Raw genomic sequence first — 141250 nt, forward strand, 5'->3', positions numbered from 1 at the left:
GCCACACATGAAAGTGGAGGTGGTGCTCAGGTCATTTTTAAGGCCTCTTTGCTCAATCTCAAGAACCAATGCCCCCTTGTATGAACATGGGAGAACCCCTATGTGACCCGAGAGGGAAAGAGAATTGACGTTGGTAACCAAAACTATAGAAGGTGTCAAACTCCTTAAGAGTCAACTGCTTGAAATTGACAAAAATAAAAAATGGAGGTTTTTGGAATTTCGACACCCAAATAAGTTTCATCCTTATTTGCAATGGCGAATTGGATTTGAAAATAATGATCTCTTGCCAAAAATATAGGAATAACTATTCACAATGAACCCAAAATGTTTACCAATAAGACCTCAAAATGTTTTATCATAAATGATAAGATCTTGAAAGAATTAATTGCAAATGCTTCTTAGTAATCCAAATGTATTTTTCATAGTCTCTCTCAAATCCTTTATTTTAGTACTCTTAACCACAAGTCTCTCTTATAATGCACATATCTATCCTAATAATCATTAATCTATTCTTGTTAATCCACTTATACTACTTTGATTTCTTCTTAATCCAGATATCCTACCTTAACCCTTTACTTAATCTCTTTGTAACCTTCTTATTCTAACTTAACCTCTTCTGTAATCTCTTCGTAATCTACTTATTCTACCTTAACTAACCCCTTCCTAGACCTCTTCTTTAGGGACAACTATTTGAACTCCTTCACGAATCTTTTTCCTAAGTTTGTTAATCAATTAATAATCCCCTTTCATATAGCATTAGCACTATTAAGTTAAAGATGAAATTAGCACACTCATCCATTACTTTTCAATGAGTATGTGTAGAATTTCACATTGATTTGATCCACTCTCAAGTTTAATTTGTGAGAGCGTTAACACTTCTTTTCATTTTCATATCACTCATCTTACAAGCTCAAATCTTTTATCTTTTTCTTTTATGCAATGGGTTGATTCATGCACAAGGGTTTATCTTTATGTTTGGAGGTGTTGCATTGCAAATATGACCAAATAATAGGGAATGTAACTGATTCTCATGTCTAGTTGTGGTACAAAGTGCAAGAGGGGTTGACACCTCTAACATGACAAAGAAAACCGCCCAGAGTGGCAAACTTACTTGGAAGTTGACAAAAAGTGGTTGATTCTATGCTTGTCTAAAAGTTTCAAGAATGTTCTAGTGGCAATTAATTCTTCTCTCCTTCAAACTTTTCTAGAGATTTACATCCTCTTATGGTTACCTCCCTAAGTCTATTATAAATCTAGCACATGGCTACAGGACTTTTCTCCAACATTAGTTGTGTCTGATGTTTTCTCAAGTACCTATTCTCTTCTCATAATCCAATCATAAGATCAAGCCTTGTAGTTCTAGTATTGACTCATATTAGACATTGTATATACCTATCAGATATCAAACAATGTAACCAAAACATTGACATTCTTTTGCAACTTTATCCTTGTACATCATGCTCATAACAAAGCCTGAGCTTATGCTCCAATCCGTCTTATATCTTTATTACAAGCTTCCACTCCAAACTTAAGAGGGTGGAGAAGGATTCTTGGGACTTTCTCATATGGACATAAAAACTCTACCCATGAGTTACCTTACCCATTCATAGAGATGTAGAGCAGTACACATTGTCATCCACAGTTCACCGTCATCAATATTTTTAACTGTTGTCTTTTACATTCATTATATTCGACATCCGGCTTATGATCATTCCTGTTACACTTATGTTTTCGACTATTCATCGACATTTCCAAGTTGTTGAGGCTTCGCTAGCTCTTTCAGGAATTCTACATGCACCTTCTTCCTCCTACATCGACATAGAAAGAGCCGACCACTCTAGAACTACATCATTCGAGATAGGCCAGCTACAGAGAGTACTTTCCCATTTTCAGCTCTCTAGAAAGAGCTTGTTTTGCACTTCCTTAGTACTTCTTTTATTTCTAACAAAAATGTGTGTGCTTCAGCTTTTGGCTGACAAATGCTTAAATTTCTTCCCAATAATTCAGCTTACCAGCCCTCATACATGTTCGTATGAACTTTCCCAGAGTCAATGCATGTAGCTCATTCTCGATGCATGGCTTGTTCACGTGATAAAGTTAGCTACTAGACTCTAGTGCGAGTTCATTGAAACAAACTAACCTTGAGAACTGGATTCATATACGAAAGTTCTAGATAATCTGTTAGACGGATTTCTAGGTTGAAAGGAATATGTATCAGGGCTCTCTTGCAATGGAAAGCTACCATTTCCTCATTTGAAATGGATCATAACAAATATACTTCCTTTCAGTAAGCATGGAATTTATCACCCACAAAAGATAAGAATATTCACATTCTGCAATTCAGTGTCAAATTTTAAATTTCATTTCATAATATCATGGTGTGTGTAATGCATCCAATTACACATATTTCATACTGATACTTGGGGATGTGCCCGTGTTTCCATCCTTGCATATATATTTTCCATGCAAACATATGCAGCAGAGCACTTTTCATCCAGCTGTATTGATTGCTCAAAGGCCCATTTCCCAAGGTTAACATCTGCCCATTTGTGACAAGAACCTAGGATAGCCAAGAATAGTGAAAGCTGGTGAGAGGAAACTTTCTCAAGTAAATTTCCAGTTTTTTTGAAGTTTCCAGCGCGGCCAAATAGATCAATCATGCAAGCATAGTGTTCTAGTGTAGGAGGCAGACCATAGACAACCCACATTTCATCAAACAATATCTCTCCTTCTGCCAAGAAACCACTATGATTACATGCCACCAGCAAGCCAAGGAACGTAACGAGGTCAGGCAAGATACCTTCTGTCCTCATTTGTCTAAACATGTTCAAAATAACTTTAGTCTGACCTAACCGAGCATATCCATCCAGCAGTGTATTCCAAGCCAGGACATCTCGAACCTCAAGTTGTTCAAATACTTCTCTTGCTTTTTCCAATGCACCACACTTGGCATACATGCCTACCAGTGTAGTGCCAAGCATGGTGTCGTTTTGTAATAATCCTTGTCTTCTGAGCTTGATATCTACGTGTTTCCCAATCGCAAGGCACCCACCAATCCCACAAGTTTCCAAAACACAAGCATATGTTAAAGGATTAGGGGAGACTGCTTCATCTTGCATTTTCTGGAAAGAATTGAACACTTCATCAACAAGCCCTTGGTGGGCATATCCATCCATCAGTGATGTCCATGCAACAACATCACGAACAGGAAGCTTGTCAAATACTTCTTGTGCTTTTTCTAATGCCCCACACAGTATATACATGTCTACCAATGCAGTACCAACTACCACATCTTTTTTCAGAAATCCTTGCTTTGTAACCTCAACAGCTATTTCTTCCCCAATTTCAAGAGATCCTACAATACCACAAGCTCTCAGAATCAAAGCATAAGTGACTCCAGTGGGAAAGATCCCCTCACCTTGCATCTTTCTAAAGCAATCTAGCGCACCATTACCGAGCCCGTGTTGAACATACCCAGCTATCAGTGTTGTCCACGATACAACATCACGTATCAGAAGATGGTCAAACACTTTTTGAGCTTTGTCAACTATCCCACATTTGACATACATGTCTACTAACGCCGTCGCAAGAACCACGTCTTTTTGCAATAATCCCAGATTGCTAATCTCAGCATGTATGTCTTCCCCAATCTCAAGAGATCCTATAATACCACAAGCTTTACAAGTGCAAATATAAGTCACTGTATTTGGCGAGATTCCCTCGTACTGCATCTGCCTAAAGCATCGGAAAGCTTCATCACCAAGTTCAAATTGAACATATCCTGTCATTAGTGCATTCCATGAGACAACATCCCGCACCTCCAGCTGTTCAAACACTTCTTGTGCAGTTTTTAGTGCCCCGCACTTCACATACATATCAACTAATGCATTACCAAGCATACTGTCTTTATCTAAAATATATCCTTGCTTTCTGACCTTGATGTCTATTTGTTTCCCAAGCTCAAGATACCCTCCAATGCCACAAGCTTTCAAAATGCAAATATATGTTACCATGTTTGGGGAGACTCCCTTTTCCTGCATTTTCCTGAAGCATGTCATTGCTTCTTCAAACATTTCTAAGCGAACATATCCAGCTATCAATGAAGTCCAGGACACGACGTCTGTCACAAGAAGGCTCTCGAATAATTCATGAGCTTTCTCAAGTGCACCACATTTAACATACATATTCACAAGGGCATTGCCAAGCACTGTGTCTTTATTTAATAACCCTTTTTGTCTAACCTTCGCATCTATTTCTTCTCCCAAGTGAAGCAATCCTAAAGCTGCACAAGGTTTCAAAATGCAAATGTAAGTCACTGTATTTGGGGAAATTCCTTCATGCTTCATCTCTTGGAAACAATTCAATGCTTCATTGAAGAACTGGTGTTGGACATATCCATCTACAAGTGCAGTCCAAGCCACAACATCTCGCACAGGAAGCTCTCCAAATACTTGACGTGCTTTTTCCATTGCACCACAGTTGGCATACATGCTAATTAGTGAGCTTCCAAGCAATAAGTCTTTTTTCAGCAACCCTTGTTCTCTAATAATAGTATCTATATCAGCCCCAACATCAAGAACTCTTGAAATTCCACAAGCTTTTAGAATGCATGTATATGTCACTACATTTGGAGAAACCCCCTGATCTTTCATGTGCTTGAAACATTGAAGAGCTTCATTGGCAAGACCATTTTGAACGTACCCAACTATCAAAGCATTCCAAGAGACAACATCAGGTGATAGAATCTGTTCAAAAATCTCTTGTGCTTCTATAAGAGCACCACATTTAGCATATGCATTGAGCAAGCAAGTGGCCACATGAATGTCCTTTGTGATCAGATCTTCCTCGAGGACTTTGGCACCTATGCTTCTAACCTTGCATATATTCTTCTCTTTCCCAAATGATTTGATGAGGCTTACAAGAGAAAATCTATCTTGACCGTGCAATTTAGGCGGGTCATCGAGAATGAATTTATGATTTCTTAATTTGGTTCGGACCCATGATGGGTTATGCCTTCTATCTACCCATAAGAGCTTTCTTGTCTGTTTGTGTCTAAAATCAGGGCACTTTGAGCTTCTCTGTTATGATACTTCAAATCAGCCACATTTATATATACAACACACACATACTAAAAGATTAAGAAGCCATGGGTTTTGGGTTTTCAATGTGTACCTTGTCGCTTCTGTTGTCCCAAAATTGAGATGGGTCTCTGAAGAACTCGCGCCATAAGGACTCTGTTTCTTTGGAGGACATGGTACGAATCCTTCTTCCTTCGTCATGTTATGAAAGAAGAACAAATATAGATATGTAGAGTAGTATAGCGTATAGTGGTAATGTGGTGTTTGGATAGGGATGTTCGAGACACACATTATAAAGTCTACATACGACACTTTAACTCATACTACGTAATATACTCGAATGCATTGGAAAACATTCGTTTCCAGGCGAATGAAAACGAATGTTTATTTTTACGCTTTTTACCTTAACTTTCTTACCTTAAAAAAAACTTTCTTATAATAAATAATGAATACAAAAGTATGGTATTTACCATACTTTGAGGGTGTTTTCCATACTCGAATGATTGAAACATTCTCGAAATGCGAATGCACATGTTGTACGTATGGTTCATACTATGCTTTAACTCAACCTTATACACACCTCTTTTTTTTGGCCTTCTTACCTTGGCTTTCATGATCATCGTTACATTCACTCTTCCATGATCATCCACAAGCAATGTATCATCCTACAATTGGTTCCATCCGTCCTAGCCCCTCTATAAGAAATCACTTCTATCTGTGTTCTCTAGCATGTTCGTTTTTGTTTGATCATTGTTCATCCGAACATAACATACATTGCGTTCTTCAAATAATAATAATAAAGTTATTTCTTTCTCCACACCGTCTGGTGTGAAAGATGATGACCATTTGCTTCATTTGGTGACTATAGTTGTGCTCTCCATCTAGCCATTGTTGGAGAGTGTGTGTTAATCTAACCAATTTAAGATCAGTAGCCAATTCGATGGCATGTCGTCTAACCAAATCAAACATGGCAACTCTTGTGCCCGATTGTAAGTTTCACTCTTTAAAAAAAATGGATCATCCAAGAAATTTTGTTATTCCAACATGAGAATTTAAATGAGCAATGATCATTGCATCATGTGTCATTACACACAAGCCTGATGTGGGCAATGTTTTTCCAAATATTGTTGGTTATAGTGTCCCTTAGTGCAACTTATCTTACAACCACAAGTAAATGGATTCCAATATTTACATATGTATGATTGGATGGGATACATAAACAATTAAAATGTATAATATTTAACTTAGGTGTGCCACATGATAAAAATTTGACCAATTAGGCAACTTCATTCACTTTAACATTGGAAAACTAGGGGATAATTTAGCGTAAATTATATCAATGAAACACATTATGAGAATATCCTTTTCCCATATTTTGTTGGCTACCATCACAACAACTTACCTAGGTAATTATCAATGAAAAACACACAATGAATATGAAATTTCCCTGAGATTGTTTTATTTTTTAATAATGGAATGTAAATGTTGCCTTCTAGACCTAATGTCATTACAAGCTAAATCTTATAAAGTCAAAACAAAACAAAATGTGAAAATGAAGAAAGTTAACATTACAATTTCTTCCACCTAGTGTGAAGCATATTTATGTTTGGTGCATGTCACATGAGTTGCCATCATCTCTCCATCTTCTATTTTTCGTTATCCTAATAATATATATCATATATACATATATATTATAGACATAAACATAAACAAGAATCCCCTTCAAAGTCCAATGAGGTATAACTTTATAAGTATATTCTAAAGTTTGTATTAATTGCTCAAAAGACAAATTGAATAAGTTGTCATAATGACATGATGCATCCATCAATTAGATAATGTATCTCGTTCGAGAATCGAAATGTGTTCATGATACCCATCGATGTTGACATTGCCACGAGTTTTAATTAGTCATGAATGTCATGACTATATAAAAATAACCAAAAACACAAAAGAATGTAAGTCAACAACACGTACATGTAAACACTTGAATCTCCTTAAAGATGGATGACTTATCTACCTAGACAATTTATTTATCAATATCCTCCCCAAAAACTTATCCACTCTTGCACTTATATAATCCAAGTTTGAATGGGCATCAAGTGTTGCATGAAATCATACAAAGGTATATTGATAAACCTATTCCATTCACACGATCAGATTATTATATTATAGTCAAACGAAGCTTGGGTTATTATGTGAATAGTTGATTTTGTGTAGAGGTAGACCCAAGCCTAACCATCCGAATGAAGACAAGAGACAAGGGGTCAATGATGTTTCTATACCCATACAAATGTGTAAAGAGGGGCACCATAGTTAGATTCGAGACCGCTAAGATATGCACAACTCTAAAACATAAAGTGCACAATGCCTACATTGAACAGCCATCCATTGTGTAACGATAAGCATAACTCTAAAATAAAGTCTACAACTTCTACCACATACAAAGAGTCACAAGCTACAACCAATAATTAAGATTAGGAATAATTTTAGAAAATTTAGGATCTATCCCTTTAATGTTAGAATATATTCTAGCTTCACACCTACTAAAACCAAGGGTATCTAAGACGGGCATTCAACACACCATTTATAGTCAAGATTCACACCCATGCAACAATGTTGTCATTGGAAAATAGTTATCTTCCAACAATACACAAACATATGGGAATGAGACAACATCACATACATGGATGCGTACACATACCACGAATTCCTACCTTGAAGCTGAGAACCGTATAAATTAGGATGCATGATTGGTCTTCCACATGTTTTGCAATAGCAAACATGCCCACCCTTATATGAGCATAACCCAACTTAATTTGCACATTTATATATGTGCATAAAGGTATACATCCACATGTATCTAAACAAGGGGATATAATGTGGGTGGGTATAGTGTGAGTTGTACTCTGCATTGATGGAGCCAAGATTCACCATCTGATAGACATCCCCCTTCAACCTCAATGGAATAAATAATTCCATTAGTCGAGTGATTGCCATGATTTGGCACAAGTAGGGGTAGTTGTTGTGCGGTGTGTTTCTTACAACTTCGATAGGATTGTCAACAACAATGCTTGTTAGTGTGTTTGCAAAATGCAATGATGCCTTACTTGTCTTCATCCCCTCGTTGTTCTCTTTTGTGCTTCCTAGAATAGCCAAAAATACTCCCCCCAAGATTGAACACACCGCAAACGGAAGTTTGGAAAACAATAACTAGTTTCTTGGTTGTACAAACATGACCAAGCTATATATTGAATGTGTTGTGCCATTGTAATGATTGATGTCGATGATAGTCTTTGAATACAAGCATATCGAACATATGAAACCAAAGCTCTTGTTTCCACGTGGCATTGTAAGTCTCTTGAGATAGCAATAATGTTTTCTTTGCTTCTTTCCTTTGGAACTTCTTCTTTTTATTCTTTTCTAATGTCTTTTTGGTTTTTTCTAACACAACTAGAGGAAGTAATCTCTATTTGGTTTTGAGGTTACTGCATTTGTCAATTTAGGTTTAAGCGTATGTAGAACACTGGGATATCCGTCTTTGACTATTTGCCTTTCCTTTGTGTTCTTCTTCTTCCACTTTCATCCTTCATCCTTCTCAATCTCAAATGTTTGTCTTTGTAATTGTTATTTCCTTGCTTTTTGTCATGCCTTCTTTTTTTGTCATTGCATCCAAACAATGCCAGAGGGTTAGGAATGACAACAATTATGGCAATACGAACCCAAGTTGCAATCATGTGAAAAATGTTAAATAACCCACATTCCAACACACAAAAACGGGCTAACAACACTTTCATTTGCGTACTTCCAATCATGATTGGAAGCCCGTCACCTTATCAATAAGGAGACATGATTGAATTATATCCTTTCAATATCAACATACTTATGAGTTAGAATCCCATCGCCACAAATGATCACCTAGACAATGTTCGAACAAAGAAATGTAGACACGCTAGAACATATGCATATGAAAATAGTTGTCAAATTCTAATTAGAGTTGTTATGATGGAGAAGGAGAGCTTGAGTAAGTAAAAATGCGAAGACACACGGGTGATGAAATTGATGTACCCATAAGTAATGCTAAAGATGACCATGATGGTTGGCATGTAAAAGATAAGAACAACTCCAAATATAAAGTCTAATATACAAATGTGAAAAGAAATCCAAGAGGTTACGTTATAATAAACCTTCACAATCAACCAATAAACTACTACGAAAAACTTATAAAGCGAAGTAGGTTCCATATTGTCAATGCTCGTGTTGGTCTAACATCACACCAAGCAACCATGTCAAACCATAACCAACGATTATGCTTAGTTGAAATGAAAAGAAGTAACATTTCCCTAGTAAAAAGTGTAGGAATAGGGAAAAAGGCAATGTTGGAACACACGGGGCTAGCTGATACAAGAAAAGATCGAAGGAAACAAGCAACATAGGAGATGGAGAATGATGCAATACATTATAGAGTTCGGCAATCATGTCTTCGTGTCGTCGTCGCGATACGAACGGGCTCGATATGCGTTCAATGTACGAGAATGTCTTGGAGAGAAGAGATTATTATGGGCTCACATGCTGGCCGATGCATGGAAAGAGAGAGGGACGAATAGAAGGTTAGAGAGGGGTGCGGAAGCAACGCAACGTGATTGGTCCACATAATTTGGCGAGGCTAGTGGTGGTGGTCCGGATGGGCGGGCAGGCGGACAGAAAGGGGGGGGGGGGGCGGCGAATATTTGTTTCTGTTGGACCTACCTAGCTAGCAACAATGGAACTAGAAGGGTTTTATGGAAAAGCAAGAAGGCCCCATGGAAAAATGCAAGATAAATGATATGCTTTGGAACACAAAGAAAAGAGAGATGATCAGAAAAAAGACCCCACCACAATCCATACCAAAACTGAGACCAACTTATTAGAAGAGTATTTATCATTGTATTATAAGAAGCAGCAGAAGAAGAAGAAGAAGAAAGAGCCGCCTCCTCCTCCTTCATCTCCTTCTCTCCTCTCATTTTCTTCTTCTTCTTCTTCTGCTTCTTCTTCTTCCTGCTGCTACTTGTGGCAGATAACAACAGGATTCGCCTTTGACGAGAAAAAGATGTGTGGGATTTTAGCCGTCCTTGGTTGCCATGATTCCTCTCTGGTCAAGCGCCAACGCGTCCTCGAGCTTTCTCGCAGGTAAAGAACTACATTGCATACCATATATGCGCGCACACACACACACACAGACATACACAGACAGTCGTTCACCAGAAAAAGAGATGGGGTGAGAGAGTCACACACACGCACGCACTATGGATTTGTATGCTTATTTCCCCCAATTCTCTCTCCTTTTAGGACGATGAGAGAGAGAGAGAGGGAGAGAGGGTTCTCTCCATTTTCCTCTCTCCTCTAGGCTTCATGAGAACAAATAAGAGAGTTTTTTTCTGTCTTTCTTTGTTTATGTTTATTTATCCCCTAGGATTAGCGAGAGATGGAGAGGGTTCTTTTTCCTTCTATAAATTGCTTTCCTTTTTACGCTTCAAGAGAGCGAGAGCTGCAATGGAAGGGAATTTTTGCATATTTCTGTCACATTTAGGTGTAGAGAGAGAGAGAGAGAGAGAGAGAGAGAGAGAGAGAGAGAGAGAGAGAGAGTTTTTCCTTATATTTCTCTCTCAGACTTCGGCATAGAGGACCTGATTGGAGCGGCCTTTTCCAGCATGGAAATCACTTCCTTGCTCATGAACGTCTTGCCATTGTTGATCCAACCTCAGGAGACCAACCTCTCTTTGATGATGAACGGAATATTGTGGTCACTGTAAGCTTGTCTTTTTCTCTTCTACTAAACAGTTTTTAAAATGTTCTTGTATTTCTTTTCTTTGTTTTGCTGCACGGAACATTTTTACAGTTTTTCCCTTTTCTTTGTCCTCGGTAATGATATCATGTTCTATTTTTTGCTTACTTCATTTGTATAGGTCAATGGGGAGATCTACAATCATGAGTCTTTGAAAGAACTCATTGCTCAGCCACATGTTTTTCGCACTCAGAGTGATTGCGAGGTGCTGGCTCACTTGGTAAGGATTTGTTTCTCTCTCTCTCTCTCATAACCTTGTTGACGAAAAACACAGATGCTGTGTTGTATCTGTGAATATAGTAACCTATTGGAAAATTCATTTAATTGCTATAAGAGATTTATACCCAGGGTATCTAATGCTTAGTTCTGTGCGGTTAATGAATTGAAATGTAGGTTCTTTTATTGATTTTTTTTGTTCTGCTGTCGTTTGTAAATAGTAACTAGTTCTCTAGAATTGCTAGTTCATAGTTTCATGCCCTGGATCAATGGAGAATGCAGCTTATAAAGAGACCCAAGATCAGGCGTGTGCAGATTTGATCTGAGACATATAGATAAGATAAAAGAGGGCGTGTTTTTCGGAGGACAATGATTGTTTGTATGTATGAGTTGAACTATTGACAACTATACAGGACTAAGGCTAACACACCAGGACCTTAGCAGGGTTAAGAGTCAATGAACTAGGGCCTAAGGAATTTAAGAGGGTTTAAGGTTGCTGTACATGGATGCCGCATGGATGACTGTGTATTGGATGGTAGGTTGAAAATGAGTGCCGCCTCTCCTGTGTGTTAATAGCTCATGCGCTATTTTGTCACGTTCTCATAGTATTTATTAACTCAAACCATTTATTTTTGAGAATTACCATGGGCTATGACCCTATTGGTTAATTTGTTAATCTCAGTCTATGCTTGTTAACAAGGCTGCTACATATCATGAATGTAAATTGCATGATATCCTTCATGTTTCCATTATGCAGTATAAGCTATTTGGCGAAGAAATGGTGTCCATGCTTGATGGGATGTTCTCCTTTGTTTTGCTAGACACACGTGACAATACCTTTATTGCTGCCCGTGATCCAATCGGTATTACACCCTTGTATATTGGATGGGGAACAGATGGTATGGACGAGATCTCAAATATAATTAAGAGAATCAGTGCCATATTTTGAATTATGATAAAGCTTACCAATTTGCAATGCAGGGTCTGTATGGTTTGCCTCTGAAATGAAGGCATTGAAGGATGATTGTGAGCAATTTCAGTCCTTTCCACCTGGGCACATTTATTCGAGCAAAACAAGTATGACGCAAACAAACACTTTTATCTCTTTCTAAAGAGATGCATGCAATGCCATAGATGGAAGATTAGGAACTTGCATTTCTCATATTTCCAAAACATTTCTCACCTGAATATATTGGACCTAAACATTGATATTTCAAAGGAAGGAATACAGCTTGAATTCAATAAACAAAATTTTGTTGCTCTTTGGATTTATGGCAGGAGAATTTCGTAGGTACTATAAACCACAGTGGTTTTCAGAGTCTATACCAACTGCTCCATATGATCCTCTTCTCCTGAGAAAGGCCTTTGAAAAGGTATGCAGAGAAACTATTGATTGACTTGCTCTATAATGCTAACTTCTGAAATTCACATACTTTTATGGCTGGTTCTAGCAAAATTCACACACAATGTCCTTCTATAAAACATCAAAAATATTATAGTGGATCAGGTTGAGCAAAATAAAGAACATGTAGAAGATAAGAGGGCAGTGGAATTTGGAGCTTCTGCAATATTCGAATCATAGAACAAACTAAAAATAGACTTATTCTCTCATTTTTGTCCATTCTGTCTTACTCAACTTCAGTGGCACCAAATTTATATTGGCTGGCCTCGTGAAAACTTGGTGCATTCATCAGTACTTTTTTTACCAAATATGCACTCTTGTCGTTATGAGCTCCATCATGAAACTGTCAGCAATATAAAAGTATTTGAACCTTTGATAAAAGAGGATCGCCATATCATGGAATTTTATAGTTGCAGCATGTAGGGGATAAGGAAGATGTTTGGGGCTAATGTGGTTGATTGACTTGCGTTTGCTGAGATGTCTCAATATTAATGATAAGCCTGTAATGAGAAAATTATTTTAACCATTTTTAGTTTTTTCTTGTGTCACATCTATTTGTGCAAATTATATACCAATGTTCAAATACTAAAAGCCGTGATTGGTTGAGCAGGCAGTAATTAAAAGACTTATGACGGATGTTCCATTTGGAGTGCTTTTATCTGGAGGATTAGATTCATCTTTAGTTGCATCGGTTGCCTGTCGTCACATCGGGGAAACTAAGGCAGGGGCACAGTGGGGAACACGGCTCCACTCATTTTGTGTGGGTTTAAAGGTTAGTTGTGTCTTTGCATATGCTAATATAATTAAATACACTTCTTTGAATAGAATATGAAATTATTCTGGAAATGACAGGGATCACCGGACCTGAAGGCTGCAAAAGAGGTTGCAGACTATTTGGGGACATTGCATACAGAATTCTACTTCACAGTTCAGGTTCAGAAAAGAAAATACCTTACTTGTAGTTCTGCATCATGACGTATCTGTTGAATCATTTTATGTGGATCAAGATGTCAAGTATCATGATTCTGATATCAAATCTCTATGCCTGCAGGAAGGTTTGGATGCAATTCCAGATGTGATTTATCACATTGAGACCTATGATGTGACCACTATCAGGGCTAGTACTCCGATGTTCTTGATGTCCCGGAAGATTAAGGCTCTTGGAGTGAAGATGGTTCTCTCGGGGGAAGGCTCTGATGAGCTGTTTGGTGGATATCTATACTTCCATAAGGCTCCTAACAAAGAAGAGTTGCACACAGAAACTTGTAGAAAGGTATTCCAGATTGTGATGTGAAGTGCGCATGTTAGAATGTGAAATGCTGTGAAGTACATGTGTTAGAATGACTTGCTTATATATAGCTTGTGCTTTTAACATCAATTTGGTTTTACCAGTATGTTTTGCAAAGCTTCGTATGAAAACTCTTAATAGATTCATTATTCCAGATAAAAGATCTTCATCTTTATGATTGCCTGCGAGCGAACAAATCAACATCGGCCTGGGGTCTAGAAGCTCGAGTTCCTTTCTTGGATAAAGAGTTCATTGATGTTGCAATGGGCATAGATCCTGCCGGGAAAATGGTACCACTCCATATGATTAGAGGTGTTTACTAACGGGAGCATCTTATAAAATGTCTTTTCGTTTTCAGATCAATATTAAAGATGGTCGAATAGAGAAATGGGTTTTGCGTAATGCCTTCGATGATGAAGAGAATCCTTATTTACCTAAGGTAAGCTCCTTGTAAATTTGCCATTGTATTTCCATCAAAACTAGATTTTAAATTCAAGTACATTACTTGTATACCGTAAAGTCTATGCCAAGGGGTCTTGTAATTCATTGTCATTGTCTGTCCCTGGACACACTTCTACATGTTCATTATTTTACTATATTTTTCTCTAATTTAATAGTGCTGTGATGTGCACCTTATGTTTGTTATTGTGGCACTTTTCAGCATATTTTATTTAGGCAGAAAGAACAATTTAGTGATGGAGTGGGTTATAGCTGGATCGATGGTCTAAAAGAACATGCAGAGAAACAGGTATATAATTTTATCATGTTTTTCTGGGGATCTGATATGAAAGAATTCCCCCATTCCTGAAAACATATGTATATAGAAATAAGAATTTGTCTTGTGCCTAACACAGAAAATATTGAAAGATCCCATGGCTTTTGGTAAACATAATTGTATGAAAATTAGATTCAAATTGGTAGTAGATATCAAACAGAATAAGTAAAAGAAATTTCGATTAAGAGGAACTGGATCACCAACAGCAGAGTGGTTGTGAATGTCATGTTGCCTCTTCTATTGACACATTTGAAATATAGGATGTTCTTTTGTTGCTGAAAATGCTTGCTTAACATATGATATATTTGATATGATGGGAGACATTATTTGTATATTTGCTTGCTATTATTAACGTGCTATATTTGATGTGGGTAACTGTAGGTAACTGATCAAATGATGGCGAATGCAATGTACATTTATCCTCACAACACCCCAACGACAAAAGAGGCTTATTACTATCGTCAAATCTTTGAAAGACTTTTCCCACAGGTAAGTTTTTTCTGCTAAATACTTTTATACTTTCTGTTTCTTTCTTATGGCAGCAAAAAAATGAAATGGTTAAAAATTAAGAAATGACAAATTTCGGTAATACATAGTTCTTTATGGTTGGTTATCAGCCCTCTGCAAGGTTAACTGTACCTGGAGGACCGAGTGTTGCTTGTAGTACTGCGAAGGCTGTAGAGTGGGATGAGGCATGGTCAAAGAACCCTGATCCTTCTGGTCGAGCGGCTATTGGGGTTCATGAGGCTTCTTATGAGAACAAATCATTAACACCACCAGAAGATATCAACGGTGAATTGCCTGATGGTCTTTCAAGTAAACAGCCGAGGTTGCAAGAAAATGTTGCTTTGGTCGAAGTTCAATGAATAGCAACAGTTCATATTCGGGACAAATCTGGTGTCAGCTGAATAAGACTAACTTAGGCATGTTAATAACTTGAAGATCAGATTCAAATGTCCCAATAACTAGTATGATGCATGTTGTATTGAACCTCACATGAACTGTCAGGAACTTACATATGTTGATCAGTAAATAAGGCGAAGTTTTAATAAATGCTAAGTTGGTTTTACAGAGTTTCTTGTAATGTTCAGTATCAAATTCTGTCTGTCCTAATTTATAATCCAGTGTTCTTACTATTCATTTGGAAAAACAGGGTTATCTGAGGCCAGTTGGCATAACATGCTTTCTGTACCTCAAAATCTATGTAAAACATATTCATGTTGCCTGTATATATATGCATGTCATGTTGTGTATATTCAAATGTCCCAATAACTAATATGGCAGCATGTTGTATTGAACCTCACATAAACCTTCAGGAACTTATGTTAATCAATGAATAAAGTGAAGTTTTAATAAATGCTAAGTTAGTTTTACAGAATTGCTTGCAATACGTTCAATGTCAAATTCTGTCTCTAATTTATAGTGCAGTGTTCTTACCATTCATTTGGGAATAATGGGCTATCTGAGGCCAGTTGGTGTAACACATTTTCTTTAACTTAAAACCCATGTATAATATTTTCATGGTGTTTGTATATATGCATTTCAAGGTTGTCTAAAAATTGCCACTAGAAAAAGTTCATGCTGTATACCATCCACTGTCTAGAAAATATCTCATGATTTGCCATTTGAGTTATTTCTCCTTAAAACCATTAGATCTCTTACAAGTAGTAGACCAATATCATCAATAGGCCATGGGGCATTTTTCACTTCACCCTTCTTGTCATAAACATAGCCAAAAGCAAGGTTAGTCGGTGTTACGAAATTGTCCTCACCCTCCAAATTCCTTGTCATGGACAACATTTATATTTGAATAATCATGTTGTGTCTATGTATTTAAGAAGTCGAAATTAAGGAAAATGTATGTGCGTAAATGGATTCAAGCTGTCTTGGATATCTCTCATTTGAAGAGGTCGTGGGTTACTTGGAAATGTATGCATGCATACATGAAATGAAGTCTTTGCTGTATGTATGTTTTAAGATGTTCATAATTTTGTTGGAAAGTGAGCCAATGTCTTCAATGGTATGTGGGGGTTGGGGCTTTTTTGGCGGTCATTAGAAGGTTTATATATAGCTTATGAATAATTGTGTGTATCTATAAAACCTAGCCTTGTTGTCAAATATGTATCAATTGGAAATAAGCATATCCTACGTGTTAGATTTCAACGGAAATGATCCCAACTTGCATTTTCGTTTGTATATATAATATATTGGGTAACTTAGTTCACATTTCAATGAGATTTATTGATACCTTGAATCATCCACATGCATTTAAACAAGAGGTTTGAAGGTATTCACACCTCTACATGGGAAGATGCATTTCCCTCACAATGAGCAAGTTACAAATGCCATTATGCAAGAATGATTTGATGTATTACTAATCATAATTTCACCTTGGTTTTTATCTACAAATAAAAGAATAATAGAAGACATCGAAGTTCGAGATCTATACAAAAGGTTAAGACAAGTGTAGTGAGTCGTGACTCCTAGTATGAAGTTTAAAATATTATTTTTCAACCCATATACAAATGTCTAGGATTCTTAATGCACATTTATTTGTGCTTTTTATACCCATGTTTTTTCATGGCCCATGGGCACTAAAGGTTCTTATAAGTAATACATGGGCATGTCATACAAAATGAGTGGGGAACATTTTAAGCCATTGAATATCAATTGTGTTGTCTCAAAAGCCGTAAGAGTATTGACCTAGTTAAATATATATAAACTGATACAATGGTAGATGTGAAATTTGAAGTTTTGAAGCTAACGAGTTAGTGAAACTTACAATTGGGTTAATTTTCAAATTAACATCTTGACCATTCCATTAAGTTTAGTTTTCTTGTCTAAAAAGGACACACATTATGGTAGTTATTTCATAAATTTACTGCCATTGGAGTGGAATGTAGGGGTTGAACCCATGACCACCTGGTCTCCATTGGAACCATCTCCCTCTCTCCCTCTCCCTCAGTTTGTGCTAATTTTGTTAGATGCCACTCTAGAATGTAGGGGCTGAACAAATCACCTTATCATTTGAACTATAATCATCACGGCTCTCTCCCTCTCTCTTAACATGTGCGTGCACACACACACACACACACACACACACACACACACACACACACACACACACACACACACACACACACTCTTGGATTAAGGCAATATTCAAAGTTGGAGGTAAGAGTTAGATAGTAAATTATCACACAACCACGTTGAGCTCAAGAACTACTACATTGTATAACATTGTCATGGGCCAAAGGACAAGTGCACGGGCTGAAAGTACAACCAAATGAGCACTTGGGCAAGCAAGTTTTGGATCAAGATTCAAAACACTATGTGGTGGATCATTTGGTTACATTAAGAGCTCCATGGTGGATCATTTGGTTATATTAAGAGTAATCATGGAAGAAAGTCGACCACAAGGAAAAACACTCTATTGTTGTTTTGTTGGTTTGAAATGTACTTTTGATACAATACCACGAAGTAAGGGTTGGAATAGAATCTTGGAATTTGGCATATGCCAGTAAAGTATATAGTTGCACTTGGATGATTCTATGAGTAAGTTAGATGCCAACTAAATGTGACTATGGATTTTTAAAATACTTTTAAGTAACTTGAGATTTAGACAAACAGGTGCAATATCACCTACACTCTATGGTTCATGCATTGATAAATTGAAAGAAGTGGTGAATATGTTGCAAGAGAAGAACAATTACATGATCCAAAATTTTATGCAACAAGCTAACTTTTGCTTTTATATGATGGTGATGTGATACTCTTTTCACATGACATTGATGGTATGCAACATTCACTCCTAGTTTGTAATATTCACATATGTCCAATTTAGTAGACATATGCGAACCTTCACATATGATACACGATATTTGTTCCCCCCCTTTTTTCTTCCTTTGGTTTTCGTTTTTCTAATATACGCACGTTGAGAACTAAAGTCTAAGAAGGAGTGAGAAATTGAAGTATGAGAAGGATGAAACGAACAGGGCGCGTGACCTCCACCCACAACCCTCCTCCCATTTATCTCTACAGCTGGACCAACCATGTCTCCTTCTTCATCATGTTCATCTTCTACTCCATCTCCCTTTCTCTAGATTCAATCATCATCCCATGATGGTGGAGCAACAACCATGACACTTCTCGTGTAGTGAAGGCTCCATGGGTTAATATACGACCACTCTATGGAGACTAGAAAATATCGAGTTATCGTAAGTATCAATTCTCTAGGAGAGAGAAGTTGTCTGGGGAGGGACACACACACACACACAAATGGAGGCAAAAACTATCGAAAGAGAGCACTCTACTATCCCTCAAAGAGTGCATAGTACATGCTATACTACTAGGGATTCTAACAAACACTCTAATAGGGTAGGGGTATTTGCTTGCAATTAAAGAAGGGCAATATGCTTTGATACTTCTCTTAATTAACTTGTAACTTGTAAGTTGTAACCCATCACAGAACAGAGCAGAACAGAGCAGAGCAGAACAGAGCAGGACAGAACAGAACAGAACAGAACAGATCATCATCATCATCACCATCATCATCTTCTTCTTCTGAGGTTTTCATTTGACTTCATGCTATCCATGACGCTGGAGGACGCCTTAGGGTGGAGCCATGGTCATTCGAGCCAGATGCTGTTGATCAAAGACTGTGTTGCTTCTCCTGCATCCTTCCTTCTGCATCACCTCCTCCTCAACAACAAGACCCTCTCTTCTCAAGGAACGGGGAGGCCTCTCGTTATATTCCTCGCCTTGAAAGAACCTTTCTCTCATTACAATCGGATTGCGAGGAAACAGGTCATTTCCTTCCTCCTCTCCAGACTGTTTGTTGTTCAGTTGGTACAGTTTATTGGAAGCAGACCAGAAGGTCACGCATTCCAACCCCCCTCCCTACATTCAGTAGTAGGCCATCCCAGATAGGTGTAGCTCAGTTGGTAAGGCTCACAGAAGGTCGTCCATTCAAGCCCTACATTTAGTAAATTAAGGAAGAGTATATGGTGCAATAAAGATGTGTGAAAGTTGGGGTTAAACCTAATGCCTTGCATTGTTAATCTAATAGCTTACTATCAAGGTAAGTTGAATACTAGAAAAAGAATTAAAAAGGAAAGCGAGAGAGAGAGAGTACCCAAATATGATCCATGCCACCTGAAAACATTACAAATCTATCTATGTAACCTCTCATGGAAGTGACTAATAAACATCTCCTTTGCACTCATACGAGTTATCCCCCACAGATGCTCATGACTCAATAAGATTGGCATGATGCATAGAGATCACATAGATTTATGCCACGAGAAGTAATGAAGAGATCATCATAATATCCTTTAACTGTCTTCTTCATCAAGTGCATGTTTTTTTTAGTTAGAATATATGCAACTTTAATCTGGCGCTCATGAAATTTTACATCTCATAATCTTCCAATACTTATAGGCGAAAGCCTAAAACTCTGACATGGAAATTTTGTTTGAGTAGGGATGCAATTTACAGGCACATAAGGATTGTGGAACTCTGGTATTTATCGATTTGCTGTCTTCGTCTAGTATCAATTCCCCTGACTCGATGGTGATTCGTGACATTCCATCTCCAAAAAACAAACTCTTTCCACTGTTTCAGAGTTTCACAGCACTCCTAAGACAGGAACAAAAGCGGAATGCATGGATAATTATTGATGACATTTCATTGCTCGAAGTTTTGGCTGAAGGCAATAAAGCACATGTTCTAGATTTCATTCACTATTGCCGGACCATGGCATCCAATGAACAGGTAAAATTGTGAATTCGGTAGTCAGTTGTGCAGGCACTCATACAAATGAGAAAAAGAAATAATGTAACACTCTTTTTCAAATGAGCAAATCACTAGATTGTAGTCCTATGCTTTCAGGACAGAAGTCCAAACTACAAGGTCAAACCTCAAATAGTAGTGCATCTGATTTTTGTTTTGTATGTTGTTATTTTTAGGTGTGTTCTTTGTTGTTGTTTATGCACGGAGATGTATATGAAACTGCAGATGAGATGGCGATGGTTCATCAGCTTGAGCTGTGGGCAGACATAGTAATTAATGTGGAGCCTCTTGCGACTGGCCATCATTGTGATGTGCATGGGCAGGTAAATTGTTGCTGATGATTTTAAGCGGAAGACCTAAACGTTTTGATGTAGTTCTTAACCTTAAGCTTTTATATTCTAGTTGACTGTGGAACATCAGACACTGAGAGGTCACCTCAATTCATATGGTCTTCACTACAAGGTCATGGAGAATGCTGTGCTCTTTTTTGCCCCTGGTAAACAAGTTTGAGTTAGTCAAATGACACTGTAGAAGTAGATCTCAATGCGCATAGATGATATTGGGAACCACTTCATGCATGTGGACTACATGCTATGACATCTATCATTATTGCCCAACACAAGGTTCTACTCAAAATGAATTTTTGTCTACATTAAAATACCTAAATGGTAGTGATATTGAGTTGTGACCCCAGTTTGAGGGGTTGCTTATACAGCTAAATCAAAATCGATTTCTAACTCGTGGTTCTCACACATTTAAATGATTTTAATGCATTTAAATATTTGTCATATTCAGAAAAATACATAATCGGATTTGTCACAAATTATTCCTAGTGAGTATAACTGGTCCTAACGGAATGAGTGAAGAACAGGACATGACATTGTAGTTTGATGCAAGTGTTTTTATGCTAGTTTTCATGCCATAAGATGCCAACGTTGAATGGATGGCACACATGTAATGTATATATGTGTGGTACCAACGTGATTTTCACCATCTCCCATGTTGAGGATGTTATTCACACGATTCCAAGGGATATGTTTGTTCACTAACAAAACAGGAGTGGTTCCAGTTGGTACTTCTCTTGGAGTGACCAGTTTGTAATAGCAAAAATTGTTTTCTGTTGCTGTCAAGATATCTTTCACTTTTGACAAACATGCCAAATGTCCTTTAACTGCAAATATCCACTAATAACCATCAATCTTTTTCATCAACTATGATACACCACTTACTGTCAATCAATGTGCTCATCTTCAAATTATGTATTCCAGAAGCTCTCTTTAATCTATTTTTCTCAATTGTGTTTGGAGCACTCACTTTCCGTTTCAAACACTTAGGTCTAGGTATAAGTATTATGAGGGTGAGTAGTTCGTGTTACACTTACTGCCAACAAGCTTGCTCCCCATGTTTTACCACTTTGAGTAACATGATTACGAAAGTCAAGAACTAATGAGAAAACAGGACAACCTGTAGTACATTTTGCATTTATTTACCTATAAGCCTGGGACTCCATTGTTTGTCACGTTTAGCGTGACTAGGCACGCCAAGAACTGATGAGACAACAAGATGACTTTCAAAGCTGATGTTGTACTTACTGCCTAAAAGCTTGGAACATCATGCTTTGCCACATTGGGTAGCATGATTAGCAGGACTGATGAGAAAGAAGATGACTCATACGTCATCCTCCATTTGAACCTCTATAATAATTTTGTTCTTTTAGTTTCATTGTGCAATAACTACTAAATTCCTTGGGATGCATAAACCTATAAGCTCCTTGTTCTCTGATAATACATGATCGCACAATAGCTTAAGAGAAACAAGATTCGGTATACCTGTCTTCTTCAGATTGTTGTGCCCCTGATCCCAATAGAGGACAGATTAGTCTTTGTTCTGACATTGTCCTTATTTTCCAGTTTGTGGATATGGCATCTCTTATGTCCTTCTGAGAGCTTGTTGATTGACCTATTCAAAATGTACTAGACAGTCAAAAACCTGAGAGTTGTGTCCTTCCCGAAACCCCGAGGAGGGCAGGGCACACGTCCATTTCAAATCAAACCAAAGGATCCCACCTTCCAACGAATTGCAGCATAGATATTGGACAGCACAACATAAGGCGCAGAATTTTCTTCATCTATCTCAATCAAGCATTTGGATGCATCTTCTGCTAACTCTACCTGAATGTGATACTGGCATGCACCAAGAAAAGCCATAAAGCATAAAATAGTCGGTTGAATTGGCATAAAGTTGATGAGATAGAAGGTTTCAACCAGTCGTCCAACTCTTCCTAGAAGATCGACCATGCAGACATAATGGTCCTGGGATATCAAATTAGTATGATTTTGCTCGGCCAATATAAAGAGTTGTAATGCCTCTTCAACAAGTCCAGCATGGCTACATGCAGAAAGAACAGATGCAAAAGTCAGCTTATCAGGAATACTTTCAGAAATTATCATTTCATTGAGTATCCCAACTGCTTCTGTCCCATGTCCATGCTGAGAAAATACTGTCAATAATGTGTTCCAAGAAACAACATCTCTTTGCTCACGCATAATAAAAAATACACCCACAGCATCCTCCACACTTCCACACTTTCCATACAAATTTATTAGAGCATTGCCCACATCAACGCTGATTCCTAGGCCATTTTCCACAACACAAGTGTGCAGTAATCTACCTTCGACTAAAGCAACTTGGGTGGCACAAGCACAAAGAATATTCACAAAGGAAACCTCATTAGGTTTTTTTCCTTCGTCCTGCATTTGGACATAGTACAGGAGAGCTTCACTTATCTTTCCATGTTCGGCCAAAGCTGTTATCATGGCTGTCCAGGAAATTGCATCACGTTCACTCAAACTATCAAATGAAATCTGGGCATCTTCAATGCTCCCAAATTGCACATACATGTTGATTAAAGCATTCTTAATAGGATCAGTAGACTCCAGATGCTTCTCAAAAGCGAATGAATGCAACCATCTTCCTTCCTTTAATTTGGTGCAAGAAGAAACCAGGCTAACAAGAGTGACTTCATTGGGTTTAACACCTACGAGTTGCATCTTGATAAATAAGCACATAGCCTCTCTAAATTCGCCATGCTGTCCATGCACAGCAATCATAGCAGTCCACGAAATCACATTGAGATCTGCCATATGGTCAAAAACCTTGCGAGCATGTTCTGGGGCAGAGCACTTCCCATACATGCTAATGAGAACATTTCCAATGGCGATGTCACAATCCATCCCAGTGTCTTGAAGGCAAGCATGTATCTCAATACCCTTGTTAATGAGGGTTTCAACAACGCTGCATCCAGTCAGCATGTTGATGTATGTCTCTCTGTTTGGAAGTAATCCTTCAACTTTCATCTGCATGAACAACTGGAATGAATTGGTTCCTACACCATGCTGAGCATACACACCAATCAACGAGTTCCAAGTAACTACATTTCGTTGGTACATTTGGTAGAAAGTAGTCTCTGCATCCACCAAACTACAACATTTCCCATACATGTTCACTAAGGCCGACCCTATGACCAAATCATTTTCCAATCTCTTCTCCACAATTTGTGAATGGACATGTCTACCTTCACATAATGCAAGAGGGATATCACATGCCATTATAGCTGAAACATACGTGATTTTATCTGGAATTACACCTTCATGTTGCATTTGCCTAAATAGTAGAAGAGCCATCCTTCTCTCTCCACCTTGAACATAAACTGAAATCATAGAGGTCCATGTGACAACATCCTTCTCGCAAATCCTATGAAATACATTGGAAGCATCCAATAAGCTCCCAACCTTAGCATAGAGGTTGAGAAGAGAAGTCCCCACAACAGGATCTAAATCAAAATGAGCATCCATAGTGAGGCAGTGGAGGTGCACAACTTCATGAAAAGTAGTGTGTACAGTACATGCATCAAGCATACAAACAAATGTAACCTTATTGGGCATGACATCATGTGATAGCATACGACCATACATCTCGAAAGCCTGTTGGAGGAGCCCTTGTTTGGCACATGATTTGAAAAGGAAATTCCATGCGAACACATTCTGTTGACGATGTGGAAGGATGGCAACACAATAATAACCATCATGAATGGTTCCACAATTGGCGTACATGAGAACGAGGAGGCTTGAAAGCGGAGAGACGAGCTCCAACCCATCTTTCAGAATATGATGGTGGATCAGATTTCCACTAGAAAGATTCAAAGACGATGATTTGAGGAGGGCTGCATATGCAGAGATATCCGACCTGAGGTTTGGATGGGAGGGTTCTTCAGAAACTATACTCTGAGAAAGGCTTCCTGAGAGCCTTATGAAGGAGAGTCCTCGTAAGAGCTTCAAATCGACCAGGTATGACTGTGAAGAGAGCATACAGACAGAGACCTGAGCTCAGTTCCAAGGCGCCATTCTCTGTTTTTTTCCAATATCAATAGACATGTATGTATTCTTATAAAACTAGAACCATTGTTTATCAAAATTAGGCTTATGTCCTTTCATTAGAAAAGCTCAAGAATATTCTTCATATTGATGAAACCCACTTTTACTCGTTCTCCAAATAGATTTGGTAAATACTATCAAGTAATTCGAAATGCAATATTTGTGTAAGGTTTCGGTCAATCCTCTCTACATCTAAAATTAGGGCATTCATTCTCTTGTTCACATCGATGTCTCCCTCCCTTTGGGTAAAAAAATAAAATTGGGACCATTAAAGCAAATGATGAATTGTTAGGATCAAATCGTGGACTCATGTTTCTCTAGATTGGGTTTCATATGATTCAAAGTCAACAAGTGCAAATTAGGGCATTCATTCTCTTGTTCACATCGATGTCTCCCTCCCTTTGGGTAAAAAAATAAAATTGGAACCATTAAAGCAAATGATGAATTGTTAGGATCAAATCGTGGACTCATGTTTCTCTAGATTGGGTTTCATATGATTCAAAGTCAACAAGTGCAAACTTGTGGCCAATAACGATGGCTTATGCACCATGTGAACCTGGATACATGAGTTGTGTGTGAATCAAATGAACAAAAAATGAGGATCGACTTTGAGTGTTCCCAAAGACGATCTTAACCAATGGAAGCAATTGGCAACTTTTTAATATAAGGTCAACGTTTTAGAATTTCAAAAGTAGGGAAGAGGGTTCCTAGGTTTCAAGATGGCATCGAATTTGAGATGCTGTAGAAACAAGCAACATCATAACATAGAAAATCAAGTTATATTAGAGTGCATAGAGTTGATAGATATTGAAATTGACAATAAATATTGCGTGTCATATCAAAATTCTTCAATATTAAATGATGAGGAAGAAGGTCGTGCAACACCTAGAGTTAGCGGAAGGCAACAAACTCCACTAGCAAAGGCTATCCATTACATGTAATAGCTCCGTTGACAAAGGGAATGTGAGATCCATGCATCAATGAATGTGGTATAATATCCACCCACTTTCATAATGTTATGATGAAGAAATGGTACATGGGAACCTCTTGATGCAAGGCTACAATTGTACTAGCAAAGGGTGTGTGTTTTTTGAGGCCATGGAGCTAATAGATGTCAAAATTCAGAATCAATGTCAAGTGTCATAGCACAAATCTTCAATATTAAACTATGAGGAAGAAAGTGGCGGTAGACAGAAATTCATTGCGAGGCGACAACCTCCACTTGCAAAAGGTGTCATTACAAAACAAAAACTCCATTAACAAAAGGAGTGTTACCCGAGGCCCATGCACATACAAGCATGGTACAATATTCACACACTCTCATAATTTAAAGATGAAGACAAATATATACATTTCTAGGCCACAGTTGTGGTAGCAAACGGAATGTTGTTTTGAGGGTACCAAAGAGCCTCTCACTACGAGGTCACAATTGTGCTTGTGAAGGGGGTGTTGTTATGAGACCACATGCTTCACCATTGCAAAATTTAGCCCTTTTGCGACACATGAACTTTCATAATCATATGTTCATCTAAACATAGTTTCAAGGAATTTGGAGTTTCAGAATTATACTACAAATTAGACCTCATTGAAGATGCTCCATACTTATGCCAAACATGGTCTCTATAACGAAACAAGATATTTCGTGAACAATGCCAGCAAAACTAAACAGTCTTCTCATTCTCATGATTTCATCAACATAAAACGCAATCGAAAAAGAATAGAATTAGACGGTTGAAAGTGAAGCAAAAAATGTTCAATATATTTGATCCCAAGGATTGAAAGGCCAAAAAGGGATTGAATATTTTTGGATGACTGGATATAAAACAATCAGTGTATCAACATATTCTTTCAAACTAAAAGGCTTACTGGTGTGGTATGTAGGACAATGCACTATGTACTATATATTCTACATGGTTTTAACGTTTACATCGCATGTTTGTGAAAATGTTCCAGTGAATTTCTTTGATCTTAGTTCTTGATCATTTGGTTGCATATTTGGTTTCGCGCAACACTATTTAAATAACAGAACTAATGTTTTTCTTTGTTGACAATAAAATTAAAGGCAATAGAGATCAACATGACAAATTACACAATCAGATTGGGCATTGCATCACTTAAGAAAGATAAAGAAACACTTACATTAAGTGTTCCATTGGAAGAATCAGAACTATGCTATGGTAAAAGGAGGATTATATTATACAAAATATTGAAATCAGACAACTTTGGTAGCTTAAGCAGCTTCGCAAATAACATGCAATACAAGACTGTTCTATTTCTTAATGTTAGCCATGTATCGTGGCCAAATCAGGCACGGTTTGTGTCATTTTGCTCAATGAATGGAATCAGAGAACCTCCAATATAGAAATGCTGTAGAGGATGAAGCTTCATAATCTGGGAAATAATGAAGCTTTGGAATAAGAGGTATTTCCATTGAAACCGCCAAAAATTGCAGTAATTGGGACATAAATCTTACCAGACTAATTGAACATAAATCCATAAATCTAAACCCTTAACTAAATCCAGCTTAACCATACAGACCTAAGGGAAACAAGATCAGACCTTGACCTATTGCACTGACAATTTCTTTCTCTTGTATCTTATCATAACTTCTCCCTTTACACCGACCACCATAGCATTCCAATCAATCTGAGGAAACGGTGAGATCAGCTCCAGCTCGTAATTACGAAGCAAATGACTCCAAATGGTCTTGATCTGAAGGTATGCAAAGGGTTCACCAAGGCATCCATGCCTTCCACCACCAAAGGACACATATGAGAATGGTCCTGCTGCTTTATCTTCATCACGTCCAGGGGCAAACCTATCTGGATCGTATGTATCAGGATTCTTATATATGTGTGGTAACCGGTTCGCAAATGCTGGTGATGTTGCAACAATATGGTCCTTCGGTACAACATATTCATTGCCTTGCCTAGTTTTCACAGTAAAATCCTTGTGATTATAACGAAGAAGAAGAATGAGTGGTGGGTGAAGGCGAAGTGCCTCCTTTATGCATCGATATAACACATCCATCTCACTCAAAACATCATAATTGAGTGTTTCGCCATGCCACTTCATTATTTCACGCTGCTCATCTTGCGCTTGTAGCCAAAATTTTGGATTCCTAGAGAGCACAAGCAAAATGAAAGAGGTAAATAGTCTGCGAGATAGAAGAAAAAATTTCAGAGTTTTGCAAAGTTACTCACGCCAACAGATATGAGCCAGTCCATGTGGAAGTAATGGAACTTGTATGTTGACCAGCAAAGAGTGCAGCTATCAATAACCCAGTAATTTCATGATCTTCCAAGGCTCGTCCTGTTGACCTATACTTAGAATCAATAAATGCTTGAAGCATGTCATCCTCACGCTTACCCGAGCCTCTCCTGACCTGAATGATCTTTGCAAAAATGCCAGCCAACTCCTTCCTGGCTCTATCTCTTTTTTTATGGGCAGCGATGGGAAGGTATGGAAAAATGACACTTATGGGAAGCATGCCATTGTCAAGGTCGTGAAACAGATCACTCACATTCTTGAACAGCTGATTTCTTACTTCGCTTCCTAAGAGGCACTTGCTGGCAGTGAGGATAATGAGATGCTCCAGCTCACTCTTCAGATCGATGACACCCTCATCTCCCCATTTAGCGAAGAAATTCTGCATAATCAACAAATCAGGAAGACTTAAAACATTACAGAGAAGCTTGCAAAAATTACACTCTGGTGATTAAAGAAGAATAGAAAGAATAGACTGCACATCCTGATCCTTTCATTAACATGATTAATCACCGAGTCCCAATTACGCCTAGAAATGATTGTCTCTGCACAGCCATTTTCCCCAAACCAGAGTCCTAATCAGCTAGCTAGATGCTTTGATGCATTCCATCCTAGGTTGATCCATGGGGATCAGATAATCTATAGGGCATAGCTGTCCATACCTACCATTAGAGGGCGAATACAATAAGGAAATGTAATTAGAAATCTAGACTCCATGCTGAGTTAGCCTATTTCTGGCCTTAGCTTGATTTGTCAAAGCATACTTAATGCATGTATGGTACACATATATACTCATAACAGAATAAACCATACCCTGTGTAAAGTACATGCATATAAACGGATGAAACGTATACATTCTACTAAAGAATTAACAGAATATTCACGGCATACCTCAGCTTCAAAGACCATGTGCTCGACATAGTTCTTAAGGCTGGCAACGCGGAGGGCTTCACTAAAGAAGCGGAACTGCTCCATCCTCACCGAGTAATCGACATCAAACACAACTCCAGGACCAAATGTGGGTACATTGAACTGATAAACTTCTTGCTGGCTCAATTCAGCCTCAGGAGCCTTGAAGAAGTGAGATGACTCCTCGGGGCCGATCAGGAAAGTGATCCTCCGGGTAAGAACAGAAACCGTGAAAACACCACCAAGCCTTGGGTACTCCTCTTCTATCATTTTGATGGGGCCACTTAAGAATTTCCGGATGCCACCTATGAGGGGCAGGGCACGGATATAGGGAGGATGCTTCTTGCCGGATCGAGACCCGAAGAAGAGAGTGGACAGGATCTTCGCGAGCAGCAAGGTTGAGACAGCAAGTAGGCCGAGGCGAGTCAGCGGGCTCAGGTTCCCAAGGATCGACGGGAGATAGGATTTGAGCAAAGGTCGAGGATCCATGGCTGCAAAGAAACAGAGGAGAGATCTGATCTGTCTGCGTGATTGGATAAAATTTTTGAAGGAAATCCCCACCTAGAAAGAGGGCTTCCTTTTTGAAACCCTAAATTCCTTCACAGATCTGCAAGCCCGCTATGGATTTATAGGGTTTGAAGCCCTGGACTGCATCACAGATCTGCATGCCTTCCCTCTTTCTCTCTTTTCTGGGGTTTTTTTTTTGGGTTTTTGTTACTCCTCTGTTTGTCTGTCTGTTTTTTTTTGTCGTTTGGGCTTTTAGGCAGTCACTTTTCAGACGTGCTAATTATATATGTATATATGTATGTATAAGGAAGGGATAGAAATTAGGTGCTCCATGGAACATGCCAACTCAAAGTGCAGATCTACACTTAAAGACCACAAATCATAAGCTGTCCTGGCCTTCCATACTACAGATACATACTTTCAAAAGAACAGAGAAGACCTACATCTAAATCGCCTTGTCTCGTGAGTACATACATACATACTCATACATGCATGCATGCATGCATACATACATGGATACATACATACACGTGGTCGCAAGGTCATTTGTTAGGTCCACTAGACTCCCGAATCACCCCCCTTGCATATTATCATTCATTCACGTATTCCATCCGTGTTAGTCTCGTGAGAAGAATGACTCGGTTCCTGTAAACTGCACTCGCTCGGTACACAAGCATCGGAGATTGATTGATACAAGAAACTTGCTTGGCACTCACTCGAGCCCTCGAGAAAACCTTATGAAAGAAGGCTTATTGCAAAAGGAGGGCATCACATGAAGCTAAATATGTAAATAAAAAATATATAAAAGACACATAAAAAGGAATGACTCGCGTGATGCCAATCTTTGGAACTAATTTAATGAGACTAACCTTTCAAGCTTGAGGCATACAAACATAATCCCAACGATGTTGAAACATAAAAGTTAGAGATCCCTTTAAAATGTTGGAATGTCTCTTAAAAACTTCATTTGTTAGATCGCCCCAACCATGGCTCGTACTCCTAGGAAAGATGCCTTAAAGACCATGTCCAACTCATTCTCTATGAAATCTGAATTCACTTCAAGACTAAACGGGGTCCTCCACAATACATCCAGCCACATTATAAAAGTCACGTCGTGCTCTAATCACCTCATCCATGATAAACAATCGCGGGCCAAACAAATCACATATTGCGATTATTGAAGCCAAATTCCCTCTGAACTCATCCCCTTGTTTCATATGAACAACAGCAAACCTACCCTACATAGGATGTGGTGGTTGAAAAAGACAATGAGATGACATTTATTATTTATAGGCTCACCCTCTAAGTTGTCACATCTTTAACATGACGATATCTTTGACATTGCAAATGAGAAATAATGGTTTGCAATTGACTCTAGATATCCAAAAGTCCTCCTCTAATGGTGCATGTATTAATAATGCATTACACCTTCTGAAGAACTTGTAAGAATGGTTAAAGAAAACTCTCTTGTTGTTGGGCATTAATTAACAACCCATATATAATGACAAATGATCTTTAATGTTTCTTAAAGTTGTATCACATGCCTATACTCCCTTGCTATCCACTTGTTGCAAAAAGTTCAACAAAAATTTCTTCATGAGAGAATCAAAGTCAAGTTGAAGCACAAGAGAATAGGTAAACCATTATGGGGGCTTGCCAAGTAAGGATCTATACACGTCAATTGAATGATTGCAAACCTCCAAACAAATTGGGAAGTAGTTTGAAGAGCCCACGTCTCGTAGGAATATCATAGGAAGTGATGCTAGTAAAATGGGCTCATCATGCATCACATACATTCTATCTACCTTAGCCTTGAAGTTCTGTCAAATCATAGATGGAATGAACATGCTATCCGCTGCTTAGAGACTGGAAAGGGGGCATATTATGCATTTGAGAACACACACAATCATGGAGAATTTAGGTGTTGGGTGCCCAAGAAATACTTTTTCAACCATTTGATGACACCAATGCTTCTTTATGGGGTGGAAATATGGGTGGTATCATCCCTAAGTCATAAAATTGAGAACCTAAGTTTGATCCTTCACATGGGCATCATCTCATAGATCACAATTTTTCTTCGGTGAACTCCTAGAGCCTCTCATTCCCTTAACCTCTCTCATTTCTTACCTAATCTCTCCAAGCTTATCTAATATGTGTGACATCTTCGTGAGCTTGAGGGATGCATGACTTGGTCAATAACATATTTTGTGATACTTGATGTTTTCTTTGTATTCTTGATTAAATAGTCATTAAATGTTAAGTCTTAAGAATATAACCATACTAAATTATTTAGTTTAAGGTTAAGGTTAGAAGTTATTAAGAGAGTTTTCTAATGGATATTAAGTAGTTTAAGTGCATTTGATTGTGGATTGGTACCCACTTTTCACATGAATCACTTGCAAAAGGGTGATGTCTACTAGATTCTCAACAACGATCTAACATGGAGGAAACCCATAACTTGTTGCAAGACAATGGGATTGATCCAATTTACGAACCTCTCACCAATTTAGGAATTTGTCTTTGATTTAGATAAAAAGCTAGGTTTGATTTAAGAACCTAACTCTAATTTACATAAATATTTAGGAGCCTAGGTTAGATTTACTAAGGACTTGACATAGACATTAAGTCAAACTTAGATTTTGAATAAGAAAAAGAAGAAAACATGACGAGAACAATCAAATTATTCAATTTTATCTTACACCTTTTTCTCGGATGAAAGTTGTAGTGCATTTGTTTAGGAAGTGATCAATTTGTTGCAAGTGTCAAAGTAACTTGAAGTTTTGCCTCGGGATAGGACTCTAGGTCTACATCAACAACTCACGCAACATTTCCTTGCAATATTCAATGGAAGTATTTGATGAAGAGCCTCCTCATGTTTCAAACTATTATAAGACAACATCTAAGAAGCACTTCATTCACTAATAGGTAACTTTATTAACCATCAAAACTTGACCATAGATGGTTCCTTACATTATCAAGCTTGAACTCGAAGAATATAGAGTAAGATTAGAGTTTGTGTATTGTTTAGCATATACATGCATGTCTCAAAAGTGGTTAACACTCACTCTATTCACATCTCACCAACAAAAACGTAGACGAGTTAGGATGTATTGTTTACAACTTTAAGTTGTTTTTCTTCTAAGCACAAAATGATCACATTGTCCAAGCCTAATCAATGATGGTGCATGAATACCTCGCAAGAGAAGAATCAATGACCAAGATTATCGATAAAGTTCAACGAGATCTTGAAGAAGCAAGGCAACCCTTCGAAATAAACTCACACTCAATCGACCAACAAACTTCTAGTGAATCAATAAGATAATGACAAAAATAGTCACAACACCCAATATATGCATCTAGTAAGAGTATAACTTTGAGCTTTGGATGTGCATAGTGAGAGAATAGAAGAAGCATAAAGAAATGATCATGAAAATGTAAGAAAGTATGAGAGAGATACTCAAAGTTCATGAGCACTTTTGAGCCATGCATGTATATGCTAAACAATACACAAACTCTAATATTTTGACCGTGTTGATGAGAGAGAGCACTTTTGAACAATATTCATCAATGGCATCCAAAAGTTCATGAGTAACTCCATCAAAACGGTCAAACAAAAGCACCCTCAGCTTTGTTGGGGTTTTCACTATTGTCATTGTCAATTGAAAGTTCACTTCTATGATTAGCCTTGAGGAGTCCTCCCACTTCTTTAAGAACCCTATTTAGGTTGAAATGAGCCAACAAGAAGTTTATTAATTCAATGTATCCAAAGTTGTGTTTGATGTTGATTACTCAAGGAGGATGGAGTAGTTCTAGCATTTTAGTGAAACCATCCATGTTACCAACCTGAAGTGCTACATTGAAGACATGGTGTTAAGGATTAGGTAATTAATTAAGGAATAATTATTACCTAATTATGTGATTAAGTTAAGCGATTACGTAGCGGAAGATTAAGTGATATGTGCGTGTATGTGTGCGTGAGAGGAAGAGAGAGAGAAGTACACTTATGAACACAAAAACAAGATGGGGGATGATAAAGTATATTAAAAGGTAAATATCATCAACTATCATCAAAATACAAAAATACCTTCAATGACGTATATATAGGTTTCATGTGCAAGGGTGCACATGTGCTAGGAGAATATAGGTACAACGTGTAAGTCCTATATTAAATGAGCATGGAGTGGTGGATCTACAATGTATCCCACTCGAGTACAAAATCGTATTTAAGGCTTTATGGTTAACACACTAACTAGATTCTATCTAGGTAACTACTAAGTTACATGTGTTGACTAACTAACTAAACTAAGTTGAGCTTGATCTCTCAACGCATGGTTTAGACGAATTTATCTATTTCATGGCTTTATATGCATGACAAACGGTGTGGTTACTCCGCTTTGTATATGTGTACCATACATTAATTACGCCTCACAAGTCAAACTAACGCTACAAATAGACAAATTTAACACGAGGTCTAGATTGCTAAAACAAGATCCTTATTGCATTCAATAATGTACCATCTAATGGGGGGCATGGACAACTGTGTCCCATATTGAAACAATTTCATCCCATAATTCATGTTGGCATGGAATGCATCGAACTACCTAGTCCGTTGATTAGGACTTGGCTTGGGGAAAATGCTACAATGAAATAATCATTTATAGCCACTATCAAGACTTAGTGATTAATCATGATAATGAGAAGATTTGGATGTGCACTTGGCATTTTATGTCTATGTACTTTTCACAATTGGCAACGAGGATGAACTCGATCTAAGGACATGAGGTAAGAGATAAATTGTTCAAGAACTCAAGTTATTCGTTTTCATGGGTCTAACAATGGCATGTTCCCATAAGTGTCATATTCCCATACATTTCCATCTCGTACCATAAGAAAAGGGATTGAGTGAAGTAGTTAACCAACACGAGCTTAACATAAGTCTCTTGTTTTTATACCTCCCCATCTCTACCCACAATAAAAAAGACTTAAGAGCTGAGGAAGTTAACATTTTTGCTAAGATCACTTTGAATAGGAAAACTTAGGAGTAAGCATGAGGATAACATGCTTCAAGCACTTATTAATTATAGATATAGGCAAGAAGTCAGGCTTTGGAAGATTATAAAATTATTGGGTTAGTGATAGTTGCGGATAGTATCTTTGCAAATCTTGAACTTGTTCTATTTCAAAGACAATTTTATCTCTTACTTTGATTATGTTTTATAGGAATCATGAACTTTTGCTATAACCAAAAGGTTCATAGCATGAGTGAAATGGGAAAGCACACAATTAAGATGCTTCAAGTGAAATGGATGTGTCATATCAATGCATAATGGAGGCACTTCATCTTCACTCACCACTCATTCTACTTCTCCATTGTAATTACAAGGATTTTAGTGTAAAAACTATGCAAGGCATTACATGTGTCTACGAACAAGTGTTGATGTCACCAACATTTGCACATCAGTTACAACACATACATAAGAATCCTGATACATATGATCCAAATAGGTTTGCCCCTGGGTGTGATGAGGATAAAGCAGCAAAAATTCTTATATGCATTCTTTGGTGGTGGATGACATGGGTGCCTCGGTTAACCCTTAAAACGCATACATTCAAATCAAGACCACTTAGAGCTAGTTGCTCTGCAATTACAAGCTGGAGTTGATCTCACTTTCCTCAAGTTGATTGGAATGCTATGGTTGGCAGGAGAAAGGCAGAAATTATGATAGAATACAAGAAAAAGTGTTTGTCAATGCAAGAGGTCAAGGTTCAATATTGTTTCAGTTAGGTCAGCATGGTTAAGCTGGATTTAGGGTCTAGACAGCATTTAGAATTTAATGTAAACGTTATAAAGATAAATCTAAACCATAGAACCCTGCTTTTCAACATAGCCAAACAAATTAAAATGATCCAAAGTTGACATAAACTCTCATGATTCAGAAGCATTAAAATAGTCCTAACCTAACACACATCTTGATCTAATAATCGGACATAATCAAATCTGATCACTAATTTCATATCGGTGATGCCAATCATGATGAATATAGGGATGTACCACAGCTCAGCATCGCGTTTGTTTTGGGTACAAGATGAGAATGACAAAAACGATTGATTTATCCAGCCTGGAGAAATGGCCTGGATTATTGTTTGTTCTAATTTGGTATCATTCATGCATGAGAATAGGCATATTTTATACCTAGAAAAACTATGGGACAATTATACAATTTGGTCAAGACTCAAAAAGGTGAACTCCCTATTTTAATTGTCTGCCTTAGGGACGTTTAGAGCAGAATATGGACAGGTGCAGAGGGGACATTGAATAATGAAATGAAGCAAATAACTGCATCACTAGTCATCAGAAGGGCTGCTTGACTAGACTAGCATTTGCTCTCTTCTTCTAGTAACATAGCAAGATAGATATATTCATATGAGGGTTCCATTCAAGGTGACGTACAGAACCCTAAGATTGCACAATATCGGTTCAAATATATACATGACAGTTGTTCAAACATTAACTCTGTTGTTTATAATTTCAATACTTGTTTCCAAATTTGAATATCAACCCTGTACTCTCATGTTATTGAATACAATACAAAAATACATTGATCAAGAGCAAATGACATTCTGAAGCTCTAGTAAATGTAGAGTACTCTATTTAAGAATATGCACTGTCGGTTCCATATATGTACGCAGAAGATTTCTACAGCGCCTACTTGCAATGGGCTTGACCACTTTTGTGGCCTCTTCTGCAAGTGGTATTTTTTAACCTCCAATTTCCAACAGAGGGAACCATGGAACAAATTTCTAGACATGGAAATTTGTGATGTGTTATGCATATAATCTTCACCATATCAGTGTAACAGTCATATAATTAGCATGTTATATCGAAAAAGGCTTCCATAGGAAATTTTAGTCTTTTCAGAGAGCATTCTTGGTGTATATTGATCTATGGAGCAATTCTACAGGCTACAGCACCTATTTGAAATGCGCCTGCCCCTGCTCCTGGCCTCTGCTCCATCACAAATATTTCTGCCTCCATTTCCATCAGATAAATCAATGGAAAGATTTTTGATACATTACATGTGCAAGGTTCATAATAAAACTGCAACAGTCAGTGTATGATAGGTATGTTGCAAAGGACATTGACCTGAATCACTTTGTTCTCTTTGACTAAACTTGGATGCAATTATATTAGGGTGCCATACTATTGACAGATTTGCACCTTGGATTACTGTGTTCCATCGATGGTATGAGAATCCAAATGACAACACAAAACAAAGAGAATATACACATGCACTGACCATTCATGACTGTCGAACTTCACCTGCTTAAGAATGCCCATCTCAATAAGTTTGGAATTCCAACCTTAGGAGCAGAAGATGGCAGAAATGTGAACAAACTCCATGACAGGTTTTGCAAAACGATCACAGCCAGTTTGGGGCCCTGGCCAGAGACATGAAAACACAACACATAATTGAATAGATGCATCTCTCACAACGAGTCATGGGAGCTGTTTGGTCTTGTCAAGTGATTCAAAGATATAGCCTGATCAGGAAAAAGAAGATGGTAGAAGAGATGCCAAGCTTATTCAACCAATGAACTTCCTAGAACCTTTCTGAAACAGGCTGCAAAAAGTACCCCTTTAATAACATCATGAGTAATAAAACTTCACGAGGATATCACAAATTTAATAACTTCCACCTGCAATGACATTAACATACTTAGATGCCCCACCAGTCACAAATATTAACTCTTTTTGCTTCTCATCAAAATTTCCATTTCCTTTCGCTGCTTCTGAAACAAATTCTGAAAACTGTTAGAGCTGCACTGTCCTATAAGCCTTGGGATAAATGTAGAGTAGATTAAAATCTGGAAACGATCATAGCACCTTGAACAATTCATTTGTACATGTCTGCCTGATTTCTTCAAGTTGTCTCCACTCCATTGCCATTTCATACTCTATTGTGTTTGGTTGAGAGCAGTGAGAAGTAGACATTGCGTTTTTCTGAAAAATTCAATACAAAGCCAAATTACAACTTCAGTACGTATTTTTGGTATCAAATCTATCCTGCTCTTGATTACAGATAGATGTACAGTTTCTTAAATGACAGGATAATTAATCATATTCCAAAGAAAGGGCAACCAGATGATCAAATTTGTTATCTTATAAAGTCTTAAAAAATGACTCGTATAATGCTAGCAGACAGATGTATGCGTTCTTGAATGACACGATAATTAATAATGAGTCACAAAAGGAAGGGATTTACATAATCTTCACTTTGATGATTTTTGTTCAACCTTAACTTATCCAACGCTAGATGACCAAGAAACGCCGAAAAATTCACAGGATCCTCAACTTTACTAGCAATAATTGTCCTGTTCACGAACACCAATACAAAATCTCATCCACATAATAAAATACACAAATAAGTTTAGAAATGCAGACGACATGACATACCTCCTATGATATGTCATCACGAGACATTTTTGTTCCATTTCGTCTAAAGCAGCATCTGCGAATGATCTGCTTTCAAATATTGCCAATGCTTTGCCTACAGGTTCCGAATAATATTGTTATCCACATTACTCTAATAAATTGAGCAACTGTCAAAATCTGAAAGAAAAACTATGTGATAATATTACCATACGGAAAATCCTTTTCATGAGGTAGAACCTTGGCATCTGAAATACCTTGGAAAATACTTTTTAACATCTCCTGTGAGAACAAAAGTATTAAAAACCGATCATCGTTAAGAACCTAAATATATATGATTTTTTAATGACAGGCGCAAATCCTAACGATGGTAAATAAACAAACTAATCAGCAAAGAAAGTGACACAATGCATCGACTTGTTAAACAACATCCAGCACACCCAGATTCTAAATTATAAACAGAATCTGCATCAAATTCTGGTGTCACCAAAAAGGTGAAGGACTTTCTTACATATAAATGAGCATGAATACTCATTAAACCACAGCATATACTGTCAGAAATAATATACACATGGTTAATTTTCCCAACTTAGAGTATTGTCCAGTATAACAACAAAATGAAACTATTTCTATGATAACTCAATTTGAACTATCGTGAACACCAACCCTTGAGCTATTTCATATTTCACACTATGTTGCCATAAGACCAGAATGGTTTAGAGTTAGAAGTAAGTGCATTTGAATGAATGAATGGGTGCTGGTTTTAAGTGTCTCATTATGAATACATTAGTTTTCCATTTGTGTTATTATTACCTCAACATCTGCCGAAGTTACTAGAGGGTCAAGGTTTTCAAGAAGCAGTACTTTTTCAAGTTTGATATTTTGCTCCAATTTCTCCTCCCAAGTCTGCAAAAAGAGTCTCTCATTACTAAAAACTCCTAGGACTAGACATTAAAAAGAGTAAAATTTTCCCACACTTACCAGATCCTTCAGTATTGTTCTCTTCTCCTGTAATCAATGAGCTTCATGTAAGAGACTATTCCAAATTTAGAATGATAAAAATATAGCAGACCTGAAATATCGAATTATGAAAAAAATCTGCTTCTTTGAACATAATGTTGGTGATGTTAATGTTATTATGAACATTGGCAATCTTGATTAAAAAAGGAAGTAAATCTCACAAACGTCTTAGCCACGTCATTCGTTTGAGACTTCTTCTCAATCTCAAAACATGTGCTTATCTTTAACTTCATTTCCTTGTTCTGCATCTCCTTGTACACGTTCACTGAATTGTCATCCTTACTTGGTTCTGGCAATAGTGAAACTTTCTTAGTTTTTTTGAACTCACCACACTTCGCTGGAGCCTCAGTAGGAGTAGAAGGTATCTTAACACTCTTATTTGCGTATAGCTGCTCTTCATCAGAAACCTCTGAATCTCGTACCTTCTTTAAACGAGAGGCCTGTTTAGGAATAACATTATTTTTGCTCTTCTTTAGTGATTTCGGTGCATCATTTGATTCATTCTTCACGTTTGTGATCACTGGCATTGTATCACCATCCTTAATTGGTTCTGGCAACAATAAAATCATCTCATTTTTCTGGATGCCATCAACATCAGCCGATGCCTCAATAGCAGTAGAAGATATAGTTAGCTTCTTAAAACAACTCTGGTGATGCTTTGCATTTGGATGTGCTTCATCAGACCTTTCTGAGTTTCTTGGTCTTTTTAAGTGTGAGATGTGTTTGGCAATAGCATCATGTTCATTCTTCTCTATGGCCTTTGGTGCTCCATTTGATGCATTCACATTTGTGATCCATTCCTCCTTATTATAAACAACTGCACCACAGAATTTGTATACACGCAATTTAGGATGCAGCAAAGAAGAGCAGCTTAATCATGTTATTATTTAGACCTCACCATGGCAGCCAAGCTTATCAACTACTTCATCTATTGGCCTGAATTGATTTAGATCCACATCATATATTTGTGAAAAGAAAAAATCTGCATTCTTAATGTCAGACTCTGAGGGTTGTCTGTTTCGTATGTCTTTGCTAGAACATACGACGGTGCATTTACCACAAATGACCTCCTGAAACAAACCAAGAAAATGGATGTGAACTGAAACTTGATCAAACAGAAACTTCTCAAATTTAGCCCTACGAAACAAATTCTATGTGAAGACATACGGATATCAATCAAGGAATGCATCAAAAATGCAACATCCAGCCCAAACAATTTGATACATAACCAATTCATTCTCCTTAGAAATGTCTTTCCTATGACAAAAACCGTTTTAAACTTACTGATTCGATCTCATTAGAAAATCCTAAATTGTCCTGGGCATACATAAGAATTCATTACTGTTAGAAAAGCACTTCAACAAGAAAGAAAAAGCTTCATGCAGATGCCAAAAAAAAATTGAACACCTTGAACTTACGAATTTATTGTCTTTAATAATGTTGCTTTTTTGCCAAATGCAAGCTAAGCTTCCATAGACAGCAGAAAAAAAAGACTGATTGGAATCTTTCAGGTTAGCAATTCATTCAACTGGGAATAGCCTTTTCCATTGCCAACAGCAAGAAAATTTTACGGTAGATGTACAGAAATCATTGAAGCATTGAGCTTACAAAATCATTCTCATTACTTAAGTCTTTACGCTGCCAAATGCAAGAAAAACTTTCAACTTTGTACTTACCACTTCATTCTCATTCGTAACTCCTTTTCCTTTGCCAAAAGCAAGAAAAACCTCACGTGGGTCAGCACCAGGTTCCGTTGGCAACTCATTGCTCTTGAAAAACCAATGGATCAGAGCTTGCTTTACACCAATTGATTCTTCCTGCCATAGCTTAATAATCTTGCCAATGTATGGATCCCCAGAGTCATTGGAAACCTTCACATTATCATAGAGCATATACTCCACACCTTCTTTGCTGAAGAAAGAAGAATAGAAGGTCATGTCTTTGTCAGAACCTTGCTTTACGGGGGAGCCCCATCGGATACCCGCCTCATCTTCATCGTTCAATATGGGCATGGTGTCATCAATAAAGAAGCTCGTCTGTAAGCACACAAATGCAGACAAAGAGTGATCTTGGTATTAATGAAAACAAAAAATCAAAAGGGTGGGGAGAGAAAGAAATCCATGGAAGAAAAACAGATATAAGTAAAAGAACTGATTGAAGGAGAAGGAGAAGGCAAATGGAAGCCCTTACTGTGTGGTTTCGCTGCACAAGCTTCTCTCTCTCTTTCTCTCTCTCCTCTCTCTCTCTCTCTCTTTCACAGACACATGCTCAGCATTTTATAAAATTACAAAACTACCCCCCACTCACCCAAAGTCCTAAACCAAACTCATTTTACACTTCTCCATATTTACAAAGAATACCCCTCTTCATCCATTCTCATTTTAATCTCATTTTACTTGAGCAATTTTTAGCTCGCACTCAAAGATTAAGCAAATAAATTGCCCGCCATATCTGCGACATCATGATGATGATGATGATGATTTGATTACCACTGACATTTCAGGCAACAGCCGTTTAGTGCAGCAATTAGTTTTTATGTCCCTTACTTTTTGCTTTTTGTGTATATTAGATATTGATCATTGGAACCCTGTAGGAGAGACCATGGCCCTTACTATTGAGAATGATTGTTTCTACATCTTGTTTTCGACCATTTCTAGTACCTCGATTGGGCCCCACTCAACTCCACCAATGCTTTGGTTCTCCCTCAACCCATCCATATCGACAATCAATGACATTTAGTGGCCTTGTAAAACATGTCTGAATATACATATCTATCAAACCTTGATTGCATTGCCTTTGCATTTGTGACTAATCCTCCCCATTCCAATACATGTTTTCCCCTCTAGATATACAAAGATTTAAGTAGCAAAAGTACTAATTAGTATTATACGCAACAATCTACTACATATTATTCCCAAAGAAACTTTTGCCATGCTTATGTCACATGTGAATGGATTCTTGTCCCTATTGTAAAATAATCATGGTTTTCCCCATCTTAATTTGGTAGAGAATTCCTACGTAAACTACATAATTTGTCTTGATAATCAAGTAAGCATATTGTTCATATAATACATTTCCTAATAAAGCATATTTCTTCAACAAGAAGGGCATTTCGGTTAATTATCTTTTTTTAATACATTCTAAAATTTTGAATATTCTTTAGAGCACCCCCTGTCCTGTACTTTCAAAACTTACCACAAGACCCCTTGATCTTTAGGCGCAATTTAATTTGGCAATTAATTAGTTATTGATTAAATTATCTACAATTAGGGATTATTTTATGAGGAACCTCGAATAAACAATGATTGATCAATTGGTCTATTCATCACCGATTAATCAATCAATGTATTGATCATCACCCAATCAGTTTTAAATAGCTCAAATTATTTTTGAAAATTGAGGAGTATTTAGGCAATTATGCAAACATGAGAGAGATATGCACTTCATGTTTCCTTAATCATAAAAAATCACTTGACTAGACAACATGTACATGGAATCAAGTGTTTCAAACACTATACTTACGAAATGTAGTCAATCTCAATATAAATTTGTCAAATATATTGCACATTTGTATTCTAAAATATGTCACAACATCGAGACATGTTAGATATTTAATTGCAAAATTTACAAATGATTTTCTATAATGCAATTGTAAATAACACATTCACTAAAAGACACCACAATGGTAAGAAGAGGAAACATGTTATAGTTGGCATTTGTCAACAAAACAAAAGTTTGTTGTTTATATGCCGTGCCACAAATATTTGTGTTAAAGTCCTACTAACAAAATATAAGTTGATGCATTTATTGTAGGTTATCAAGATAAAATGACATCGCCAAATTGTCTTGTTCATCATTTTCAATGCTCGAAGTGACTGATGATGGAGGTTAATGTGAATGTCTCTATGACTACATTTGTTAATCATTTTGTTAATAATTTGTCAAATCTTTATGGGTGGCTTGCTTATGGCTATACTTAATGATCAAAATTTTATTCCATTGTGAGTTGTGAATATAGTTTTTCTTTGAGACTCTACATTCCCTTGTAAATTGTGGTTTTAAGTCAAATGTTATCTTGCGATCTTAGTTCACTAATCAAACAAACCCATTAGAGGCATGAAATAAAATTTGGAAGACATTCTTCATTTATATGTCAAAAAGATTATGGTATATGACCATATTCCCCAAATGATGATCTTGAAAACATGCATGACCTCCTTTGATCCTTCACCAAATGATAGTATAACACAATTGGTAGGGAAAATCTAAGACATCAAATGCAAATATACAAGTCAACATAATATGCATATAGTTTTCAAAGGTAGGAAGTCAATGTGGTTGCAAGTTTTCATTTGTTTTATCATTTGGAAACTATCATTTATATCAACTTATCATGTTAACTTACCACCCCATCATTCTTGCCAATGACAACCTAAATAGAACTCTATTGCAAGGATAATGTGTGTTTTCCATTCTAACTTGATCACTCTCAAGGACTTTCTTACACTCAACAAAATTGATCACATAATATTACATATTTCACTATTAAGGATTGTATTGAGTACATCACCATCCCATTGTTACCATGCCTTTCCATGGTCTGAATGATACATTGTTGGGTAGAAAATCTAACCTTTGGCACGCCTCCTTTTCTCAATATTTATTTCATTTGTTACTTGATACTTGTGGTTGATTAATGGAGAGCATGAAACACCATATTGCAAAAGATCATAGTGACATTAATCACGATTGCAACTAATTAGCCATATAAGCATGAAGTAATGTAAATATATAAAAGAATGTCAAAAATGATTGCTCACGTGCCATCCCCCTTATTGCATGTACATACAGTAACCTAAAAAAAGAATTGTATAGAAGCTTGCAACATTTGGATGTTCAGTTAAAAGGATGGCTAAATTGCAATCCCCCTGATCCAAGAACATTGAAGCAAAACAAACAAAAAATTTAAGGTAAGTTGGGCCTAGATTTTTACATGGCATTGGTTTGACCTAAATGTCTCAGGAGCAAGAGACTTCAATATCAAACTTTCAAGTCTTTTCGCTCCAAAACTAGGTTTAAGTATAGTTATATCCCCTATTTCTTTACAAGGATCTTTACCATTTCTATTAGTAGCAACACACCAACCACCTGGGGTAAAATAATCACCTTTGCGACCAAGAAGTTCGTTATCAATCTTGTCAAGAACCGGATCATCCTGCTCAAACTTCCTTGCAAATGCAGCCCCACTTTCTTTCATGTTATCAAAATCGCTCATACCTAACACGCGTGGATGTTGCTTTGGTGGGTTATCCCAAGCAATGTAATGTAAGTCATGATTCACTGTGGTGTTTTGGAACTCTTTTGTGTTACAAATCACGCTATGGAAATAACCTTCCGGTGACGAAACGAAATTCGTGAAGTACATAAGCATCATGCGAGGGAGGTTATCCCATCCAAAAATGCAATACTCCAGAAAGGATCTCGTCAATGCTACCCAGGCCGACCCTGGAACATAAATAAATATTAGATTTAAATTAAATGTATATATTAGAATTTTACAGTCACCAATAAACAAAAAAAGCATAAATTGATTGCGTGTAGTGATGAAGGCTGATATGGTTTCCTAATCTTAAAGCAATGTGTCTATTGGTGAGATTCATTGTCTTTCTATGACAACTGAAGGGGTTGAGAATTATTTAGCATCATCTTATGAAACCAAACTTCTATTATGACACAATCGATGATGAATGACAAACTAGAAACCCAAGAAAAAAGCTTTTGCCCTACGACAATTTTGGAACATATAATGTATACATTGGAAGCACAACATATTTAGCCTGTAAAATATTAAAAAGGATAGCACTAATTTCATAAATACCAAGAAATAATTTGAATGAATTTGGCAATGTACGGCGTTGGGTCGCCCAAAAAATATCTGCTTTTTGGGATTGATACAAACCCGGATCAACAATTATAGGCTTTGCTCTTTGATATCTGTGAGACAAAATGCAAGTTGAAATCTTCTAAGCATGAACAGAAGATTCTCTTCGTTATGACAACCTGGTTGTGAATTGAAGACCGTAATTTGGTCTCTACTTACTCTTTCCACCCAATGTCACTCGTGTGCTCGATGAAGTTCAGATCCTTTGGCAAGTAGGAAAAGACATGGAGCAGTTCTGCAGGAAACACAAATAATGGACAAATAAATAAGAGACTCTATTTTTCATGAAGTTCGGATCCCGTATGTGTGGAAAAAGCACACGAAACAGATGTTTCTGGATTCCTTGAAAAACGGTCCCTATACTGTTTAAAAGAAATTTTCTCCCATAGTAGAGAAGGAATCATCAGAAATGTAAACGATATTCGACCAAAACTCATCTACCAGAGTAGAGAACACATTGCCTCTGTTTTAAGTTACCATTGAGATTTGAAATAAATGTTGTAAGATTGTGAATCATGTAACTGATAATGAAACTATCCATGGATGCCACAAGCAAAAACAATGCATGTTTCAAAAAACACTAAACACTTCTTTGGGTCATTTTCCTAACTCTATAAAGCTATCTCTAAGTGATGAAGGAAACTACATGGTATCTTTCACTATCTCTTGACTGAAGAAAATATATCAATGCTTTGATGAGTTGTCATTCATACTATACTAGAGTGAAGGAAAGATTTAACCACATTATATCAAGGATACATCAATGCCATAGAATGTGGATTTAAAGAGAACAATTTAAAGTGGGGAAATAGAGTTAAGAGAAAAAAACACATACCATCTTGAGTTACCAAAGGGTAATCGGAGGCGCTAAGGTTAATGAACCAATCCCAATCTCGGCTTTTCCGGAGCAAAATGGCGGCAGCATGGAGGGTACAAGCAGTCATAGTGGGGCCCATATAAGTAATTAGGTTAGCCTTACCGATCACATAAACATTCGCGAACATGGCCAAAGTAGGGTTAAGCTTCGCAAACTTGGCGAGTTCAATTCTCTCCTCAGGACTGGCATCCAGATCAAGGTGCAGAACATAATGATTCCTCGGATGGTAGAGCGCCTTCGCGAGCCTTCTCATCCGCTTGCTATCTCCACGGGTACCGGTGATGAGGTAGGCTAATCTCGGCGGGGGCGACGGAAAGGTCTCGCGAGGGAAGTTTCCGGAAGGCGGGAAGCTCCATGAAGGTGAAGAAGGAGAAGAAGAAGAGTCCATCAAGGGTCTCATGCTAAGGGAAATGCTCAGGGCCTCGGACATGGATTGGGGGAAGGGTCCGAGAGAAGCTCTGTAGTAATAAAAACTGCAAGAGCAGGCGAGGAGGAGGAGGAAGAGGAGGAGGCATAGGGTTAGGGAAAGGATGGAAAGAGGGAAGAGGAGTAACCACTTCTTCCTTTGAATATGTGAAGCTCTGCACAGTAATAATAGGTTGGGGAAGGTGCTCTTCATCTTCAGAGGCTAGGAGAAAAAGGGAAGAAAGACAAAAACAAAAACAGAGCGGAAGAGGAAGACAGGGCAGGAGGCAGGGGACAGAATTTTTTCTTCTTAATTTTGGTTTTTTCTTTTTGGGGGGGGGGGGTTTCAAAATTGAAGACAAATCGGTCAGTATTTGAAGCTTTCCAGAGAGACTTTAAAACTGGGCTCCTGCTTTTTCTTCTTTTCTTTCCTTTATTTATTTATATATTTATTTATTTATTAATCTATTTATTTATTTATCTATTTATTTATTTGTTTAATTTATTGCTAACCCTCGATCTCCAAAACCCAAAAAACACAATAATTTAATAAATCGACATTTTACAAAAACCTTCCTCATTCTCGTTTGTTTTTATTTTACCAAATTTCCGAATGTTTTTTTAAATTAATTATTTAAATCACTCCCCATCTGTCTATCTGTCTGTCTGTCTGTCTGTCTGTCTGTCTCCATCCCTCATGTTTCAAAATCTTGTATGTATTTATTTAGTTAACTCAAAATTTTGACTTCTTTTTATTCTTTCCTGTTTTAGCAAGCATTTCATTTAATACAAACTCACTTTGCATTTAATAGAGGTCTTCCTTTTTCTTAAGTCATCTTACACTTTAGTGTTGTCTTTGCATGATAGAATCTAGAGTCTGGACTATCCCCAATCATCTACATCGGAGCGCCGAATGGAGACCGCTACATACGGGAATGCAACACCTGGCAGCATTTGTAGATGTACTATTTACTATCATATTCGAGGTAGATTGCAACTCTCTATATCCAAGAGGGATCTGGACTTTGGACCATTGTAGCATCTCATGCAATTCGAGGACCACATAAGTATTGGATCTAAAATCTCTTGGAGCTTCAGAGGCACAAATAAGCCATATTGGAAGATAGCGCACAAACACATCCATTGGAAGAAGAACATAAAAGCACCATCCTTTATTTTCCTCACATACATACCACACACATCTCACAACTCACTCAAGCCCAAATAAAGTACATGATAAATGAACGAGCTTACCTAACAAAGCTAGGAGATTCCCAAGACAACCCCCCTAGGAAAACAATCGTGACACCTCACATAATAAATAAGAGCAATTGTTGGAAGTTTGGGTCGGGACTCCTCAAGCAAAATAATACAATTGAGAGGAGGAGGTATGATGGGGGCTTTGGGATGGGTCTTATATAAATATGGGTATTTGTTATTTTCTCGAGCAAGAAAACAAGCTATACAATGTACATTGATATGGTCTAATTAACCATACTAGCCTCTTAGAGACATTGATACACTTCTCTTTCATTAATCAATTATAACTCTTTGTCAATTTTCGGTTCTCAATCAAATGAAAAACAAGTTATAAACATAATATATGTGAAGTTTCTTACCAATTGTATTCATAGCATGGTAGATCTGAAACATTCGAAACACAAGGCAAACGTATGTTTGTGTGCAAATGTTAATGTCGATGGAGGTAATCCCTTCGTTCTGTTCTTACTTTAGGGCGCAACCAGGATTGAACTGATGACCTATCGGACTGCAGCCGATTGCTCTACCATTGAGCTATGCACCCTTGATGTTTATTCCATTATACCAATAAGACTTCTTGCCAAGAGTATTCGCATAACTTTTCATAATACTAGGAAATTTGTGCCATGATTTACAAAATACAATTGTTTTTCACACTCTATTAATAATTGTTACATCATACAATTTGCTAATTACACTTCTAATTAGAAACTTGTTGATTCTTGAGTAGAGGATTAATATGTTCACGTCACTCCAATGAGAAACTTATCCATGTGCCTAATCTTAATTTTCACATGATTAAGAGGTGAACTCGACCAAGCATACATAGGTAGCTTGGAAAAATAACAAGAGAAGTTGTTCGATGTCTCATATATAGATGTGATCAATATCAATAAATTTCTAGGAATAGAAAACTTGTCATTGGTTTATCAATCTAAAAAATGGTGAGTTGTATCAATATGTGTATGCCTTAAGATAACTGTGGCTTTGGAATGAAGGGTTGTTTGGCAAATAAGAAAATAAGAGAAACACATTCAAGCCCCCTAAATGAACCCTTCTACCTGAGCTATCTAAACTACTTCGAGCTTCATCAAATTCAATCTTAGAAAACCATCCTACCTTCAATATATTTATTATAGCAAAACTGCTCATTAGCACTATCACAAACAATTGCTCATCCTGAGATATCCTCAATACTTCTAACAATCATACTAATACATACTCCCATTGAAATAATTACAATTGCCATGGCATTTAATATATCTGTGGCTGATTCATGACTGATGAGCAACATGCATTGAGGGCATAGTAAGATCATTCATGGCCAAAGCTGCTTCTTCTGGCCAACTATTCATGAATTAAAAGAGAACATAAACAGAAAGATATAGCTAGAAACTCATGGCATGAAATTGATTAATGACCGTTCCCTCTGGCATGAACAAATCTGATTTTTCCTATGTAGGCAAATGTTTGTGTTTGGGCTTTGTTTCACATAATTCATATATATTTTCACACAATCTGTAAAGAAAACACCAGAACATATATCCCACACATTTGAATCTAAATGTGACATGTAGACAAGATATCACCCACATTTATCAATACAATTTCAGATCTTTAACAAAACATACATTTCAACTTGTTTTTAATGTCTATCCTGATTGTTGTTTGCAGACCAGTAGGGGCTATTGCATGAATTTTGGCATCTGTAGTGCAAAAGAGACTAGCAACCTTTGCAAGTCGCCTTTGGGCAGCGACAAATCGGATGGCCTGAATCTGCCCATCCATTAAAACCTCTCTCAAGGATGCATATCTGAGGAACCTTATCCATACTTTTGTTGGACAAAGTTATATGTTCTACCAACTTTCTTGCACATTTTGGTCCTCTCACCTGAAAGTTAAATAAATTAGAAATGGCCTGATTATTTGTTATGAAGAAAAGATTTATACAATCAAAATCAACCTGACTTAGGGCACAATGGAAAACCACTACTTCTTGGCCTCTGATTCTTCCCACTAAATCTGGAAGGTTCTCATGAAATGTGTCACTTGCAAAGTGCCATGAACCAGCAATATGGCCGTCATAACTTCTTTCCTCATCCCTGATTAAATGTTCTTGAACTAGTTATATTATCCTCACCCTCATTATAAAATCCTCTCTTTCTCTCTCAATTCATAAACAATTGCAGAAATAGAGATAACAGTTGGTGGAAAATTTGTCCTGCATGCAAATCAGGTAGTGAGAAACAACAACAACAAGTATTTACAGCATGAAGAATATTGTGCATGCATAGGATATAGGCCCTCATGCTTCATTTTAAAAAGTTTTCATGGTAAGTCGATTATGAAAACTGAAGCAAAGTATAGGTTTTTGACATTTTATACTTTGCAATATTGAAAATTACCATACCTTGTATGCTCAACCTTATCAAGTGTCGTGTATTTATGATCAACGTCACCAACACACAGCATAATATCCTCAATAATATTGACCTTTGATTCTTCTTTTACAAATAAGTCTTCTTCACTTTCATGGTGTGTCCATAATCAGTTTAATTGCAAACCGATAGTATGAAGCAATATTACAGACATCACCATCATTTACAGAAATATTATTTTGCCTTTCCTTCTCCTTTTCTTAGCAAAATAAGACAGTAGATGTGAAGTTTATGATGTCTTCAACATTTCCTTGGATTTGTGGGCCGTGCTAGCTTTCCTGATGATGAGATAATGGGATTTTATTTGGATTCCCCTCCTCTTCTTGCTATCTTCACCATCGATTATTTCCATCTGAAGTTCAGCGTTAAAACCATAGTTGGTATATTCCAATCATACTAATCACTCTCTTGAAATATATTTCACTCTCACTCTTCACTCTCTCTCTCCCTCTCTCAAAACCTTTCTTGCATCTCATCGAAGCATTCTAAATATTGTGACTTACATGCGATGGAATTTCTCTTCCCTCCTACTTTTATGATTCTGAATACATTCCAACCCCTCAAAATCTTCACATAAAATGTACGGAAAGCCTTCAAACTATGGCCAGGACCATAACAATACAGACAAGATTATTACCATGTAGAGTATGGCAAACCTCCACACTGTCAACCTCTTCCTCTTTTCTAAACAAACATTGCTCAATCTCAAGGCCATGGTTACTTACTTACAAAGATCCATTAAGCTTATAGATCATGGTTACGATAACATCGGAACCACAAAGTCAAATACTACATTCCTGTCTATGTTCATCTCCACAAGCATCATTAATTCTCTACAACAATTTCAATACCTTCAATATTTATGGCACACATTATTAGCATATAATCTTGAACATATTCAGCACCATTATCATTGTCATCATTAATAGTTCATTCTACTATTTCTCGCCTTGAATATTGTAAAGTGAAGGGGACGCTTTGTTCTTTTCTGTACCCAACTATAAACATCAGGGCCTTGCTGATATCAGCCCATTACTACACCAATTTCTGTCTTTAACTCTGTCAATACCACCTTTAATCTCATTTCAAAAAGTGGCTTCTCTTTAATACTCGCTATTCCAAAAAAAGTACCTCTAAGTCTGAGTAACATATCCAGTCCTAAAAGATCAAGTTACCTGCCTTGCTTACACTCTTCATTCCTAATTTTGTGCCATCTAAAATATAGCTACTATAGCTTTAATTATACATCACACAATCTTCAACAGATTATACATCTGACAGAGTGAATGATCTCCAATCATGACTAATCCAGGTTTCTACCAAATTCGGTTGGATCTTGGCCATGTGCGAGGGTGTTTTTCTACCCTCAACCTCCATCTATTGCCATCCATTCATCACCAAGCATTTATTCCAATTTATGAATGACCACCTTGAGATCTTATGTGTTAGTTGCCATTTATCGCACCATAATAGACTACACAACTGAAGTCCTCCTATCTCTGTGTGTTTTGCACAAATCTTACCATCGCTCTTTGGAACCTTTTTTCTACATATGAACCATACAACTTCTCTTGTTTCAAACTGTTTGCCATACATCTACATATTTACAATACATATTCTCTCGTTTCAAAATGTATACAATACATCTGATTATCTGCCTGTGCGTGCGTTTTCAACAACTCTGGTATTCTCTATTGTGACACCCGTTCACAAATGGCACCATGGTTATGTAGATCAGACGCGTAAATTTGATCAAATAATGCATTTCTTTTGCAGAAATAATCATAACAGTGATATTTAATAAAAACGACTCCAATTTCGGATATTCAGTAAAAACGACTCAGATTTTCTGCGTACATCTTCATGCAGAGATAAGAGAAATAACAGAGAACGAGAGATAAAGGAAAGATTGATGTACCTCACATCGACTATGGCGATATTGCCTGAGGGCTGAAGCTTTGTGAGCTGTGTCGCTGTGATGTAGGAAATCGGAATAGATGCCATCGCAGGGTTCTCCTTCTCTGATTTCTTCTTTTTGTGAAGAAGGCAAGGAAATACAGACTCCAAACTTGATCTGAAGAAGCCCATCCTTTTCTCTCTCTCTCTCTCTCATACACACACACACACAAACAAACAATAAAGCCAACCCAAACTGTAATTCACGCTAGGAAAGGTCCCAAGACTCCATGGACCCAAATGAAGAGACTTTGGGCATGACCCCATTAATTTGTCGAGAGACTCTTTGGACAGGACCTGTTAATTCCTCGGACAACTCTTCGGACAGGACCCATTAATTCGTCGAGAGACTCTTTGGACATGACCCATTAATCCCTCGAACAATCCGTGTGGTAACAATGCAATGTAGAACCCCTCTTTCAACTAACTTGTTGAGTACCATTCGGACATGGCACGGCACGCCTTCTGTGTGCAACCAGTAGTCTGTCTACATAGATTTGTCTGAATGATATCTGAGTTTTGGACTTTGATGCCACATGCCATCCTATGTATGTTTATGATTTTGTTTGATTGAGAAGCCTTCGTTGCCCTACATAGTATGCTCCACACGAACTATGAAAGAATGATATTTGATCGTATATGGAGACTACATGCAACTAATACATGTTATGGTTTATTGTCGGAAACGATAACATAAAATGTGTGGGCATTACCCTTAGTTAGGTGAGTCTTGCATCAATTCTTGCAAACCTGGGAATTTTATCCTTTAGGAAGTGTATTATAATTGATTGGGTAAGTGACTCTACATGGGAGCACTATCCCTAGTTAGGTAGTTTTGTCCTCAATGGAAATTAGTACAGGTTTTCCATTACAATAGAGAAATTGTTCAGTTACTAGATAGATTGAAATATATTTCTATAGTGTGACATAATCATGGGCAAAGGTTTAGACAAATAAAATCAATTGTTTGTATATAAACCCATTTCTCCTAAAAAAGAATGGCACATAAACGGGGTGATTGAATTAAAAGAGGAGAACAAGCACATTACTTGCACAAGCACATTGCCTAATTATGTATGCTTCAAATCACATGTTCACACTTGGAAGTTGTTCTAAGTGACTTATTCTTAAAGTGGAGGACACGATAGATTATTAAATAGGTTGTTAGTTCCATTAAATCGACGTAATATGCAAAGGGTATCGAATACCAAAGTTTTAGTACATGAGTGACTTTGCTCTGAGAGTCTAACACGTCTCGATCCTCGAAGAAAGGAACGACTAACGTAAATTACCATGCCACATAGCATGTCATTACCTCAAATTTGGACCAAGTATCGATCTCATTAACGTGAAGAAAAGGGAATGTAACATGTCATTCATGCACAGGTCCATATTGTGTTGTTGCAACAAGCATTTGTCGATGAATAAGATTGAGATAGGGTAGATACTAATTGATCATACCTCAAAGACAGGAATATGAAATGTGATTCATTAAAAACCCCAGTCCATATGGTGTTCAATTGAGATAGGCATCGGAGAAGGGAGGTCGAAAGATATGGGATTGTGACATGTGATTGATTCATTGAAGCCATGGTTCATGTGGTTGTACCAAATTGGGCTTCAGGGGCAGAGAAGACCTCTCTCCAATTCCAACAAAAAACCAAACAGACTAATAAGAAAAAGGAGTCAATTTTAGAGATACATGTGAAGGAGACAGGCTATATATATAAAAAAACAAAACAATTACAAAATAAAATAAAAAATAGCAAAGAAAACATGATGAAATGAATAAATAGATAGAAAATATTCACTAAAATAGAAAATACAAATAGATAATAAATAAATAATTAATCAATTTATACCAGAAGAAAGCATTGTGAAGAAGAAGAAGGAGAAGAAAAAGAAGAAGAAGAAGAGATCGAGCAATACGGCATCGAAGGTTTCTTAGATCCACACAGATACTGTATGTTCCTTTCCTTCTCCTTAGATCTTTGTGCTTGTCTGTTCTTTATCTTCTCCTGAATCTCTAGTTTCTTTTTCCCTTTCTTTCTGCAGAATACGTCTCATCAGAAGCTCAAGTCATTCCACCATGAATGATTCCGATGTTTCCAAGCAAGTACACCAGATGGTACGATTCATCCGACAGGAAGCAGAAGAGAAAGCTAACGAGATTGCTGTATCTGCTGAAGAGGTATGTCTTCCTATTCGTTACATTATCACAGAGATTTCTATGTGTGTGCCAAATGTCTTCTTTCAATAGAGAGAACGAGAGAGTTCTTAAACCAGAAGCTGATCCCTTTAAACTAGCGCACGACTCAAATTCATAAACCAGAAGGTGGGTTGAATTTATTGTCAAAAGAATGCATTTGAAGAATCTCAAATATCTTTAAGCAACACTTCATGCTGTAGTATGTATTATATTTGTTTAAAAGGAAACTTTTAAAGAGTTGCATTTTTTCATATAACATTCCATACAACAATATCCTTAATCCTTCCTCAAAAGGAAACATTGGAAAGGTTTCAAACGTCTTATCTCTTTCAAAGCTCAAACGTACAATGTACATCTGACTTTTCGCACTTCATTATCTTTCCCCAAAAGGAGAATTTGAAGAGTTCCAAACCTTTTCATGCAATATTGACTGCTGTATATTCTTAATGTTTCCTCAAGGGAAGAGATTTGTAGACTCTCAAGACTTCTATCTCCCTCAAAAGTACCATCGATGCTCAGAGAATCTCAGAATATATAGAATAGTGTTGACTTCCACTATATAGGCCAGATCTCATATTGGAGTGTTAAGATTTCAGACACAGTTACTATTGACTCTCGGGACCTATATATCTTAATTTGTGTACTATTTTTCAAGAACACAATGCCCGTTCGGCATAGTGTAGCTTGAGCAAGTGAACTGGTTATTTTCTTGACAAACTTTTATATTAATGACTTATCTTGGATACTTGTGTTGTGTTGCTCAGATTTTTTGGAAGTTGATCTTATGTACCTAATAGTATTTTCGAGAATCATATGATCCTCCCTCCAGCATAAAACTAATTTCAATATGAGTTACAAAGCTCACTTGGATGACAGATTTGCATGAATGTCAGTTTTTATGTTTGATTTAATTTGAGTTATCATTTTCTTGCCATTTATACTACAATGCCATATCTCAAAGCTTGCTTTCCCTATTCGTGTGTCAGCTAAATTGGACATGCATTGGTTCTTTTTAGATTTATGGTTCAATCAAGAGATGGAAGAATATTTCCTTGCATTGTATGACATCAAATTGTGTTGATATGCTAGGATGACTAAGTAGATGGCCTCTAGGTCAATTTAAGACAGTGGTCGGAATCAGGATGAATATATGCACAAGAGGACTCTGAGGAATTGTTCAGTTAACCTATCATATTTCCTAATAAAAAAACTGTGAACCATTCAATTGTTTCCATTCTACTTTTGACGTTCTTGGTAATTTGATGGGCTAATCAGTATTATATATTCCTAGTTGAATGCTTTTCCCATTAATTTTCTTGAGTTTCTATGTGTTAATTTCTAAATGTAAATATCAATATCATAATCACGCATCTGGGGATGTTTGCTAAGAAATTTTAGAAAGAAAAAGAAACTGTATTCTCTTTGAAAAGGCTGTGCCAGATCTCTCTTCCCTCTACAGTTTTAGACATTCTTTAATTGACTATAGTCTGCACTCTGTAGTTCAAGGGCTTAAATAACAATTATGTTTGGAACTTTTATTATTATATGTCATTATTGTATCTCTCAAACTGACATTATACAATCTACATCAACATTGTACATCTCGTATGATTAAGTGAAAGATACTAAAACACGAGATGAAATGCTTCTGATTATGTTTGAATATTATTCATGAGATGTTCTCTTTCATGTGATTCTTTTGTTTTTATCAAAATAACAATGTGAACAGATGCACCAGCAAAATCAAGGGTATCATATAATGGCCATATTTTAATTTTATGACATCACTGGAAAAATGTCGTTGTCCATCTTAAGTTGATGAATAATTCAGGCTGGTTTGTCATTGAAAGATTTTCAGGATATTTATAAATTTGCTTTTGCATCACATGTATATAGCCTTGCAATTATTAAGGGTTTTGCTGTTGCAGGAGTTCAACATTGAGAAGCTGCAGATTGTTGAGGCGGAGAAGCGCAAGATAAGACAGGAATATGAGCGGAAAGAAAATCAGCTAGAAGTAAAAAGGAAAATGTAAGATGAATTTGTGGCTAAAGTATTGTGTCTTGTTTATTGTGTTTCTATTGCTTCTTGATAATAATGTTCTATGTACAATAGTAACTACTCAATGCAATTGAATGCATCTCGCTTAAAAGTTCTTCAAGCCCAAGATGATCTTGTTCGGGGCATGAGAGAATCTGCAGAGAAACAATTAGGAACTGTTACGACTAGTGCCAGCTACAAAGACCTCCTCAAGGATTTGATTGTTCAGGTAAACTCCCAACATTCCATGATATCTCGGTTTTCCAAGGCACTCCGTCTATGACTTGAAGTGTTGGGGACATTTATATAATATTGTTATGAACATTTCAGGGCTTGCTTCGCCTGAAAGAACCGTCTGTTATCTTGCGCTGTAGAGAGAGTGACCTTGGACTGGTCAATGCAATCTTGGAAAATGCAAAGAGCGAGTATCTAGAAAAGACTGGTGCTGATTATCTGAATATTCAATTAGATGAAAAGAAATATTTGCCTCCTGGCCAGGATGCAAAGAGTGCTGGACAATTCTGGTAATATTAAATCTATATATATGTATATATATATATATATATATATATAGAGAGAGAGAGAGAGAGAGAGAGAGAGAGAGAGAGAGAGAGAGAGAGAGAGAGAGAGAGAGAGAGAGAGAGAGAGATGTATGTACGTATATTTCTTTTTCAGATTTCATTTCATGACTACAATCTGACTAGGTGTTTCTTGACATAGCACAGTAGTGGAGGTGTTGTGTTAGCATCAAAAGATGGACGCATTGTCTGTGAAAATACATTGGATGCCAGATTAGGTGTCGTTTTCAAGCAAAAGCTTCCCGAGGTAATGAATGTGACAAGTTATTGTACATGCTGTATTATGACAAACGGAAGAACAAATTTAGAATGAAATATGGTGTGTTACAGATAAGAAGGCGCCTTTTCGGAGAAATTGGTGCCTAAGCACTTGGGAGTGTACTGATGCAAGTTCTGGTGATGAGTTCTTAAGCCAGTGAATCTTTCTATTTGTGTGTGGAAATGATGCTTTGTTGGTTGATACTATTTGTCTTTTCTACTGTGTCATTGAACTGAAATTGAGATGAAATAAATATCATTATCTAACATGCATTGCAAGCATTAGGAATTAGGATATTGAATGTCATCATATTTTTCAATATCCTACCATTTTCAATGTATAATATCAATGTCAGAGTGGTCTGTATCGTGGAAGTATATCAAATAAAATGATTTGATTCAATAATTTGTGCACTGTAAAGAAGTTAGTGTCAACTCTAGAGTATTAGAGTATTGGCAAAAGTTGCTTGATCAATCTCTTTTCCATAGCTCCTTCAAAGAAATAGATACATCCTGGATTATGTATATTTTGAGGATTGAATTGATGACCATAAGTGAACTATGTCTACCTAACTACTTTGCCTTCCATCCCTTGTCGACACTACCAATTCTTATCGGATTTTATCATACCAATATTTTTGCTCATGAACAATTTAGCCTCATACATTTGTATCAAGAATGTCGTTTCTGTGATCACTAGAATGTTTGTATGTAAACAAAATAGGAAAACATAGCCTCAAGTAAACTGCAAGAGAATATTGAAATGGCTTGTGTGTTGAAGGCTAAAATTTTGATGTCTCACTTTAGTCATTTTTATCACCGTGCATTTGTACCAAGAACATTCTCCATTTCTTGGATACTTGAAATGTTACAAAGATAGCATTCTATAAAATATGAAAAATATGAGAAAAAGTTAACATCAATATACTCCTTAAAGAGGAGACTTGTGATGATGAATTTGTCATCCTTTCTTATATTTGAGATTGTCGTCTCTAGCCTGAGGCATTTTATGAAACTTTGGGATGATATGCCTGTGTATTTCTAGTGTAATAGGGTTATTGGAGTTTGAGTGTGCATGATACGTCAAAGAACATAAAGAGTGGCTTGGGCATGAGTTGTATGTAAAGATTTCTAACAAGAGACCTTTAAAGCAATGCATGGTACTCTTGTTGGCAAAAATTTGAGTTTGACTTAGAGTTTTGTTCATTAAGATGAGATGCTCGTAACTTGTGATGAAGTAGAGTTTGAAGCCCATATGAGAGCATTTGGTAAGAATATGTATAATGTAGTTATAAATATACATGTATAATACGTTTGTGGAGTATATTAGGTAAAGATAGGTCCATTCACTTATAGACAACTATTTGGTTGGCTACAATGTGGATTGCTATTTTGTAGACATACACCTTGGACAACATACTACCAATTGGGCTCACTATATAAAGTGCACTTCTTCCCACTATCTTAGTGACGTAGTGATTAAATTTTAGTACAATTCTCTTGTATTTTGATGTTTGCATTTTCTTAGTAGCAACAATGGAATCCAAGAGGCAATCAATCCCATTGCTCAAGTCAGCTGCAACATAGATTTAATGCTCCAATTTAGGTTGCGCCACACACATTTTTCTTCCTTACATTTAATCAGCTCCATGTTTGGTTTGCATGTGAGCATAGTTAATTGTTCAAATCTTTGTCAATGTAATGTAATAGAATGGGCAAAACGCAACCAACATAAATATACAACAACACAGAGAGAAACTTCATATTGATTCCTATGAAATTGTGGGGACGACAATGAATGAGATGGTTATTTTTATTTTTATTTTAGTAACACTTTTACTACTAGTGGGAAACCTCAGAGGTGAAAACCCACAAAGAATAAAGAAAAATATACAAGTGTCGATTAGACACTAAAGAGCTTAAAAGCACGCAAAGCAAAGGTTGTAAATTTGGAGTGTGATGTCTCTAAGTTGCAAACAATCAAATAGAGATTGCCTGAGGGATTGCTTAAAGAAGCTAACTTCATGGTCAGGATGATGCGCATTGCAAGCACACACGAATGGGTTCGATCCCATGCTTTTATGGATCAATCGGGAGGGGGTGGGGGGGTCGATTGTGACCTAATTGTTTTGCGAATCCGAAAGGCAGTCTCTTTGACTGTCTGTGAAGGTGCATAGACTGTCCTGTCTATTAAGGTGCCCAAGTCCGGATTTGTTATGATGGCCACGAGTCCGATTGTTTTTTATGATGGCACATTGGGATGTATGTGTGTGGGGGTGCCCATTTAGTTAAAAGAAGAAAAAAAAGGTCTGGTTTGGAGGCCATTTCATCCAAAGGCCAAGCAATGGATGGGGCCTTTGAGATCCCATCCTCATCCATATCCATTTCTCAAAGAAATAACACACAGAGCAAAGAGGAGGTCTCTCTGTCTCTCTGTCTCTGTCTCTTTTTCTCTGCAGAGATTGTTCTGTTTTGCCAGGAATCAGCTGCAAGCTAGCAGCTACCTGAATTCATTCAATGGCGAGCCTTCACCTCCATGCTCGCCTGATGACTCCTCCCCCTGCTCCCATCCTCTCCCCCAGAACCTCCATTAAACCCACCCATGGCGCCTCCTTCCTCTTCTCCTCCAGAGCTCCAAGCTTCCCAGCTCCCATGGCTTCTTTCAGCATCGATCCTCATCTTCCTCTTGCTTTCCTCGAGGATGCGAGTAGCAGCTCGGGCCTAGGGTTGGCTCTGGCGAGTGGAGGGGTCATAGCCATTCTCGCTACCACGCTGTCTCTGGCAGACCCCCAGAAGCGGCGGCAGCAGGAAGCTGCGACAGTGGGAGGGAATGAGAAGGACGCGGTGCGGAACTACTTCAACACAGCCGGATTCGACAGGTGGCGCCGCATCTATGGAACCACAGATGATGTCAATGACGTACAGTTGGACATCCGGAAAGGCCATGCCATCACGGTAGAGAAGGTGCTAGCCTTCTTGAAGCAGAAGGAAGGGCTGGAAGGGGTGAGTGTGTGTGATGCAGGGTGTGGCACAGGTAGCTTAACCATCCCTATGGTCCTTGAAGGCGCCCTTGTGAGTGCTAGCGACATCTCAGAAGCTATGGTATCGGAGGCATCGAGAAGAGTTGCAGAGGCCATCGACGAAGCGAAGAAGAACAAAGCCGCATCTCCTCGCGCCGAAACCCTAACCCTAACCACGCCACAATTCCAGACCAGCGACCTCGAATCGTTGCAAGGGAAGTATCACACTGTGGCTTGCATAGATGTGCTCATACATTACCCTCAAGAGAAGGTGGGAGGCATGATTGCACACCTTGCTTCTCTCGCGGAGAGAAGGCTTATCATTAGTTTTGCCCCCAAGATGCCTCTGTTGGTTCTGTTGAAGAGGATTGGAGAGCTCTTTCCTGGACCCTCGAAGGCCACCAGGGCTTATTTACATTCGGAGGCCGAAATCGAAGAAGCTCTTAATGCCGTCGGATGGACAATCCGACAGAGAGATATGACTTCTACCAAGTTTTACTACTCCAGGCTCCTAGAGGCTGTCCCTATGGGTAAGAGCTGAGATGAAAATGAAATGTCTCTTTTCAAGTGTTTGCTCATAACTACTTACCCCTATGGAACCTCCTCTTCTTCCTATGTAATTTGATCATAATTATTACCCTTTTGAGATGTCTCCTTAATGTATTCTGATCATAATAACCCTTTAGTGTTCCCTCACATTTTTTTGCTACATCATTACAGCAACTCTAGCTTTCGTTGCATATTATATCTATTTCTTAATAACTCATGATGAAATTGCCTATGGTAAAATCAGTGCAGCAAACTCCAAAAATTGGATGGCTCTATGGTGATTTATTGCATGTTTTTGTATCATGATGTCATCTAACCATTTGACTGAATGGATGCATAGCAACATAAAAAATTTATAATTCACACTTAATAGATAGTTTTCCATAACATGCATAGCTTTTGGACTCAAGGAAGATTTATTGTCAGTTCAGTTGAAAGAGCTTTCTGTCAAGTTGTAGGGCTTTACCCTGCTGTCCAATTCAAAATCTCATCACTCAATTGCTAATATTTTACTAACCAGATAATAGCATATACAACAAATGGTCGAGAATCTCTTCTACAACTGTTACATTATAAATTTTTACACCATCCAACTGTTATGTCAGGTTGCATATTACATGTTCTTTAACGCATCCCTTATCGTGTGGATAATTCATAATTACCGTGGAAACCTGATTTTATCCCAGTAGGTCACCATTGCCAACTTTAAAGATACCAAAGCAATCAGATTCCAAGGTAAGCCGAGACTAACAAGCAAGCCATGTAATTCACTGAGACTAAAAAGGAAGATTCATAATTTGCAAATATGAGCTAGTGAGAATGCCCCCAAGGATAAATTAGAATGCAAGCATATTGGAATTTGAAAACAATTTTTTTTGGTGATCATTAATAATTATATATGGTCTTACAATGAAAGCATAGCTTGCTCAAAACTATTTGTTAATTATGATACAACAATATGCTCCGTAGAGTTAAAGCCTCTGCATGACAAAAATATGCAAAACTCACAAACATTTGGTAGATACAAGCATCGTTAAAAAAGAATTATGCCTTACCACAATCACTTGATGTGTAGGAGTTTTCAAAATTAACCAATGTTCAAGTATATCGCATCTTTCAAAAGTAGACATATAATCATGAAATATAACCAAAATTAAAGTAATCAAGAGAAGGATAAAAGAGGAAATGGTATACTTTCATAATCAATAAACATATGCAGAGATGTATACCGCTTTTAGCACTACTACTATAGGATTGTTGCGTCTCATTTCAAAAGTAGAGAGCGACATTTGAGCAGGATGTGTTGGATGCTTGGCTGCATCTAATTGGCTAAAATATTTGCTTCATTCATAATGTAGAATTTTCTTGTCCAAATTCCCATGTTTGCAGGGTGGCGGTTTTCTCTCTGCCATTTAGCATCCAATGATGTGGTACGATTCATGCATATGCCCAAACTATTTCTGCTGTGTGTTTAATCTTCCTCCTTCATTAGCTCTTTCAGCGCACTAGCTGCCGTCACCTTTTCTGGTACAAAATCTGTTATACTCAAATGACAACCAAATCAACACCAAACATTTGTTTACATACAAAATCTTTATTCTTAACGCCCATTTCACTACTTTATGTAGATTTACTGATGAGAAAACACTGAAAGCCTAATCAAAGAACATAGTCTACAAGATGCACAGAAACTATTATCTAAAGCGACATGGTCTACTTATTTTGTGCCTGCTTGAGGATTTCATCAACAGTAAAATCCACATTAGTCCAACCCTAAGAGATGTCTAATAAATGACTTTTACTAAAGACAATAATCCTAGTCCTAGGGCCAGAAAGACAGACTAGGAATAACATGAAGAAGACATAAGGATTGCAATTTTAGTTCATGCAAATGACTAGGGATAGGAGTTTTCAGGGTCCTGCTTCTATGCTTCTGAAACTGTCAAAAAATTAATTGCACGAGGTTCTTTTTTATGCTTCATCAGCTCAAATTTTATACAGCTCAAGGGCTAAATTTTGTATTTCCCTGAAGATCTATAATTCATTGTACAGATATTCATTCTTTTTATATTCCAAGTTAAAACTGAGAGTCATAGAGAGCAAATATCATCCAAAATACAAAACCGTTTATCAAGATCATACATTACTTTTACCTGCTAGAAAGTGGAACCTTTTTGCTGCTCTTACATTTGTTGCTGCAATATCAGAAATACAATTTTTTCTTCAATTACTTGTAGACCGAAAATAATTTTTTTTTGAATTAAGATACATCATAAGACACCAGACACAATGTCATCATAAGGAAGCGGTCATGTCATTTGCAAGTCATAAATTTGGTTCCTATACATCCTCTTCTTTGGAGCACTAGTCTCTTCCTGTTTCCCCTACATTAAGAATCCTGGTGTAATTGACCCCACAGCTGTTGCAGTTCTTCCCATTATTGTTTCAATGTCCAACCCATCTACTGCAAATTCTACAAAGAGATCCTTCTCTACAAGCACTTAACCATTCCATAACGAATGCTTCAGTCACAACCTCTACATTGAGTAACAAATGAAACTGGTCATAAGGTCTTTGACCTGAGAATCTATAGCTACCCCATGCAATGCAATTTCACATTTTACAATTGCTATTTTTACAATGAGTACGTGCCATTATCTAGCCTGATCTAGTAGATGCAACTGAAATAGTGCACTGGTTAATCAAGTGAAATGCCAAGCTGTAATTTAACAATTCATACTACAGAAGTATGCATTGTATCAGGTCTCCAGGCATCTTAGAGCAAAGTTCGCAATCCCTTTTCCATCTCCTTTACTTCTTAATTGCTATCAGAAAATTGAAATCCATGCCAATGAATATTTCATTAAACATAAATACAAGGGGGTTATGAAGAAAAAGAAGCCCACCAAGATCCTTATAGTTCAGACTATGTCTTCTATCGCCAATCATGTGTTCAAATGATAGCTCTACAAACTTCTCTAGAAACAACGCCTGCAAAATAAATCATCAATGTTTTACACGTTTTGGAGAGGGTGAAAGAAAGATATTGTAAAATCAATCATGAATCTATTATGAATTTTATATTTAGATAGATAGATTTATTTTTAACGTTCACAGAAGAGCAATTGTGATCTATGAGACAGGGCCTAGTCCATGGTGAGGATCAAACTTTCTCAATTTTATGATGTTTGATGCTACAGTATTAACCACCAAGCCAACAGCCAAAGAGAGAGAACAAAATAGCTTCCACAAACAATTATCAATCTTTACAAAATGTAGCGAGAGAGAATAAAATAGCTTGCAAAAGCAATCATCTATATTATGGAAAGCTTGAAGAGTGAGACACGGTGCTCTAAACTTAAAAGTTACTGGGTATTTGGAACATTAATTTCTTAGAAAGAAAAAGGAAATCGCTATTTACATTGAAAGTTATGAAATTAGTTTATGGTAGATGATCCATATAATGTGAAGTGTTAATAAATTCATTTTCAATGATGAGCATCTATATGGAAATTGTGTGTGTGAGTGTGTGTGAGAGAGAGAGAGAGGGAGAGAATTATGTTAATATCTGTTGGAGGCTGGAATTGATTGAAAAAAGCAGTTACACATAATTGTTTTCAAAATATTTAAATTTCTTTTTTTGCCTTTATTTCCAAATATATAAATTTGTAAAGAAAATAGTGGAGTTGTGTTCTTTTTATAAGTATTTTCAAGCAGAAAGTTCAAATTTTAGACAATTAGTGAAAACGGCACCTTCTTTGTACCGAATACATGTAAAGAAGAAAGAATATGAGATGCATATATATACGACATCAACGAAAAAGATGTTTTTTTATAGATATGCATATCACAATAAAGAAAGAGAAAGCTTTAGACATACATACCACAGCTTTGGCGATGACATAGGAAGCTTCAGAGCTCATGCGAGTATCTCCATCGTTTCTGATGAGTCTCTTCACTCTCGCGAGAGGGAAAGGAATGTTGGAAAGAGATGCTTTCTTAAGCTGAGGGGACTTGGAAGAAGAACTAGAATGTCTACTGTTATTAGAGGAAGCACTCTGGTATTCACTATTAGCGGTTGTTGTTTCTGTATGTTGTCGATGACGATGTAATTGGTCTTCTTCTTCTTCTTCTTCTTCCTCCTCCTCCTCCTCTTCTTCTTCTTCCTCCATGTCTTCTTCATCTTCGATTTCTTCAGGATCTTCTTCCTCCTGTTGGAGCTCTAGCTCTTGCTCTGATGGTGGGTATGGCGTGGTCTGCTGACCATTGGGGAGAGGACCTGATACCACCATGGCATGAGAGGTCTTGGTGGGCAGCTCTCTGTCTCTCTCTCTATGCCTCTGTCTCTGTCTCTCTCTCTCTCTATATATATGATTCTCTCTCTCTCTCTCTCTCTCTCTCTCTCTCTCTCTCTCAAGCTTCCAACATCTTGAAAATGTGCCCCATGTCAAAAGCAAGTGTTAAGTGTTGGTTAATAGCCTCCCTACTCACTCACTCACTACACAAAAATTCGAATCTCGTGTGTGCTCGCATTGCTCTTCCGAATGGCACACTCTGGTCTCTTCTGGACAACCATGCCGACCACACGATCTCTCTCTCTCTCACTCACTCTCTAGAATAAGGGTTAGGTCGTGTTAATGGAGTCTCCAAAGAGGATGGGATATGTAGCTTCTGTAACATAGAGATAAAGGATGAGTATCACTTTACATGCAAGTGTCTAGCTTACATCGACATAAGGGAAATAATACCAAGACATACTAGGACCCTCTCCCAACTATTGGATACCTCGGATATAAAGATATTACGTAGGTTTATCTTAGAGCTAAACATAGAGAGAAAAAGCTACACAGTGTTAACCATAATCTTCCTAATATACACTAATATGTAACCACTGAAATTTTTTAGGGATAGGGGGGACGATGAACGTGGATACACCTGCACCACATCAGCCTGTCCCTTGTTTTAGTAGAAAAGGCCCTCGGATACCAGGTTTCCAAGTCATTTGTTGTGTAGAAGCAATCAAGAAGATAAGGGAATGTGAGTTACGCCACCTAGAAGATATGGTTGACATGCCTTTTACATCGGGATCACCAGGCCACACTTGCATCGAAACCCTTTGACCTCCCGCTCCTTTTCGAGAGATTTGGATGGAAATTAAACTAGTCCTAGCACATTGCCATTTCCTATTGAGCGGCAAGCTCAACCAGAGCCAGACCGGCTGAATAAGCGAGAGGAATCGGTATGCCGGTGAGCAACTGAGCTGGTAAGCAGTAAGGACCGGTAAACGAGAGGAGCCGGTATGCCGGATCCAATCCGTAACCGGAAGCCTAGTATAGGTTAGACTACTAGGCAGTTATAGTCTCGTAGTTAGTGTCAGATGCTCGTGTGAGCATTGAAGTACACCGTACTTCTAACAGTCCCGTGTGGACTTGTATAAATAGCGCTGATGAGCGCGTTGTAGATACAGAGCACAAAGTATTCATATAATTTTGGAAAATAGTGTGTTTTGCTCTCTCTCTCTCTCTCCCGCGTACTCTCTCTCTCTCTCTCTCAGTGTATTGTTCTTTCTAACGCTTCCGCAAGCAATCCTTTACATGGTATCAGAGTGCGTGGGTTGAGAACCTCTGCTGCAGACATCTACGCTTGTGAAGGAAACCCTAACAGATCGGAAAGCAGACACAAAGGAGAAATGGATAGAGGTATGGCTACGTCGCTCCCGGTGGAGAAGCTCGACAGAACCAACTACGCATCTTGGTCATACAAGATGCACCAGTACCTACTTGGGCATGGCTACTGGAGTTATGTTGACGTAGTGAACGACTTAGCACCGGAGACGACACAAGGACTTCCCAGTGTGGGAACAGGCGGCAAGCAGTGTGATGTACTGCTTCGCGTCCAGTGTCGGTGACCAGCTGCTTAGCCATATCCGTGATGCCAAGACACCGAAGGATGCTTGGGGAAACTTGAAAAAGGTTTTCGCCGCAAGCACCACTGCCCGGAAGCTGCAACTCAGACAAGAGTTGAGCAATGTTCGACAGAAGAACATGTCGGTGGCAGATTACACAGCCTGGATCAAAGGGATCTGTGACTCGCTTGCCTCTATTAACATTACCGTAGAGGAAGACGAGATGGTGCAGGTCTGTCTTGGAGGACTGGCGTCCAAGTTCGGAGCTTTCCGGACTGCGGTTTGTACAAGGGAGAATACGCCCTCATTTTTTGACTTACAGTCGATGCTCCTTGTAGAGGAGAACCACGCTGATGCATCTATTAGTGCATCCCCAGACAGCCGGATGCTGTACACGGGAGCGGATCGGTCCCGTGGGCGTGGTGGACGAGGCAGGTCGGCACGCAATGGAGGCGGCCGGCAAGAGCAGGAACGAAGGCACAGTGAACGTGCCGACAACAGTTCTGGGACTTCCACAAGAAGGGGGAGTCAAGGTGGTGCCGGAGGCCGGCAAGACAAATCCGCTACGGAATGCTGGTACTGTGACAAAAAGGGCCACAGGGAAAGCGAATGCTGGAGAAAGCGTGCCGATTCGGACAAATTCGGATCCGGCAAGACCGACAAAGCTCTCACTACGCAAACGGATCGGGAGGATCCAAGAACGGTAAGGGGCCAGCCTTGGTGATGAAGCACAACGCAAACTCAATGAAGAAGACCACCTCCAAATTGGAGGAAGTGTGGTATGTTGACTCCGGTGCATCGAACCACATGACGAGCCACGGGGAGTGGTTCTCCTTTTTGGAGAAGCCGGATCAACCGAGAGTTGTCGAAACTAGAGACGACACTCCCCACCCGATCGTGCACGTCGGAGAAGTCCCTTTGAGCCACGTTGGACAGAGGGGGAAGCTGATGAATGTATTACATGTTCTGACGATCACGAAGAACCTAGTGTCGGTCGGACAGATTGTCAACCAGGGGATGCAGGTGCGGTTTACGCACCTCGAGTGCTTCATTGAGGATGAGGGCGAAGTTATTGTGCAAGGGCACAGAGATGGGAGGATGTTTATCCTCAACACCAATGATATCGGCACCGCACTGCTCGCCAAAGGACAGAAGGTCGAGTCGGATATCGACCTGTGGCACAAGCGGATTGGCCACGTCAACTACTGAAGGCTTCAAGACCTGCAAACAGAACAAGTCGTTTTCAGTTTGCAAAAGTTTAGCGGCCGGAGAGCCCAGATTTGTGAAGCTTGCCAACTCGGGAAGCAACACCGGCTTCCATTCCCCACCGAAAGAAATCGAAGCCGTAACAAGCTCGATCTTATCCATTCGGATGTGTGGGGACCGACACAAAATGTTAGCATTGGCGGGAGTCGATATTTCGTCTCCTTCATTGAGTGGAAGAGCGAAGTCTTCAAGTGTTTCCGGAGCCTCCAGAAGATGGTGGAATGGGAATCGGAGAGGAAGATCAAATGCCTACGGTCGGATGGCGGAAAAGAGTACTTTTCCGGCCAATTCAACAACTATCTGCAACAAAAAGGAATTTGGCGAGAATTCAGCTGCAGATACACACCGCAATAGAATGGTGTGGCCGAAAGGAAGAATCGGTCGCTGATTGAGGCAGCTAGGGAAATGATGGAGGAAAAGAGCATGCCCAAGTTCTACTGGGCGGAGGCGGTCCAAATTGCCGTTTACATCCAAAACTGGATCGGAGACAAGGTGTCAAGTCACAAGTTGTATTTCGGGCGCAAGCCGAACTTGAGACACCTCTGGATATTCGGGCAAAGACTCTACCGCGCTTGAGGGGGAGACGCAAGGGCAAAGACTCTACCGCGGGCAAAGGCAAAAAAACTGTTGAACCCGTAGGTAAGAGAAGAACCGATAGAGGTGGAGACAAGAAGAAAAATGAAGCCAAGTCGACGAAGGAAGTTGGCACATCCGAACAGGTCGGAATAAACGGTTGTGAAGAAGAAGTGTACACTCAGGAAGAGAAGTGCATGCTATGCGGAGGTCATCACGATCGTAATGGCCATGATGCAGAGTCGAATGAAGAATTCGACCTCGGTAAACCGGCTGAAGAAGCCAAGGGAAGCACGGAGAAGGCCAAGATCCGGACGTGGTCCGATGTGGTGAGAGGCCTGAAGCCGAAAATCGAATCGGAGGATACCGATTCAGACAAGAGCTGGAACGAGTCGGAGACAGCCGATTCGGATCAACAAACGGATCCGGATGAGTCGGATCAACGAGAGGCCAAGGAGACACGGACGCAGCGGAAGTCGATGTCATCGCAGTGGAACCGATGGATCGGCAAGCGCTAGAGTCATAGCAGCGAAGGAGCTAAGATGGGCCTATTGAGCAGACATGCCGAAGGTCGAGGTGTGCAGAACCAAAGGGGTCGCGGCAAATGGAACCGGACCGGACAAGGAGCGCGAGCAAGGCGAAGCGACGCAGGAGAAGTCGGTTGGAAGAATCGGCTGCCACAAAGGTTGACACTACGACCCTACCTCAGGTTGAGCTTGAGGGGGAGTGTTGATCGGCAAGCTCAACCGGAGCCGGATCGGCTAAATAAGCGAGAGGAATCGGTATTCCGGTGAGCAACCGAGCTGGTAAGCAGTAAGGACTGGTAAGCGAGAGGAGCCGGTATGCCGGATCCAATCCGTAACCGGAAACCTAGTATAGGTTAGACTACTAGGCAGTTATAGTCTCGTAGTTAGTGTCAGATGCTCGTGTGAGCATTGAAGTACACCGTACTTCTAACAGTCCCGTGTGGACTTGTATAAATAGCGTTGATGAGCGGGTTGTAGATACAGAGCACAGAGTGTTTATATAATTTTGGAAAATAGTGTGTTTTGCACTCTTTGTCTCTCCCGCGTACTCTCTCTCTCTCTCTCTCTCTCTCTCTCTCTCTCTCTCTCAGTGTATTGTTCTTTCTAACTCTTCCGCAAGCAATCCTTTTCCTTTATAGAATATGTTAAACCCCATAACATCTTTTGTACCGCACTAAAACTCTTTTACCTATTTTTATTTTTCCATGATTGGGTATACATCCCATATTGTAACCAGTTGTCTCATGGGCCAATTTTGGACTTAGAAGATGTTAACATATATTTCTTTCTTTCTTCTTTCTTCTCTTTTTATCGTAATTAGCTTACACTAGTTGTAAGTTGTTGCATTACAAGCACTATGTCTTGGGTTTGAAACCCAATTTTCTCACATCTCCATTACATCATACATATCTCTTAATTCACTAGATGCCATTATGGAATATAGGGATTGAACCTATGAGACCCCCCGATCTGCATTGGGCAACCTTACCAACTAGCTACATCCATCTGGGCTTCCTCTCTCTCTTTCCCTCGGTTTTGTCATGTTGTTGGTCTAACATCCATAACATCGAAATCTACAACTATGGTGAGAAGCAACATTCAACCCTTGCCATGGGCCCCACGAAGCCACATAGATCATACCTAGGTTCCAGTGGACATTTCATACATTTGTCTATCTATCTCACATATATTTGACAGAATCGAGAACCCAATCTATCTAGCTCACAATGAAAAGACATAAATTTTGAGAGAACCCAAGCCCCATCCTCATTGTACGTTTAACCTTGTCCCATTGATCACATTGTGATCTCCCCTTGACATCTAAAAACTAGGATCTTCTTTCTTTCTTTCTTCCTACACATTGATTATAAGCCTACAAATGTCAAATGGGTTGTGGAGAAGCCTAGCTAGAGTAACATCACATTTTCCCCAATTAAAATCTTCAACTTGAAGAGTACCTCAAATTACAACATGAAACATTCATTGCCACATGTCAACTCATTGACAATGTTGCCCACTATCAATTCCCCATGTGGCACCCAACCACTAAGGCCTATGTTTTGATAACCTTATGCACTTGGGTTCAAAATTCATTAATTGCACTCATTTACACTAGATGCCACCATAACAACCTCATATATTGATGCTATGTCTTGACAAAAACTTGCAAGCAATATTCAAATTCACAAGGGGCAAACCTTATTAATTTACTAAATGATTGTGTGAAATGCAAAGATTAGATGAATGGCCTTTTGGCAAACAAATTAGATTTTTTGTATCAATTGTTAAGAATTTGTCAGTTTGTTTGTTTCACTCAAAATGTGGCAAAAACAGACATAGCTGAACCATAGTTAATGTATGGTCATGTTAAGTGTTTGGAGGTTGTGTGGTAGGTAATTTGATCGTTAATGTGCCAAAGGTTTAGGAGGTGAATATGTGGTGTAATAAAGGTGTTAAATTAGGGATTAGCCAAAGCCATGATATATAGAGATGATATCATAATACCAACGTCCAGAGTAAGCCCATTCTTATGACCTTAGACATTCAAATCGTTTCATGATACAATAAGTGAAAATAACACCTACAATAGATTAATTCCACTTCTACCCAATAACTGTCCTTAATTACTTGCAAGGATAACGAATTTGAAACTAGTAACTCGAGTTTGAAAAATTGGCTTGCAATGCATGGATTTTTAAAATTGACTTGCAATACAGTACAAGCATGGGAAGTCAGGACAATGAATATTCTCCAGGATGTATGATTATGTATTGATGGTATCTCTCTATAGAATACATAGTATTGTATATTGATGTAGAAACAATTGTGATAGCAGCTAAGTTTGGTCAACATCTACAATGATTAGTTGACAACTTACCACAACACAAGGAAAATATTACAAGCACAAAAAAATCTTCCAAAACCTGCACATATGAGTATAGTGCCCGATGTTTGAAATGAGTGCATAAAAGAAACTCACTTCAAATTTGCATTGGAAGCAGTTCCATTAAATCTTTGGGCAAATCCCCTCAAAACAAGAACAATGATATCACGGAGACCTCTAGTCTGAACCATGAGATCTATCTCGTTCTCATTGTCCACAAATATTTTTAGTCGGTGTTGATCATTTTGAACGATCTCAACCTGTCCATCGTAAAATAAAATATATGAGAATATGTCATTTCGTATATTGTGACCATGCAAGGATAAGCCATTGGATCCAGCCGTCATCTTTACAAGTCAGAAAACGATGTGAAATCCCCTTCACAAGGAATTCAGGAAACTTGTGAAATATGCTTTCATGGTTCAAGCAAATATATAACTTTCCTATTTCCTATTTCCATAGTTTTTAATCTCACAGCATTTTATTTCTATTTCAACTCTCCCTCCCCAGCTATGTTTGTTCGGCTATTCCGATTTCACTGTGCTTTTTAGGTAATGTATTGAAGGATTAATTAACTGCTTTCAGACGGGTATCAAATGTCATGTAGAAGAAATATGAAAGATCATATAATATTGTATTTTTTCTGTCCGTCCACACTAGTATATTTTAACGCCTTCCATCTCCCACAGATAGCACGCTTAAACTAGACTTAACATCCTAATTACTACATGCTAATGCCACTAATACCAATGCAATGTGGTTAAGTACTGCAGAAATTGATTTAAGTACTGCAATATTTTCCTAAAACTGATCCAACAATTTTGGTTACGAGCGGAGTTACACAATTTTAAATGTTTGAAAATGGGAATACATTGTACTTACCCGAAAGGGAGGGGAATATGTGCCACGTATCTCTGTGTTGGGAAAAGAAGTTTTAGAGCCAGGCTTGACGACTTTGAATCTTTTCTTATTGACATCTAGAACTCGCCTTTCTAAGCTTCCAAGTCCCTGCTAAGATTGTCCGTATCAGCTGAATATTTTACAATTCTGAAGAACAAAATTAGACCAAAATTACCAGATCAGAGATGTTATACCTTTGATGATGGTTGGTCACGATCCCGTAAAGCCTACAATAAACAACGGAAATTAACATCCACCACTTTAAATAATCTAAGAAATAAAGTAAACCAGTACCTCAAATTTAACTGCTCCCAGCTCAAGCTTTTGCTTGACTTCCTTTGCAACTTCTGGCTCTACAACAATAAAAGTTAGGAGACATTAAGTACAAAAAGACTTTAATCTCCAAATTTTGATGCGACAGAGAATCATTAAAATGAAGAGTTCATAAATCAGAAGAAGAAAGTTATTAGCAGCAAACTAAAGGACATGTCAGATTCATTTAGGCATGTTCAAGAATCCATATCAATAAAAATTTTGAAGTAAAGAAAATGAAACTTGCGAAACCAACCAACAGCAATTGGATCAGTGGAAGCAGAAACAGGTGCACCACCCACACCATCATCACGAACAGGAGTATATACAGCCACAAGCCTGCAACCTATATCATCCACATTGGCCTCATACATCCGTCCAACTTCACCTGCAACCAACCGCACAAGTTCTTCAAACACTGAAGCAACATGATGACATAAAATCAAGTTTCCAATCTTCAAGACTTGCCAGATATTGACAAAAGGTCGGTACTTCCAGCCATTGCTCGAAACCATTGGATCATGCTTTTTCCTTCCTTTCCTCCACTGTAGATACCACGAACAGCATAAAGGTTTGTATGGAATCCCCGTCCTTCTATTTCCAGTTTATCCATCCTTGGAACACCTACATCATGACAGTCCATGTTCCAAGTTAACAAAATCATTCAAAAACTATTATCAGCTGGCCATATTTAGGGTTAGCATCTGTATACTTATTACTTAAAGATTTCACCATTATAAATGCAAATTGGGTGCAATGTAGATTTGTCACTGAGATATATGACAAGAAAATATAGCATTCAGATATGCTTTATCTACTCCTATCATCGCGTTTTCTACTTTTATCCATAGCCAACTATATTACCAAAATATTATATATTCTAGCATTATCCTTGTCTATTTTTATCATTAGTTTCTCTAGTTTTCTCCAGCAAATACAAATAAAGTATACCTATATATTACTGGATCCCATTGAGGACGTTTCTCTAGACTGGGTCTTATTGAGGAGATGAAAACCATTAGTAATAGATTATGTCAGAGATTAGAATAGATAGAATAGATAAGAAAAATACCTACACGAATTAGTATTGTACACAATTACCTGCTAAAACTCGATCAGTTATTACTGAGACTGGTTCCATGTTTCTGCCAAAAATATCTATCATTGTGCACTCACAACGAAGAATTGAACCAACATCTTCAGAGCGAATCTTATAAGAGCTCGTTCTTTGCAAGGGTAATATGTCAAAAGAAACTGGAATTCCTGGAGCATTAGACCGAGACCTACAAACAACCAAACAATCAAATATTATCAGATGTGTATATGTATACTCATGTATAGCCAAACAACCTGAAATATCTGATGTTAAAACAACCATTGATATCTAGCATCTTTTTTGTATTTCTGCCAGATTTTATGTTCAGCATCAGACTCAAATATTACTCCAGTTGCAGTAAGGACTTCCCCCTCAGCTGCTTTGCCACTGAGAAACAATTTCTGAGGTCTTGGAATATCTACACAACAATGAAACATCATCTAGCATAAATTCACATGAGAAACAAGACTTGAACCAACAGAAAAAGACCAGAATAATATCAAGGCTTGGATGCAGGTAAGGATAATCAAGGTGGCAGTATCCTGGTAGTGGTTCTGATCTCTGATGGCCTATCTAATTGTGCTCTGTGACTGAATGATATGTGGGGTCGTGCTGTTGTGGTCAGTGATTAGAGAGTGTGTTTTTGTCCGGTCTTCTCTTGCTTGAGATCTGTGCATTTAGTTTTCTTCTTCTTAAACCTCCCATTTGAATAATGCACATATCCGGTCTCCATTGTCTGCTCAAGATATACAGAGGCATATTCTAGTACTCTGATTAGGTAAATGTGTACTCTGATACATGGGGATATACATGTGAAATAAACTATAATTCTGTCCTGAACAAGCCCCCAGAATTGAGACTGAAGACACTTCCTTTCGTTTTCCACCTCTCTAGTATACTAACATTGATTTTATAAGGTTGTATTTTTCCCCTCAAGTATACATTGTATCCTAGCACAACTCCTGCCTTGCATATAGCCTATTATAATGCCGAAAATATCATATAGACTTCTATATATTTATACAATTTAGATAATTTTACTTGAAGCTTGATTACCCAAACACCAAATAGGCAGGTTCATTTCAATTATATAGCCCCAGGTTAAGCTAATCTATAAAGCAGGTTAACTTCAATTATAATCAACTCTCCAGCTAAATTCCATTGTATTGCATCGGCCCCCAAAAAATGAAGATTCTCGTAACAAATCGAACAGAAAACGACCAGGAAATTTACATTATTAAAGGTATTACAGAAGATAAACCTGGTAATATCGGATCAGATTTCTCTGAAAGAACTTCCTTTCCAACCAGCCCATCTTCCCGTACAGGAGTATACCTGCAAACACATGTTTCTTGTGAAATTTGCAAGCAAAAAAAGATGATAGAACCAAAATAATTTTTCTTGCAGCTTGATTACCCAAATACCAAACAACACGTGTAGTCCTCTTCCACTGTTAAATATTTCTTTGATATAGCTCCTTCAATCAAAGAAAGTCTTCTGTCGTCAGCTTCTCGATACCATCTTACAATGCTATTTCCTTCGGAGCCTCCATGATATTCCCCATGTCCAAGGAGCATCCGGTTTCCAAACTTCTCAATATTTACATTGCTTACACTAGGCATTGCTGGAAACAACCATGACGCATGAAACTTTATGTCATTGATATGTATATAGAACAAATACAACAAGAAACTAAAAAAATGCTGAGTTTTATGGCACTACAAAAAACATATATCTGCATACAATCTAGTATCTCAAGTACTGTTGCGCTTTATACAACTATGAAAAACGGAGATCCGCATAGAATCCAATATCTCAAGTACCGTCTGTTACTGGCCTTGTACACCTATAATGAATTCCTTTTTGTCTCTAGAAGCACTGGCTGAATACCAACACTGGTTGAATATACCAAAATTGGTGCAGTATGAGATTTTTACCTGGCATCACTGGAGCACTGCTGCTTGTAACCAGCGCCTTCCCTCTTTTGCCATCAATTCGAACAGGAGTCCAACTTAATGCAAGGTACATTCCCACATCTTTTGACGTTGGAAAATAAGTCCTGGAAGTGTGAATGCCAAGCAGGCCCTCTTTATGAAGTCTTTGCATGCGTCAAAAGCATTTAATGAAATTGCAAAATGAAACATACATGGTATTTGCAACGCTGACTGCTTCATCTGGTAAAATTCCTCTCTCAACAACGTTCTTCAGACAGTACCATCTATACTCACTAGATCCTTCAGTTCCACCATAATACAGTTTCTCTGGAATAACCTCCCTACCTTCGTGGCAATCTGGAATTCTTAATTTGACACCTATTGGATCAGCTGCAAAATGAGGATGCTGTGATTAGTTCTGAGGTTACTATATATATACAAAAGAACGACCTATATAACTCACAAAACCAGGTGTTGAGATACGCAAGCACTTAAGAAGCCAATTCTAATGAAGTATATATGTTTAGCTGATGAATAGAATTGCAAAAATCTACCAGTCATTGAAAATAAAACCACATAGAAAATTAAAATGAAAAGCAGATAGAATGAAATACGCATATCTAAAATCATCCTAATCTGAAAAGAATATCAGCTCACCATTTGTAACAACCTCAGAGAGACTACGGCAAACAGAGCCAATTACTCTATCTTTCCTGACAGGAGTGAAAACAAGTAAAATTCGACACCCGACATCCTTCGAAGTCAAATCTAATCTTTCTGTGGAGTAGATAGTCACAGTTAGTTAATGAATAATAGACAGGAAAAACAGATTGTGTATCTGCACTTTTACCATTGTTGCTTAGCCAATCTTCTTTTCCATTTGTATTTTGTCGATACCACTCGTTAATGCAAGTCCCTTTCTCCCTGGTAAAGATAAACATCAGTATGGTGTTATAATGGATTTACCTACCGAATTATTGGAGATAAATCACTACAGGTAAGAGAAGAAATAAGAATTATTGGCATCACTAGGTCCAATCATCAAATTGACTGCAACAGATGCAGAGAATATTGAAATGCATTGGGTTTCAAATAACATAATCCCTAGTTTGAAGTTCAGAAAGTTCAGACTAGTCCCTTACCCGCCTGAATAGTTAGCCTCAAAAGTGAGACTCCCTCCCTCAATGGGATGACCAAGGATCTTCAAGGAGTTGCACATTGGAGGGCCTAATTTAATTGAAAAGTTAGCACCATTGTGGATGACATATCAGGATTTGTGAAGAACCTAAAAATTTCATGTTTCCCTAACTTATGAATGCTATAATACTCCAGAGCACAGTCATCAGAAAAATCAAGGTACATAGTCCAAGAAAAGAGGCTTCATTACCAGGTAGGATAGGTCCCACATGTGGAGATACGACATTTGAACCCTTGATTCCATCCACACGTATAGGTTCATAGGAGACATAAATCAGGCTACCGATATCAGTGTTAAGAACTTTGTAGCTGGATCCTATAGCATCTTTTATTTCATGGCTAAGTCCATTTGGCTTTTTCTGCAAGTAATCAAAAATGTGAGAAAAGAAATTTCATAATCACAAGGACAATTTTAGCACATTCTAGAATGGATTCTGGATTAGGAATAGAGATACAGACAGCACTGACCAAGAACCACTGAATCTTTGAAGGACCTTCGATGCCACCCCAGTATTTCTTCTCTACAGTCAAAACAGCTCCTTCAATATGATCCCCTAATATCTGGAGTGATGAAAGGGTTGGAAGTCCTGCAAGGAAGTCAAGACTGAATCTAATATATTGTTTAGCCCTGAAGTCTAAGTCTTAGCTTAGGATGGGTATTCCCAATACCTGGTTGTACATATTCTTGAAATATAGTGCTTCTGGATTCACCAACCATGCCATCCTCTCTAACTGGTGTACATTTGAAAGAAACTAGTTTATTGATTGCATCTGCTGTAATTTTATATTGTAAAAGCCCGTCTGCAGTAGAAATGGGGACACCAACATCATTCTCATTCTGCAGAAGAAGGGAGATGGAAGTTAGCCACCTGCTCAAATTCAGTCATCTATACTTATAAGAGACACATCAACATTCTGAGTCAACCTTGGGTGAATGAGAAACATGGAGGAACATGATAATGAAAGAAAGTTTAAAACTAAGAGAATCAAGTTTCTTGTGAACACAGTGGATACAGCTTAATCATCCACTCAATATGCAAATGTCTGCAATTGTTACATCCCCTACATAGGAATAGAGTACCTTGTGTAAAAACCAACTGTATTCACTCTTGCCTTCATGGCCACCTACATATCCATAAGAAGCTGCCAATGTTTCACCCTCAATTGCTTCACCATTTAAGGATAGAAAAGTTAAACTAGGTGGCAGCACTGTAATTGCAATAGAAAAAAATAAATCAGAAATTATGAATGTGAAGGAGAATGTGTAGCTAAAAATGATGAAACATGTTATCAAGATTTTGCATTCTTTGACCGCATACATACTTTCGACTCTCTGATCTGAAACCACAACCACCGGTTCTCCACAATCACCATCACAACGTGATGGAGTGTACTTTGCAGCTAGGTAATAACCTACAGCTCCAACTGGTATACGGAAGTCCTATAACAACCAGTTACCATGAGTATAAAACAAATATTAACACACCCAGAAGTAAAAAAAGGTTGAAATGTATGTTAGTTTACGAACCTTAGCAACTTTTGAGCTACTGATTGCTTCAAGATTAGCTTCATTTGCAGAAGCATCGGACTTGAACCATTGCACTCGGCTCACATCTTCTACACCACCCACTATGTTGGCACTAATAGAGACAACATTCCCCTCTCTTATGTCTCCAATGATTTTTAGATGTGTGACTTTTGGAGGAGCTGATCCAAAACAGGCATTCAGTAACATAAATATTTGGGGTAGTTCTCAATATAATGCAATATTCAAGAATGTGGCATACCAACTAAAATGTTTGTCGTGATTGCAGAAACAGGATGTCCCTCCCAGCCTGAGAAATAACAAACTCCCGTTTATTATAATACGTACCCTATAACAAAAGTTAAACTTACAGCTGAGTTCTGCTCTAGCAAATTGCAACATCTAATCACCTTCAGTGTTTATTGGAGTATATATGAACATCAATCGCAACCCAACATCTTCCTTTGTCACCGTATATTCAGATGTACCTCTTGAAATCAGCTTGAATTCTCTGCACACATCAAGGCTAAACAATAAGCTAGTAATAATAGGCATTCGTACACCTCCATTGATGAACATATGAAAATATCCTTTTGAAATTACATTATTGCAATTTCTCAGTTACTAGAATGTCCATTTAACCTCTTCACAGTGCCCAGAACAGAGTTCTCTAGTTAGACAACTGAGCTGATCAAAGTGCCTATTTGTTACAATGGAGACAAAAAATGTAGTCTCTTAAACTCCAACCAATGTCAAATATATTGTGCACAATACAAAGCCACGCAGGAAATCTTAAAAGATGTAAATACCCCAATTGCAGATCTTCACGAAGCCAATCAAGCTTGCTTATTCCTTCTGTGCCACCAAAATATTCTCCAGTGCCCTTTATTGTCATCCCTTCAACAGCAGGACCAATAATTTGCACATTCTTAACAGAAGGTGAAGCTGCAGCATGCAAAGGATTATATAAATATTGTATTTCCAAATATAGAATCTACATATAAATATGTCTAGATTACTAAATTTCACGATAAGTACCTGCTTCTATGATGGCGGTAGTTGCAAACTGTGACTCGCCTTTGATGCCTTCTTCTGTAACTGGAGTATACATGAGCAAAAGATTTGCACCCACATCCTCAAGACTAAGTTGGTATTCATGTTCCTCAGCCCCCATTATTGCAACTGGACTTCTTCCTCCATGTCTTCTAAGCCAGCTGAGATGCTCCCAGGGATAGTCCAAGTCAAAACACATGTAAAAGTGGGAAAATTTCCTTTAAAGCAAGCTAAGTATACCTGACAATGGCTTTGGCAGGGGTTCCACCACACCATGCTACTTCAGCATGTGGACGAATGGTTTTCCCCTCAATCAATTCACCATCCACGCTCAAGGACAATACCTTTGGACAACCAGTTCCTGCAGCATTTTGAGTTTTCAGAATCCCTCATATGAATAACACAGGGTATAGGCATGCTTAGGTGATATACCAACCAACACTAGTGATTAATTGCAGATTCAATTACCACCGTACATTCTGGATTTTTGTAAGGTGCCACACCGCATTTCAAGGTGTCAAATCACTATAAGTTTATTATAAAGAATTCAGCTTACCATGCATAGGAACAACTGTATTCAACCTAGACATTTGAAGTGATTATAAGGAGCACACAAACACTTCACTGGCTTGTACGTATTCTCAACATTTTTTAATAATGAGAATCAAGAGACCACATTATTTGTATTAACTTTGTAACCAGAAAATTAACTCTGTAAGAGCGAGGTGAGAATTATGGCTGCAGTGGTTAATGCACGAGAACATGCAAACATGAGCAGAAAAGTAAGAAATAAACCTGCAGCAACAGGTGACGAGATAGCAAATATTGATGGGAAAGTGATATCATTTATTACTGGTGTACATTCCACCTTCAGACAACAACCAATATCTGGCTGCTTCGGCCAGTATGTCTGCAAGATCAATTTGAAAACAATGTCTAAAAATGGAATGTGCTTAGACATGAAAAACAAATTTCCGCTCCAAAACATTAAATAGGGCTTAAATTAGCTTTCCGAATTTCGGGTCTCTTTCACCTTGCTATTAGCACCTTCAATTGGCACAAAATTTGTCGCTGTCTTATCACCAATATACCATTGATATTTTAGCATTAACTTTGACTCTTCTTCCCCATCATTCTCCTTTTCCAATATAAAACGGCATGTACAACAATCCTCCTCGTATGGTGGATCTATAGAAGCCTTTTTCACAGTGTATCCTGGAGGAAGTATGTCCCTCCATTTTGCTACTAGAAATTGCAAGGTCGATTCTGTAGAGAAAAGATAATCACAAGTTTCATCACATAGACTAAACTAGAAGTCAATTTGAATATCCTTCCATACAAATGCCATCCATTTGCAGCTCAGCAAAATAAAACAAACAAATTCTGGGACATGCTAGCAAGCACTCTAGTGTAGAGAGATCCAAAGAAGGTCTCATGAAGCAAATAATTAATATTTACATTCAAGAAACAGAAAGAAACGAAAATGAAATGAAAAATATTGTCTTACATACCTAGGGCTTCTTCAACAGCACAAAACTCCCAACCTTCTCTCAAGCACAAGGCTGTGTGCGCAGGATACGTCATTGCAAGTTTTAGCTCCTCCATTGATAAATCTGTCGTTCAAAGAGCAGGCATCCAAAATCTTAGTTAACTATTTGCTATAAAGCGATCCTTCTTTGTTTCCTTTGTTTAAGACATGTAAGAATGCCCCAACAAAAGTTAATTTCAGAATATAAAAGCTGCACAACTGCCGTCCGCAGTAGCATATACTTCCTAATCAGATATATTCATCGATATTGGATCATAAAGTATGCCAACAGCATAATAAAAGATTCACCAAGCAAGGTGCAAGTTGAGAAACACAAAGGTCACTAGTGCTGAGCCTTGTTTCTTAAGCCACTAGAACGGGTATAGTCATAATTGATCTAGAAAGATGGCACAAACTTGCCGTGATTTTTTCCAGAAGTATGAGATGCTTTTACTCTTTTAGTTGGAATGAAAAATATATATATATGAAAAACAAAGTATTTACCTCGATTGTTGAATCTTTTGAGTGTCGTTCCAACAATCAGAATAGAAGCTGCTTCAGCATGAGGCATATCCAAAATAGGATTATCTTCTAGTCGTAAGTGCTGCAATTGTAATCAAAAGTAAATAAGATTTTCCATAAAAAACGTGCATTAAACTCCATAAATCACTGAGCCCGTTTTCAATCCCTCATACTAAGATCCTATCAACCAAACAACTTTGCTCAGGTAGTGATTGAAGCTGCATGTTTCATTATGCCTTGAGAATGCACCATCTAGCTAGATTAGGTCACTAAGGATGCCTATTATATCAAGATCATGTTTTTCACATAAACAGGGTATGGAAATACGCACATGATTAAACAAACATAAGAGGGCTCAGAAGAAAACCTCGAGAACAGGTAGATGGGGAAATCCTTTGAAGGTTGAAATATTGTTATCACTGGCAGCCAAGACCTTTGCACAGACGAAAACGAATGCATAAGTGCCCAAACTGCAATCAGCAGACAGATAGCAACAACATTCCCAGTGAAACTGAAGGTTCTGCTATTCTTAATGATTGAGCACAAACAGACAGTAGTTAAAGCGTGCATGTCGCACCTGAAGCTTTGGTTGTGGTGGCATCGCCAAAGAATTCAAATTGTTCTGTGCCACAGAGAGAAACTGAAACATAGAATCTAGAATTTTAGATCACGGTTTACAAATTAGATTCTCCCATTGAATGTCCAATGAATCTCACATTATATTCATAACAAATAGTTTTCTGATATAATGATGATGTCTAGAGTTGAATATAGAACAAACCTCCAAGTTAGGTAATTGAGGTAATGCAGTTAATGATGCAATCTGATTCCCTGCAAGATATAATTGCTGGAGACAAACCATATTCAAGAGTTAGAATCTTAAAAGCATAAGATTTTCTGAACCCATACAAACACAAATCAACTTGGTTATGGCTGAATATCAAGAAACCTGAAGGGCCTTCAAATTTGATAAAGGTTCAAAGCTATCACCACTGAACTCATTGAAGCTAAGATCCAAAACCTGTTAATATCATGAAGAAGTTTATTTTTGGTACATATGAAAGCTTGAAACATAAAACATAAGAGCTTCACATATTCACCTTGACACGTTTTAAAATTTCAAGCCCGGCCATTGATGACAGTTGATTGTTCCGCAAATATACGAACTAAAATAGAAAAGAAACAATCAAAATTAGATTCTCCAAAAACTGGCCTAAGCTCAAGCATGATGTATGCATTTGCAGGAATAGTTGAAATCATTGATCCAAGAATGTACCTCAAGTTTAGGTGTTAGACTTATGTGATTACTGTCCAATCTCCAGATATTCTGACCTCTGAGGTCGAGTCTCTGCTTAACAACATTAAATAAAACCAATTGTCAATCCATGTTATTGTATAGCCACAAAATGTCGACATGTTTCAGTCGTGGAATATACATCATCAATTTCATAAGAAGAAAAAAATAAAGTGATAAATTGGAACACCAGGAAAAGAGAAATTGTTACACAAACATTTATTATTACTTCATGTTTCTACATAGATTGATTGCTCTTAAGCATCAGATATGCCACACTGTTATGTACAATGTTTGAGCACAAGTATGAAAAATAATGAGACTGAAGCTCAAGATGATGCCAAATAGAAATCAATGTTGTAACAACCAACCTTCTTTACTTTATTAAATCCAACTATCTGCTATTGAACCCATGGTCGTCACTCTTATAAAAGTGCCATTTCTTAAAATATGGAACATACGTCTGGTAGAAGCATCTGCCATCAGTCCTTTGATTATGATGCAATGAGTTGTTTGAGCGGAGTCTTCAGTCTCACTTAATCACAACATGAGCAGATGGGACACAATTCTGGTTTCACTTGGTGTCACAAGTTTTAGATTGCCAATGTAGCTATGCCATGCTCAACTCAGGAGGATTATGATTGGGAGGAGAGTTAATCCAATTTGCTAATCACGACAATGTATATACAAGTTACTTCTACATGTGCTCCTTGGATCTTAATAGAAGGTGATACCATGCCACATCTTCTGCTTTATGCCTCTAGAAAAGGAAGACCTCAAATTCCAGACGATTATAGTAGGGTGGAAAAGTACACTCTTTTGTTACCCCTTGACCAAATCATCTCTAAGAATTTTGTTTGCTAATCACGATCATTTATAACACAATTCAAATAGAGTTGTATTTGATCCTACCAGAAGGAGATCGCATACCACATCTTTTATACCAATGTGCCTCAATTTCCAGAGGATTATTGTTGGGCAGAAAATTATTTTTTGCCAGATCATATTTGGGCATTATACTTGTTAATTGCAATGTTTGTATAAATTAGTAAGGTCTATGCATAAGAGAAGGTGATGGCATACCACATCTTCTGATTTGAAATCCGTTTGTTGAAGAGACCTGGGATCTGATTTCCTCCGGTGTGTAGTAGAAGAAGTTCTCTGAACCGCAGAAGACGCTATTGAATGCCTCCTAGAATTAGCAGCTGAAATTGATTCTACACTCAAATTACTGATCTTTGAGACATCTTTCTTTGTGGAAGAAGATGGAGACCCAGCATGTCCATCAAGAGGAAGCTTCTTCTGAACCTTTTCTTTTGTGGCTTGGTTCAAAAGGAACTGATCCGATGCTCTAAAAGAATGATCTGATTGTCTAAGTGACTGATCAAGTGCTCTAACAGATTGATCCGAGAGTCTTAAAGACTGATCTGATAGCCTAAAAGCCTGTTTAGTACCCGTTCCTACGGGAGAACCAAATCCAAGCTGATTTCCACTCCCCTTACGGGAAGGGGAATCGGGCATTTTGTATGCAGAAAGCTTAGAGTTAGGGTTATAACTCTTCGGGAAAGGGTTTGGGTTTGGGTTAAGGTTAGGGTTAGGGTTAGGGTTAAGGTTTGGGGTTGGGTTTGGGTTTGGGTTTGGGTTACTGTTTCTGACACTGCGAGTGGATGAATTGCGACGAAACAGTTCCTCAGAAGGTTTTCTGCTGTTTGAAAGCACTGGAGACGCAGATCTGAGAATGGTGGGGAGCTTAGAGCTTCGAGAAGTACTGCTACTCCTAGAGACATTGGATTCTGAAGGTTTTATTGAGCTTCGAGAAGTACTGTTGCTTCTTCCAGGTCTATTGCTTTCTGAGAGCTTCATAGAACTTCGGGAGTTACTGCTGCTTCGAGGTGCATTTTCTCCAGATGTCCTCAGATCGCCTCTTATATTCGTTGAAGGTGAAGAAAAACGTCTTTGAGTAGGGTTACTTTTTTGCTGCGTTTTCGGATCCTTGAGGTTGCTGCTGGGTATGGCAGTGGAAGCTCTTCCAGACAGAGATCTCACAGAAGATGAAGTAAATGAAGATGAAGAAGCTATCTTGGAAGAAGAAACTCTAACCTTTCCTGCCATCTGAGCTGCAGTTGTGGTGGAGGTACTCATTTGAATTACGTTCGGTCTTGGAACAGGCAACGTTTCTATTGCAGCTCCTTCGTTCTCTTCTTCTGTTTCTGGTGCTATGGCGGAGCCACTTCTCCTTAGAGCAGGCGATGTTTCTTCCATGGTTACTCCTTCCAGCTTACCTTCGTCTGTTTCTGCCTCTGTATCTGTTTCCCTTTCCGTTTCCGTTTCCGTTTCTCTTCCTCTTCTTTCTCCTTCTGTTTCCGTTTCTGTTTCTGTTTCTGGCTTGTGCAGAAAGCCATCTCCATTCCTGAAGAAGGATTGACCTCCTCTGGGAGAAGCAAGCGAAGAAAGGGGTGGGGAGAGGAGGCCTTCATCGGAGAGGAGGTCTCCGTCAGAGTAAAGGCTGAGGCGTTCAGTGGAATCGGCTAAGGAGAAGGTGTCCATGGAAGGAAGGAAGGAAGAGGAAAGAAGAAATGACAGGAGGGAGAAGGTTCTGGAGAGGTGGAGGGGAGGGGGGGGGGGGGGGGGGGGGAGTTAGGAGAAGGAGAGAATCGCCATAGCCAGAGAAGAAGCTCAGGGAGTTGAGCTGTGCAGCTGGATCGGCAGTAGAAGTAGAATCAGTAGTAATAGTAGCAGTAGCAGTAGTATAAGTAGCAGAAGTAGAGTAATTAAAGAAAGATGGGAAAGGAAGGCTCTCTCTCTCTCTCTCTCTCTCTCTCTGCACTATGTGTCTCCTTCTCGCATGGCCTTCTTCTAGGGCTTTTGCTGGCCTCGCATGGACTTTTAGGGCTTCTTCTGGCTTGGCATGGAGTTTCAGGGCTTCTCTTGGCCTCCCATGGACTATTAGGGTTTCCCCTAGCCTCGCATGGAATTTTAGGGCTTCTCCTGACCTGGCATGGACTTTCAGGGCTTGTCCTAGCGTGGCATGGACTTCAAGGCTTCTCCTAGCCTAGCATGGACTTTCAGGGCTTGTCCTGGCGTGGCATGGACTTCGGGGCTTCTCCTAGCCTAGCATGGACTTCAGGGCTTCTCTTGGCCTGGCATGGACTTTCAGGGCTTCTCCTGGCATGGAATTCAGAGCTTCTCCTGGCCTAGCATGGACTCTCAAGGTTCTCTTGGCCTTCCATGGACTTTCAAGGCTTCTCCCGACCCTTTTAGGGCTTCTCTTGGCATGGCATGCCCTAACCTTCTAGGGCTTCTCCTTTCTTACCTTGGCCTTGCCTTCTACGTGCTTCTATTAGCCTCGCATTGCCCTTTAGGGCTTGCTTCCCCTTGAGACATCACCCAACCAGGGCTTAGGTCTTCTCCTGGCCTTCCATGGACTGTCAAGGTTCTCTTGGGCCCCAATGGACTTTTAGGGCTTCTCCTGGCCTTCCATGAACTTTTAGGGCTTCTCCTTTCCTACCTCGGCCTTGCCTTCCAGGTGTGTCTCTTGGCCTCGCCTTACCCTTTAGGGCTTGTCTACCCTTGAGACATCCCCTGGCCAAGGCTTAGGTTTCCTCCTCACCATGCTTGAGCCTTACCTTAGTAGCGCTTCTCTTGCTTGGCCTCGTACTGGCTCTAGGCTCTCCCTCTCCTGTCAAACGTAGTGTATTGTATCATAAAGAAATTGTTGATGTCACTGCTATTGCACCCCCTACGAGACCCTTATGCATTGTTGGATGACAGGTCCCTCCGGATGGGAAGTGGAGCTCGAATCGAGGAAAAAGGGAGAACCGATTCCCATGGAGTCGATGAGTATTTCAGTCAAGGCCGAAATTGAGAATCAATTGTAAAACCGATTCAGGAGACTATATCTGTAAATAGTCTACATGTGCCCATTGAGGCTATATTTGTAAATAGTCTACTATGTATATGAGTATATATATATACACTTAGGGCAAGTAGTTAAAAAAGTGTGATAATCATTATAGTTGAATAAGTTACAATGAGCAGTTGCCTCTGTGACTCTAAGAGTGAGAGTAGTAACTTTGTCGTCGTCTGTTAGACGAAGACGAGCTCGAGGTTGTTGCCTTTGAGTCGCCCTGTACTCCTCTCCGTACACCTAGTGATTTGGTTTTCTTGGGGTTTGTGGACCCCCCTGGGGTTTTTCCCTTTTGGGTTTTCCACATAAAACATTCGGTGTCTCTGTATTTTCTGTTTCCTACTATCTGTGCACTGTCATTTTTCGTTATTGCACCCAAGTAACCGGTTGTGCCCAGTTCCGATCCTAACATGCACAATGTAATCCCTTTCGAGTGTGGTGTTTTGTAAGACGGTACGACATACTCCTAACTTGCATCATGACACTGTGCATCCAGAGCTCAATTGTGAATTCTCTCAAATCATTTTTTTTGTCCGCCTACATAGTTATTATGGTGCTCCATGCAGAACCTCCACACAATGACGTGTTTATTATACCACAATGCCTAATCCAAATTGTCTTGGTCAACCGACACAATGGGTCAAACGTCTCACTTACAAAGTCATTCTATCAATGGGATTGTGGTTGGAGATTGGAGTCAGACAACTCTGCTCAATGATTACTTAAACACAATCAAACATAACACATACATTAGATTACCATACTTAATCACTACTATGATCGATTGTCAACTATACATATTTCGAGTAAGAGAAATTTGGAATAGTAGTTCAAGACACATAATATAATCTAAGTAACAAAATTATATTAAACTTATAACAATACAGACCAATGTTGTTACAATGCTCTTGACCCCTTTTTATAGGCGGCTTGGGAGGCTTTACCAAGATATTACAATTGCCATTCGGCAAGAACTTGTAGTTACAAGTAATTGTCCTATTTTTTCTACTTGGCGATAATAATAATTGTTCAACTATCTCCTTTCACACTTGTCTACTACGACTACAACTACGACTATAATTTTGACTATCATCATACTAGTTTGTTGACCTATATACTTTGACTAGCTTGGTCGGTCGATCTGACTAGCTATCACATGGCACGCCCGTGGGACAGTGCCTTGCACAATCAAAACCTCAAAAATTGGTGTCTAGTTTTCCTCGTCCTCGTTTGCATTCTCATCTTCGTCCTCATTCAAAATGTTCAACGGATTTGGCTCCTCCTCGTCCTAATCTCCCTGATGGTCGGCGTCGTTCGAGGCTTGCTAAATTTCCTTTTGTTGCTCGGGTTGTGAATCCAATTCTGACCAACTATTGTCGTTTGTGCCCATTTGTTGTAGTGTCTCCGGCTATACTACCTACTATGTCATGGGCTCGTTGTAGTGCTCGTCTTGTGGTTGTGCTTCCTCAACAACTTCTTAGTCTTACTCCTGCTCGGGTTGCACTTGTTCTGCATTCTCCTAGTCGTCATGCTCGGCTTCTTTCTGAGGTATGACAAGATTGTTGCTTTGTATTTTCTTCTCCATCCTCAATATCTGTTTGCTCACCCTCCTCTCAAAGGCACTCTTTTTCGTAGGACTCAAGTTCGAGAGCTAGCTGTAATTGATTGCCGTCGTATTCCTCCAACATTTTGGTAATTTCGGCCGTGTGCCTAGTTGTTAGCTCATGGAAATCATCTGACAATTCATCTTGAATTACAGTAACACTCCCCTCATCCATCTTGTAAAAGCCTTGGCCTTCCTTTTTCTTGTTCTCTTGATCTGCCCTTAGCAGTTGTAGTTCCATTGCTTGAGTCGACCAAGTCTTCCAACAATGTTTGAGGGATTCAATTATTTTCTTGTGCATTTTCTGCTTGTGTCTTTTTAATATTGCTCGAATATTTTGCTTGCTCCCCCATGTTGAGTCGAAATTGCAGAGCACTGATTTCATCTCTTAGTTCATATTGTTGAGCAAGGGTTGATCCCTCTTGGTATTGTAATTGTCCCTCTACCACCACGAGTGAAGTGTGTACCTGTTCATATTTGCCTGAGTGTTGTTGTAATTGTTGCGCTAACCGTTCTCAGTTGTCATTGAAACTCTGGCGCATCCATTCTATGTCTGCCTTGAATCATGCTGTATGGACTGACAAATCTCTTATTGTACTTTAAGTTGTCTATTGAGATCCTCTATTAGTCGTTCTTGCCACTCGAAATGCAATTTTAATGTTTTGTAGTAGTTGTAGAGTTTGTCAAACTCCTCTTTGTGTGTCTGAAGAGTGTGACTGATTCGTTGTTGCATCTCTTCCACTGGTTGGTGTGCCCTTTGGAGTCGATCTCTCATTCTTTGTACTTTCGTGTTGGTGACTTCTATTCGTTTATTCGTGCGGTTGATTATATCTTCTTTTCCCTGCAACTCCTCCCATAGTCGTCTATCTGAGACTTGCACAATGGCCTGGTCGTATGTTTGGCGTTGTTGTTCCGTTTCTTATAGTTTCGACTTGGCTTGTTGCAGTCGTACTATTAACTATGCATTGGATTGAGTGGCTTCCGACCACTCCTTCTTCATTAGCTCTGACGCCTTTGTCATTCGTTTGCATACTTCGGCCATATCTTTTACTGTTTGAATAGTTTTGTGAAGTTCCTGATGCACTCCTACTGACGTTGTATGCAGAGGTGGTATATGGATAGCCATCCCTTTATTCCTGACATCTCCTACTAGCGCATGTTGTATCATTTCTCGTTCCTTGTGTTATTGTGCTAGTAGGTCGGAAGCGAATTGGAGTAATTTAGTTAACCAGTCGACCAACTCGTATGATGTGCCAAATTGTAATATGGCCACGATTTCATGGGTTGTAGGTGGTATGTCTGGAATAGCTAAGACTTTGCTGGCGGTTATTTATGATGTTTTGCCTTTTTCAATGATGTCTATCAATGTCGTTGCATACTTTGTTTCTTGCACCTATGTTGCATTAGTTGTCAGCACCTCGTCCTGTTGTGTTCACCACTCTTTGATTAATCTCCTCTTCTTCTTCTTTGTATGGTTTTGATCATCTGTTGATTCTTTTCTTTTAAATGATATTTGGTTGACGATATGTGTTGTTTGTCGACTTTGGGTTTGCTCTTGCTACTCTTTGTTGACTTGTTGTGAAGATGACTGACTCTTCTCTTTCGGAGGAGGTGGTTTTGTAGTTGTCTCTTCTTGTGGTTGGCTTTCTTCCTGCTGCCTCCTGGGAGGTTGTTTTTTGATGAAATTTTCCCTTTCATCCTGCAACCTCGACTTTTGCAGTTGGCTAGCTCTTGTTGTTTTATCTTCTTGCCACTCCACATGTGGTGGCTCTGTCAAAATTTGTCGTCATGCTAACTGCCTTGGCAATGACTATGATGACTGCCCATTTTCCTTCTTTTGGGTCTTTCATCCTTGAATGGCTAATGACATGGGCCATAATAAGCTCAGAGTTGGTTGTGTGCTTTGGTTTGACGAAATTTTGCTTCTCTTTGTTTTTCTGTGTCAGGAAAATGGGAAAAAGAGGGTTTTCTCTTGATTCGTTGTCTCAGGTGAGGGCGTTGATCTCTGTGCAAGAGATCAAAGCTCAGAGTTGGTTGTGTGCTTTGGTTTGACAAAATTTTGCTTCTCTTTGTTTTTCTGTGTCAGGAAAATGGGAAAAAGAGGGTTTTCTCTTGATTCGTTGTCTCAGGTGAGGGCGTTGATCTCTGTGCAAGAGACCAAAGCTCAGAGTTGGTTGTGTGCTTTGGTTTGACGAAATATTGCTTCTCTTTGTTTTTCTGTGTCAGGAAAATGGGAAAAAGAGGGTTTTGTATCTTTGTAATATTGGTCCATATCTCGAGACAAAACGATTTCACGAATAGAATCTTTTGTTTTAATGACCTTTTGAAGAGCCCTTTGTTATAAGTGATGTTAATGGGTGGTGTGCCCTTCTATAAATATATATTTATGTGAAAGTGATAGTGCCAAGAATATTTATTTATTTATTTCCAATCATTGAAAACACTAGTCTATAGTACATGGTATTTACAACCCTAGCCCTTTTAGTTGATTAGGGTCGATCGACCAAAATTGGGTTTAAGGGTTTACCTAGTCGTTGAAACTTGCAGTTAAAAATGGATTAGTCAGAGTCGACCCTTGGTATGGTTTAAGTGGAAAACCATTAACTCATTTTGGTAATATTTCACCTGTGAGTTTGCCTAACTGATATGTGCCATTGTTGTTGTCGACAATCCAATATGGCCTGGTCCATCGAAACTGTAGTTTCCCCTGCATGGAACCCATTTTTGTTTGAATCACGAGTACAAATTTGCCAATATCAAAAATAAATAAAAATCCACGTCGATAACGATCGACAAAGGCTTTTGTTTTTCGATGCTTTTGTTCGAAGTACCATAGAGATTGAAGTCGACTTTCTTCTAACTCCAGGAGTTGCTCCCTTCTAATTCTTTTTTACTGCTCCTCAACAAGTCGTTTTGCCACATGCACTCATAATTTAGGAATCTGAAATTCGATTGGCATAACAACGTCTAACCCAAAAGCCATTCGAAATGGTGTTGAACGAATAGTTGTCTTGTAAGTTGTAGGATATGCCCAGACTACACTATGTAACTTCTAAATGTCAGTGCAATTTTCGTTGATGATTTTTCTCAAAAACATTTGAATCGTTTTATGAGTTGATTCGACCAATCCATTGTCCTAAGGATAGTAGGGTGTACTCTTCTTATGACCTACTGCATAATGATTCTTTAATTCATGAAATTTTTTATCGATGAAATGATTGCGTTGATCACTAATGAGCTCGATCAGACACCCGAACTTACACTAAATGCATTCATATAGAAATTTTGCATTCAAGGTCATTGTATTATCTCGTAGGGCTTTCACCTCGACCCACTTGGTACAATAATCGGTAGTGATGATAACATAACGATTGCCCAAAATAATCGGTAGGGCTTTCTTGTTGCAACATGTTTAAATGGGCTGATAAAATCGATACCCCATTTCTAGAAGGCTTCTAGTGGCAATATTGGTTGATGTGGCATTCGATCTTTTTCATGAGGTTGGCCAACCCGTTGACATAAGTCACATTATGTTAGGAACAATACTAAAACAAAGAAGGAATTAGTACTAAAAGAAGTATTAGTACTAAGAGAGGTGAAGAACTCTCAAGAGAAGGAAAGAGTGAGTGAGAGGGAGGGAGGGAGAGAGAGAGAGAGTGATGATAAGAAAAGATATATATTATGTGAAGAGAATGTACAGTAGTAGCTAGGAGGCTTAAGACTGGCGTTGAACTGATTTGGTTCGAAATAATGCCTTGTGCCTCCTTTTATAGTGTTCTGAGGAATACTCCTGAAGTTTCTAGAATGTTCCAGAGAAATTTGGAATATACATCAATTTTCTATAATAAAATATAAATGAAAATAATATTCTACGTATTACAATGTATGGTCTAATGGTCAAGAGCTTGACCCATGTAGCATAAGGTCATGGGTTCGAGTCTTGCCATATCATGACACATTGTCGGTAATAATTTGTAGCATCTTTCAGAGTCATAAGCCACCAAAGGCCACTATTCTATATTTTTTGAGCAGTTGTATCCCCTGCATAATGCCCTCTAACAATTCCACGATGAGCCTCTCGTAATACTGCTTCTTTTTCAAATTGTTGAAGACATCGCCGCCAAATTCCATCTGCTCCTTTATGATACAATGTTTCTTTAATTAGGTAGAAATTCTGACTCCGAACAACCAATCGCTTTCTTTCGTCTAACGACATTCCTTCTAGAGGTAATCCCGTACTAAGGAAGGAAATCATATCCGTAAGCCATAAATCAGCGGATTACTCACCCAATTCTATCAAATTGATAGTGTTGACCTTAAAGTGTTGTGCGTCCGAAAAATTATTTCGAACTCCTTCACCTGGTTCCCTCAAGGCTAGTCAACTAAGATAGTCGGCTATTGCATGTTGTACCCCAGGTCAATGTATGATGTCGAACTCAAACTCTTGTAAAAGAAGTGTCCATCTTGCTAATTTTCTTGTTAAGGATTGCTTTTGTTGAGTGAGCAAGCTCAACCGGATCTGGATCGGCATCCAGAAGGATGAGTCGGATCGGTATCCGGAAACAACCGGCCAGATCGGGGAGCCGGATTCGAGTGGGAACCGGAAGCCTAGTAGTAGCCTAGACTACTAGGTAATCATTGTCTCGTAGTTAGTGTCAGTCGCACGAGTGATCATTGAAGTACCTGTCAGTAGTTCTATCAGTCCTTTATGGACTTGTATAAATAGTGTTGTTTAGCACATTGTATGTACAAAGTTTTAGAGTTAATTTTTGAATATAGTTTTATGTTCTGCTCTCTCTGTCTCCTCTGTCTCCTATGTCTCCTCTGTGCTTTAAGCTTTTCCATTAAACCTTCATCTCATTTCTGTTGCTATCCGGCTGAGCCGGTTCTGTCAGACGCTTCCGCACATTAACATTCACATGGTATCAGAGCGCGAGGGTTGAGAACCTCTACAGCCGACATTTGCTTCTGTAGACGAACCCTAGAACCTGGTAACAACAAATAGAGAGAAGATATGGACAGAGGAATGGCGAGTTCACTTCCAATAGAGAAGCTCTACCAGAGCAACTATGCGTCCTGGTCATATAAAATGCACCAATACCTATTGGGGCATGGATATTGGAGCTTCGTGGAAGGAACAAATGAAGTAGCACCAGAGCTGTCACACAAAGATTTCTCGGTATGGGAGCAAAGAGCGAGTCGGGTACTGTACTGTCTCGCGTCTGGTGTGCATGATCAAATGCTCAGCTACATCAAGGATGCAAAGACGTTGAAGGAGGCTTGGGAAAATCTACGGAAGATTTTCGTCGCAAGTACCACAACTCGTAAGTTGCAGCTCCGGCAAGAGCTGAACAACATTCGGCAAAGAGACATGTCGGTTACGGACTACACCACCAAGATAAATGAGATTTGCGACGCACTCGAGTCCATCAACGTGACAGTGGACGAAGACGAGATGGTACAAATCTGCGTCGGTGGTCTAGCGCAAAGGCACGGGCCAATCCGAACAACAATCTGCACCTGGGAGAAACCATCATCCTTCTTTGACTTGCAATCGATGCTGGTGGTTGAAGAAAACCACGCGAGTGGGTCAAGGACCACTCAATCAGACGACCGGATGCTGTACACAGAGACAGATCGGCCCCATGGATGCGGTGGACGAGGTGGGTCGGCACGCAATGGAGGTGGCCGACAAGAGCAGGACCAGAGGCACAGAGGTTGTGCCGACAACAATTCCGGACCCTCCACAATCAGGGGGAGTCAAAGTGGCACCGGGAACCGGGAACCAGCAAGGAAAGGCTGACACAGAATGTTGGTACTGTGCCAAAAAGGGTCATAGGGAAAGCGAGTGCTGGAAGAAGTGCGCCGATTCGGACAAATCCGGATCCGGCAAAATCGGTTGGGAGAACCGAGAAAACTCGCACTACGCGGAAGGATCAGAAGGATCCGGAACTGGGAAAACTAGTAAAGGGCCAGCCTTCGTGATGAAGCACAAGGCTAACTCAATGAAGAAGACTACTTTTGGATCGGAGGAAGTATGGTACGTTGATTCCGGAGCGTCCAACCACATGACGAGCCATGAAGAGTGGTTCTCTTTTTTGGAGAAAACGGAACAACCAGGGATTGTCGAAACCGGAGACGACACCCCTCATCCGATTGTGCATGTCGGAGAAGTCCCTTTAAGCCATGTCGGACAAAAGGGGAAGCTGATGAACGTACTACCTGTTTCGACTATCACAAAGAACCTGGTGTTAGTTGGGCAAATCGTTGACTAGGGGATGTAGGTGCCATTTACGCACCTAGGGTGCTGCATTGAGGAAGAGGGCCGGATAATTGCGCAAGGGTGTAGAGACGGGAGGATGTTCATCCTCAACACTAATGATGTCAGCACCGCTATGTTTGTGAAAGGGCAGAAGGTTGAATCAGACATCAACCTGTGGCACAAGCGGATCGACCACGTCAATTATCGGAGGCTTCAAGACCTGCAATCGAAACAAGTCATTTTTGGTTTGCCGAAATTTAGCAGTCGGAAGGCCGAAATTTGTGAAGCTTGCCAACTCGGTAAGCAACACCGGCTTCCATTCCCCACCGATCAAAACCGGAGCCATAACAAGCTCGATTTAATCCATTCGGATGTATGGGGACCGACACAAAACGTTAATCTTGGCGGGAGTCGATATTTCATCTCCTTCATTGACGACTACATCCGGCACACGTGAATCTACCTCATCGAGAGGAAGAGCGAAGTCTTCGAGTGTTTCCGGAACCTTCAAAGCTTGGTTGAACGGGAAACGGAGAGGAAGATTAAGTGCCTGCGGTCGGACGACGGGAAAGAATACTTTTTCGGCCAATTCAACAGTTATATGCAACAGAACGGAATTCGGAGAGAATTCAGCTGCAGGTACACACTGGAGCAAAATGGTGTGGCCGAAAGGAAGAACCAATCGATTGTCGACACGGCAAGGGCAATACTGGAGGAGAAGAGCATGCCCCATTTCTACTGGGCCAAGGCGGTTTGAACAACCGTCTACATCCAAAACCGATTTGGTGACAAGGTGTTAGCACATGAGTTGTATTTCGAGCGAAAGCCAAATTTGAGACACCTTCGGATATTCGGTAGCATAACATATGTGCATGTACCAGATGAGAAGCGGAGGAAGTTGGATCCGAAGTCGGAGAAGTGCATTCTAGTTGGTTACTCACATGAGCAAAAGGGGTATAAGTGTTATAACCCTCGAACTAAGCAGGTATGAGTAAGCCGAGACGTCAAGTTTGATGAGACGGCATCACCAACTCCAACTCCTGACGAAGACCCGATTCCGGAAGATGAGGCTAGTGAGCCCGAGGAGGTCGAGGTAGAAGATGAAGACTTCGGCACTCTAGAAGAGAGTCCGATCTCATTCCGGCTAAGTGGACTGAATGAGCAGCTGAGTCGGGATGACCGGTCGGATGAGGAACCGACGAGTAGTGGAGACTCTACCGTGCTCTCCCTGCGCAAGGAACCGAGGAGACGATTCATGCGCAAAGAGAAGGGGAAGAAGAAGATGCCGGAATACGAAACCGGCAACGTTGAGTCGGATCGGAGTGAATCCGACTCCGGAAAGGATGAAGGTGGATCTTCGGGAACGAAGTCCGATCTGGCCAAGAAGGGCCCCAAACCGGGTAATACCAAGTTACGCTGGTCTTCCCGCCTGAAGAACCCTGTTACGCGGTACGGGTACAATGAGTACATGGCGCATCATTATGCGTTCATGACTAAGGTGGCGGAAGTGTGTGAGCTGGAGAGCTACACAGAAGCGGCAAAGGACACAACTTCGCGTGCCACTATGGAGGAAGAAATGCGGGCACTAGATGCCAACGACACATGGGACCTCGTTGACCCTCCCTGACACTATAATCCGATCGATTGCAAATGGGTGTACAAGGTAAAGTACAATGTTAACGGTTCGGTTAACCGATACAAGGCCCGATTAGTGGCGAAGGGATATGCACAGACCCAGGGAATCGATTACAACGAGACCTTCGCCCCGGTAGCGAAGATGATGACGGTTCGTGTGGTACGGGCGGTTGCTGCGACAAGGGGGTGGCATCTTCACCAGATGGACGTGAAGAATGCGTTTCTTCAAGGTGACCTTGAAGAACGAGTCTATATAATCCAAGATCCTGGTTTTCAGTCGGAGATGAACAAGTCGGCGGTGTGCCGGCTCAAGAAGTCACTTTACGGTCTGAAACAAACCTCTCGAGCTTGGAATGCAAAGATCACGCACCGATTGCGTAAGATGGGGTTTGTGACCTCTAAATCCGACTCGTCGTTGTTCATCCGGCAAGGTCTGGATGGTTCGGTTTGCATCCTACTTTATGTTGATGATTTAGTCATCACCGGACCTGGACTCAATGAAATCGGTCGAGTAAAGTCCCAACTGTCAGACGCATTTGAAATGAAGGACTTGGGGGACCTTCATTATTTTCTTGGGATCGAGGTGATCCGAATCCCCGACGGCATATTGCTCTCACAATGACACTATGTGTTGAATATGTTGTATAAGTTCGGTATGACGGAGTGCCGATCTGTCTCCACACCCCTAGACCGGAACCAGAAGCTCTGTCCCAACTCTGGACCGGCCTGCGATGAGAAACGGTTCGGACAAATCGTCAGAAGCCTGATATACTTGACAATCACTCGACCCGCCTCAGTTACCCGGTCGGAGCGATCAACCAGTTCATGCAGAAGCCAATTGTCGAGCACCTTCACTGCGCACACCAGATACTCTGGTCTGTGAGCGGCACGAAGGACTGGGGACTGTTATACCTGACGGGAACAACACGCTCCGTATACGCAACGCTCGGCCACAACCGAGCTTAGAATCATACACAGAAAACGAGAAATGAAACGCACGACACAAAGAAGAGAAGTGTACACAGGATGTTTACGTGGAAAACCCAAACTAAGGGAAAAACCACGACAGCCCACAGACTGCAAACTATCACTATGCTAGAATGTACAACAGTGAGTTCACGGAGGCAACAACCTCGTGCTCACGATCCTCACCACAGGCGGCGGTTACAACAGAGGCAACGACCTCTTTCTCACTCTCTCTCTCTGTACACAGTTCCACGCTCTCTCTCTCTCCTTGCGCCAACAAGAAAATGACAACAACTAACTAAAAGTTTGCCCTAAGTCATATTTATACTAATATGACTTTTCGGCTATTTACAAATATAGCCATGATGGGCTCTCAAAAACATATTTACGAATATGTCTCTTCATCCGGTGAGCACTTCTCACCGGGTCTGCACCATCCAGCTCTTCGTAGCCGGGTACTCCTCATCCGGTCTTCACCGGGTCTGCACCATCCGGTTCTCCGTAGCCGCATACTCCTCATCCGGTCTTCATCGGGTCTACACCATCCGGCTCTCCGTAGCCGGGTACTCCTCATCCGGCTCTCCGAAGCCGAGTTTGCTCATCAGCACTGTCCTTCTCCCTTCCCATCCGGAGGGATCTGTCTCCCAACAATACTGGCATGGTATATAACCAAAGAACTAGTTGGATATACAGATGCCGACTAGGCCGGTGATGCATCAGATCGCCGATCCACCTCCGGTTACATGTTTTCTCTGGGTAGCGCGACTGTTGCGTGGAGTAGCAAAAAGCAGCCAACAGTGGCTTTGTAGAGCATTGAGGCTGAATATTGGGGTGCTACCAATGTCACCTGTGAAGCCATCTTGCTTCGGCGACTGCTTGCAAGACTTGTGGTTTGAGGTCCCGACCCCGATCCTGATCTATTGTGACAACATGAACAACATTCAGCTCGCCAAGAACCACGTGTTCCATGCTCGGACGAAGCACATAGAAGTCCACTATCACTTTGTGCGTGAGCGACTGTTGAGCGGTGAAGTAGAACTTCGATATGTTCAGACAGATCGACAAATTGCCGATATCTTCACCAAACCGCTAAGATCGGACAAGTTGTAGCACTTCACCGAAATGCTTGGTGTTCAGCATCTCGACGTGCCGCACTTGAGGGGGAGAAAAGGAAAGGGAACGGATGGCATCGGACAAGGAGCCGGAGAGGAAGAAAGAACCAACAAAGGGGGAGACAAGAGGAAAAAGGAAGTCGAGCCGACCGAAGGAGCAAACGGCACATCCGAAAAGGTCGGAACAAGCAGCAGCGGTGGTAGAGTCAAGAAGGACGGAGTCGACCGAAAGAAAACGGCCTAGACCCGAATGTGGTCCGGTGTGGTGAAGGGTCTGAAATCAGAAGACGAGTTGGAGAACACCAACTCGGACAAGAGCTGGAACAAATCAAAGGAAACCGATTCGGTTCAAGATTTGGAGAAGCGAGATCAACTAAAGGCCAAGCAGACACGGACGCAGCGGAAGTCGACGCCAACACGAAGGAACTGACAGGTCGACAAGCGTTGGAGTCGCAATAACGAGGGAGTTGAAATGGGCATGTTGAGCAGACAAGCCGATCGAGGAGGTCGAGGTGCGTAGAACCAGAAGGGTCAAGGCAAACAAGACCAGACTGGATGAGGAACGCGAGTGAGGCGGAGCAACGCCAGAAGGAGCTGAGTAGAAGAATCGGTTGCCGCAGACACTAACACCACAATCCGACCTCAAGTTGAGCTTGAGGGGGAGTGTTGAGTGAGCAAGCTCAACCGGATCCGGATCGGGGAGCCGGATTCGAGTGGGAACCGAAAGCCTAGTAGTAGCCTAGACTACTAGGTAATCATTGTCTTGTAGTTAGTGTCAATCGCACGATGTCGTGAAGAAAACCGGCCATAGGCGGAATCGGAGAGAAAGCGCATAAACCGGCCCTTACACGGATGGACGCGTGGCTTGGTATTTTGTACACGAATCGGTGGAGATAAATACTAAGTCGCACGCATTTATTAGGGGGGGGGATTGTGCGTATCCCTGTCAGAGGGACAGGGAATAAAGGGAAGAGGACAAGAGAAAAGATCGGGGGGCATTGGGGAAGAAGAGAGGCTGCTGCAGAACGAGGGCGGAGCTCTCTCTTCTCCTCCTCCGGTCGTCGGTCTCTGTGGGTGTCGGGAGTTCGCTACCTCTGCTTCGTTGACAGCCCGTGTGCTTCAAGCAGAGGCTCTCCCCCTTTTGGTTCCTGGAGTTGTGTGGCAGTCGTTTGTGTGTGTGAGTGGGACCCCGTGTCGGGCCCATTACCGGGTTGTCGGTTGTAACTGTTCGAATTGTAAGCTATTGATTTTAGTAATTGGATTCTTGTTTCTCGCTCTTAACTCTTCTCTGTGTATCTCTCTCTCTCTCCATCTCTCTCTCCTTGGTCCAAGACCCCCGTGGTCCCGCCTCTTTCTACACGCACGCGCGTAACAACGTGACATCTTTGGTGAACCCGACGTGAAAGGGCGGCAAAGGAGTCGAAAGATGAGGGGATCGGAGCTAGCAAAGGCAATGGCGGTGGCTGTCAACCGACTGGTGAGTGCTCGTGAGGGAACGGGTACCCTCGACAGAGCCATTGAATCGATCGTCGACTCTATAGGCCGTTTCGGAGGGAAAGACGCCACAAGTTATTTGGAGGCTTACCGGGCCGAAATGATCATGTGGGATATCCCGGTGGACATGCGGTTGTCCGGATTCCCTCAGGTGGTGACGTCGGGCATCCATGTGGAGGTGCTCGAGGTGCTGGCCGGATGCCAGACATGGGAGGAGTTCGAGCTGCAGCTCCTCGAGAAGTACGGGTTTGACGACTCGCTCCGGCTGTCGAGGCGAGACTTCATGGCGTGGGTGGAAAGCCCCGGAAAAGGGAGGAACACGTCGGTGCTCCTCCAGGAGTTCGAAAAACGGTTCGCGCGGCTGTCGACGCTGGACCGGACGGTGCTCGAAACAAGTCGAGTACTGCTGTTTGTCAAGTCGGTGGATGCGCTCGACAAGGAAAAGGTGGGTCCCCTATTGGAAACGGACGAAGGGCTCACGACGGACTGGGCCGTGGTAAAACGGGTCTGTAGCCGTTTCGACAAATGGCGCGATTGGAGCGACGGAAGCACGTCGGGGTCGGGGCCAGTCCCGGGGAGGAGGCTCGAGGAGCCGGTTTCGGTGCCGGCTGGGAGGAAGGAAGAGACCCGAATCTGGCCGGAGTCGGGGTCGGCATCGAACGACGTGGTCAGAGGCCCATCCGGAGGGGCGGCTCTGGAGGAGCTAACACAGATGGTGCGCGACCTGCAGATCGCACAGGCCCGAAGGGACAGCGGTGAACAACCTCGCGACTGGAGGCCGCCGGCTGGGCAACGGTGCATGTGGTGTGACGCGATTGGTCACATTCAGAGGGATTGCGCGGATTTCTCCGACGCGCTTAGGACCAACGTGGTGTACCTCTGGAACGGGCGGGTGCACACGAGCGAGACTCAGAGAGCCCTGGAACTGAATACGGGGCGCGACGGAATGAAGAGGTTGATGGAAGAGGCCGCGGCATGGCACGTCGAAGCCGTTAACTACTCAGTGTCGGCGGGAATTCGGGTCGGGGGTGATGAGACCCGGAAGGCGAAGGACTCCGGATTCTGGCGCTAGTGCTAGAAGGCCTCTCCGGAGTTCGGCTGAGGAAGGAAGAGGCGGACCGCGCGGAACAACGGGTCCAGGAGGTCACCGGTTGGGACGATCCGGTCGAAGAGAAAACGGGCTTCGTAGAAGCCACTTGCCAAAACTACGAGGTTCTGGAGGAGGACAAATTAGCAGGAAAGACCGGAGGGGTTGGTCCCGGGGAGGAGGCTCGAGGAGCCGGTTTCGGTGCCGGTTGGGAGGAAGGAAGAGACCCGAATCTGGCCGGAGTCGGGGTCGGCATCGAACGACGTGGTCAGAGGCCCATCCGGAGGAGCGACTCTGGAGGAGCTAACACAGATGGTGTGCGACCTGCAGATCGCACAGGCCCGAAGGGACAACGGTGAACAACCTCGCGACCGGAGGCCGCCGGCTGGGTAGCGGTGCATGTTGTGTGACGCGATCGGTCACATTCAGAGGGATTGCGCGGATTTCTCCGACGCGCTCAGGACCAACATGGTGTACCTCTGGAACGGGCGGGTGCACACGAGCGAGACTCGGAGAGCCCTGGAACTGAATACGGGGCGCGACGGAATGAAGAGGTTGATGGAAGAGGCCGTGGCATGGCACGTCGAAGCCGTTAACTACTCAGTGTCGGCGGGAATTCGGGTCTGGGGTGATGAGACCCGGAAGGCGAAGGACTCCGGATTCTGGCGCTAGTGCTAGAAGGCCTCTCCGGAGTTCGGCTGAGGAAGGAAGAGGCGGACCGCGCGGAACAACGGGTCCAGGAGGTCACCGGTTGGGACGATCCGGTCGAAGAGAAAACGGGCTTCGTAGAAGCCACTTGCCAAAACTACGAGGTTCTGGAGGAGGACAAATTAGCAGGAAAGACCGGAGGGGTTGGTCCCGGGGAGGAGGCTCGAGGAGCCGGTTTCGGTGCCGGTTGGGAGGAAGGAAGAGACCCGAATCTGGCCGGAGTCGGGGTCGGCATCGAACGACGTGGTCAGAGGCCCATCCGGAGGAGCGACTCTGGAGGAGCTAACACAGATGGTGTGCGACCTGCAGATCGCACAGGCCCGAAGGGACAACGGTGAACAACCTCGCGACCGGAGGCCGCCGGCTGGGTAGCGGTGCATGTTGTGTGACGCGATCGGTCACATTCAGAGGGATTGCGCGGATTTCTCCGACGCGCTCAGGACCAACGTGGTGTACCTCTGGAACGGGCGGGTGCACACGAGCGAGACTCGGAGAGCCCTGGAACTGAATACGGGGCGCGACGGAATGAAGAGGTTGATGGAAGAGGCCGCGGCATGGCACGTCGAAGCCGTTAACTACTCAGTGTCGGTGGGAATTCGGGTCGGGGGTGATGAGACCCGGAAGGCGAAGGACTCCGGATTCTGGCGCTAGTGCTAGAAGGCCTCTCCGGAGTTCGGCTGAGGAAGGAAGAGGCGGACTGCTGTCGAGATATTACGCAAGTGCGTATAGAAACGAGGCGGGACCGCGGGGGTCTTGAACCGAAGAGCAAGCGAGGGTGGAGAAAGAGAGAGGACCGGTTACGCAGGACCGGGGATACACAGGGACACGGCCCTTCAACACAGAGAACGCGAATAGACGCCGACACAGGTAGACGCAAACAAATGAATATATATATATATATATGAGCAAATATCTGATCAAGAAGCTACAACCCGCGATGGGGCACAGGATGGTTACAACCGAACAGGCCGGCGAACAGATGCCGATGCCTGTTCGCTGCGTCGCACAAAAGGGAGCAGGTCGGAGGTGCTGCCGGAAGCACTCGGGCGTTCCTCGCAACAGCGCGAGCCTCCTCGAAACCCTGCACAGGAAAAGCTATGGAGGAAAAAAAAGGAAGGAGAACAGAGAGCGAAGCGTCCAGAAACGGTCTGACAGCACTTCCTCCTCTCTGCGCGATCCCCGTTCTTCCCTGTCCTCCTCCTTTTTATCCGTCAAGAAGGAACCGTTCGGCATTAAATTCCTACCTACCGTATCTAACCACTTCGATCCTCCTAGGTACCTAATTCGCCTCTATGTACAACTTGGCGCGCACGTGCGTGAAGAGCCGGTTCCCACGCCTTGGTGCCCCAATTCCACCCTTGGACGGTTTTCTTCACGACATCCGCCCCCACCTAACCGCGCATCCACCGGCATGCGCCAAATTAAGTTGGGACAGAGAAAACCGGCCCGCCTTCACTCTTCGCCCATCGGTCCTTCCTCGGTCTCGGATTGGTCGTCGCTGCTGTCTAGGAGAACCGGGTCTGGCTCGTCGTCGTGTCGCTTCTTGAAGGCTTTGATCCTCTTTCCAGCCACGGGTATCGCCATTCTCGTGCCGTTGAGTTCCGCCAGGTGATACGTCTCGTTGTCGTTGGCGCTTTGTACCGCGTACGGCCCAAACCATCTCCGCGCGAACTTCCGTGTAGCCCGGTGCTGGTTGTCGAGGCTGCTGTCGTAGACGAGCACCCAGTCACCTTCCTCGATCTTCTTCGGTCGGAGCCGGTGCGTTCGGTCGAACCTGGCTTTATTCTTTGTCCTCGCCACCCGGAGTTTCTCCGCAGCCAGCTCCACGTCCTCCGGTCTCCGCTCGAGTTGTCGTATATGCGCGGCCAACAACTCCTCCCGGTTCATCTCGTCCCTCCAGTCGACCGTTGCCCATGAGGAGATCGTCTGTTCCATCGGCATGATCGGCTTCTTGCCGAACATGAGCTCCGTCGGCATGTACCCGGTTACCGAACTGTGCGTAGTCCGGTCTGCCCACAAAGCATAAGGTAGCAGCCGCGGCCAGTTACCGACTTGGCCTCCGCATGCCCGAACCAGCGCCTTGACGATCGGCCCGTGTCCGCGCTCCACCTTTCCATTCGCCTCCGGATTGTACGCAGTGGTGAGCGAGAGCTTGACTCCCAGCCGGTCGAACAGCTCCGCGGCTTCTTCGGCGTCCAACTCCCCTCGGTCAGCCACGATCTTCCCGACGCACCCGTACCGGCATATCACGTCCTCGATTAGGAACCGACATACGGCCACGGTCGTTTTGTTCTGAAGGGCTCGGCCTTCCACCTGGTTCGTCAGATCCTCCCGTGCTAGGACCAGATACCGCATCTATCCTACCCCCATTGGCATCATCACCAGATCTACCATCCATTTGAAGTGGATGGTCGGAGGGTACGTAGGGTGAAGCTCGTCCCGGTGTCGGACTACGGAGTGCATCTGACAATTTTCGCAAGTCGCCACGAACCGACGCACGTCCCGGTACAATCCCGGCCACCAGTACTTCCCCTTTAGTTTCTCGAACGTGGCCCACGTTCCACGGTGTCCAGCCCAAGGGCTGTCGTGGTAGGCCGCCAGGAGCTCCTCCTGTTCTTCCTTCATCGCCACCACCCGGAGCGGGACGCCGCTCCTCTTCTTCGGGTGTTTCCATAGATAGCCATCCCGGAGAAAGAACCGGTACGCTTTCTTCCGGATCCGGTTGGCCTCGTCTTTCGTCCATGACGCATCCGGCGCCATTGTCCTCAAGAACCCGCCGATCCGCAACCACTCCCCGTCGTACTTGCTCGCGTCGAAGTCGTTAAGCGCCGGAGTGCTCGTCCCGTCTGTTGTTACGTATGCTGCCTCGAAGAAGTCCACGCCGACCTCTTCGTCCTCCGAAACCATGCCGCCCTCGTCATCGAACCTCGCCCTCGAAAGCATGTCGGCCATGGCGTTGTCTTTCCCGGAAATGTGTCGTATTTCCGGGTCCAGGGACTTGATGTACGCTATCCACCTGAGCATCGCCAGGTCCGGCGTCGCGCATCCGGAAACCATGCCGAGAATTGGCAGGCAATCCGTCTCGATAATCACTTCTGTCCCAATCAGATAGTCTTTGTCGGCCTTTACCGCCGAAACGATACCCCAGAGTTCGCGTTTAACCTGGGCGTATCCTCGCTGCCGCTCACTGAGGACTTTCGCGCCGAATCGGATCGGAAACCGATTGCCGTCCTCGTCTTGTTGGTTGACGACCCACCCGATTCCGGTCGGACTCGTGTCAACCGTTATGTATATTGGGGTGCCCTTCTTGTAGACGGCCTTCCGGAGCGCCGATGCTACCGAAAGAGCCTCCTTCAGCTTCCGGACCGACTCCGTGTGCTCGTCAAGCCATTCAAACCTTCGCCCTTTCTTCAGCAACCCGTACAGCGGCTCCGCGACGTGTGCGTAATGCGGGATCCATATGTGGTAAAACGCGCATGCTCCCAAGAATCTTCGTACTTCCGTGACCGAGCTGCAGTCGGGCTTCATCGCGGAGATGGCTTCTACCTTTGCCGGAGACGGTTTTCGGCCATATGGCCCACATAAGTGTCCGACCACCATGATTTCTGACTGCCCGAAGGCTGATTTCTCCCCCGAGAAGGTGAGCCTCGCATCCTCTAGCCTTTGCAGCACCTTCTCGCAGTCGTCGATGTGCGTCGCCACGAATCGCCGGCATCCGTCAGGCCCGATCGTCTCGTCCTTCTCTGCTATCGGGCATCCCTTGATCGGGATGTCGTCCAGAAACGGCATGGTGATGTCCGGGATGCAGTCCCTCAGAACCTTGTTCATCGCATTCACCATGTGGGCCACCGAGTTGGTCCCTCCTTGCGGCAACGTACACATCCGCACTAGGCCAAGGGGAGTTCGCATCGTCGTAATGTCTCTGCTCTCCACGGCTAGCTGGAACTGGTCGTACCCTGAGTATAGATCACCGACCGAGTAAATCGACCTTCCGGCGAAGGCCTCCGCGAACTCGTCTATGGTCGGTCCGATCCCCGCGTTCCGAATGGTCACCCTATTGACCGGTTGCAGGTCCTGAATGAAGCGCAATGATCCGTTTTTCTTTGGTACGGTAAACCATCGGTTTGAATACGGGGCGCTCGACGGCTCGAGAATGCCCATATCAACTTTCTGCTTCAACAGCTCCATCAACTTCGGGATGTGAGCTCTCGGAACCGGAATTGGCTTGAGATTCCACGGTACATGCGGTACCGTGAATATCACCATCGGCTCTACGATCGTCGGGTCTACGCACCCGATTTCCTCCGGTGAGAATGCGAAGGCTTTCCCGTGCCTTCCGAGCATTCTCCGAAACCGGTCTTCCTCCGCCGGTAGTAGGAACCCGCCCCCACCGATTTTGAGCTCCCGGAGCGTCTCGTTGGTGAAGGTGTGTCCTATGCAGGCCGGATCTCGTAAGCTGGGGTCCGATGCAACCCCTTTGATTCGCGACTCGCTGCCCTCCGGTAAGGGTACCGCGACTGGCCTTACCTTCCGGTCCACAGTCTTGTACTTGGTGCTTACTCGGGCCGTCCGATCCGACTCGAGCCCCCGACCAAAGTCCGCGATGGCTTCGTACATCTCTTCGGAACATACCGGTATCGTCCGGTCTTCGTTAAGGTCTTCTTCGACTACCTTCCCCAGCATTCCCAAGGTGTCGTCGAAGGAGACCGCCTCCACGGCTCCGTTGATTTCCTCGTCAGGGCCGAGAACTCCGCACGCTCGAAGTCTCCCCTCCGTCTTTGTCTTCTCTCGGCCGGCGATGCCGACTATCGTACATGCTCCGCTGTCGGAGAAGCAAAATTTCCTACCTATTGTACACGGTCTTATCGTACAGATGTGGGGTTTTCCCGGAGCATCCGGACTGTCGCGGCCCCACGCCTTGGCAGTCCTCTCTAAAAATCCTCTCGGTTTTCGGAACCGAGGGAGTCGCAGTTACGTTCGTGGTTCGGCCGTACCGTCAGAAACTGGACCGAATGGCGCCCGTCCTGGCTTTTGACCCTTGCATAGGCCGAACCATTATTCAGCACCTTGGTCTCCATTCGCGCCGCCGTGATGTACGGCTCTCCCAATATTACCGGATGCGAGGACGTCTCCTGTACGAAGAAGTGCTGGTCAATCTCGATGTCGCCGATCTTGACCCGTACGTTCGGGCAGGCCCCGTGCAGTTCCTCGGTGGCGCGCGTCGCCACCCGTATCTTCCACCCGTGCTTGGTGTTGATCGGCCATTTGCCCTTCTTGTAGAAGTCCATGGACATTAGGTTGATCTCCGAACCGTGGTCCACCAAAGCTACCACCGGTTCCTGGACATCTCTGATCTTCACCGGGGTTTCCGTGGTCGCTCGGGCCCAATGTGGCCTCGAAAAGTGGCTCTCCGCCCACTCATCTTCCAGCGACATGTCGTCTAGGTGCGTCGTCCGCACCTCTACCGGTCTTTCCGGTTCTACCTCCGTTGACAGCCTCTTCCGCTTCACCAAGTCCACGATGGAGTCGTGGAACTCCTTCCTGGCGATTCCTAGCACTTCCCGTAATGACAGCTCCACCTTGCTGTCGAGGATCCGTTCTTCTAGGACCTTCCGCAGGTCCGTGGTCCTCTCTATTTCCGTCCCCAGTCGGTATCCGCCCTTCCTGGGGTTATCTTGCGCATTGGACCCGCCGGCCTCGTTCCGTCGTTGCCCGAACCGGGTCTCGTATCGTTGTAAGGGCCCGGTCGTTCCGGTTTTCCCCACCCGCTTCTCTTCTACCAGAGCCTCGTAGTTCTGGCAGGCGGCTTCCACGAAGCCCGTCTTTTCCTCGACCGGGTCGCTCCACCCGGTTATCTCCCGGACCCGTTTCTCCGCGCGGTCCGCTTCGTCCCCTTTTAGCCGCGTACCGGCGAGGCCTTCCAGCATCGCCGACCAGAATCCGGCTTTGCTTTCCTTTCGGGCCTCGCTGCCCCTGACCCGAATGCCGGCCGACGCCGAGTAGTGGACGGTTTCCGCATGTCGGGCCGCCGCCTCTTCCATCAGTCTCTTCATCCCTCCTCGCCCGTCGTTTCGGTTTAGGGCCCTTCTGGTGTCGCTGGCGTGCACCCGGCCTTCCCACAGGTACACCACCCGGTTCTTCAGCGCCTCTGCGAAATCGCCGCAGTCCTTCCGAATGTGGCCGACCTCGTCGCACCACATGCATCTGTTTCCCGCTGCCGGCCGTCGGTCGCGAGCCGGCTCGCCGCCTTCCCTGCGGGCTTGTGCAATTTGGAGGTCCTTTATCGCCCTCGTCAATTCCTCCAGCGCAGCTCCTCCGGTTGAGCCTCTGATCACGCCGGTCGAAGCTGAACCGGTTTCCAGCCACTCCCGGGTCTCTCCCTTTCGCACCGGCTGCGCCGGTTCAAGCTTCCTTGCTGCGACCGAGCCCGACCCGGTCGCCCCGTTATCCGCCCATTCTCGCCGTTTGTCGAAACGGCCGCAGGCTCTCTTAACCGCCGCCCAGTCGGTCGTCAGCCCGTCTTCGGTTTCCAGCAGGGCGCCCACGTGATCCCGATCCCGCTCGTCCACCGACTTGACGAACAGTAGGACCCGGCTTGTATCCAGGATCGTTCGGTCAAGCGTCGAAAGGCGCGCAAAGTTTTCCTCAAACTCCCGGAGGAGTGCCGACGCGTTTCTTCCCTTCCCGGGGGACTCTACCCATTCCATGAAACTTCGTTTCGAAAGCCGGAGCGCGTCGTCCAGCCCGTATTTCTCTAGGAGCCGACCTTCGAACTCCTCCCAGGTCGGCTCTCCGCCCGCACCTCGAGCACCTCCGCATGGATGCTCGGCATCGCTGTTGTATGTATGGCTGGACTAGCCTCAACACAGGTGTCTATCCGACACTTCTCCAAAGGGGTGGTAGGGATAGAATGTTAATACACGCGTATGATAATTACACTTAAGCACAGACGAAGACAAGATTAATCAGCATAAGCAAAACTATATTAATTCTTCGCCCCTTCATTACAAAACATCGGATCCTTTTATAGGCATCCGGCCAGATTACAATCGGTGCTCGGTAGGCAACCGTTAACCGAAACCGAATCGGTTCGGATCCGGATCCGTTACAACTACCGGATCCGTCCCTCCTAATAATTCTATTCCTATTTCTATATTTATCCGATCCGACCTTGCTTTCCCATTTGCCTTCTCTGACCGGCCAACACATGGCACGCCCGTGGGAAAGTGCATTGCACTTCGAACCCACAGCCGGCTTCAGTCTTCCTCCAAATTATCAGGCAAACTCCGCTCCGAGGTTTCAAGTGTTGTTTTGCCTGTGCCGTCTCCGACGTCCGATTGGATTGGCTGCCTTTTCGCATCTTGCTGCTCCGACTCTGCTTGTACCGGTGGTACCGGTGTTTCTTCTGTATCCTGTCCGGGTCTGTCCTGCTCCACCTCCGTTCCGTTCCCGGTATCGCTCTCTCCGGTTTCCACTGGTTGTGTCCTTTCCTCCCCGGATTCGGTACTTCTCTGTCTCCACTCTGCATCATCCCCGACATCAACCTGCTCTTGCTCCGAAAGTTCTTCCTCGGGTAATTCTTGTCGGGGTACATTGTTGGTTGGGTCCTCTTCAGCCGGTCGCTCGCCCTCACTAATGGAGATCGGCGTTGTGTGTCCCTCGGCTTCCTGTCGCAGTCGGTCCTTCTCGTACCCTTCCAATTCTAGTTGGGTTTCGAGCTGTCCGTCATCCAACCTCTCTACTAACCCTCGGATTTCCTTGAGATGCTCTTCTGCTAGAGCATAGAAATCCTCCGACAGTTCTTCCCGGATGTTGACGATACTTTCTTCGTCCATTTTATAGAACCCATCTCCGTTTTTCTTCCGATTTTCTGCATCAGCTCGGAGTATCTGCAGTTCAGCTGCCTGTTGTGCCCATTCCCTCCAGAGCTTCTCCGTGCTTTCATTTATGCTGGCCTGAGCTCGGGTACTCCAACTTGACATGATGAACTTAATTCGGCCAACCCCTGCTTTAGCCTGTTCCGAAGCTGCTTGTTTTTCCTTCCTTATCCGTTTGATGATGTCGGCCATTAACTGAGCTTGAGCTTCAGAGTCGACTTTTTGCTTGTCACAGGTACTCCGCCATTTGTTGATTTCGAAAGTCAACTTCACTTTCTCCTCATTCCTGCTCTTTGTCAGCTCCCCTACTTTCTGCCGAAGTACTTCCATCTCCTTTCTTTGTTCCGACGTCAAGGTCTTCTCCGCCGATACTTCCTCCCTTGCTTTGGACAATTCCAAGCGGTTTTCCTTGAGCTGCTCTTTCAGCTTCTCTATCTGTCGGTCGTACGTTGCTGCCTGATTCTTGATGTCCGACGTGGCCTGTTTATAATCCTTACATAGTCTGTCGAATTCCTCCGTCTTCTGTTTTAGGCGTCGGTTCGCCTGAGCTCGCAACTGATCATCCCGGTCCTTTTGTTGTCGGAGTTCCTCTCGCAACCGCTCAATTTCCTGCTCCATTCGTCGGCGCAGCCTATCTTTTTCCTTTTGCAGTGTCCCGTTTTCTTCTTGTAGTCGGTCATTGGTGGCTTTGCTTCGGCGAAGGCCTTCCTCCATTCGCCGTCTGTCGTCTTCTACCAACTTCCGCTGTTCTCTTTCGTTATCTCTCAATGCCTCCTGAGCCTGTAATTCTTCTTTCAAAGTTGCTATTAACTTCTCGGTCTCAGGGCCGGTTTGCAAGGCCCTCTCCGTTTCTGGTTCGGCTTGCTTTTCTGATGTCCCGACCGGCTCGGTGCCATCTTGTGCTTGTCGGCTGCCTTCTTTTGCCTGTGCTAGCTCTTCTTGCAGCTCATGTAATTGTGCCCGGAGCATGACCATATCCTTAGTCATCGTCCTAGTCACTTCTTCTCTTTGCTCCTCCTCTTTCTCCATCTGGTCTGCTACTCCCGACAACTGCCCTGACAACCACCTTAGCCATTGTGCCTTTGTTCTGCCTTCGTTGGTGTCAGCAGGCGTGCCTAGCTCCGGCTGTTTTTCCGGCTGTTTCTCCGGCCTCTTCTCTTGTTCCGGCGCTTGTTCCTTTCTTTGTTCTTCGAACTCCGCCGCCGTCGGTTCCGGTACTGCCGTCTCTGGTGCAGACGGACCTTCATCCTGTGTCGCTTCTGTACCGGTTACTGGAGGCGGTTCTTTTGCCCGTTGCTGAGTTCCGTCCGCTGTTGGGGTTAGTCTTGTCGCTCGTTTCTCCTTTCCTTGCCTGGGTGGTAGTATTAACATCGGTTCAGATGAGTCTTCCTCTGTTTCAGCGTCCTCCGTCGGTGCCACTATTGGTTCCTTTACTGGTACCGGTTCCGATTCGAGCGTTACTGGTTCGGTGTCGGTTTGCCTCTTGCTGGTCTTCTTTGCCAGCTTCTCCTTGCCTTTTTCCGCCTTTTTCTTCTTCGTTGTCGGTTGCTGTTGCTGTTGCTGTTTCTGTGGCTGCCATGATGGGCCTTCCTCCCTTTGCTGTCGGGATGAGTCTTCTTCCCGCGGTTGTCGAGATGAGCCTTCTTTCCGCGGCTGTCGGGATGATCCTTCTTCCCGCGGCGCTTCTTCTTCCTGTGTCCATCCTGGAGTGTGTTTCTCTAGGATTCGTCGGCGCTTCATGGTTTGCTTCGGGGTAGTCTCCTGCCGACTTCTTTGCTTGTGCTTGATGGGGGACACCGGTGGGACCAACACTGTTAACCATTGGGATATTCCGGCCCATGGCTTCTTCCCTTCCACTAAGTGCTTGATCGCCTCTTTCAGTCCTTCGGTGATGAAATGGAGCCAGTCCACCTGCAGGCCTTCGAATGTCGCGATGACGATCGCTGCTCGGTATTTGGCTATGGCTGCCGGACGAGGGTTCACGAACCCGTACTCCATCAGGGCGCGGGCCACCTCTCCGAACAGCAGGTTCTCTCCGCCCTGTGTGCGATACGCCTTGCTGCTAAGGGAGTATTCGCCGAAATACTCGAAGAATATTTGGCTCGAGGGTAGCTCTATCGTCTGAAGTCCTCCCTCCGAAATCCCTGTGAGCGCTTGTACCGCTCCTTCAGTGACCTCTGCTAAGTCCACCGCTGTTGCCGCCTGCTCTGGTTCCTTGAGTGGTGGAGCGTCAGCGACCCGCAGCAGCCCTCCTAATCCGTTCTCCGTCAGCCATTGTCGCGCTCCGTCCGACAGTGCCATCGCTTCTGCTCCGTGGGTTGGCCCAGTCGTTGACACAGGTCGCATTCCCTGCTATACTTAACGGCATCTCTCATGGTAGTCGGCCACCATAGTCCGCTCTGCCATATCTTCCGGGCTGTTGTTTCGCCGGCATAATGCCCGCCTGCAATTCCACAGTGGGCTTCCCTCAGGATCAGATCCTTTTCATCGCTCCGCACTGCTCGCCTCCATACGCCATCTGCCCCCTTGTGATAGAGGGTGTCTCCTACCAAGCAGAAATGTCTGCTCCGTACTGCCATCCTCTTCCGTTCGTCTCGGTCCAGGTTTTCCGGGGGAACTCCGGTGCTCAGGAACTGATGCATTTCGGTTAACCATTTGTCTTCGTCCGCTACTGTGGTCTCCGTTGCCGGTGCCGTCGTGACCTTAAACAGCTCGGCGTCGGGAAATTCGTCCTGTACGCCGTCCCCTGATTCTCCGGATTCTAGCCTGCTCAGGTAGTCTGCTACCGCATGCTGCACCCCGGGTCGGTGGAAAATGTCGAATTCGAATTCCTGTAATAGCAGCGTCCATCGTGCGAGTTTTCCTGTCAGGGCTGCCTTTGAGACCAGGTAGAGTAGTGCCGAGTGGTCAACGTGGAAGGAGAACTTTCGTCCGAGCAGATAGTGCCTGTACTTTGTGACGCTGTACACCATTCCTAATGCCTCTCGTTCCGTTGTAGAGTAGTTCCGTTCGGCTTTTGAGAGTTTCCTGCTTGCGTAGTACACCGGCCGATACCATTTCGGTTCCGTGAGTTGCATCAAAACGCTGCCGATTGCTACGTCCGACGCGTCGACGAAGACGTGAAAGCTTTTACTCCAGTCCGGCGGCTGCACCACCGGAGCTTGTGACAGCATGACCTTCAACGCTTGGTAGGCTGCCTCCTCTGTTTCTGTCCATTGGAAAGGTACTCTATGTACAACAGCGTGCAATGGTGTCGCAACGTCGGCAAGGTGCCGTATCATCCGACTATGCCACCTTATTTGACCAAGGAATCGGCTTAAAGCTTTTGCGCTATTCGGTGCCGGTGCGTCGAGAATTGCTTTTACCTTATCCGGATCTACCGCGATTCCTTCTCGACTCACCACGTGGCCTAACAAATTGCCGCTTGCGACTCCAAAGACGCACTTAGCCGGGTTCAGACTTAATCGGTACTCGCGGCACTTTTCTAAGCATAGTCGTAGGTGATCGAGATGCTCTCCGTGTCGGCTGTAGACGGCGAAATCGTCTAGGAAGACCTGCATAAAACCGGGAATAAAATCACCGAAGATTTCCATAATTATCCTTTGAAATGTTGCAGGGGCTGTCTTTAATCCGAACATCATCACGACCGCGACGAACACTCCCCATTCCGTCACGAACGCTGTTTTCTCTTGGTCGGCCGGGTTCATTCGGATTTGGTTGTAGCCGCTGAATCCGTCCAGGAAGCTGTAAACTTCGTGGCCGGCCACCGCATCTAGCACTCCGTCCGTGAATGGTAGTGGAAAAGCGTCGGTCACTGTCGCGGCATTTAGTTTCCTGTAGTCCACACATACCCGGATTTTGCCGTTCTTTTTCGGGACCACCACTATCGGGCTTAGCCAGGTTGCCTGCTTGACTGGTCGGATAAATCCGACCCGGAGGAGCTTGTCAATTTCCTCCTTCACCTTTGCCGCATAGTTTGGATTCATCCGGTACCGACGTTGAGCGATGGGTTTCGCGTCAGTACTTAGATGAATTTGGTGTTGGTAGAGCTGGGGGTCCAACCCTCGCATGTCTTCGTATGACCATGCGAACACGTCCTTGAAATCCGTTAACAGTGCTACCATTGCCTGTTTTTCCTCCTTCGGCAATTCCTTCGCGACTTTTACCGGTCGGGGTTGTTCTGTTGTGCCGAGGTCCACCTCTTCCAGCTGGGATGCTTTCACCCTTTGGGATATCGTCATTTCTCTTTCTAGGGCTTCCTGTGCTTGGCGTAGTTCCCGGATCGCCACTTTGTCCGGCTCGTCCGGCATTGTGATGTACGGCTCTACTGCTGCCGTGATATCCACCTCAAAAAGTGGGACGATCTGTGGGTGTTCCTCGAGGTACCGATCAACTTCCTCGTCCGGTAAGCCCTCCAACATGTTGATGCTTTCGGCATATAAAGGGGTTGCCTCCTTGCTAGTGAGCACCCGTGGTTGCGTGGCTACCCGTACCTTTGTTTTCCCTCGTCGGAACGTGATCATATTCTTTTGCCAGTTTTGCTTGATATGCGCCGTTCGCAGCCATGGTCGTCCTAACAGTAGGGGATATGCGCCTTGTACCTTCAGCTCTAGTACCACGGCCGATATTCGGAATACGTGGCCTCCTATTGTTACTTCCAAGTCCCGGATAAGACCGGTTGGTCGGACTGAGCTTGTATCCGCCATGCGTAACCAGAAGGGGCATGGTTCCCACTCCTGGATGCCTAGGTCGTCGCATGTCTGTCGACTAATGACGTTCACCCCGGAGCCTCCGTCAATAATTGTTCCTGGAATCTCCTTTCCTTTGACGATTGTCGTGATTGCTGGGCTACTGGTATCAACCACCGCTGGGCCTTCCTCCGGGTTGGAGAAAAATGCCGGTGCTGGCGTCGGCGTCGGTTTGCGCACGGCGGCTTGTAAGTCTGCTGTAAACCTCGGCACCAACTGCAGTAACCGTGCCAACGGCAGCACGATCTGACAATCTTGTAGTGCTTGCCATGTCGGGTTTTCTCCTGGCTGTACGATTTCCTCCTCCCTTGGCATATTTTGGTTTCTTACTTCCGCCGCACCTTGTTCGTTGGCTTCTTTGATCCATTGTGCCGCTTGTTTTCTGATTGCTTCCTGGGCTTCCCATTCGGCGGCCTTCCCCTTCGACCGTGTGGTAACCTGCTGTACTTCGGCTGTCACCATGTTGACTGCTGGCTGCTTGTCGGCTGTTTTGCTTGGGCATTGATTACTGTAATGCCCTTCTTTTCGGCAGTAATAACAGTACACCCTGTGCGTGTTGCTAGATTCTCCTTTTTCCCATGTTTGGGGGAGGGGCATTCCCCGGCGGTTGTCCTCGGTTTTTCGGTTCTCCGGTGCCGCTACTGGTTTGTCATTCCTTGTTGCCTCCCGACGCTCCTCTCTACGGAAGAATCCACGCCTTTGGTTCCGTCGGAAATTCCGGTTCCCTGGCCGCCTTTCTTCTCTGCGTCGCTCGTATTCCGGGGATTCGTCTCGGTCGTACCGGTCCCGGGGGTAGCTATCCCTTCGGTTCTCCTCTCGGTCATAGCTGTCGCGTCTTCTATCGGGGTATCTGTCGCCGCGTTCTCGTCGGTAGCGGTCGTCCCTCCGGAATCGATCCTCTTCCGGGTCCCGATTGCGCGGTTCTATGTGTCAGACCGGTGCTGCTTGTCGAGTTAACAGGTTATACTCGCATCGGTTCGTTGTGTGGGCGCGAGAATTGCATATCATGCACTGTGCACGCAGGGTGCAGTCGACGGTCGAGTGCCCCGCATTTAGGCATGTTGTGCATTGTAGTGCTTGTCGGAACCGGAGGTCCTCCTCCTTCGGCAGCGCCTGGTGTAACGCCCCCATCGGCAGGAAGGGGCTCGTGTTGTCCATTTCCAGGACCCGATCAATGACTTGGTCCATTGTGCTGGTGCTGAAATCGAGGATTCCACACATCGCTCGAAGTGGGTCTTTTAACGCAGCCAAAAAGACTGCCTTGGCCTCCTCTTCGGGTGGTGCTCTTGCTAATTGACTGTGCAAGGTCTGGAAACGAATGATAAATTGTGGGACCGTCTCGTTTTCTCCCTGCCGAGTGGTGTAGAATTGTCCGACCAATTCCCTTTGTTCCACTCGTCTATGAAACAAGCGTAAAAACTGGGTTTTCAATGCCTCGAACGTGGCGAAGCTGCCTGGTAAGTGCTTTGCGTGCCACCGGGCCGCCGGTCCTTCTAATGTCATGCCGAATTCGGCGATTTTGGATCGGTCGGCCTCGGGCTCCATCAATCTTTGGGACACGTGGTTGGCTTCCCATGTTCGCAGGAATGCATACACATGTGCCTCTCCGTCGGGCTCATCCCGATACTTTGGGTACGGATACGGCATCGTGTCGTCCCACTGATTCTCCTGCGCTGGTTCCTCCGATGTCGGTCTCCGCTCCTGCGGTTCCTCCGCAGGTGGTGTTGGTATCCGCTCCTGCGGTTCCTCCGCGGGTGGTGTTGATAACCGCTCCTGCGGTTCCTCCGCGGGTGGTGTTGATAACCGCTCCTGCGGCTCCTCCGCGGGTGGTGTTGGTATCCGCTCCTCCCTCCTCGGCGATTGCCGGTCACCGAACTCCAGAGTTATTTCCTCCTCTGGCTCCGATGTTGCTGAGTGATCCGACTCAAAGGGGTTGTTCTCGTGGCTGCTTTTATAGCGGGATCCCACGCTTTCCCCGCTATCCGAATCCGCCTCTAATGTTGCAAATGCCGCTGCGTCCCCGTCGCCGCCGGCGAGAGTCTGTAGTAGTGTCTCCGCTTCTTGGAGGCTGGTTATGCTACTGCCTTCGTCGGAAGCTTGTAGAACCTGGAACTGCAGTGCTTCTTCTGCGATTTGCCGAAGCGTTTTTGAGAATGACCGATCGCGCCGGATCTCGTCGACGGCTTGCTGCAGGGCTTCCCGTCGTCGCTGCCGTTCGGCGTGGCGTCTCCCTCTTTCGGTGATGTGGTCGTTATTTTGTCTAGACATCCATCCCCCGGTTGTCCTCTGCACTCTGCAGGAATCGTGGTCGCCAAAATAGTGTTGTATGTATGGCTGGACTAGCCTCAACACAGGTGTCTATCCGACACTTCTCCAAAGGGGTGGTAGGGATAGAATGTTAATACACGCGTATGATAATTACACTTAAGCACAGACGAAGACAAGATTAATCAGCATAAGCAAAACTATATTAATTCTTCGCCCCTTCATTACAAAACATCGGATCCTTTTATAGGCATCCGGCCAGATTACAATCGGTGCTCGGTAGGCAACCGTTAACCGAAACCGAATCGGTTCGGATCCGGATCCGTTACAACTACCGGATCCGTCCCTCCTAATAATTCTATTCCTATTTCTATATTTATCCGATCCGACCTTGCTTTCCCATTTGCCTTCTCTGACCGGCCAACAATCGCCACTCGGGGAAATCCGGCAAGACGCTTTTCTTCCGGAATGTCCCGCATCAGCATCTCTGCACCGTAGGACGCCAAGTACTTCGTGGCATCCTTTCCGCTGAATCGGCCGATTGTACCGACGACCGCCTCAATGGCTCTGTCGAGGGCGCTGGAGCCCTCGCGTGCGTTTACTAACCGGTCAACGGCCGAAGCCATGGCCTCTGCAAGATCCGATCCCCTCATTTCCTGCTCTTCTGCCGCCTCTTTCACGTCGGGTTCACCAAGATGTCGAGATATTACGCAAGTGCGTATAGAAACGAGGCGGGACCGCGGGGGTCTTGAACCGAAGAGCAAGCGAGGGTGGAGAAAGAGAGAGGACCGGTTACGCAGGACCGGGGATACACAGGGACACGGCCCTTCAACACAGAGAACGCGAATAAACGCCGACACAGGTAGACGCAAACAAATGAATATATATATATATATATAAGCAAATATCTGATCAAGAAGCTACAACCCGCGATGGGGCACAGGATGGTTACAACCGAACAGGCCGGCGAACAGATGCCAATGCCTGTTCGCTGCGTCGCACAAAAGGGAGCAGGTCAGAGGTGCTGCCGGAAGCACTCGGGCGTTCCTCGCAACAGCGCGAGCCTCCTCGAAACCCTGCACAGGAAAAGCTATGGAGGAAAAAAAAGGAAGGAGAACAGAGAGCGAAGCGTCCAGAAACGGTCCGACAGCACTTCCTCCTCTCTGCGCGATCCCCGTTCTTCCCCGTCCTCCTCCTTTTTATCCGTCGAGAAGGAGCCGTTCGGCATTAAATTCCTACCTACCGTATCTAACCACTTCGATCCTACTAGGTACCTAATTCGCCTCTATGTACAACTTGGCGCGCACGTGCGTGAAGAGCCGGTTCCCACGCCTTGGTGCCCCAATTCCACCCTTGGACGGTTTTCTTCACGACACCGCGCGGAACAACGGGTCCAGGAGGTCACCGGTTGGGACGATCCGGTCGAAGAGAAAACGGGCTTCGTAGAAGCCGCTTGCCAGAACTACGAGGTTCTGGTGGAGGACAAACGAGCAGGAAAGACCGGAGGGGTTGGCCCCCCCGCAGAGGTACGAGACTCGGTTCGGACTGATAGTATTAATAATACTAATAGAGTGTCTGATAGTATTAATAGTACTCATACCCCAAGTATCTCAAACAAATTTGAAATCCTTAGTCAATTAGATGAAGAGTTAAACGATTGAGTCCAGCCAAAATAGGAGCCGTTTGGTTGGACAACCCTAGATCTGTACAACCCATTAGTGGTTCCATTCCCTCCAAGCAAATTAGCAATGTGTTCCTAGCCCAAGTCATGGTTAGTACTAAAAGTACCCCCCAGTACACGTCATAACACTTCTAGATTTCGGAGCTAATTCCTGTTTCATGGATCAAAATTTTGCACAAGCTTCTCAGATATCCTTAAGAAAACTTCCTTACCCTGCATCTGTAGTAGTCATTGATGGTCGTCCCATTGCTTCGGGGAATATTGCAGAAGAGTTAGAACCCATTCAAGTTGTCCTAGGTAGTTTTGTGTGTGTAGTATCATTTAATATAATTAGTAGTCCAGAGCATCCCATTGTCCTGGGATTACCTTGGTTTGAATTACATAATCCAGACATAGATTGGAGAACAAGAGAAGTTAAACATCAACCACCCCAAGAATCTACTCATCGAGTTTCGACCATTTCACTACGTCAATTACGCGAAGGACACAAGGAGGCAATGTTCGTATTTGCAATATCAGTACATCCTTCAAGCACTATTGAGGATGAATCCTTAGTGCAACTCCCGGCAAAATATCATCCTTATGCCGATGTATTTGACAAGGTAAAAGCTGGTACTCTTCCTCATCATCGTCCCTATGATTGTCCCATCGATTTACAACCAGGAGCAGAGCCACCATGGGGACCAATTTACAACTTGTCACCCACCGAGTTAGAAGTCCTTCGAGCCTACATAGAGGAGAAGTTGGCAAGCGGGTTCATTCGTCATTCGAAATCTTAGGCCGGTGCACCCATCTTCTTTGTCAAGAAGAAAGATGGCTCACTTCATCTCGTCGTTGATTACCGCGGTTTGAATAAAGTCACCATCCGGAATAGGTATGCACTTCCTCTTATATCAAGTCTTTTAGAGCAAGTTAATGGTGCCAAGTTTTTTACAAAATCGATCTACGAGGAGCGTATAACCTCGTGTGGATCCGACCGAGAGATGAATGGAAGACCGCCTTTCGCACGCGGTATGGGCACTTCGAATATACTGTTATGCCTTTCGGTCTAACCAATGCACCCGCAGTCTTCCAACACATGGCAAATGATATATTCAAAGACCTCTTGGATATTTGTTTGATAATCTATCTGGATGATCTACTGATTTATTCGAAGATCCAGGAAGCACGATTCTCATGTACTATTAGTACTAAAACGACTCCGCGAGAATGGTCTTTATGCCAAGCTAGAAAAATGTAGTTTTCATTGCAAGCAAGTGGAATTTCTAGGCTACGTCATCTCTTCAAAGGGCATCTCCATGGATCCAACTAAAGTCCAAATTGTGCTAGAATGACAAACTCCACGGTTGGTACGAGATGTACAATGTTTTCTAGGTTTTGCTAACTTTAGCCGAAAGTTTATACAGGATTACTCGAAGATTATTTTACCTCTCACACAACTTACGAAGAAGGGACAAGCATTTCTTTGGTCCAATGAAGCGGACATGGCTTTTCGGCATCTTAAGAAAGCCTTTACATCAGCACCTATTCTAGCTCATGTGGATACAAGCAAACCATTCATCATGGAGGCCGATGCATCAAATTTCGCCCTCGGTAGCATCCCTTCTCAACAAGGAGATAAAGAAGAGTTACATCATGTGGTTTTCCATTCGCGCAAATTCGATGCTACGGAAATCAACTACGAAATACATAACAAGGAGTTATTGGCCATCGTGGATTCATTTGTGCAATGGCGGCATTTTTTGGAGGGCTCTCCACATCAGGTCATCGTCTTCAATGGTCACAAGAATCTTTCTTATTTCCAGAATGCTCGTGTGCTAAATCGACGGCAAGCTAGGTGTCGAATACGAGTGTATAATGGCCGTATTCACATTGTCCCTTTGGACAGCCCAAGTTTGGGCTATTTCTGTAAATAGCATAAAGGGCAGTTGCCGTAGGATAGTCACTATATAAAGTGACTTTGTAACCTTTAGTGGACGTTGGTTGTCTTTTGTAACTGTTGCTATTGGAATATAACGTTTCCTTTGTGCCTCTCTCTCTCTCTCCCTCTGTGTCTATCTTGCTCACGCATACACAAGTTCTTCTTCATCACGAATGTTGCTTGCACTTCCGCATTGACGACCTTGTCCCCAACATTTGGTATCAGAGCATTGGAGGTTCTTCAACCCGCTGTCGGCCGTCATCGCACAATACAACATTTTGTTTTCATTTTTCTTGAAGAACAGAGAAGGGAGAAGAAAAACAAAAAGCTCGCATCTCACTGTGTTAAATCACAAATTGGAGTAAGCCAGTCGATTGTACTTTGTTCCTGTGATTGTAACCGCTTGAGGGGAGCTCCTTGAGCAACAACCACTTCGTGCTTCACTCGGCTAATCGACATTCGGGAGGATCAGTTGGATCCGTCCCTCTCATCGTTGCAGTCATCCAAAGCAGAATCGGCCCAAACAATCGGTTTCGTGTAATCGGTATTCGGCATACAATCGGAAGCTAACCGGGCTCACTCCGACTCCGCAACATTCGGGAAGACCAACCGGTTCTGTTCCTCGAGTTACCGGAGTCACAAGTATCCAAAACCAAACCGACTCGGGTTCAAAAACCGACTAGAAGGATATCGGGTGAGCCGACCGGCTGCACCCCACTAAGGTTCGTAGTCAACTCCGAACCAAGTCTTACCAACCGAAACCAAAGCAGATGGCATCAACATCCGGCTCATCTGAGATGAGTCTAAGGAGGTTCGAACTTCAACTTTTGGAAGGAACAAATGCAGGACTATCTCATAGTCAAGGGTCAGATAGACCCGATTGAGAATGCAAATCCTCCAGAAGCATACAAGGCAAACGAGCTGGACAGAATCGTCCGCGCCACTATTCAGATGCACTTGTCGGAGTCAGTGTACTTCACAGTGCAATCATGCACGACAGCGTTTGAACTTTGGAAAACACTGTCGGAAACTTATGAAAAGAAGGTTGCCGCAACGAATATGTATATGATCTGGCGCCTCTACAACTTGTGGATGAAAGAATTTGATTCGGTTCAGGCACACCTCAACGAGTACGAAAGCATAAGCTCCCAAATCTCGTCTCAAGGGACGACAATCGAGGATGAACTCAGAGCAATGATACTCATGAGTAGTCTCCCCTCTTCATGGGAAACTTTCGTTACAACCGTGTGCAATGCTTCAACAACTGTCGTTAAGTACACCGAAGTCACGAGCGCAATCCTGAATGAAGCAACTTGGAGAAAGTCTTTCGCCAAACACTCGGCAGATGAAGCTTACATAGTACAAGGTTCGACCAACCAATCGAACAACCAGGGAAGAAGTTCTTCCCGACCATCGAACAATCAACGAAGCCGGAGCAAGTCCCAGGACAACCGCATTTGCAACTACTGCAAGAAACCGGGACACATCAAAGCCAACTACCGGGCACTCAAATAAAAAACTGACAAAGCTTAGAGAGTGGATCAGAAGAGTAGCCAGCATGAGGAGGTAAACTACGTCGGCTCTTCAACTGAAATTTTGACGACCGACCATATTGTCCATAGAAAACCCAGACGAATAAGAAGTTCTACTTATGACTGAGGAATCGAGCACATGGCTCCTGGACTCGGGCGCATCGTATCATGTGACACCTCACCGATCTCAATTTCGGCAATACTCGGACCGGCACTCCAACTCAGTTCGAGTCGGAAACTTGCAGCACTGTGCTATAATCGGAATCGGCACCGTAGAGCTCAATCTTCCGGGAGGCTCTACACTCGTACTACACAACGTCCGACATGTTCCTGAGCTCTCAAGACCCTTGATCTTAGTCAGACAACTTGACGAAGCCCGCATTCGTGTCGGATTCTCATCAAGAGGGTGGACACTCCACAAAGGGAACCTCTTGCTTGCTCGAGGACCAAAGGTACATTCCTTGTATCCTTTATATATCACACTCAAAGAGGGTGACTTATTTTTTGTTGATATCCCCGTGTCATCGTTATGGCACAGACGACTTGGACACCTCAGCAAGGCCGGCATAACACACCTATCCAGAGCCGGTTACATCCCCAAACTCTCCTTCTCGAATCACCAATTCTGCGAGCATTGCCAGTACGGCAAACAGGTAGCCTCATCACACCCGACATCAGCACCAAGAGAATCGAGCCCACTTGATTTGGTCCGCTCGGACGTCTGTGGCCCAATGCCACATCAGTCTCTCGGCGGTGCTTTGTACTTCGTCAGTTTTATTGATGACTCAACTCGGAAGATGTGGGCTTACCCCATCAGAACCAAATATCAGGTGTTCTCGATCTTCTCCGAATGGCTTGCAATGGTCGAAAATCAAACCGGTTGGAAACTGAAATGTCTCCGAACCGACAATGGAGGAGAATTCAAGTCTGAAGAATTCGTCAAATTGTGCTGGGAACGCGGCATTCGACGTGAATATACGACACCCTATAGTCCGGAGCAGAACGGAATTGCTGAACGCATGAATCAGACGATTTAAGAACGCGTTGTCGCGTTGTTACGCGCGTGCGTGGAGAAAGGCGGGACCACGGGGGTCTTGGACTAGGGAGCGACGGAGCGTACGAAGTCGCACTTCACCGTTTCCGGGGCATCCCAGAAGCACACCGGAAGCAACCGAAGGGAGAGAGAGAAAGAGAGGGAGCGCGTGCTTGACACCGACTCACGCGCACACACACACACACACGCACACACACACAACTCACGCCCTCATGTACAGGAAACACAGGAAAGGGGAAGCACCCGACACCAACAAAGACGCCAATATACACAGACAGACGCAAACGTATATATATATATATATATATATATATATATAGAAGAAGAATACATTCCCGGCTTCGACCCGGACTGAGGTAGGTTACAGTAGTCGTCTACTGCCAAGCCGCCGTCGGGGAGCTCTCAGCTCGTCGCGCCGAGCAGGGTCTTGCACAGGAGGCCAAACCCAAGCAAACCCTAAGCAAACACGAAGGGGAAGAAGAAGAAGAGGAAACCTAACTCTAAACCTAACGGTATACCCTCTAATGCAAAATGAGCAACCGTTACACAAAGGGCGTTCCCTTCCTTTTATAGAACAAGGAAAGGGATGCGTTACAATGTGGGACAAATCTCGACTTACATGGGATCGTCTGTCCCGACTTGACTACTCTTCGGCGCCATAAAGGCACCCTCGATATTCACACTAAATGTACACGGCTGCGTACACACGCTGCACCCCGCCGATGTAGCCAATGTTTCCCGGTTTCCGCCTCTGGCCGAAATTCTTCACGACATCCGCCCCCACCTAACTGCACGTCCACCGGTACGTGCCAAATCTGGTTGAAGGGTGAGAGATTTCGGCCGGCGAGAAACCGGTCTTCCATGATCCGCATCCCGGCTCGCTGCCGGTTTGATCCGTCGGCTTCGATTCTTCCTTCGCGCTTACCTCCCCGTAGGCTCGTTCGACCCGTCGATGGATCCTCTGCCGCGATCTCCGTAGTACGCGTACTTCTGTTGGCCCTTGTTCGGTCGTATGAACACCCCGCTTCCCGCCGTATGCTCGATGTCCTCCGTTTGAGGAACGCACGTAGCGGGCCGCTTGGCCTCCGTTGATCATTCGCGTCGTCCTGATTGCCGTCCCTTGTCGTTTCGCATTGCCCTCGTCCTCTCGCCGCCACCTTCCTTCCCCATGGTCTTACATCGCCGCGTCGGCTCGAACCGCCATGGTCTCCGGAACGGTGTGGGGATCCCTTTCCGGCCTTGTCCGCGATACCTCCGAACCGCGCAACCGATCTCCGCACTCGCCTTTCCGCTCCCGCAACTCCGTGTGCCACATACCCTCGTCTGTTGTTTGGCACCGCCTGTGCCGTACTCCGGTTCATTGCAGGCCTCGTCGGCCCCTTTCCCGGCCAGCTCGTGCATCGCCGCTCACCCGCATACTAGTGTCCTTCACATCCGGGGAACATCCTGTAGTAGCCCGCTTGACCCTTCCCGTCTACGTGCTGCTGCAACAGGTCCTGAGTCTTTCGTTTGCCATCGTCCCCTCGCCCCCACCAGCTTGTCATCCCGGCTTTCCGTGTCAATCTTCGCTACTACGACGGAGCTACCGAGATCTATGAAGCGAGTGTGAAGGATCCTCCTCCGGCCTCTCTTAACATCTCCTGACTCCGACCCTGTGCAGTCCACTAGGCACTTGTCACCTCGTTCCCGGCACCTCCCTTGTGCCGTCTTCCGCTTCCTTTGTTCGGCCCCGCCCGCGCCGAACACCGTTCTGTAGTCACGCTCCGATCCGGCCCGCGATGGCCACTTGCGAGACTCTTGTTCTATCCCAGGTGTGCCTTTCCGGCCTGACACACCTCCCCGTGTTTGCTCCTACCGGCTCCTTCCGAAACCTCGTGTTGTCGGGTCTCATTCCCTGCCGCCACCGTCCTTCTCCCTCGGTCTCACGTTGCCACGTTGGCCGAACTACCGGGGTCTCCGGATCGGTGTGAGGGTCCCATAGGACCGGACTCCGTGTCTATGCTGGCTGTAATTCGGGTGTCTTTTGTTTGAGTCCCTCCCGGACTCTCCTCATGTCTTCTGCGTAGTCGGGTCCCGTTTCCCGCCGCTACCTTCCTTCTCCCTCGGTCTTACGTTGCCACGTTGGCCGAACAGCCGGGGTCTCCGATTAAGTGTGGGGATCCCGTAGGTCCGGACTTCCTTACGCCCATTGCCTTCGTCACCTCGCCGCCACCGTCAGTATCTTGGTCTTACGTTCGACCGCGTTGCCGACTACCGAAGTCTCTAGAACCGGTGTGAAGGATCCTCCGTAGACCGCCCTTACGTAGCCACCGACTCTTCGTAGTCGGCGGTCGTCTCCTTACCGATCGCGCAAGCCCCTTGTGGGCTTGCTTCCCCAATGACCGGGATCTCGGGCTGACACGCCCGAAACCGCTCGTCCCAACATCCCGGTTCCGCGATCTGTATCTCGGCCTCGTCCTTGGCCGTTCTATCTCCGCAAGTCGATAGGGCGTTTTCTTCCGCACCCTTTCCTGTGGTACCATCGTACCAATCTTCCGTCGTCGCGTGGGGCAAGTCCGTCTCCTCAGTCTAGGCTTGCGGCCTTGATCTTTCCTCATCCTCGAGCATCGCCTCGAGAGCTGCGTACGCCTCCGCAATCCTGGCCCCAAAGCCGATCCTTGCCAACTCCCTTTTCTGTTCGGCCTCTTCCCGCTGTGATGGCACGCCGTCGCGTACCTTCCTCTTAGCCTTCTCGGCTCGCTCGTTGTCTAGCCGTTGGCACACCCTTCCGACCTTCGACCAGTCCTCCGTAAGCCCATTCGCCCCGTCATCGTCTTCGAGCTCAATCCCGATTGCTTCCTGTTCCGCTCGGTCGATCGACATGACAAACAAAAGGACTTTGTCCGCCCCCACCAAACCTTGTTCCCTGCTCCGGGAGCCGAGCAAGCCGTCGCTCGAACTCTCGGAACGCCTTCGTCGCACCCCGGTGGGTTCTTTGCCGATGCTACCACTGGTCGATGTCGTGCCGTCCCCGGCACTTCCGCCGTCCTTTGTATGCCTTCAGGAGCGCCTCTTCGAAGGCTCCCACGAAGTATGAGCCTCACGGAGCTCTTTTACTTCCGCATGCATCCGGACAGCTACGACCCGACAGAAGAACTCCAGCCTCAACGCCTCGTCTACGCCACGCTCCTCCATTTCCGCGTTGTAGGCTTCCAAGTAAGATGGGACTTTGTCCCCGTTGAAACGGCCGACTCTTTCGACCACTCGCTCAACCGCTTGTTGCGCTGCTTCTCGCCTCATCACCACTCGTGCCGACTCCAACACCACTTCGGCCACCATCTCCGCAAGTTCGTTGTCTTCCGACTCCATCCTCCCTTGCCGCCTTTCACGTCGGGTTCACCAAAGATGTCGCGTTGTTACGCGCGTGCGTGGAGAAAGGCGGGACCACGGGGTCTTGGACTAGGGACCGACGGAGTGTAGGAAGTCGCACTTCACCGTTTCCGGGGCATCCCATAAGCACACCGGAAGCAACCGAATGGAGAGAGAGAAAGAGAGGGAGCGCGCGCTTGACACCGACTCACGCGCACGCACGCACACACACGCACACACACACACAGCTCACGCGCTCATGTACAAGAAACGCAGGAAAGGGGAAGCACCCGACACCAACAAAGACGCCAATATACACAGACAGACGCAAACGTATATATATATATATATATAGAAGAATACATTCCCGGCTTCGACCAGGACTGAGGTAGGTTATAGTAGTCATCTGCTGCCAAGTCGCCGTCGGGGAGCTCTCAGCTCGTCGCGTCGAGCGGGGTCTTGCACAGGAGGCTGAACCCAAGCAAACCCTAAGCAAACACGAAGGGGAAGAAGAAGAAGAGGAAACCTAACTCTAAACCTAACGGTATACCCTCTAATGCAAAATGGGCAACTGTTACACAAAGGGCGTTCCCTTCCTTATGCACAAAAAACGCAGGAAAGGGGAAACACCAGACACCAACAGAGACCCGGATATACACAGACAGAAGCAAACGTATATATATAAACATATAGAAGAAGAATACATTCCCGGCTTTGATCTGTTGGGATTTCGGTCCCTCCGGATGGGATGTCCGGAGATGAATGACGGCAAGCCCGGTTGCGGTTACGGAGCCGGATGATGAAGACCCCGGTTACGGAGCCGGATGATGAAGACCCCGGCTACGGAGCCGGATGATGAAGACCCCGGTTACGGAGCCGGATGACGAATGTACCCGGAGAGAGATCCGGATGCGGAGACATATTTGTGAATATGTTTGCCAAGAGCCCTTGAGGCTATATTTGTAAATAGCCCGAAAGTCATATGTGTATAAATATGACTTAGGGCAAACAGTTAAGGCTGCTGTTGCTCATTTTCTGTTTTCCACTAAGAGGGAGCGAAGTGAGAGCAGCCGAGAGAGAGTGAGAGAGAAGGAGGAAGGAAGAGGTCGACGCCTCTGTGTAATACCGCCGCCTGTGGCGAGGACAGCGAGCTCAAGGTCGTCGCCTTGCAGCTCGCCATTGTACATTCCGCGTATAGTGATAGTTGGAGTCTTGCACTCCCGTGGTTTTTCCCATTTAGGGTTTTCCACGTAAAACATCCAGTGTGCCCTTCTCTCTATTGTTTTCGTGCATTGTTGTATTTCCCGTTTTCTGTGAATTGATCCTGTTCCTCGGTTGTGGCCGAGCACGGAATTCCGACAAAGTGGTATCAGAGCGACGGTAACACAGAAAATGGAAGGCGGCAGCAGCGGGCAGCCGGGGATGATGGTGCTGAATGCGCAGAACTACGCCGACTGGAAGATAAAGATGGAGGATCTGCTCATTGTTCGGGACCTGTATGAACCGATCGACAGGTCGGAAATACCCAAGGGGGTACTTGAGACGGAGTGGAGGCTTCTGAACCGGAAAGCCGTTGCAACCATTCGGCAATACGTCGACGTGAGCGTTCTACAACACGTGGCGAACGACACCAACGCATATGAGATGTGGAGGAAGCTGTCGGGCCTCTACGAGAGGAAGAATGCGTTGAACCGGACCTCCCTGATGAGAAAGATAGTGAACCTCAAGTACCGGGACGGCGAGAGTATGGTGGAACACGTAAGCACGTTCATGGGATTCGTGAACCAGCTTGCGGCGATCAAGTTCCCGTTGGAGGATGCAATGCAAGCCATCATCCTGATGTGTACATTGCCGGACAGCTGGGAGAACTTGGTGGTGACTCTCAGCACCTCCTGCACCGAAGATAACTTGTCCCTACAAACGGTAAAGACAAGTATTTTGAACGAAGAAGCGCGTCGGAGAGATAAAGAACCGGTCTCCGACTCGAAGGAGCTGCTTACCGAATCGGAACGGGGAAGACAATGGAACCGGAGTCCGCAAAGACGGGAGAAGTCGGGGACCCGGTCGCAGTCAAGAGGAAGACCCACATGCTTCCACTGTGGGAAGCCGGGGCACTTCCGGAAGAATTGTCGGCATTACCGAAAAGACAACGGAGCCGACGACACCGATTCGAAGAAGTCACCGGAGAGAAACGGTGCATACCGGGGAGCCACGGACCGGAGAGGTCCGGATCGGCGAGGGCAGGACCGGAAAGGAACGACGACACTCGCGGCAAGTGAAGAAGAGATAATGCTTATTACCGAAGAGAGGGAGCTGAACCTTGCCGGTGTAGAGATGACCTGGGTGGTCGATTCCGGAGCGTCGTTCCACCTGACCCCGGAGAAGAAATACTTCTCATCCTACACAGCCGGTGAGCACGGCTGTGTTCGGATGGGAAATGAAGGCACATGCCGGATTGCCGGCATAGGAGACGTGTGGCTATTGACATCAACCGGATGCAAGATGCTGTTGAAGGATGTGCGACACGTTCCGGAGGTCCGATTGAACCTGATCTAGGCCGGGAGGCTAGATGATGAAGGCTACACGGGTAGCATCCGGAACGGTGTCATGAAGTTCAGCAAGGGGAGCCTGATAGTGGCTCGGGCCCGGAAGGTCAACACCCTGTACCTGATGAATTCCCGGTTATGCCCGGAGGAGCTGAACGTGGCAGCCGACACTGCCGGTGAGCTGTGGCACAAGAGACTGTGCCACATGAGCGAGAAGGGGATGAAGAGGCTTGCAGAAGACAACCTCATTCCAGTGAAGCATGTGCATCTGGAGAAGTGCACCGATTGCCTGGCCGGTAAGCAGAACCGAACCTCCTTCCACTCAAGGCCACCGACGAGACGTAGCGCACCATTGGAGTTGGTGCACACGGATGTGTGTCAGGTAGAAACGAAGTCACATGGCGGAGCCCAGTACTTCGTGACTTTCATTGATGATCACAGCCGGAAGCTGTGGACGGCGCCGTTGAAGACAAAGGACCAAGTGTTGTCCGTCTTCAAAGAACTCCACGCGAGAGTGGAAAGGGAATCCGGCAAGAAGCTGAAAGCGATACGAGCGGATAACGGAGGGGAATACCGGGGGCAGTTCCAGGAGTACTGTCGCTCGAAGGGAATCCGGCTCGAGTTTACTGTGCCGAAGACGCCGGAACTAAACGGGCTGGTCGAGAGGATGAACCGGACCATAATGGAGAGGGTCCGGAGTATGCTGGCGCATGCGAAATTACCCAAGGGGTTTTGGGCTGAGGCAATGTCGACGGCGACATACGTGATAAACAGATCACCCTCAGTACCTTTGGACGGAGACACGCCGCAGAAAGTGTGGACCGGTAAGGAAGTGTCCTACCGGCATCTGAAGGTGTTCGGGTGTCTCGCATACGTGCATGTGGCAAAGGACCGGAGAGGAAAGCTAGATCCAAAGACCCGGCTATGCATATTCCTCGGTTACGGCGACGACGAGTTCGGCTACCGAGTATGGGACCCGGTCGACAAGAAGATATTCAGGAGTCGAGACATCATCTTCATGGAGGACAAGACACTCGCCGACTGGGAGTCGGAGAAGAAGATGAAGAGCTCCAAGTCGACCGGTGAGGATCAACTCTACGAGGAGCAGTCCCGACCGGCAAGGGACCGGTTAACACTCGAGGATCCGGCCGAAGACTATGAAGAAACAGAACCGGCCGAAGAAGATGAAAATGATACCGGAACCGGCCCCGATCCCGAAATGGATTCGGATGAAGAAGAATCGGAAGAACCGGTTACCGAAGCTCCGGAACGGAGATATCCTCTAAGAGAGAGAAGGACCCCCCGGAGATTTCCGGAACCAGAGCACGTGCTGCTAACCGACGAAGGGGAGCCGGAGAGCTTTGAAGAAGCAAAGCATGACACCCAGAGCCGCAGGTGGTTGAGTGCCATGCAGGACGAGATGGATTCCCTGCATGAGAACCACACATATGAACTTGTGGAGTTGCCGAAAGGAAAGCGGGCACTTCGAAACAAGTGGGTGTTCAAGCTGAAACCGGGAGATGCCGGAAACCCCCCGAGATACAAAGCCAGGATCGTGGTGAAGGGGTTTCAGCAGAAGAAGGGCGTCGACTTCGACGAGATATTCGCCCCGGTAGTGAAGATGACCTCCATCCGGACGGTGCTGAGCATAGCGGCAAGCATGGACCTCGAGGTAGAACAGATGGACGTGAAGACGGCATTCCTTCACGGTGACCTCGAAGAAGAGATCTACATGCAGCAACCGGAAGGATTCGAGAAGAAAGGGAAGGAGCACCTGGTATGCCGGTTGAAGAAGAGCCTTTACGGACTGAAGCAGGCTCCCCGGCAATGGTACCGGAAGTTCGACTCCTTCATGACCGACGAAGGGTACCACAAAACGCAGTCTGATCACTGCGTGTTTGTGAAGAAGTTCGAAGGAGGAGACTCTCTAATACTCCTCCTGTACGTGGACGACATGTTGATCGTCGGACGGGACCAGGTCAAGATACGGGAGCTGAAGAAAGCGCTTCACCGAACCTTCTCAATGAAGGACCTGGGTCCGGCAAGGCAAATACTAGGGATGCACATCATCCGGGACCGGAAGAAGAAGCAGTTGTGGCTGTCACAGGAGAAGTACGTGACAAAGGTGCTTCACCGGTTCAACATGTCGGAAGCAAGACCGGTCGGGACAACCCTCCCGGCAAACTGCAAGTTGTCCAGCAAGCAAAGCCCCAAGACAAAGGCTGAGAAGGAGGACATGATGAAAGTACCATATGCCTCTGCCGTCGGAAGTTTGATGTACGCAATGGTGTGTACAAGACCGGACATAGGATATGCAGTTGGAGTGGTGAGCCGGTACATGAGCAATCCCGGCAAAGAGCATTGGAACGCGGTCAAGTGGATACTCCGATACCTGAAGGGCACGGCAAACGTGTGCCTCCGATTCGGCTCCGGTAAGCCCGAATTCGACGGCTTTACCGATTCGGATATGTCGGCTGATGCAGATACCAGCCGGTCCACATCAGGGTATGTGATGACGTATGCAGGTGGAGCTGTTTCGTGGCAGTCGAGGCTGCAGAAGACGGTTGCGCTGTCAACCACGGAGGCGGAGTACATGGCGGCTGTTGAAGCTGGCAAGGAAATAATATGGATGAAGGACTTCATTAGAGAGCTCGGTATCCGGCAGGAGGAGTACCGACTCTACTGCGACAGTCAGAGTGCCATCCACCTTGCGAAGAATGCGGCCTATCACTCCCGGACAAAGCACATCCAGCGTAGATACCACTGGATCCGGGAAAGAATAGAAGACAAGGAGTTCGTGCTGACGAAGATCCACACGGACGAGAACGGGTCGGATATGCTGACCAAGGTGCTCACACCCGACAAGCTGGAAGCATGCCGGAAGAGGATCGGGTTGGAGAGACATCCCATGCCGAAGTGAAGGGGGAGTTTGTTGGGATTTCGGTCCCTCTGGATGGGATGTCCGGAGATGAATGACGGCAAGCCCGGTTGCGGTTACGGAGCCGGATGATGAAGACCCCGGCTACGGAGCCGGATGATGAAGACCCCGGTTACGGAGCCGGATGACGAATGTACCCGGAGAGAGATCCGGATGCGGAGACATATTTGTGAATATGTTTGCCAAGAGCCCTTGAGGCTATATTTGTAAATAGCCCGAAAGTCATATGTGTATAAATATGACTTAGGGCAAACAGTTAAGGCTGCTGTTGCTCATTTTCTGTTTTCCACTAAGAGGGAGCGAAGTGAGAGCAGCCGAGAGAGAGTGAGAGAGAAGGAGGAAGGAAGAGGTCGACGCCTCTGTGTAATACCGCCGCCTGTGGCGAGGACAGCGAGCTCAAGGTCGTCGCCTTGCAGCTCGCCATTGTACATTCCGCGTATAGTGATAGTTGGAGTCTTGCACTCCCGTGGTTTTTCCCATTTAGGGTTTTCCACGTAAAACATCCAGTGTGCCCTTCTCTCTATTGTTTTCGTGCATTGTTGTATTTCCCGTTTTCTGTGAATTGATCCTGTTCCTCGGTTGTGGCCGAGCACGGAATTCCGACATGATCCGGCTGAGGTAGGTTACAGTAGTCGTCTGCTGCCAAGCCGCCCTCGGGGAGCTCACGGGCTCGTCGCGCCGAGCGGGGTCTTGCACAAGAGATGAGCTGAAGCAAACCCTAAGCGAACACGAAGGGGAAGAAGAAGAAGCAGAAGAAACCTAACGGTATACCCCCTAATGCAAAATGGGCAACCCCTTCACAAAGGGCGTTCCCTTCCTTTTATAGAACAAGGAAAGGGATGCGTTACAATGTGGGACAAATCCCGCCTTACATGGGATCATCTGCCCCGACTTGACAACTCTTCGGCGCCATAAAGGCGCCCTCGATATTCACACTAAATGTACACGGGTGCGTACACACGCTGCACCCCGCCGATGTAGCCAATGTTTCCTGGTTTCCGCCTCTGGCCGAAATTCTTCACAACAACGTAGTATCCATGCTCCAACACTCCAGACTTACGGCAATACACGTAATAAATATGTTGCCAAGTAGACCTCTAGGACTTCAAATACCTCAGGAAATATGGATCGGCAGTAAACCGAATTATGACAAATTAATGATCTTCGGTTGCAAGGCGTATGCTCTCATACCGAAAGACGACCGTCAGAAACTCGAACCAAGGTCAAGGAAATGTGTTTTCCTTGGATACCCGACGGTGAGATCAGATACCAACTCTGGGACCCTGAGCACAGACAAATTGTCCGAAGTTCGGACGTCGTGTTCAACGAGTCGGCTATGCATAAAAAGGCTGAAAGGCCTATTGAAGTCCGAGGGGTAATATTTTCCGAACTGCCAACCCTTCATGACGGCCCAGCCCACAACACGAGATCGGTTTCATGGGTAACCGACAACTCTCGCACCGAATCCACCGATTCGGCACAACTGAATAGCTCGGCTCCCGACCATCCGACATCGACACCTGGTGCAACTAGTCCAGTTATACCTCGTAGATCCGAGAGACTGTCGCAACCTCTGGAGAGATACTCTCCCGGAAGTTTCTTTACCGACGCTGGCGAACCGACATCTTACGAAGAAGCATCGGCATCTGCCGATTCAACCACATGGCATCTGGCGATGGAGTCGGAAATACACTCCATTCGAGCAAACGAGACTTGGGACTTGGTCGAATTACCGAAGAATCGACGTGCTCTTCCGTGTAAGTGGGTCTATCGACTAAAAGAGATGTCCGACTTTACCACCCCAAAGTACAAGGCTAGATTAGTTGCGAAGGGATTTTGACAAGAATATGGTGTCAACTTTGATGAAATCTTTTCACGAGTGGTGAAAATGATGACCCTCAGTTTCATGCTCGGCGTCGTGGCCACCGACAACTTGGAGCTGATTCAGCTATATGTAAAAACGACATTCCTCCATGGTGACCTACAGGAGGAAATCTATATGGAGCAACCGAAAGGCTTTGTAGTATCCGACCAGGAACATCTAGTCTGCTGACTCAGGAAGAGTTTATATGGCCTGAAACAGGCACCCCGACAGTGGTACAAAAAGTTCAACGACTTCATCCAGTCGGTCGGCTTCTCCAAGAGCGATGAGGACCATTGTCTCTTCACCAAAATAGCTCAAGACGGGTCTCCCATCTTTCTCATCATCTACGTGGACGACATGCTACTCTCCAGTCGGCATGCCGGAGAGCTCACGGAACTCGTTCGGAAACTGCGGTTGAAGTTTGCCATGAAGGACCTTGGTCCGGCAAGACACATACTCGGTATGAAGATTAGTTGGCATCGCGATACACGACAACTTTTCTTGTCTCAAACCGACTCCATCGGACGTGTCCTGGAACGCTTTAACATGCACTTGGCCAAGTCTGCTTCAACCCTGCTCCCCATCAACCTTCGGCTATCTCAGCGAGACTGCCCGACATCCGGCTCGGAGGGGGAAAATATGAAGTCGGTATCGTATGCACCGGCAGTTGGCTCCCTTATGTACGCGATGGTCGCGACACGGCCTGATATTTCTCACGTCGTAGGAGTCGTCAGCACATTCATGCACAACCCCGGCCGATCGCACTGGAACGCAGTCAAGCATGTGTTCAGATATCTAGCTGGCACAAAAGACCACGACATTCTTTTCGGCCCGAACTCAACCTCATGTGTAGTTGGTTACACCGACTCGGACTTCGCCGGTTGTGTGGACAGTCGAAATCAACAATTGGATACTGTTTCAAATTCGGCAATGGAGCATTCTCGTGGAAGTCAAAACTTCAGGAGTGCAAAGCCACCTCAACGACCGAAGCGGAATATGTAGCTGCGTCTGACGCGGCAAAAGAAGCTTTATGGCTCGGTCGGCTGACGCACACGTTTCGACGGGTCAACTCCGACTCGGCTCCAGTTGTCTACAACGACAGTCAGGGTGTTGTTGCTTTGGCAAAAAATCCGGTTCACCACAACGCCTCTAAGCATTTCGATGTTCGATATCACTTCGTTCAAGACTGCGTCATTTAAGGGAAAATTGGTCTTTCGGCGGATCGTTTCCGGTCCCTTCGGCAGCAAATGGGCGTAATGAAAAATCGGTTCGATTAAAGTCGGACACACAGTACAGGATGGTTTCGGACCACCGACATCGGTTCCCTGAGGATCGGCTTCAGCTCTTCCGACCCGAACGGTTCGGTCCTCTGTCTTCGGATCTTGCCAACTCTGACAAAACCGATGTGTTTGATAAACCTTGTATATATACCTATAATTCTTTAGATAACCCATGTATACGCCCATTATGGGGGAGTGTCGAATACGAGTGTATAATGGCCGTATTCACATTGTCCCTTTGGACAACCCAAGTTGCCCTAGGATAGTCACTATATAAAGTGACTTTGTAACCTTTAGTGGAGGTTGGTTGTCTTATGTAACTGTTGTTATTGGAATATAACGTTTCCTTTGTGCCTCTCTCTCTCTCTCTCTCTCTCTCTCTCTCGGTGTCTATCTTGCTCACGCATACACAGGTTCTTCTTCATCACGAATGTTGCTTGCACTTCCGCATTGACGGGCTTGTCCCCAACACTAGGTGGGCTCAATTCCTCACACGTTTTGATTTCAAAATCGCATATCGACTGGGGAAGCAACAAGGAAAGGCAGATGCACTATCACGACATTCATATCTTGCACCTCGTCCTAGTGATCCAGCGTTCGATAATCAAAAGCAAGTAATCTTGGAACCAACACGATTGCACACAACGCGGATTTTTCACACCCCAATGGATTCCCAGATTACCGACACCATATGTGTGAATTTGAAGACGGACAAGTTTGCTCAAAACATTCTGGTGCACATTGATACCTCTCGGGCATCTTGTTCCTAATCTCAACAACCAGGTATGGACTACCGACAATTCGAATATCATGATGATTTGTTATTCTTTAAAAAGCTTGTATATGTCCCCGATTGCTCCTGTTGCCTTCAAATCATCCAAAGTTGTCACGACACCCATATGGCGGGACATTTCGGTAGCACTAAGACGTTGGATCTAGTTCAACGATCCTTTTGGTGGCCCCATATGCGACGTTTTGTCAACAACTACGTTCGGACCTGTGATGCTTGCTGCCGAGCAAAGATGCCACGACACCATCCATATGGCTTGTTGGAACCCTTACCGATTCCAAGTAAGCCGTGGCAGTCTATTTGTCTTGACTTTATCACAAATATGCCGGTCTCGAAGGGGTTCGATGCTATATTAACCGTCGTCGATCGATATCTGAAGATGGCACATTTTGTGCCGTATACTAAGGCCATCATTAGCGAGGAAACCGTCGCCCTTGTCATGCGTGAGGTATTTCGGCATCATGGCCTCCCAGACAGTATCATTAGTGACTGAGGATTGCAATTCGTCTCCAAATTTTGGCAGCATCTCTTCAAGATGCTCAAGGTCTCTTGCAACCTCTCCTCTGGCTACCATCCTCAGACCGATGGGCAGGCGGAACGAACAAACCAAACGCTAGAGCAATATCTTCGGTGTTTCCTGAGTTATCAACAGGACGATTGGGCCGAGATTCTCCACTTTGCGGAGTTTGCGTATAATAATGTTATTCACTCCTCGACTCGAGTCTCCCCATTCTACGCTTATACCGGTTCTCATCCTCGTTGGTCGGTGATCGACACCTCGGAGCTACCTACCAATCCTCGTGCCGAGGATCATTTCGAGAGACTACGCAAGATCCAGATGGATCTGTCTACTCATCTTCATCATGCTCAACAGACACAAAAGACTTACGCGGATCGTCATCGGCTTCCCTCCTCTTTTGCCATCGGAGATTGAGTATGGCTTTTATGTCGTCACATCAAGACTGCTCGACCGTGCGACAAGTTGGATTATCAATGACTCGGCCCTTTCCGTATTACCGGTAAGGTTAATGATGTCACGTTCCACTTGATCTTCCTCCGCATTTTTGGATGTATCGGATACATCCAGTCTTCCATAGTTCTCTTCTTGAACCTTACAGAGCAAACACTATTCCCGATCGTGTTACACCAGCGCCGCCCCCACTTGAGTTAGACACCGGCCCGGAGTATGAAGTTGCCATCCTCGACTCCAAATTTGTTCGCAACAAACTTTATTATTTGGTCGATTGGCTCAGCTATAGTCCAAGCGAACGTACTTGGGAGCCCATCGAGCATGTCGCCAATGCTCAAGATCTTCTTGCTGATTTTCACCGACAGTATCCCGATAAACCCGATCCTCAATCAACGTCAACTCATTCCAATTGTCGTCTTTAGGGGGGGATAGTGTCATGATATGGCAAGACTCGAACCCATGACCTTATGCTACATGGGTCGAGCTCTTGACCATTAGACCGTACATTGTAATTTGTAGGATATTATTTTCATTTATGCTTTATTATAAGAAATTAATGTATATTCCAGATTTCTCTGGAACATTCTAGAAGCTTTAGGACTACTCCTGAGAGCACTATAAAAGGAGGCACAAGGCATTGTTTTGAACCAAATTGATTCAATGTCAGTCTTAAGCCTCTTAGCCACTTTGTACTTATCCTTCACATAATATATAGTTGTTATCATCATCTCTCTCTGTCTCATCCTCGCTATCTCTCTCTCCTCTTCTCTCTTTCCCTCTCGGGAATCTTATGCAGTCCCGTCCTAGTACTAATAATACTTCTCTTCTTTAGTACTAATTCCCTCTCTGCTTTAGTACTATTCCTGACAAGAGGTCGAGGTGCGTGGAACTAGAAGGGTCGTGGGAAACGAGACCGGACTAGACGAGTAGCGTGAGCAAGGCGGAACGATGCTAGAAGGAGCCGGATGGAAGGACCGCCTGCTACAGACACTAACACCACGATCTAACCTCAAGTTGAGCTTGAGGGGGAGTGTTGAGCGAGTAAGCGCAACCGGATCCGGATCGGTTGGATAAGCATGAGCCGGATCGATATCCGGAATGAAGAACCGGATGATATTCGAATCGGTATCTGGATGATATCCAGAACCAGGAGCCGAATCGAAGAGCCTGATTCGAGTGCGAACTGGAAGCCTAGTAGTAGCCTAGACTACTAGGTAGTTGTTGTCTCGTAGTTAGTGTCAATCGCTCGTAGGAGCATGGAAGTACATTGTACTTCTGTCAGTCCTTCTCAAGACTTGTATAAATAGTGTTGTGTAAGCACATTGTATGTACAAAGAACTATTGTTATTTTGAATCTACTTTTACGTTATGCTCTCTCTCTCTCTCTCTCTCTCTCTCTCTCCTATGTACGCGCACTCTATGTGTGTGTTAAATTTTCTTCTTATCTTCTGTTGCGATCCGACTGAGCTGGTTTGTCAAACGCGTCCGCACGTTTACTTTTACACATTGTTTGCTAGACTCATTGATAGGTTCTCAATCATCTTTTGTATCATCATCATCTCTACTTATTATCTCCAACAAAGTGGTATCAGAGTGACTTGCACTTTGGCAGCAACAGAAGCATAAACATGAGAAGAGAAGAAACGGCTAAAGGAAAGGACCAGGTCAACAAAATCTCACTTCCAATAGAACATGGCTTCAACATTTGACACAAGAGTAGAAATCTAAAAGTTCGATGGCAAAAACTTTGCCCTATGGAAGGAGATGATGCAGGATGTGCTGATCATCCGACATCAAATCGAGGAAATATGGCACAATAACAAGCCAGCATCGATAACAACTGACAAATCACACTCATTGACCATTTGAATGCGTCTGGTTGAGAACATCTACTTCAGCATGGCCAAAGAGATGACGACATTTACCTTGTGGGAGAATCTCCAGGTCGTTTATGAAAAGAAATCCTCCTCATCAAAGCTCATATTGATCTGATATTTGTTCAATATCAAGATGAGAGAGACAGATCCAACGACCTCCCACATCAACACCTTCATACGGGTGTTATCCGAACTATCCTCGCAAGGGATTAACTTTGAAGAAGAAGTGAAAGCCCTTGCCCTACTTTTGAGCTTGCCGGCGAGTTGGGAGGTATTCTGCATGACATTCTCCATTAACTGCCTGAAGTTGAACTTGGACGAAACGATCGACTAAGTCCTCACTGAGGACATTCAGCGAAAATCAATGGGACTCACCATCGATGACTCGACAAAAGCCCCCTACTCGAGTGAGCCAGCCGGAAGAACTGACTGACGAACCAATCAGTCGAGCAGGAGGATCTATAATCAATAGTGGTCGAAGTCGAGGAATAGTTGATCAAGTGCTTTTTGCACCCATTGCAAAAAGTCTGGTCACAATGCCTCTGACTGTTGGTCAATCGCGAAGAAGGAGAACGGTTGGCGATTCAAACAGAATTCAAGACAATCCGATTCGAATCGTTCTCCAATTAGCAACCAAGTTAATGTTGTTGAATCCCGGTTGGGAGAAATCCTTTGCTTGGAATCGTCGACCAATGAAATCCTATACATCGCGCAAGACGAGCAAATGTGGCTACTGAACTCCAGAGCCACATTTTACGTAACCCCAACATCGAATGGTTTTCGAACTATACCACCGGAGCTGCCAACAATTCCAACTCGACAATGGGTAGGAATGCAAAATCGTCAGAATTGATGAAGTACCAATTTGATAGCCAAATGGCAATACAATCATCTTGCACCAAGTCTGGCACGTACTCGCGTTGAAGAGTCTGGTTTTCATTGGTATGTTAGCCGAAGCCGGGTACAGAAGGACTCTCAGTGAGTCAACATGGACGATCAGCCGAGGAAATCTGAAAATCAGAAATGGATACAAGTACAATACCCACTACGAGATGGTAAAACAACCCTTACAGTTGGTCCACATAGATATATGTGGGCCAATGCCTGAAAGTTCACTAGGAGGCACTCGGTACTTCATCACATTCATAGATGACTATACACAAAAGTCCGGGCCTACTCGATTAGCTCGAAAGACGAAGCGCTCGAGGTCTTCACTCAGTGGATAGCAGAAGTGGAGAACCGATCAGGACATCGAGTGAAGACACTCCGATCCAACAATGGACAGGAATACACCTATCGAGCCTTCAAAGAACACCTCTTCGACAAAGGGATCTGACATCAAAAGACCGTTCCTTATACTCCCATGTAGAATGGCGTGGCGGAATGGATCAACCAGTCGATCTTGGAGAGGGTGACGCCTTCATACCTAGGGACAAAAGGACCAAGTTGCCACCCATGCAACAAACTGCATATTTCTTGGTTACAAAACCGATGGAGAATTCGGCTATAGGCTATGGGATCCAGAGAACCGGAAATTGATTTAGAGCAGTGACTTAGTCTTCAATGAAAACTCCATTCTGTTTCCCAACCCATCCCAGCCTAAGAGAAGTGGGAAAAAGGTATGCCTTGATGAAGATACCGTAGAAGGATCGACCCACGATGCTTAGTCAGCAATTCGACAATTAGTCCAAATCGACCGAGCTAACAAAAACCTCGTCGAATCCGAATCAGCCAGACTTCCACTAGTTAAATTCGATTCGACTAAGAGATTGACATTAGACGAAAACGATAGAGTCAAAATGACCAAGTTGCCCAAACAAGCTAAAGTGCCAAAAGACCGAGCCTAACCGGCCAAGGCACAAATACCTCTGTCAATTGATCCCGAAGAAGCGAGTCATCCCATAGGACTCTTGATGATGGTTCAAGAAATATAGATCAATCAACTGAGATCTCGGGACCCAAGAGATCCGGATGAGTTTGAAGGCCGATAAAGTTCTTTCAACTGGGTCTTAACAACATCAACTACACAGCCGCAGGCAAACCAAGCTCTTACGAGGAAGCTTTAGCCGCTCCGGATGCCGACACATGGCTACATGTCATGAGATCCGAGATGGACTCGATCCATCAACATCAAACATGGGAGTTGGTCGAACTACTAGCCGGAAGGAAGCCATTGCCCTGCAAATGGGTCTTCATATACAAATATGTATTAGACTCAGAGAAGTGAAAATACAAAGCTCAGATTGTCGCCAAAGGTTTCAAACAAGAACATGGGGTTGATTACCATGTGATATCCTCGGCGGTAGTCAAGATGACCACCCTGCGGCTCCTACTTGGAGTTGTAATGACAGATGACCTAGAGCTTAAGCAACTAGACGTAAAGACGACATTCGTACATGGAGATATGGAAGAAGACATCTACATGTCTCAACTCGCAGGCTTCACAGCGATCGGGGAGGAAGGTCATCTCGTATATCGACTGAAGAAAATCCTTTATGTCTTAAAACAAGCGATGAGAATGTGGTATCAAAAGTTCAATACCTACATCCGACAGCTCAGCTACCACCGGTCCAACTCCGACCCATGTATGTATATTTGGCAATTGGCCGACAAGGCTCAGATCTATCTTATCCTATATGTCGTTGACATGCTCATTGTAGGGAGCAACTGAGCAAACATCGAAAAATTAAAGTGGAGCCTTCACGACAAATTCGCGATGAAGGAATTTGGATAAGCCTGACACATATTGTGCATGAGGATCGAGCAAAATCAGACGACAAAGACGCTCCGACTCTCCCAACCCGATTACATTCAAAAGGTGTTAAAGAGCTTCAACATGGAGAACGCGAAGCCAACATGGAGAACGCGAAGCCAACATTGACTTCATTTCTGATGTCGATTTGACTATCGGATAGAGACTCTCCCTCGACGGATGAGGAGAGAGAGCTCAATAGGAAGATACCTTACACAACGGCCATAGGAAGTATCATGTACGTGATGGTGGCGACCCGACCAGACCTTGCATATTCCATAGGAGTTGTGAGTCGGTACCTGTCGAACCTAGGACAAAAGCATTAGGAGGCCGTTAAGCACATCTTTAGGTATCTGAGAGGAACCAAGGATGCATAGTTGACTTTCGGATCGACAAATCCAACCGAAGTCGAAGACTATACTGACTCCGACTACGCCAGAAATTTGGATAATCAGAAGCTGAAATTAGGCTACCTTTCGACATATGGTGGTGGCGCCATATCATGGAGGTTGAAACTTCAAGAGTGCATGACCCTATCAACCATAGAGGCCG

At 43.2% G+C, this 141250-nt stretch overlaps 12 protein-coding genes and 1 non-coding gene across 23 annotated transcripts; 4 read left to right on the plus strand and 9 right to left on the minus strand.

The window, feature by feature from the left end:
• Positions 1 to 1341: 1341 nt before the first annotated feature.
• LOC147852833 (pentatricopeptide repeat-containing protein At3g09040, mitochondrial-like) lies at positions 1342 to 5312 on the minus strand. Of its 2 annotated transcripts, none has more exons than XM_087333215.1 (2): positions 5173 to 5312; positions 1342 to 4705 (listed from the first exon to the last, which is right to left on the minus strand). In XM_087333215.1, the coding sequence occupies exons 1-2, from the start codon at positions 5225 to 5227 to the stop codon at positions 2409 to 2411; spliced, it is 2352 nt and encodes a 783-aa protein (XP_087189341.1). In that variant the 5' UTR covers positions 5228 to 5312; the 3' UTR covers positions 1342 to 2408. The 2 variants fall into 2 exon arrangements, with proteins under 2 accessions (XP_087189341.1, XP_087189340.1); XM_087333214.1 differs by having other exon boundaries at positions 1342 to 5078.
• Positions 5313 to 10086: 4774 nt separating this feature from the next.
• Positions 10087 to 15714, plus strand: LOC147852834 (asparagine synthetase [glutamine-hydrolyzing] 2-like). Its single transcript, XM_087332938.1, has 14 exons — positions 10087 to 10244; positions 10725 to 10863; positions 11021 to 11119; positions 11873 to 12014; positions 12097 to 12192; positions 12394 to 12488; positions 13128 to 13289; positions 13370 to 13450; positions 13569 to 13790; positions 13961 to 14095; positions 14164 to 14244; positions 14467 to 14553; positions 14962 to 15069; positions 15198 to 15714. The coding sequence occupies exons 1-14, from the start codon at positions 10165 to 10167 to the stop codon at positions 15444 to 15446; spliced, it is 1776 nt and encodes a 591-aa protein (XP_087189064.1). The 5' UTR covers positions 10087 to 10164; the 3' UTR covers positions 15447 to 15714.
• A 3333-nt stretch (positions 15715 to 19047) lies between these two features.
• Positions 19048 to 21139, plus strand: ELP6 (elongator protein 6). Its single transcript, XM_087332788.1, has 4 exons — positions 19048 to 19386; positions 20062 to 20352; positions 20547 to 20693; positions 20773 to 21139. Exons 1-4 carry the CDS (start codon positions 19165 to 19167, stop codon positions 20878 to 20880), a joined length of 768 nt encoding a protein of 255 aa, XP_087188914.1. The 5' UTR covers positions 19048 to 19164; the 3' UTR covers positions 20881 to 21139.
• Positions 21140 to 21623: 484 nt separating this feature from the next.
• LOC147852836 (pentatricopeptide repeat-containing protein At2g03380, mitochondrial-like) lies at positions 21624 to 24787 on the minus strand. Its single transcript, XM_087333526.1, has one exon. It carries the CDS (start codon positions 24735 to 24737, stop codon positions 22413 to 22415), a length of 2325 nt encoding a protein of 774 aa, XP_087189652.1. The 5' UTR covers positions 24738 to 24787; the 3' UTR covers positions 21624 to 22412.
• Positions 24788 to 26978: 2191 nt separating this feature from the next.
• LOC147852837 (obtusifoliol 14-alpha demethylase-like) lies at positions 26979 to 29498 on the minus strand. The gene is made up of 3 exons (XM_087333089.1): positions 28962 to 29498; positions 28007 to 28452; positions 26979 to 27924 (listed from the first exon to the last, which is right to left on the minus strand). The coding sequence occupies exons 1-3, from the start codon at positions 29466 to 29468 to the stop codon at positions 27369 to 27371; spliced, it is 1509 nt and encodes a 502-aa protein (XP_087189215.1). The 5' UTR covers positions 29469 to 29498; the 3' UTR covers positions 26979 to 27368.
• Positions 29499 to 36039: 6541 nt separating this feature from the next.
• LOC147852838 (protein ANTI-SILENCING 1-like) lies at positions 36040 to 41167 on the minus strand. 8 transcript variants are annotated; one of them, XR_015531287.1, is made up of 13 exons: positions 41128 to 41167; positions 40614 to 40973; positions 39836 to 40007; positions 39099 to 39754; positions 38899 to 38925; positions 38731 to 38823; positions 38127 to 38199; positions 37942 to 38035; positions 37751 to 37859; positions 37372 to 37488; positions 37185 to 37289; positions 36808 to 37108; positions 36040 to 36714 (listed from the first exon to the last, which is right to left on the minus strand). XR_015531287.1 is itself a non-coding variant. In XM_087333279.1 (12 exons), the coding sequence occupies exons 2-11, from the start codon at positions 40947 to 40949 to the stop codon at positions 37230 to 37232; spliced, it is 1725 nt and encodes a 574-aa protein (XP_087189405.1). In that variant the 5' UTR covers positions 40950 to 40973; positions 41128 to 41167; the 3' UTR covers positions 36040 to 37108; positions 37205 to 37229. The 8 variants fall into 8 exon arrangements, 4 of the variants coding, with proteins under 4 accessions (XP_087189405.1, XP_087189404.1, XP_087189403.1 ...); XR_015531286.1 differs by having other exon boundaries at positions 36785 to 37108; XM_087333279.1 differs by having other exon boundaries at positions 36040 to 37108; positions 37205 to 37277.
• A 2568-nt stretch (positions 41168 to 43735) lies between these two features.
• On the minus strand, positions 43736 to 46416 carry LOC147852839 (beta-glucuronosyltransferase GlcAT14B-like). The gene is made up of 4 exons (XM_087333467.1): positions 45714 to 46416; positions 45038 to 45113; positions 44816 to 44931; positions 43736 to 44442 (listed from the first exon to the last, which is right to left on the minus strand). Exons 1-4 carry the CDS (start codon positions 46372 to 46374, stop codon positions 43919 to 43921), a joined length of 1377 nt encoding a protein of 458 aa, XP_087189593.1. The 5' UTR covers positions 46375 to 46416; the 3' UTR covers positions 43736 to 43918.
• Positions 46417 to 47892: 1476 nt separating this feature from the next.
• On the minus strand, positions 47893 to 47964 carry TRNAC-GCA (transfer RNA cysteine (anticodon GCA)). The gene has a single exon. It is a non-coding gene; the product is annotated as a tRNA-Cys (tRNA).
• A 1041-nt stretch (positions 47965 to 49005) lies between these two features.
• On the minus strand, positions 49006 to 51963 carry CDC25 (Rhodanese/Cell cycle control phosphatase superfamily protein). The gene is made up of 3 exons (XM_087333553.1): positions 51777 to 51963; positions 49384 to 49522; positions 49006 to 49311 (listed from the first exon to the last, which is right to left on the minus strand). Exons 1-3 carry the CDS (start codon positions 51944 to 51946, stop codon positions 49144 to 49146), a joined length of 477 nt encoding a protein of 158 aa, XP_087189679.1. The 5' UTR covers positions 51947 to 51963; the 3' UTR covers positions 49006 to 49143.
• Positions 51964 to 53651: 1688 nt separating this feature from the next.
• On the plus strand, positions 53652 to 57164 carry LOC147852842 (V-type proton ATPase subunit E-like). Its single transcript, XM_087333373.1, has 7 exons — positions 53652 to 53777; positions 53870 to 54005; positions 55952 to 56052; positions 56137 to 56290; positions 56392 to 56585; positions 56787 to 56886; positions 56970 to 57164. The coding sequence occupies exons 2-7, from the start codon at positions 53904 to 53906 to the stop codon at positions 57003 to 57005; spliced, it is 687 nt and encodes a 228-aa protein (XP_087189499.1). The 5' UTR covers positions 53652 to 53777; positions 53870 to 53903; the 3' UTR covers positions 57006 to 57164.
• Positions 57165 to 59306: 2142 nt separating this feature from the next.
• On the plus strand, positions 59307 to 60599 carry CHLM (magnesium-protoporphyrin IX methyltransferase). The gene has a single exon (XM_087333605.1). It carries the CDS (start codon positions 59415 to 59417, stop codon positions 60456 to 60458), a length of 1044 nt encoding a protein of 347 aa, XP_087189731.1. The 5' UTR covers positions 59307 to 59414; the 3' UTR covers positions 60459 to 60599.
• A 1043-nt stretch (positions 60600 to 61642) lies between these two features.
• Positions 61643 to 64811, minus strand: LOC147852844 (uncharacterized). 2 transcript variants are annotated; one of them, XM_087333677.1, is made up of 4 exons: positions 64351 to 64805; positions 63373 to 63457; positions 62620 to 62661; positions 61643 to 62002 (listed from the first exon to the last, which is right to left on the minus strand). In XM_087333677.1, the coding sequence occupies exons 1-4, from the start codon at positions 64756 to 64758 to the stop codon at positions 61938 to 61940; spliced, it is 600 nt and encodes a 199-aa protein (XP_087189803.1). In that variant the 5' UTR covers positions 64759 to 64805; the 3' UTR covers positions 61643 to 61937. The 2 variants fall into 2 exon arrangements, with proteins under 2 accessions (XP_087189803.1, XP_087189804.1); XM_087333678.1 differs by lacking the exon at positions 62620 to 62661 and having other exon boundaries at positions 64351 to 64811.
• A 6161-nt stretch (positions 64812 to 70972) lies between these two features.
• On the minus strand, positions 70973 to 85086 carry LOC147852845 (187-kDa microtubule-associated protein AIR9-like). Of its 2 annotated transcripts, XM_087333475.1 has the most exons (37): positions 83565 to 85086; positions 82464 to 82535; positions 82288 to 82353; positions 82137 to 82208; positions 81969 to 82034; positions 81765 to 81827; positions 81555 to 81620; positions 81170 to 81269; positions 80649 to 80750; positions 80171 to 80403; positions 79933 to 80047; positions 79378 to 79498; positions 79123 to 79298; positions 78894 to 79029; positions 78495 to 78595; positions 78347 to 78394; positions 78088 to 78266; positions 77883 to 78000; positions 77641 to 77768; positions 77229 to 77397; positions 77028 to 77146; positions 76750 to 76918; positions 76505 to 76589; positions 76213 to 76286; positions 76020 to 76139; positions 75575 to 75752; positions 75366 to 75487; positions 74845 to 75052; positions 74690 to 74763; positions 73708 to 73846; positions 73434 to 73615; positions 72801 to 72956; positions 72589 to 72720; positions 72315 to 72373; positions 72215 to 72247; positions 72003 to 72128; positions 70973 to 71380 (listed from the first exon to the last, which is right to left on the minus strand). In XM_087333475.1, exons 1-37 carry the CDS (start codon positions 85026 to 85028, stop codon positions 71213 to 71215), a joined length of 5739 nt encoding a protein of 1912 aa, XP_087189601.1. In that variant the 5' UTR covers positions 85029 to 85086; the 3' UTR covers positions 70973 to 71212. The 2 variants fall into 2 exon arrangements, with proteins under 2 accessions (XP_087189601.1, XP_087189600.1); XM_087333474.1 differs by lacking the exons at positions 70973 to 71380; positions 72003 to 72128; positions 72215 to 72247; positions 72315 to 72373; positions 72589 to 72720 and having other exon boundaries at positions 72770 to 72956; positions 78495 to 78610.
• Between the last annotated feature and the right edge of the window lie 56164 nt (positions 85087 to 141250).

Source organism: Azolla caroliniana, unplaced genomic scaffold (assembly GCF_043228905.1).
Source record: "Azolla caroliniana isolate FFs.n. ecotype wild unplaced genomic scaffold, voAzoCaro1.0.p SCAF_17, whole genome shotgun sequence".
NCBI classification, from domain to species: Eukaryota; Viridiplantae; Streptophyta; class Polypodiopsida; order Salviniales; family Salviniaceae; genus Azolla; species Azolla caroliniana.

Excerpts from the sequence above, each read along its gene's own strand:
- LOC147852838 (XM_087333277.1), bottom strand. The coding sequence starts at position 40,949 with ATGCCCATATTGAACGATGAAGATGAGGCGGGTATCCGATGGGGCTCC. Across the intron at positions 40,008-40,613 it reads TTACGAATGAGAATGAAGTG|GAGGTCATTTGTGGTAAATG; the intron begins GTAAGTACAAAG and ends GGTTTGTTTCAG. Across the intron at positions 38,036-38,126 it reads TGAAAAGGATTTTCCGTATG|GCAAAGCATTGGCAATATTT; the intron begins GTAATATTATCA and ends CGGAACCTGTAG.
- LOC147852842 (XM_087333373.1), top strand. The coding sequence starts at position 53,904 with ATGAATGATTCCGATGTTTCCAAGCAAGTACACCAGATGGTACGATTC. Across the intron at positions 56,053-56,136 it reads CTAGAAGTAAAAAGGAAAAT|TAACTACTCAATGCAATTGA; the intron begins GTAAGATGAATT and ends TATGTACAATAG. Across the intron at positions 56,887-56,969 it reads TCAAGCAAAAGCTTCCCGAG|ATAAGAAGGCGCCTTTTCGG; the intron begins GTAATGAATGTG and ends GGTGTGTTACAG.
- LOC147852833 (XM_087333214.1), bottom strand. The coding sequence starts at position 5,253 with ATGTCCTCCAAAGAAACAGAGTCCTTATGGCGCGAGTTCTTCAGAGAC. Across the intron at positions 5,079-5,172 it reads GGGACAACAGAAGCGACAAG|AGAAGCTCAAAGTGCCCTGA; the intron begins GTACACATTGAA and ends GTATCATAACAG.
- ELP6 (XM_087332788.1), top strand. The coding sequence starts at position 19,165 with ATGCTATCCATGACGCTGGAGGACGCCTTAGGGTGGAGCCATGGTCAT. Across the intron at positions 19,387-20,061 it reads ATCGGATTGCGAGGAAACAG|GGATGCAATTTACAGGCACA; the intron begins GTCATTTCCTTC and ends TTGTTTGAGTAG. Across the intron at positions 20,353-20,546 it reads CCATGGCATCCAATGAACAG|GTGTGTTCTTTGTTGTTGTT; the intron begins GTAAAATTGTGA and ends TGTTATTTTTAG.
- LOC147852839 (XM_087333467.1), bottom strand. The coding sequence starts at position 46,374 with ATGAAGAGCACCTTCCCCAACCTATTATTACTGTGCAGAGCTTCACAT. Across the intron at positions 45,114-45,713 it reads CCCTTTGGTAACTCAAGATG|AACTGCTCCATGTCTTTTCC; the intron begins GTATGTGTTTTT and ends TGTTTCCTGCAG. Across the intron at positions 44,932-45,037 it reads AGTGACATTGGGTGGAAAGA|ATATCAAAGAGCAAAGCCTA; the intron begins GTAAGTAGAGAC and ends TTTGTCTCACAG.
- CDC25 (XM_087333553.1), bottom strand. The coding sequence starts at position 51,946 with ATGGGCTTCTTCAGATCAAGTTTGGAGTCTGTATTTCCTTGCCTTCTT. Across the intron at positions 49,523-51,776 it reads ATCGCCATAGTCGATGTGAG|GGATGAGGAAAGAAGTTATG; the intron begins GTACATCAATCT and ends ACATTTAATCAG. Across the intron at positions 49,312-49,383 it reads TCCATTGTGCCCTAAGTCAG|GTGAGAGGACCAAAATGTGC; the intron begins GTTGATTTTGAT and ends TTTAACTTTCAG.
- LOC147852834 (XM_087332938.1), top strand. The coding sequence starts at position 10,165 with ATGTGTGGGATTTTAGCCGTCCTTGGTTGCCATGATTCCTCTCTGGTC. Across the intron at positions 11,120-11,872 it reads GCGAGGTGCTGGCTCACTTG|TATAAGCTATTTGGCGAAGA; the intron begins GTAAGGATTTGT and ends TCCATTATGCAG. Across the intron at positions 14,096-14,163 it reads TAGATCCTGCCGGGAAAATG|ATCAATATTAAAGATGGTCG; the intron begins GTACCACTCCAT and ends TTTCGTTTTCAG.
- CHLM (XM_087333605.1), top strand. The coding sequence starts at position 59,415 with ATGGCGAGCCTTCACCTCCATGCTCGCCTGATGACTCCTCCCCCTGCT.
- LOC147852836 (XM_087333526.1), bottom strand. The coding sequence starts at position 24,737 with ATGCTCTCTTCACAGTCATACCTGGTCGATTTGAAGCTCTTACGAGGA.
- LOC147852837 (XM_087333089.1), bottom strand. The coding sequence starts at position 29,468 with ATGGATCCTCGACCTTTGCTCAAATCCTATCTCCCGTCGATCCTTGGG. Across the intron at positions 28,453-28,961 it reads ACATGGTCTTTGAAGCTGAG|AATTTCTTCGCTAAATGGGG; the intron begins GTATGCCGTGAA and ends TTGATTATGCAG. Across the intron at positions 27,925-28,006 it reads ACTGGCTCATATCTGTTGGC|GAATCCAAAATTTTGGCTAC; the intron begins GTGAGTAACTTT and ends TGTGCTCTCTAG.
- LOC147852845 (XM_087333475.1), bottom strand. The coding sequence starts at position 85,028 with ATGGACACCTTCTCCTTAGCCGATTCCACTGAACGCCTCAGCCTTTAC. Across the intron at positions 76,287-76,504 it reads GAGGCTAACTATTCAGGCGG|GGAGAAAGGGACTTGCATTA; the intron begins GTAAGGGACTAG and ends TATCTTTACCAG. Across the intron at positions 72,721-72,800 it reads CGACCTTTTGTCAATATCTG|GTGAAGTTGGACGGATGTAT; the intron begins GCAAGTCTTGAA and ends GGTTGGTTGCAG.
- LOC147852844 (XM_087333677.1), bottom strand. The coding sequence starts at position 64,758 with ATGGTGGTATCAGGTCCTCTCCCCAATGGTCAGCAGACCACGCCATAC. Across the intron at positions 62,662-63,372 it reads TCTGAACTATAAGGATCTTG|CAACAAATGTAAGAGCAGCA; the intron begins GTGGGCTTCTTT and ends CTGATATTGCAG. Across the intron at positions 62,003-62,619 it reads AAGGTTCCACTTTCTAGCAG|ATTTTGTACCAGAAAAGGTG; the intron begins GTAAAAGTAATG and ends TGAGTATAACAG.